Genomic DNA, 144,179 nt, shown 5'->3' on the forward strand with positions numbered 1-144,179 from the left:
ATGGAAAGTAAAAAATCCAAGGGTGCCTCCAATGAAAGAAAATTAGAAATGAACAAAAGCACGACAATCGAATTGTTTGGTATGGCTTTCGTTTATCAAATAAATGTTTGTACTTGATTTGTTTTCAAAATCGAAAAAAAAGTGGTTGATAAACAGTTTTTTAATGTTTGTTGACAGCTAGGCACCACATAAGTGAAACAATAAATAAATACCTTTGTATTGAGGGAAACTTTAAAATGAAAGTTCCCCAACTGTTGGCGTGTACGTAAATCAATACAAATGTTTACCAAATAAATAAACCTACTAATGAGAAATAATTTGGCCCGACCTGTAATATGACGACACGTGGAGCGACCCATCGACTGGACGACACGTTAACCTCTTCGAACACCTCAATAGTCCAAGTCACTTCAAGCACCTTGGGTCAGTCAGTTAAGATCGGAGTCTCGAGCAGTTTGCATGCACCGACCTGCCTAGGTATCACATAGCCCTCTTCTAGAAGCTAGCTAGTTGTCTCCGATCTCTTCGGGACCACGCCACATGTTAACGGGACCTTATCCTTATCCCGCCTAGATTGGAAGGACTCAAATAAAGCTTATCAGCTTACACGGAGTCCATCTTTGGTTGCAGAATGGACTCTAAGTTACGCGGGATGGTGATCTCGGACACGTTTCGTGAGGCCTACGGCAGTTTACCTATATAAAGGCATCACCTACAACCTCACAAGGTATGCACGATTTAGCTCTCGTATTCTCATACTTACAAGCAATCTAGCTCTCTACAAAAACTCTTCGCTGACTTGAGCATCGGAGTGCCCACACCAAGTAAAGTACCCCAGGACCTCTGATACTACTTTCTTGCAGTTCGACAAGCCACATAGTAGACCGACGTCCGAGCTACCTTCTAGTAGGGAGTGACCAGATCACACATCATCAATTGGCATTGTCTATGGGAACCAACGACAAAAATCCTAATTCCCACCATCCCTTCTTAATTTACTGATCCAATGGCTTCTATAAGCAACAACCAACTTGCCAACGTCAACAACAACAACAACATGCAAGTCGCTGGGGGGTAGGAGCAGCCTGTTGTCCAACTTGAAGTACCCTCAATGACCATTGGGCAACTTACAATGCCATTGACCTTGCACGGAGTGCCAGTAGTGTCGAACCAGCCCTTCTTGCTACACCAAGTGAATGCCCCTGTCCCCATGGTTGAGCCTTCTGTGGTTCCCGTAGGGATTGACGTGCAGTAGTTCCATGAACTGGTGCAGTACGTCCGTGGTATGAACCTTCAGACGTGGGCTTGGAAGGAAAGGTTTTCCACTTTTATTCCACCACAATAGCCAATCCCAGTGGAGGAAAGCAACATAGCTACGACACTGATCGGTACAAAAGGGAATAGCACAACCAAGGTGTCGAGGAGGAGACACCGCAGACACTCACGTCATAGCATAGGAAAAAGCCACCTCGCTCCCACCAATAATGAGGAGGCTAACAAAAAAGAAAAGTAAGCCAGGTCGTCGCACAGCCAGCAACATCGTGTGTGACCTAGGCCTCGCCAACCCTGGATTCATATAACAGTATGATTGACCCAGTGGATCACATTGATAGTTTCCAAGCCTTGATGCAACTTCATGGGGCAAATGATGCGAGCCTCTACATGGCTTTCTCGACAACCATTCAAAAAACAACTCGGATGTGGTATTTGGGATTGTTAGCAAGCTCGATAAAAAGCTAGAGTAAGTTCACAGACCTCTTGACCATGCACTTCGCCACCAGCAAGAGGTGCCCCCAAGTCCGCGACCTGTCTCCTGAACGTCATCCAACAACCGAACGAGATGCTTCGTGACTACATCAAAAGGTTCAACCTTGAACATCTCTAGATCCCATACCTTGACCTAGTAGTACAACTCACTATAGTGGTGAACGGCGTTCGCCACCCCGACTTACGCTAGCAGATTGAGTCGAACCCTCCAACCTCTCTGGAGGTGTTCCTCACTTAAGCAGATAAGTTCACGAAGGCGATGGAGGTGTTGGGATCCCGGTTAGAGCTACAACTATTCGAGAAGAGAAAACGACCAGAGGAAGAAGTGGGGAGCAATAAGCAACATCAAAGAAGTCGCTAAAGAGAAGTTGGTCACCTCGCGACAGGCGAAGAAGGTTGCCAAGGAAGAGCAGATCACCCCATCGGAGTTCCAAATCAGGTTGACAATCTAAAACCCCGCCAGTCTAGAATCAAAATTACATCACCCTAAATGCAAACAGGGGTGAAATATTGATACAAATAAAAACAACTGAGTACGTGTGATGGTCGCCCAAGATGAGAGGCGACTTTGCCAATCGTAACCCGAACAAGTATTGTCACTTCCATCGTGACATCGGCCACGACACGGAGAGTTGTCGGATCCTAAAGGATGAGATCAAGAAGTTGATCCATCGCGATTACCTCATGCAGTTTGTCAAGCGCAACGAGAGAGATTCCCGGCCTACCAACCACTCCAGGGAAGCACCAGAATTGAGCAGGCAACAAGATCGTGACCAGCCACCTCAGGATCCACCACCAATACATAGAGTGATCAACATGATCACAGGAGGCTCTATTTTAGTAGGGTGCAACACAACAACAGGGAAGAATTCAGTTTTGGAGTTGGAGCAGGAGGATGAGAACCCGTTGAAGCACCCTCGAGTGAAGGAAGTCATCTACTTCACCGAGGATGACGCTCGCGGGGTCCAGTATCCACATGATGATGCCCTCATTGTCAAAATGATCATTAATGACTTTAAGGTAAAGCGGATTTTGGTCGACTCAGGGAGCTCGACAGACATCCTATTCTTGGAAGCCTTTAAGAAGATGCAGCTTGAGCGGAAGGACTTGCAGCCAACAGATGTACCTCTCGTCGGCTTCAGTAGAGACGTGGTGAAGCCTTTAGGCAGAATCAAGGTGCTAGTCACAGCAAGGTCAGAGCACACCTTCTTGGTGGTAGCCACCTTGTCCCCTTACAATGCAATTTTAGTTCGGTCCATCTTGCATGCACTTCGTGCAATGGTGTCGACCTATTACATCTCAATGAAATTTTCTGATGAGGTATGGACTAGGGTCATATGGGGCAACCAGTTGGAGTCATGGAAGTGCTACGTTGCGGCATTGAAGGGCAAGCCAAAGCTGGCAGGTGACGTCGAGCTGGAGTCGCCCCCAAGTACACAAACGAGCGAGCCCAACCCATGAGAATACAATCCTGGTCATGGTCTCTGATACTAAACCTGCGAAGATTATCCAAAGTGGGGCTCACCTAAAAGAATCAGTTCGGTCTACACTGGTAAGTTTTTACTTGGTAATTTAGATGTTTTTGCATTGTCGGTAGTAGAAATGCCTGACATAGACCCAATTGTGATAATTCAGAAATTGAATGTGGACCCTTTAGTTAGGCCATTCAGGTAGAGAAAAAGGAACCTTACCCTAGAGAGGTGGAGGGTAGTAGATGAGGAGGTCAACAAGCTCATTGCAGCAGACTTCGTTAGAGAGGTCTAGTACCCGAGAGCCAACCCTGTATTCATCAAAAAAACCAACGGTAAGTGGTGCATGTGCGTCAAATACATTAACCTTAACAGAGTCTGCCCAAAGGATAGTTTCCTGCTCCCTAGAATAGACCACTTGGTAGATGCAATGTTGGAGCACAAGTTGTTGAGCTTCATGGATGCTTACTCCAACTACAATCAAATCCGGATGGAGACTAGGAAAATACAACATTTGTAACTGAATTAGGAAAATTATGCCCTCTGGACTAAAAAACGCTGGAGCAACTTTCCAACGCCTTGTAAATAAAGTTTTTGCACCTTTGATTGGAAATAAAATAGTGTGTTATGTTGATGGCATGGTCGTGAAGACCCAGTTTTCAAACTCTCTTATAAATGATTTAAACGTTGTTTTTCAATTCTTAAGGAAGTATAACATAAAGCTCAACTCGAACAAATGTGTCTTTGGGGTCACTTCGGGCAAATTCCTTGTTTATATAGTGCATCAACATGGCATCGAAGCCAATTTGGAAAAAATCCTAGCAATCCTAGACATGAGATCACCTAGGTCAATAAAAGAGGTACAAAAATTAATAGGCCGAATTTCCACCCTGAATTGGTTTATGTTTAAGTCGATTGGGCGGTGCTTACCCTTTTTTAAGGCTATTAAAAAGAATGAAGACTTCGAGTGGACCTAGGAGTGCTAGCTCGCGTTTGACGAGCTTAAAAGGTACCTAAGTTCACTATCGATGTTAACTCAACCTGAACTAGGAGACGAGCAAAAACTTTACCTCTTCACAAGTGACGAGGTTGTGAGCTCAATACTAATAAGGGAAGTAGACCAGGTGCAATGACCTGTCTACTATATAAGTAAGGTATTGCATGGAGTTGAGACCAGGTGCCCCGATATTGAGAAGTTGGCCTTCGCCTTAGCCTTGATAGTTCGGAAGCTATGTCCTTACTTCCTAGCCCATACCGTCATAGTCTTAACTGGTCGACCTTTGAGGCATGTTCTTCAAAAGCCTGAGGTCTCAGGATGGTTGCCAAATTGGGCAATCGAGCTAAGCAAATATAACATCTAGTTCAAGCCATGCCCAACAATTAAAGTGCAGGTCTTGGCAGACTTTATCATTAAGTGTACGTTCAGCACGTTGGCCCCTAGGGTGACTAAGCCTATTAACACGTTGAAGGTGTCAACCAGCTTGACACCCGTCCTGGCTAGGGAAGTCCTGACTTGGGATGAGGAGCCCTAGATTCTCCATGTCGAGGTGATGCTGGAGTACGCTCTCCGGTTTGTGTTCGAGGCGTCGAATAACGAAGCAAAGTACAAGGCATTAATAGCCATGATGACTTTGGCGAGGGAGGTTGACGCAAAGCACATCATGGCATGTAGTGATTCTCAACTGGTTGTGAAGCAGGTGAATGGGCAGTACGAGGCTCGGGAGCCTGCCATGTTGGCCTATTTGGCAAAGGTGAGAGAGCTCCTGCCCGGCTTCCACTCTTGGTTCATCTAGCAAATACTGAGGACAGAGAATGTAGAGGCTGATGCACTTTCAAAGCTAGCCGGTGTAAACGACGTCACAAAGAGGACGATCTACATTGAAGACCTGCTGCAACCTAGCATTAAGAGGGCAACAAAAGAGATTGTTGATTATCTGTTCCACATGACCCTACCAGTAGACCGCAATGCAACTCGGAGGGTAGAGCGTTAGTCATCTCTCTATATCCTTATTGGCGAGCAGTTGTATATGAGATCCTTCATGCTCCTTTACTTGTGTTACTTGCGACCTTTAGAGGCAAGCTAGGTGCTACATGAGATCCATGAAGGTCTATGTAGGGGACACTTGTAGGGTAGGGCGCTCGCCCAAAAGGCGCTAAGGCAAGGCTATTACTGGCCTACAATACAAGCGGATGCACTCGAGTTCATCCAAAAGTGTGATAACTGCTAGAGGCACACCAACATACTTCACTAGCCCACTGCCGACCTCAAGTACTTGACCAGCCCGTGGCCTTTCGCACAGTGGGGAATAGACATCCTCGGTCCGTTCCCATCGATGACAGGGCAGAGAAGGTTCTTGGTTGTGGCGGTTGATTACTTTACGAAGTGGGTGGAGGTTGAGCCATTAGTGACAATCACAGCTCGAAATGTACATAACTTCTTATAGGAAAACATAGTGTGCAAATTCAGACTCCCAAAGGTGCTGATACGCAGTTTGAAGACATAAAGTTGTAGAACTAGTGTGCCGAGATGGGGATCCAACAAAACTTTACTTTGGTAGCACATCCATAGGCAAACAGATAGGTCGAGGTGACGAACAGGGCAATCCTCCGTGGATTCAAAACTCGACTTTTCTGAGCTAAGGGTTTGTGTGTAGACGAGCTATCCAGTGTCATTTGGGCCTACCGGACTACAATCAAAACCGTGACTGGAGAGGCCCCATTCAATTTAACGTATGGTATAGAAGAGGTCGTCATCCCTACTGAGATCAAAGTACCAACCTTGCTGTTAGAGGCATACAACGAGGAGGCCAACGACGACGAGTTACGAACCAACCTTGACCTGGTGGAAGAAGTGTGCGACCTGGCCTATATCCAGACTATGACCTACCAGTAGCGAGTAGCTCGGTACTATAATTCCCAAATCAAGAGATGCCACCTCCAAGTTGGAGATCTTGTACTTTGGAAGGTTATGATGCCTAAGCCAGGTGTAGGTAAGCTGGGCCCGAATTGGGATGGTCCCTATAGAGTATGATAGTGATTGATGAAGGGACATACGAGCTTGAGATGTTGGAAGGGAGGCAGGTACCCCGTGCTTGGAACGCCAACAACCTAAGAAAGTATTATTTATGAGCTTGGGAGTCAAGCATCCACGACCTCAACTAGATAATTAAAAGTTTTCACTAAGTATGGAAGACCATATGCTTTGGCGACTTAGTCAAGCCGCCATGCGTAGAGCGCATATCGGCCAAATCACACTTCAAAGGGGATTCGAAGGGGACTCCAAGTCGCTTTAAGCCTAAAGGCCCCCAGCCCCGAGCTAATAATGACCTCGGTGGTCTAATAAAGCTTAGCCGCTTTGGCATAGCATATAGGTAGTTCGAGTTCTCCTTTTATGATGCCTAATTGGCACACAAGAAGTTTGGGTTATATCCCATACCATGCTTAGTTGCCTCGGCACACAACTACCTCAGGTTTATCCCTTACTATGTCTAGTCACTTTGGAGTTAGGCACCTCGAGTAAACCTTTACTTAGAATTATTTTTGAGGTTTCAGGTTTTAGAGTGTATTGAGAATAGATGAACGCAAGATGTGCAAAAAGTGAACTTTCATTCATTACTAGATCGGCAGAGTTACATCGGTATTGTTAAAAAAAGGGTGAAAAGGAAGACTAAAGTTCTCTAGATCGAGCTCAGAGGCTCGACACAATACACGTATTTACAAGGGAAGTCCAAGAAAAGAGGCAAAATTTTTAGACATCTCGGGGCTCCTCGCCTCCATCACTAGTAGCGGTAATACCCTCCTCAGCGGCATCCTCTCTGCCCATCTCCTCATCGACATCCTCCTCTATGGCAACCTCACCAATCCCGTCTTCTTCCTCCTCCTTGGAGTCTGAGTCTTCTTCATCAACCTTGTCGGTCATCTCCTTGGTGCAAGCAGAGGACGTCATGGGTCCGAGGTTGAGCTCTGGGTATACTGACCTCTTAAAACCTTTGCGAAAAGGCACAGTGCTGAGGTCATGCCTCTCTTGACCAAATACGAGGTTGAGCTCGGGTACACTGACCTTACAAGCATTCAACAGGCTTAAAACCTTTGCGAAAAGGCATAGTGCCGAGGTGATGCCTCTCCTATCAAACCCCAACAAGGTTTTGTATTCTTGATGGGATGAGCCATAGCCTCTTTGATTGCGTCTAGAAGAAGGTTCTCACGTACAGGAAACGAGGCATCTTTCTCCTCGAGATCCTTAGCTTACCATCATGAAACTCTAGCTCTCCAATGTGATCATGTGCCTCCTCCCGAACACTGGCTCATCTTTCAATTTGGACCACTAATGGTCATGATGTAAGAGGCAGTGTCATAATTGAATCGGGAGCAACAGGCTTAAAACCTTTGCGAAAAGGCGCAGTGCCGAGGTCATGCCTCTCCTATCAAACCCCAGCAAGGTTTTGTATTCTTGATGGGATGAGCCGTAGCCTCTTTTGATTGCGTCTAGAAGAAGGTTCTCACGTACAGGAAACGAGGCATCTTTCTCCTCGAGATCCTTAGCTTACCATCATGAAACTCTAGCTCTCCAATGTGATCATGTGCCTCCTCCCGGACACTGGCTCATCTTTCAATTTGGACCACTAATGGTCATGATGTAAGAGGCAGTGTCATAATTGAATCGGGAGCAACAGGCATAAAACCTTTGCGAAAAGGCATAGTGCCGAGGTCATGCCTCTCCTATCAAACCCCAGCAAGGTTTTGTATTCTTGATGGGATGAGCCGTAGCCTCTTTGATTGCGTCTAGAAGAAGGTTCTCACGTACAAGAAACGAGGCATCTTTCTCCTCGAGATCCTTAGCTTACCATCATGAAACTCTAGCTCTCCAATGTGATCATGTGCCTCCTCCCGGACACTGGCTCATCTTTCAATTTGGACCACTAATGGTCATGATGTAAGAGGCAGTGTCATAATTGAATCGGGAGCAACAGGCATAAAACCTTTGCGAAAAGGCACAGTGCCGAGGTTATGCCTCTCCTATCAAACCCTAGCAAGGTTTTGTATTCTTGATGGGATGAGCCGTAGCCTCTTTGATTGCGTTTAGAAGAAGATTCTCACATACAAAAAACGAGGCATCTTTCTCCTCGAGATCTTTAGCTTACCATCATGAAACTCTAGCTCTCCAATGTGATCATGTGCCTCCTCCCGGTCACTGGCTCATCTTTCAATTTGGACCGCTAATGGTCATGATGTAAGAGGAGTGTCATAATTGAATCGGGAGGGTACATAATTCACACCAACTTCACAATTACAGCACATGTACATCCCACTTGACATCTAACGGTAACATTTCCCCATAACAATCGGAGATGATCCCGATGTGCGGCTGGGATATACCTCATGAGGTTGGCAGCGGATCCGGTCTCGCAAGTCGCAATCATTCGTTCGTGTCATCAGATCGTAGGAGAGTTCAGATATGCTGCGTAACCCAAACTGGACCGACAAGGCGACAAGGCATTTCAGCAGCACATCAGGAACATCTCACCATCAATGAAACAAGATACAAGTAGAGGATGGATGGACTATGGAGTTTGCGCAGCGTCTTACTCTTGGGTAGCAGGCTTACTCGTACTTTCATCAATCCGCGCCTTCCTATTGTTCTCTGAAAATCCGCGAGGTTTCAGAACTCAGAAGAATCGCCACCGCCGCCGCCGAGGTTGGTCTGTAAGAAGAAACTGGTGTCACTGAATGTCTCATGGCCATCTCCTCCACAAGCCTTGCATCTCTCTGCAAGCCTTACATTGCTTCATTTAATTCCATCAGGGTACCCCGCAAATTAGAGGAATCCCACTTGAGTCCTTCCACCTTTAAACGTTCTTCAATCTCCTGTACTCTTACCAGAGATTCGGCTGTTACAATGGTGGAGAAAGACAGCAAATCGACGGTTTTGCAACGACCCGATTCCTTTGGCAGGTTTGGCAAATATGGAGGGAAATACGTCCCTGAAACCCTCATGCATGCTCTCACGGAGCTCGAATTGGCTTTTCACTCGCTTGCTTCAGACGAACAATTCCAGGTTTTTCTTCTTTTTTGTTTTGGCTACTATGGTTGTTCAGTTCGGTGTATTTTTCCCAATAAAGTTTCACTTTTTTCCCTCATTCCATATCGTTTTTGTTTGATAAGTGATTAGCTTTTCTGAAAGAAAAAAGGGGGAAAAAGGCTTTGTGGTGAATATGAGAAGCTTTCCACCGATTCTGCTATATGGTTGTTCTAAAGCAATAAGGATTGCGGCTAAGCATAAACTGTTGGATTGTCTACTGAATGTGTATCTCAAAACAATTTTAAATGCTTTTTAAGGGTTTTTTATATCTAATTTCTTTGAAACTTTTTTTTTAAAGCAAATAAAGCACCTTCCATTACTGATTAAAGAGTAAACTGTACATGATCCTGGTAGAGCGAGTTATAGTAGATGGATATTCTGCCTTTACAGGCTAGGTATGCTAAAGTATGCGCTGCCTGATTTAAGGTTCTGTTAATATGTACAAAACACATTTTTTCAAAAGTTAACAGAAGACGATTGATGCTTGAGAAGCCTTTCTATCCAGCTTTCCGGTTGCCTTCTGTTGTTCAAAAAATTGACTAGCTGCATGGAGTCGCTATATATTATCATAGTGTTTAACTTCAACTGAGAAGCTGCTTTTAGACTCGAGATCAGGGCTCTGATTTCTGCATCATAGCTTTTGATGGGCCAACATGGTTCTCCTCTCGCAATAACTGGACCGCCACTGGAACATTGGAGGATGAATGCTCGTCCTGCAAAGCCTGTGTTGACATCAAAAGAACCATCTAAATATAATACATGCATGTTTCCCTGGTTTTGATCAGTTAGACTGTCATTGTTGGTTCTTGGTGGGGGGGGGGATCAATGATGATGGACAATATTTGGCTACTCGAACAATAACTTCTTGTGGAGTGCTTTTTGTATTTTCATGGATAATTTTGTTCCTCGTTCACCATATTATGTAGAGAGCTGCACGACCTTTGTCAAACAGGTATAAGGCTTCCTGTGATGATGCAAGCCTTCTTAGGCTGTCCTGCACCATTTCTGGGTTAAGCCCGACTTGTAACTGACACCATACCGCCCTGGAGAAGGCACAAGTGAAGAATAGATGCTGTGGTGTTTCTGTGTGTGAGTTACAGAGAGAACACAAAAGTTCATCTCTTTGTATCCAGTGTCTACACTTAACTCGAGTAAGAACACCATCCCATGCTAGTTTCCATAGAAAAACTGCACATCTGTATGGTAATTTAAGTTTCCATAGAATACTCCAGTTGAGGTGAGGTTCAGAGGTAGATGGATTGGAGTTTATTAGCGAATGGTAGGCTGTTCTAACTGTGTAACTGCCTGATGTGCTATACTTCCAGATGACTGTATCTTGTCCTGTGTCAACAGTTGGGGTTATTTGGAGGACATGTGAGTGTGCTGAAGGCTCAAAGAACTGGTGTACTAGGGGTTGGTTCCAGCTCCCATCTCGGTTGATGAAATGTGAAACTTTTAGTTTCTTGATCTGCGGGTTAGTGGGGTCTCTAGGGGCTGGTATACCACCTGGTAGGGTTGGGAATCCAGGGGTCTACAAAGGCAAAAGTATCTGTTCCACTATGTATTTGCCAATAGAAAATTTGGCCTGAGTTCTTAGAGGATTTTATGTGCTTGTTTCCACCAGTAAGATGAATTTTTACTTGGCTTGGTTTCAAAAAGGCTTTTATTTGGAAAGTATTTCTGTTTGATCATTCTGCTCCAAAGCAAATTCGGATTTGCTACCAACCTCCAAGTTTGTTTACCAAATAGTGCCTTATTCATCACACTACTTTGTCTGAATCCTAGGCCACCTCTCGATTTTTGCAGACATATCTTACTCCACTTTATGGTGTGGTTGGCCCCACTCTTATTCCCTTGCCACCAGAAATCCCTCGTGTTTTTATCCAGTTTGGAGTGTATTCCTTATGGTAAAATGGTTGTTTGCATGGAATAGACTGGGATGGCTTGCAACACAGATTTGACTAAGGTGGTGCACCCTGCTTGTGATAGCAGTTTTGAACTCCACGAAGAGATCCTTGCCACTATTCTGTCCTGTATATGTTGATGTGTGGCTATTCTATCATCCCTGACTCCTACTTGTGCACCTAGATACTTGGTCCTATGCAGTGTCTTGTGAATGTTGAGCACCTGTGAGAGGATTTTTTGATGATGCCTAGGCATATTCCGGCTATACATAATTGATGATTTCTCATAATTTATTTTCTGCCCTGATAATTGTTCAAACAGATTGTAGATGCTTTGCAATGATCTCACTTACCCTATGTCAGCTTTACAGAAGACAATACAGTCATCTACAAATAGGAAATATGCGATGGAGATGCCATTTCTGCAAATCTTTGCACCCTCAATCAAACCCTCTTGTTCTGCTGCAGCTAACAATTGGGTGAGTACCTCCGTTCCTATAATAAATAGGTATGGAAATAATGGATCGCCTTGCCGAAGGCCTCTCTCCAGTTTAAAGTGTCCATGACAAGAGCCACTCACCTTGACTGAGAAGGTAGGCATTGAAATCATTGGTGTATGAGGTTCACCCATTTTGTCGGGAAGCTCACTTGTCCTAATGTTTCTTTCAGGAAGCTCCATCCCATATGGTCAAAAGCCTTCAACATATCTAGCTTGAGAGCAATTAGTCCCTTCCCTTTCTTTTGTCTTCTTATGTAGTGTAGGATTTCTTTTGTTATTAGGATATTGTCTGCAATTTGCCTGTCTTTTAGAAATCCCAACTGGAGAGGGGAGATAACTTCTCCTAGGATTGGCTGCAGTCTCATCACCATCCATTTTGAAACAATTTTGTATAGGACATTGCATAAACTTATTGGTCGGTAGTGGGCTGTGTCTCCATGGGGTTCTGATTTTTGGGGACAAAGACCAAAATGGTGTTATTCGTTTCTTTGGGAAGGTATTCAGTCTGATAAAGTGAAGGATCATTTGGTATATATCATTCCCTAGTATATCCCAATATTTTTGGTAGAATAAAGCTGTGAACCCATCCGGCCCCGGGGCTTTATGTGGATAGACTGCTTGGGTGACCACCTCTAAAGTGGGTGGGAGCAGCAATTGTTGTCTTTGCTGTTCTGAGATTTGGGGAAGATGTAATTGAGAGAGTATTTTTGTGTTTACATTTTCTGAGATTCCACCTATCTCCTTTATTTTGTTGATGAAGAGCTCGACAATCTTTGTCTTGTTCGATGTCCATTCCCCTGTAGGTGTTAATCCATAATCCACTACTTCTAATTCCTTTTTGTCTGGCCATGCTGTGAAAAAATTTTGTGTTCTTGATTTCAATCTCCATAGCTCTTCTTCCTTTTGTAACCAGTAATAGAGTACTGTTCTTGGAGAGATCTCAGGAGTTGAGGTTCTTTGTTTTGTAGGTGGTGAGAGGAGATTTCTGTTGAGAACTTTTGAAGGTGGTTTTGGATTTTTCCAAAAGTGGTACAATTCCACTCCAGCAGAGTGTTTTTTTTTTTGCATTGCTTTAACTTACTGGTTATGCGAAAATGAGGTGATCCTCTTATTTGTTGTTCCCAGGTGGTGGCTATTATAGTTTTACAGCCTTCATGTTCTGACCAGAAGGGGAGAAAGTGAAAATGGGATGGCCTAGTAGGTATATTAGGGGGTTCACTCATAAGCTTTATTGGGGCGTGGTTAGAGGCTAAAATGGTAAGGTTTGGATTATAGAATTCGGGTACAGATCCAACCAGGTGGGGGTTGCAAAAGCCCTGTCCAATCTCTCTTGTACTTTTTTGGGACCATGTTGGCCATTTGTCCATGTAAAAGGGGGTCCCAAGTAGTCAATGCTGATCAGTCCAAAGTTCTGGGTGAATTGCAGCAATTACTTTGAGGGTTTGGGGGATATGTTTTTGTAATTCTTTTTTTTTTTGATCAGCAACACAAAATTGATTCATTAGATTAAAAAAGAGGTACAACAAAGATTTGTGGGCACAAAAACAAAGCCCACCCAGAAACTATTCACTATTTACAGAATTGCCCAGAACATAGAGTGTCTTTGAGTTCCTTGCTTTGCCAGGCCATCAGCCAAATTGTTTGCAGACCTCCTAATCCATCTTATTTGGATCATCATATCTTTAGAAATCTGCTTGAATCTCCTGAATTCATTCCTTAACTTCCATATGATTCCTTCCCCTTTTTTCAACCAGCCCACAACTACTTTTAAATCACCTTCAACAATCAGCTTAGTAATCCCCATTTCTTTAGCTTTCTCTACTCCATAGACTGCTGCCAATAATTCTGATCTCACCACATCTCCGTGCTGAATAGGATCTGAGTACAAAGCTAGAATGTTTCCATTTTCTTCCCTAATTACCCCACCAATACCAGATGGTCCAGGATTGCCCATACAACTACCATCAAAGTTTAATTTCTCCACCCAACACATGGAGGAGACCAGGCCTCATGAACAATCTGTCTTCTAAACGAAGAACCTGCAATTATTCCCCACGATCTGCAGAAATCTTCAACCTTAAAGTCAGCAAAGAGCTTTAAAGTGCTCACCCAATGTGCTACTCTGAGAGTAATCATCTCAATCACAGCTTCTTTACTTCTTTCCCTGTCTTCAAAGATTCTTAGATTCCTTTCCTCCCAAATTGTCCAGATCACTGCTGCTCTAGTGCATCTTCACATAATTCTTTTTAGGGCATCTGAAATATGTTTCTGTAATTCTTTTGGTCATGGATCGAGAGCAGATCATTAACGTCTCCAACAAGCAGCCAGGGTAGATGGACAGGTATTGAGATTTGTGTCAATTTATGTAAGACTCCCCTCCTTGGGTGTTTTTGTGGATGTCCATAAAAAGTACCAAGAGCCAGGGACTTTTATTGGGGAAATTGTTAATTTGTAATATGATGAAATTACGATGGACTTGGTGAATGTTTGTGTTTGGATGACTTGACCAGCAGCACAATAACCCCCCTGACTGACCTTGTACTTCTTGTAGTGTAAAATGGTGGTATTTGAGAGATTTTGCAAGGCTGGAAGATTTTGACGCTGACATCCTGGTTTCGCACAAGAAGAGGATATCTGGGGTTGACTGCCTAACTAAGTTCTGCAGGTGTCTGACTTTGTGCACAGTGCTGAAATGCCACGAGTAAAAAGCAGAGATTGTATGCTATAAATGACAATAACACATCTTACCAAAAAAAATAACAATAACACATTGAGATGGAGGTACCTGTTGTGAGAGAAAGTGTGGATTGATGTCTTCCAAATTCCGGATCAAATCTGTAGTGGGTTGGTTGCCAAGTATCAGACTCCTATTGCTTCTATTTCTCTTATGAGGATTTCCTCCATTGACTGTTAGATCTGGTATCCAAGCCGGTTTCCACATTGATGGTAATGATTGCTCTGTAGTGTTAAGGTTCGGAAGGTTATTTAAGCTCCGTGTGTGCGGTGTAAATAACTGTTCGATGAAGGGTTGGGTTGGCGGTTCTGCTGGATGCTCTTTGGGCTCGGGGAAATAATAGATAAGGTCCCCATGTTGAGTGATGATGGTATTTTTGGAGGTTGCATCCAGGAGGCTCATGAAGGGGCGTCTCCTTTTCTTTTTTGTCCGTACGAAGATCTATGGCCCTGATACCTCCTTTTTTTTGTTATTATGTATAAAGCCCAGATTTTCCCATCAATGTCAGATATGCACAACCACTTGGATTCAGGAATTGTTGCATGCCAGCCATTTTGCAATTGAGAGCTTTGTGCATGAATTCCACGTTGCATTTGCATGTTGTCTGTTACATTTGCATGGACACCATGTTCTTCTTGTACTGCCTGCCTGATTCCCACCTGCATGGCCATGTGTTCACCCTGGGTTGGTTCGACTGGTTGCTGCACTTGCTGCTCTTGTGGTTCGCCGGAGTTTCCTACCGGTTTGAAACAATATCCCCCGCTGGCTGCTTGATCAAGGCAATGACGCTTATGTCCATCCGTGCCATGCTCTGAGTCTTCATTGGATCTGTGCTCTCCATCCCTGATTTTGCAAGCTTCTGGCTCTGATGAAGCGTAGGAGAAAGTTGGTATGACCAAAGGTTTTTCCGGCCGGTGATCTGCTTTCATCCAGTCACCCGGGTAGCTTATGGGTCTGTTTTCAAGACGCTGTTTGTGGTCTTGAATTGAAGGGTCTAGCCTTTTACAGTTTGACCAGATGTGACGGTGTGACCTACAAGGCCACAATTTGCACAAAAGCGTGGAAGCTGTTAGTAACAGTAACGAAGCCATATGGGCTTCCCCTGATAAAAAATGAACCTTCCTGTGTACAGAGGTTGTTGTAGATTTACAACTATTTTCTTTCTTACATGCAGGCCTCTGGTGAGGTGGCCTGTTTTCACCTTTTCCTGCTTCGGAACTACCTGACCTGCATGGGAAGCCAGAAAGCATATTATTTTGTCTTCGACCATACCTTTTGGAATCATGTGAATTTGCAGCCATACCTGTTGAGTCCAGACCTGCTCTACCATGCCAGTGTATGAGTCTTTCCATTCTTCCAAGAGGATCCAGTTGTTTCGGAAGAACCATGGAACCGCCATTCAAAGTGTTGTTTCTGTCGTTTTCGTCCTCGAAAATGAACTCTATGTGTCCTCCATCAAAGAGGATCCAGCCATACCTGTTGTTTCTGTCGTTTGCTGTGACTGCAGCAGATACCACCCATAAAGTTCGGACATGGTTTTCGAGGGTGTCCTTGCTTACCTGTTGCCTGGGGAAGATCCTTCCTTTTAATGTCAGATTTGTAACATGCACCGCTTCCTCTACCGGGTCAAAGGAGGGAAATTCTTGGTCAGCTACTACTGTAACTGTATGTGTAAAATAACTTTCTAGGTCTTTGCTGGCTGGTGGTTGTGTGTCAGCCACGATACTTATTTGCCTTTACTGATCTTGGGGTCCATGTGGGGTAGTCACGGACAGAACAGTGAAGCTGATAAGTGAGAGGTGTGGAGGGGAAAAGGTATAAAGGTGAGTAAAACTGGTGAGTGAAAAGTGTGGAGGGAAAAGGTATAAAGGCAAGTAAAAGCTGGGGAGCTTGATAACTTGGCAACCTGAGAGAATGAGAAGAAACTAGGACTCTAAAAAGTTGCCGAGTGATTTGAACAGTTACCTTGGTAGGTTAAGGTCTAAGAAGAAGGCATACTATCTGAGAAAAAATGATGGAATACAGGCTCATGGCCGTTAGCAGCAGAAAAAAACAAGGGTGGGGGGTTTCCATTTTCCATACACGTACTTGACACTAACTTCTCTTTGAAACTTTTGCACTTTACTACAGCTTAGTGTGTGACTGTTTTAAATAAGAGACTCTAGAGTTAATCTTTTTTATTTGAAAACTTCGTGGAATTCACTTATTTTCTTGTCTTCTCCATGATTTATTTCAATACTTTCTCCTTCCCCCTTTTCTGTTTCTTATTGATTCCTTTTCTGATTAATTTCTGTATTGTTTTATCTGGATTGTAGAAAGAACTAGACGGGATTTTGAGAGACTATGTAGGGCGGGAAAGCCCACTTTACTTTGCGGAGCGGCTCACGGAGCACTATAAACTTCCGAACGGTGAAGGCCCACTCATATACTTGAAGAGGGAGGATCTCAACCATACTGGGGCTCATAAGATCAACAATGCTGTTGCTCAAGCTTTGCTTGCCAAGCGTTTGGGGAAAAAACGTATCATAGCTGAGACAGGAGCAGGACAGCATGGAGTAGCAACGGCAACTGTATGTGCTAGGTTTGGCTTGCAGTGCATCATCTACATGGGTGCCCAGGATATGGAGAGGCAAGCCCTTAATGTCTTCCGAATGAGGCTTCTTGGGGCTGAGGTTTGTTATTTTTTTCACTCTTTCCTCATTTGATTGTATATCTTTTTATATTTTCTGCAATGTTTGGCGGTTTATTGGAAAAAGGCATACTTTCCAACTAAAAAGGAACTGAGCGATGATTCTAAATGAAACTACAGATACAGTGAGATGGTACCTTTTAAATTATTTTTGATGAATTTGAGACTGGAGCCATGACAAGTGGGTCATTTGGCATTTCATGATCTTGTTCTGACCATTGAAACTATTTCAGGGGCTACTTTTAGAAAAGGAATCACGTCCTACTAACAGTGATATATGTGCTACCAATTTCACTACTATTTGTGGATAGTTCTGTGAAAAGAACTATGCCCTACTTGATTTGCAGACTTCATGTCAAATGATTCTAGTCACATTTATCTTTTAATGTGGTTATTTTTGATGCTTCAGATCTTTTTCTATGGTAAAGGTGGACAATAATACTCTGGCAGCTTTACATCTTTTGTGCCTTAGAATTGCATAGTTAAATGATCTGATTTTTTTGTAAAAATATGTGTATGGATTAAATGACTTCTGAATATTGTATTTGGATTGTAATTCTACTATTCTTTGTACATGTGTTTTTCTTTTCATTTCGTTTGAGATGGTAGCTATAATTTATTACATTTCATGAAAGAGAAAGATGCCTACATGAGAGAATGTACATAAAAGGATCTACATTGCAGTCCATCCTCTTCAAAAATTTAAGCAGACATAGAACTGCCACTGTACCCAGAGACAAGTCCTCTCCCCACACTTGATCCTGCCAATCCATCTGCAATCAAATTAAACTCTCCATAGATCCATTGATTGGAACTTCTAAGGTAGAAAGAATTTCCCTAATCTCACTAAGGTCATTGCCATGCCTTCACTTCTTTCAACAAATCCTCATACTCTATTTGATAGCATAAGATGAATTGCCTTCAAAGGTCTGATTAGGGATGCAATCTTAAAACTATTGCATGCTGGTTAGTAGAGAAACCATCTCTGCCTTTGTGGAATCTGCATTCCTTATGGCTGTGTTATCAATGGAGTTCAATACCAATGGTTTATAATCTCTGAACCGTTGTGCTTTGAAAAACATGATTGTTGATGTAATACTACATTGATTTTATCAATGTAATATTTACATTGATAATAGATGTAATATTTATATCGATATTCGATGTAGTTTTACATTGATTTACGATGTAAAACTCCACTCTATCCAAACACTGGTAAATCTGAAATGAAAGTGGAGCTTTACATCAATCTTGATTTACACTGCAAACAAATGCCTACAAAAACGAACAGGTGGTGAAGTTTTACATTGATACTGATTGACACCGCAAACAAATGCAACCTATGGGTCCACGAAAGACAGAAAACAGGCTATCTTCCAGGTAAACCCCTTCCAGGAATGAAATGATGGAAAGGCCGGCCTTGGATTATGTAGCAGTCTCATTAAAATGTATCTTCATCTTCTCCTCAGAATGAGTATTCGTTGGGGAATGTTGGGGGGAGGACTGAAGGATCCCCAAAAGATATCTTTCTAGATCCTTGAAGGACACCTTCTGAAATTCTTTGGTTCTTAATTTCTGCTTTTTTTTTCTCCAAAAAAAGTAGGACTAAAATAAAACATATGCAATGCAAATTTGATAATAATAGGGGTGGAAATCAGAGTATGCTTGGGATTGGAGACCAAAAGCTAATTTAATGTGACATCTTCAATTACCTTGGTTTGATAATCCATAACAAGGGAGAAATTGATTAGGATGCTGCTTGTAGAACTAGAGTGGAATTGGTAAAATGGAGGGGTGCATCTCGAGTCTTATGTGATAGGAGAATACCAATTAATTTAAAAGGAAAAATTTACGAGACAGTTGTAGGAGCAGCAATGTTGTATGGATTAAGTGTTGGGCGGTCAAGAGAAAACATGTAAAAAAAATGAATGTGGCAGAAATGTAAATGTTGAGATGAATGAATGGTAGAACTAGAAAGAGTAGGAGCAGAAATGAATTTACCCGAAGGAACTTAGGAGTAGCTCCAATAGGTGATAAAATGAGGGGAAGAGGACTAAGATTGTTTAGGTACATGCAGAATGACCACCTACAGCACCATTAATAAGAAATGATTTGTTACAAGTTGAAGGGGCTATAGTAGAGCTTGGGGCAGACCAGAAAGGACATTAAGTCAAGAATGATTGAAGGGCTCATAATTTAACAATTGATATGGCACTGTACAGAATAGAATAGCAGAACAAGATTCATGTACTTGAGACAAGGTTCAGATGATGATGATTATGATATTCAGTTATATTGGTGATGACATGCTGATTGGTGGTAGGGTAGGAGAAAAGATGGGATGCAGCTAGGTGCTATAGGAGAAAACAATTCCCCCTTGATTATAAGTGTTTTTATTTTCTGGTAAATGAATGAATTTTATTAGGCACCAAAGATAAAGAGTACAAACATCCCAAGGAGAGGCACGAGATGCGACCTCTCTAGAAAAGTTAGATACAACTTTCAAGACTTACTAGAATAAGTTACAAACTAGCCTCAAAAAGACCTTCCCTGGATTTTGCTTGGCCAAGGAATCAGCCACAGTATTTGCCGACTTGCTTACCCATTTAACATCAACTTTCATATTACTGGTTAGCCACTTCACTTTTTTGAGGAGGTCTCTATAGCCCCAAATGGCAATGTCTGGGTTTGACAACCGCCCTACTACCACCTGAGAATCTCCTTCAATTAAAAGATGTTCCACCCCAAGCTGGTTGGCAACTTGGATCCCTTGAACCGTAGCTAGTAACTCAGCTCTTGTAGAGTCTCCCACTCCCACTGGTCCTGAGAATAAGGAAATAATGTTGTTGTCCTTATTTCTTAGTACACCCCCTACACCCGAAGGCCCAGGGTTACCTTGGCTGCTCCCATCAAAGTTCAATTTAATTGTAGAGTTTCCCACTCCCACTGGTCCTAAGAATAAGGAAATAATGTTGTTGTCCTTATTTCTTAGTACACTCCCTACACCCGAAGGCCCAGGGTTACCTTGGTTGCTCCCATCAAAGTTCAATTTAATGGCACCTTCCGGAAGAGGTTCCCACTCTACCACACTTCTATTCTTCCTAGTGAACGTAGCCACTTCCAAAGATCATCGAAGGAGAATTCAGCAAACAGGGCCAATGTTTTTAGCCAATGGATTACTCTAGTTAAGATTTATTCCTTCACTTCAGCAAAACTTCTTTCCTTCTCTAGGAGGGTTCTAACATTACTTTCCTCCCAAAGAGTCCATGATATAGCTGCCTTGATTCATTTCCACATAATTTTACCTCTTCTCAGTGCCACCCAAAAGTAGATGGATTAAACAACATACTTACATTAGACGGTGGGTTCCACCTACATACAAATAAACTGAAGCTCCAACTCCATAAGGCTGCAACAAAGGAGCAAGAAATTAGTAGATGGTAACAGTTCTCATTTTGGGCCTTACACAGGAAGCACCGGTTAGGGGAGAGGCAAAGATTAGGTCTCTTCTTTTGCAGGCTTTCCAAAGTGTTGATTTTCCCATAGAATACTTCCCAATAAAAAACAACAATTTTGGGGGGAATAGGTCTTATCCAAACTTCTTTAATAGGGGACACCCGGGGGTTATGGTTGGAAGTGAGGGATTTTAGAAAGGAAGCACAAGTAAAGGTCCCTTTTGGAAGAGGGGTCCAAACTCTTTGATTTGATTTAGTGGGGTCCAAACATACCAACTCAAGTAATTGAAGCAACTCAGAAACACAAATCAATTCATCATCCCTTAATACCCTACTAAAGCCAAAGTCCCAATTTAAAGACAAAGGAAGTACCGGACTAGGGAGAAACTTTGAAATTGGCTCATTTTTGTAAAGGGAGAGAGAGAGGGGAAGATCCTTAAGGGGTTAGTTACCCACCCAAACATCCTCCTAGAACCGAGTAGAAATACCAGAGCAAGCTTCATACATGATAAACCCGAGGAAGCGAGGGAGAATACCATGTATAGCCTTCCAAGGTGTTTTGAGAGTAGCTTGATGAGATATCCTAGAATCCCAACCATTCTCTGAGCAGCCATGAATGATTAAGTGCTTAACACCACCTCATGACATAATCTCTCCCTCTCCAGAGGCCATCTCCATAGTCACTTCCCTAATAGAGATTCATTCTTTTGAACTATGTTTCCTATCCCCAAGCTTCCTTCTTCCTTATTTTTATTGACTATCTCCTATCTGATTAGATGATCCTTCTTCACCTCTCCTGGTTCCCACAAGAAATCCCTCATTACCTTTTCCTATTTCTTAGCCTCCCTTGGTAAGTGTTGCCCTAATCAAAGTCACTCTACCCCCTATAGAGATTTAATTCTTTTTCTAGGTCACCAAATATTTCCCAAATTTCTCCACAATAGGGGAGTAAAAACTATTCTCTTTAGGATTTGCACCTAAGGGAAGCCCTAAGTAGGTCAAAGGCCAAGAAGAGGTGGCACAACCTAGGCAAGCTGCAATGGACTCTACCTCCCCATCCTCCAGATTTATTCCAGCAACACAAATTTATCAAGGTTTATCCTCAAATTGGAAGCATTCTCAAAGGCTCTCATTAGATTCTTAAGATTGTCCACCTTTCTTAAGTCACTCCCCCTACAAAAGATAATAATATCATCAGCAAACTGAAGGTGGGTCACCGGAATGCTTCTCCTTCCTAGTCTCCAACTTCTTATTAGCTCCTACTCATCTGCTTTGGGGATCAATCTACTAAACACACCAGCAACAAGTGTGAAGAGGAAGGGAGAGAGTGGGTCACCTTGTCTTTTTTTTCCCTAAAATGTTTTAGCTGTATGGTGGTGGTAAGAATCTTTTGTAACTATTCTTGAAAAATTTTTGTACCCCTTACTTTGGTTTGAAATTTCTTTGCATGTGAGTACTATACAAAGACATTTCTTCCTTTATTTGGATTTTGCATCTTTGCCCAGTTTTCTCTATCATTCCATATTTGTTGGACCTTCATGCTCAAGGAAAAGTATCATATAGAAGAATGAAGTTACAGGGGTGTCAGAACTTCGAAGCCAGTTAAACAATTTTGTTGTCAAGTGAATATGGATTATTTTACCTGATCAAATAGACATCATTTTGTCTAATGTGTTTAGATGATCTGTGTTGAGGAGATGAAATTTTCTTGTGTGTATGGTGCTTATATTTGTGCTTTCTGCTACTATTTTTTCCCAAAAGCTAAACCCCAAATTTCTGATGACGCTATTAATTTTTTTCACTGTCTTCTTTGTTCTTGAGACCAATGACCATAAGGTTTACCTTATGCTTCATGATTCAATTACCACTTAATTTTTTATATACATCTCACACTTCTAATATGGTCAAGGTGGATCTTTTCTATTTATAGCTTTCTCAAACCTACAAAAACTAAATGATTAGATACTGGATTGTCAGTTATGTGAAAGCTGCATTCATTGTATTGTGGATTAGAGTGTTCCTTGTCCTGCCATATTTCTTATAGAATTGTTTTGCATTGATGTGATGCAGGTGAGGGCTGTCCATTCTGGGACAGCCACACTAAAGGATGCAACATCAGAGGCTATTCGGGATTGGGTGACTAATGTTGAGTCAACTCATTATATTTTGGGTTCTGTTGCTGGGCCACATCCATATCCTATGATGGTGAGAGAGTTCCATGCTGTGATTGGGAAAGAAACAAGAAAACAAGCAATGGAGAAATGGGGTGGAAAACCAGATGTGCTGGTTGCCTGTGTTGGTGGAGGTTCAAATGCGATGGGTCTATTTCATGAATTCGTTGATGATGCGGATGTTAGGTTGATTGGCGTGGAGGCTGCAGGTTTTGGCTTAGATACTGGCAAGCATGCTGCTACTTTGACAAAAGGGGAGGTAGGAGTACTGCATGGGGCTATGAGCTATTTATTGCAAGATGATGATGGGCAAATAGTCGAACCTCATTCTATTAGTGCTGGGTGAGAATAAATTTTCAAATTTTCCCTTGTTCCTGGTTTGTGGTTGTCTTGTTTGCCATTCTCTGCTTTGTATCTATGTGGTCACTTTTACTCATTTCATGTCTTTTGTATAGGTTGGATTACCCTGGGGTGGGACCAGAGCACAGCTTTTTAAAAGATTTAGGACGTGCTGAATACTATAGCATCACTGATGAGGAAGCTTTGGATGGTACGTGAGCCCCAAATCTGTTTGTTTGTATGTTGTTTGCATAGCATTCTTGCTGTTGAAAGGATAACTTAGATTTTGTTAAAAAAAGAACCAAAAGATAATAAATACACATGAAACTCTCATCAAGGCACTATGGCCTCCTGCCCCCATCCCCAAAATTGTGCATATGGCCATATATTACATCACTAGGTCATTACAGTTTCCCCAAAATAATATTCTCTTTACTCCTAGTTTAGATAGAGCATCAACCATGCCATTGCTGACCTGCTAACCCATTTACATTCTACAAATTGTGAACTTCGGCTTGTACTGACATATTTGTAGTCTTCTACCAGTTCACTAGGAATAAAAAGTTCTTTTTGTCAATAATTACATCAATAAGTTTGTCAGGAATCAGGAATAGAAAGGGGTTACCAATGTAGGGCATGTGGGAACTCTTCTCTATATAAATCATTGTGGAATGATTTGCTTAAAATTGTAACTTGTGGTTCAATTAGTCCATCCAGGAACATATCTGAAATCCCAGTCATTATGTTTATCCACATTGTGCAGATTGTTTTTCCTTTCCTATCAACTCAGTCAAGTAATTGCTTTAGATCTTTCTTCTTTCTTTTTACATCTTTAGATGCAGATATTGACATATAATTGAGACAACATTTTTTCTTTTGGAAGATAAAATAAAGTTTATTGGACAAAAAGAAGAGTAGAAGAAAGGTTACCAGCAGTCACCTGAGAGAATTATAAAAGAACATATAGTAAAACAACCCTTCACACCCATTCACAACTTCAACCAAGAGACCCCCCTGTGCGAATAAAATGCAGCAAAAAGCTTTTGACTACAATTTTCTGCCCGAATAATGATCAAATCCCCATCCAATTCCCCAACTTCAACATCAAACTATCACTGACTGTCACCTTAAATACCTTCAAATCAAATATGTTGTCCATTTCCTGCAAACTTTTGACAGGTCCAATCCCAAATGAACCTCCTCTTAATCTTGCAAAAGCTTTTGACACTGAAACAGCTCTGTGCTTCTCCTGATATCTGAAGCGCTTCACTGCATTAATATTCTTTTTAAGCATTTTCTGTTCCTTAGAACCCTCGGCTATCCTTTCTAGTTCCAGAACCACATTCTTCTCAAATATCTGAGCTGCAACCAACTCTCCATCCTCCTCTTTACCTTCTCTTGGAATTCCCACTAGTCTCCACCCAATTTGTGCATCATTAACCTTTGGATTAATACAATTTCCTGCCACCACCAATTTCTTTTTCTCCTGTTCCTTTTCTTCCAACTCTATGAATGCCTTCCTTGCAAATTCTTCTCCTCCTGGGAAAAATAAATCCAATATTTTGGTCACTTATACCTCCTTGTTTAGTACTGTTTCCAAATCAATAGACTCTCCACTTCATGTGTCCCATCAACATCACATCATCTTCTTCAATATCAACATCACTTTCTTCATTATCATTGAGTGGTTTTGTTCTATAGTTTCCTTTTCTGTTGTAGACCTTCACCAAATCACTTTCTATTGTAGAACTCTCCACTTCATGTGTCCCGTCAAAATCACATCATCTTCTTAAGACTCATCTTCTTCAATATCATTGAGTGGTTTTGTTCTATAGTTTCCTTTTATGTTGTAGACCTTCATCAGTGCCATGTTACTACAAACTTCCCCTCGTCAACACAGCCTTTTCTGGGTTGGTCCCACTCACACTGCTAATTCCTACACCTACTGTCTTGTCCTCTACCGCAACAGTATTCTGGCTAGCATCCACTTTGATCATCTCCTTCTCCTCTACCGCTGGCTTCCTCTTGTTCCCTCATCTCTCTCTTCTTGACCCACCACCCCTTTATTCCCTTCATTGACCCTGCCCTTTCTTTTTCAGCTTCCTCACACCCCGTTTTCTCCATTGCACTACCCTTACCATTACAAATGCTTACCTGACTACCTATCCATTCGATAAAATCTAGCCCACCTTCCAATAACCTTCTGATCGAATAAATCCTTTTCCACTCTTCCCATCCCTTTCTAGATTTTTTCCCCTCTGAGCTCCATCTTCATATATTCCCTTACCTAATTTAACTCTGTATTTTCTTTCCTTAGAAGAATCTCGGCTAGGAATTATTGAAACCCCTTCTTCCCCACTTTGCTTTCTAGGTTGAAATTCCTTACCCTGTTGATGAAATTGAACCTTCTCACTTCTATAACTCCAGCGGCTGAAGCTTTCCTACCTACCCCTGTACATTTAACCCTGTCAGCGGCATCAATCACCTTCCTCGAACTCCTTTCGACTTCACATCTATCTGTATCAACATTGTTGTCACTGTAGAAGAAATGGGTTAAGAAACAGACATAACCATCTCTTGACACCTTAGAACCAACCTTACTAAACATCTTTACTACTTTACCAGAGCTTCCTCTATCATCCCCAACCAGGATTATCTTGTCATTTCCCAAAACCCCACTCTTTGACTCTTTTATTTTTGAAGCCTTTAAGTTGCCCCTATCCGAAGATATTCCCACATTTGTATTAGGCCAATTCAAATCAATTGGCCCAACTTCGCTCTGACGCCCAACACTAAGATGGAGCATTTAGGCCCTAGGCTACCCACTATCAATCTATCAATCAAACTTGTGACACGAGCCGAAGAGGGTTTGGGACCATTTGTTCCCTTTAATTACAAGTTAGCTCTTCAAAATTTACCAAAATGCCATCCTCTTTCCACAGGTTGCATCTGATTCATCAATGACAAAGATACCACGTACAAGAAATGCAATAGATTTCTGGGATATATGCACTGAAGCAGGTAGGGAGAAGAAAGAGCTTGAAGAAATGTGTAGGGGTGAAAAATAAAAAAATTAAATAGCAAAATATAAAATCAAAGAATGCATCCTATATTCCTATGGTAAGAACTACAAAATCTATACGCTAAGATAGCATTGCAGAAAGAAAGCCAAACATATGAAGACAACTGAGAATAAGTGAAAAAAAAGGAAACAGAAACATGATTTATAAAACAACAGAGGGGCAGCTAGGTTTTAAGGTTATGGAAAACCTCAAACAATCATTCAGCTCTTAAATCGGTCTCCCAAATGAAAGGAAGCTGAAAATAGAAAAGAGAAAGGATTAATAAGAAAATATAGGGTTAAACTATGGTTTAAGCTTATATAAAATCCAGAACTTCCAACTGTTCATTTGCTAAATTGAACTCTCAAGCCAAAGAAGAAACAGAGGAGGAAAACATTAGAAGAACAACAAAAATATGGAAAACTTGATTCAGTTTGGTGATAATCAAACTCTGATTAACATCAAAGCATTTTAAGAAATATACAGAATAAGAGAAATCAATAGAACAAACTATATGTCGGTGAGAGGATGAGGAACTGTGTTTTCGTCTGTTGCCATTGTCTGAGATGGTGAGAGGGTGAGAGGGTGAGAGGGTGAGAGGTGATAGTTTTGCCATTGTCTGAAAGCATGGGGAGGATCTGTTGCCATTGTCTGAGCTGGTGAGAGGGTGAGGAACTGTGTTTTCGTCTGTTGCCATTGTCTGAGATGGTGAGAGGGTGAGAGGGTGAGAGGTGATAGTTTTGCCATTGTCTGAAAGCATGGGGAGGATCTGTTGCCATTGTCTGAGCTGGTGAGAGGGTGAGGAACTGTGTTTTCGTCTGTTGCCATTGTCTGAGATGGTGAGAGGGTGAGAGGGTGAAGCAAAGAGAAGGTTGCTGAGAGGGTGAGAGGGGGAGAGGGGGAGGAGCTGAGATGGGAGAATTTGTGGAGGTAGGCCGTTGGAAAAAAGTTTTGAAGATTGAATTTAAGGAACTCCTATTTGAGGAGCAGAGATTAAATGGTCAGCTGAGTTTGAAGATCAGGGAAGCAAAGAGAGGGATGGTGCTGTTAGAAGGACTGGGGGTAATTGAAGGGCTCAAGGAGTTTGTGGAAGGTGCAAGTAACAAAGGCAAGCAAAATAGTTGGAAAGAGCTTTTCTCAGAATCTGGAAGAAGGGTTGTTGTAGAGTGTAAGAGAAACCTTAAAGGTTATTTTATCTCCTTGACAGAATTTTTTGGCAAGGGTAGAAAGCAGATGATCTGCTTTCCAGAAGGAAGGAAGAGTCAGGGCTGGAAGGCAGTTCTTGGCGCCTTATGTGAACTGCTGAAACGCATGAGTGTAAAAAGAGAAGCAATAGTAAAAAGGAAGATAAGCAGGTCTAGTAGTATGGTGAACAAGACTAAGCAAGAGACTCCTTTAGTGTTAGCTGGGGCAGGCATTTACAGAATGGGAGTAAACATACAGAGAGGGGATTGGGAAAGTAAATTGATAGTTGAAGCTTCAGCTCCCATTCTTGACTGGAGGAAAGTTGCAGATCTGTTAACAGCAAGGTTAAAGTTGAAGAGCACATTTATTTTAACATCCTTTGAGAAGAACAAGGCTTTGCTGGATTTGCTTGAGAACAGAGTAGAAGTTGAGGCTTTAAACATCCAAGCTAAGTTTGGAAATTGCACAGTATCAAGATGGTGTCCGGGATCAAACTCCAAAGATTTCTTTGTTGAAGATGGAGTGGTGGTGCGTCTGTTAGGTCTTCCCTTTCATTTGTGGAAGCAAGAAACTGCTGAAGCCATTGCTTTGATGTGTGGAGGATCACTAGGAGGGGCCTTTTGGGGAGACCTTCGTTCAACTTCCATTTTATTGAATGGAGTAAAACCTGAGGAGATACCTTGGAAGATAGAGGTGCTAGTCGAAAGGCAGTGCTACTTAGTGTGGCTGGCTTCATCCACTGAATCGATGCTCTGGAAAGAGGCTCGTATGGAGGGAGATAGGAAGGTTGAAGAAGAAGAGCTGCGTGGCAAGAAAGGGTTCGAGGATTCAAACAAGAAAAGCACTTTCACTAAATTGGAAAAACATTTGCTGGAGAAACAAAAGGGTAGTAGGCAGGGGGTGGGATTTTCGTGTGTGGAAGAAGTGAGCAGTCTGGAGGGTGGCAGGTCCTTTGCACAGGTTGTAACTGGCGCCAAGACTGTTCTGAACAGGGAAAAGGGGTTGGGCCAAGGAAGATTTGAACTTGAACCTGTTAGAACCAAACCGGGGTCGGGGTTGGACGCGCGTGACCTTCTTAAAAGTCACGTGAGCTCGCGGGTGCTTACAAATGGGCCAAAGCAAAAGCCCATTTGGGCTGCTAATGGTATTCTTAAAGGCCCAAACAGGCCAGCGAGCTCGGCCCAGTTTGTTTATAAGGCACGTGAGCCACTAAAGAAACACGTGACTGGGGTTTCGACTATGATAGACATCGGTTTTGGTCTATCATCGTCCCCAGCCGCGAGCCAAAAGGGGGAATGCGCGCAGCGTCGGAAACCAGGAAAGAAGAGGGCGTTACAGTGGGTCTTCCGACGCAGCTTGAAGGAGCTTAGCCCCGTGCGAGGCTTCTCAGAGAGGCCGGAGCTAAGTTTCACTAGGGGAAGAACTGAAGAGAAGAAAGAGAAGTTTGAAGGGTGGGTGCAGTGCGGTGAAGACGATGGTGAATCGGAGGACCTTTCTGTCGATGGCTCTAGCGTGGGCAGTGTAAACGATGAAGGCAGCTGTGCTGGAGGTGATATGGAAGGGTGGAATATTGCAAGATTATTCCAGGGTGAAGACTGCAATCGGATTATCTCATTCCCAAGACCACAAAGTGCGCAAGGCTTTTCAGAAGGGGAAAACCAGGAGAACCGAAAGCAGAGCATGAATATGCTATCTAGGGGTGACCCAGGGGTAGAGTGGAAAGATCACCAGGTTGACCAAAGGACAGAAGTACTTCCCAACCAACTCAGGAAGACAATTGGTTACCAACCTTCGGAACAAGAGAAGGAGGCCGGGAGCAGTCCTATTCTAGCTTGTCCTTCAGTCCCAGGTAACCATGTGATTTCGGTTTGTGATACTAATGTGTCTCCTGTGTCTTTGGTTCCAGATTCCGTTCCTGTACCATGTCCTGTAGCCCATGAATATGCAGCCGAGCTAGTAGGCGGGCTCTCCGAGGAGGGGGAGAGGGGAAGGAAGGATTGTGGGAAGGTGCGGGAAGAAAGGTGTAGAAGTGGAAAAGTGTGGGAAATCATTGAAAGAGTGTTTAAGGATGTGGAAGGGCAACTGATATGGAGGAGGGAAGGGGAGGAAGGAAGAGAGGAGGGACAGGAATGAGGGTAGAGATGGAGAGGGTTACGGGGAGAAAGCAAGGAAGGAGGGAGGTAACAGTAAGGGGAGGAAGGTTGGAGAGGAAAGAACTGAGGTGGGACTAGAGGAGAGGAAGGAAAGGCAGGTGGACAAAGATGAAGGGGATTCTGTAGGAAGGGTAGGGGTGGTGGAATCGGTGAGAGAAGACACGATAGCAGAATTTGTAGGGAAGTTGGGCTGTAGGCTGGAGGATTTGAACGAGTTGAAAGAAAGCTTACAGAAGAGGAAGATGTAGATCATAACAAAGAAGAGGAGGTTATGGGGAGAAAGCAAGGAAGGAGGGAGGTAACGGTAAGGGGAGGAAGGTTGGAGAGGAAAGAACTGAGGTGGGACTAGAGGAGAGGAAGGAAAGGCAGGTGGACAAAGATGAAGGGGATTCTGTAGGAAGGGTAGGGGTGGTGAAATCGGTGAGAGAAGACACGATAGCAGAATTTGTAGGGAAGTTGGGCTGTAGGCTGGAGGATTTGAACGAGTTGAAAGAAAGCTTACAGAAGAGGAAGATGTAGATCATAACAAAGAAGAGGAGGTTGAGTGAAGTAGAGAGACTAAAGAGAGATGTAGACGGAGACAAGAAGCTCGAGGTAAAAGGAGATAGAAGGAAAGGGGGAAAGTAGCAGGTAGGTGGCAAGGGGTTTGTAAAAGAAGCGGAATGAAGATTCTTAGTTGGAATGTGAGGGGAATTGGGAGTGCGAAGAAGAGAGCAACAATAAAAGAGGTAATAAGACGGTATGACCCAGACATTGTGTTGTTGCAAGAGTCTAAGAGAATGGAGTTTAGTGACAAATGGGCAAGGAGTGTATGGAAAGCCAGGGGTAGCTGGGTGGCGGCTCTATCGTGGGGTGCTTCCGGGGGGATTGTAACAATGTGGAAGAGGGATGTGGTTGAAGGGATGGAGGAGTTGATCGGAAAGTACTCGGTTTCAATCGACACTTTTTGAAATTTTGCCAAATGCCGGTTGGAGCTTCACAAATTTAGACCATTTTGGGCTTTTAGGGTCTTTTTTAAGATCCTATCTTTTGGTCTAGTGGGCTTCTACGAGCCAAATGGAAAAAGACCATTTTTTGTCTACCAGGCTTCTAAAAGCCCAATAGATCTTTTAAAAAGACTTGCCAAACAGGGCCTAAGTTAACTCTTCAAAATTTACCAAAATGCCATTATCTTCTTGCACCTCTTTGCCTCCCTCCTTTTTAGTCCGACTGTTCTCCTTTGAGCCTCTCCTCCCCTGACGACTGTAACTTCTGTCTCCTCTTTCATCTTTTTCACTAAGGCAAATGTTGGATCAGTACCCTTGACCACCACTCGTAAAACAAAAGACTCACCTGCAAACATCAAGTTTATTTTCTTAGGGATTGAGTGAATATATTCCGTTTCAATTAGCACTCTTGCATACTCTAACTGCTTCCAGGACTTGTTACGTGCATCAAACCTCTTAAACACTCTGCAAGCATCTCCTATTGCCCTAAATGTTTGTGTGCACCAAGATTGTAGATGTATTCTGTAGATGCTAATCCAAGCAAAACCCCTCTTAATTGAATCATGTATTTGCCCGACTGATGGAGTCCACCTACCTAACCAAAACTCTAGTTGTCGCTGTGTGCAAATACCCTCGTTCTCCAAGACATTCTCTGCTTTTGATTTACTCTTGAACATAAAAAAGAGGCCAGAATTTAACTTACTTCCATCCCCTTCATCACCCTCTCTCTTCTTTCCCATCATAAAACATCGATTTCTTTAGGATCGGCATTTACAAACCTTCCCACAAGTCTGGAGAAGAATAGCACCAAAAGACTTGAGAAGAATAGCACAAGTGATTTTGAGAGAGTTAATTCCGAAGAACTTGGTTGTTATCACACCCTATGACAGATGCAAGGAAGCACTAGACTTGGGAGATTCTGAAGTAGAAATCATGGCAAAAAATTTTCAGTCAGAGGTAGGTTCTTTCACTGTCTCAAAGTGGTGCCTACTTTCGAATACAAAAAATATTGATGTTCAGGACAATGTCACTGTCCGATTGCTTTGCCTTCCTCTCAACCTTTGGAAGCTTGAAACGCTGCAGTCCATAGCTTCCATTTGTGAGGCCAGGTTAGAGGGAGCTTTTGTCTATGATCTTCACTTAGCCACGATAAAGCTTGGTGGAGTTAAGCCTTGTGATATTCCGAGAAGGATAGAATTACTGGTGGATGGATTCTCTTATCCAGTTTGGCTGGTAACCTCCATTGAAGCTCAGCTGTGGAAGGAAGGTCGCAGGGTAGAAGATGAGGAGATAGAGCAGGTCTGCTTGAGAGGACTGCAAGATAGGGACAGGAGGAAGAATTGTGGAGAAATTGAGGGCAAAGGGAAAGAGGAAGAATTGAGGAGAAAAAAGAAACAGGAGGAGCAGTTAGAGGAGATTTGGGACCAGATATGCTTTTATCTTGAGGAATACAAGCAAAGAGAGGACTGGGTGGAAAGAAATAAAGAAAACTTCAAAACTCAAGAGGAGTTTTCTGATAGTGTGTTTGAGGACTGTGTAACTGTGGCAGGAAAACCTGATTTGAAAAAATTACAAGAGGAATTGGAGAGGATTTGGGGACAAATTTGTGTACTCCTTGAGGAATATAAACTTATAGAAGAATCTCCGTAGGAAATCCTCAAAACAATGGATCCCCAAGAAGCATCAAAGGTATTACCATGCAAATCTGGACTAGCAAACAACCACCAGAAAAAGAAAAAATCAGAGGTGGAAAGGCTGATTTCTGACATAGAAGGAGATATAGAATTTAGTGGAAGAGGAGAGAGAAGGAAGGTCTTTAAGTAGGGGACATGTAATTTTGAGGTGGGTATCAAATCCTTTGTTTTCCCATGAAAATTATAAATTGGAATGTGAGGGGCTTAGGCAGTGCAAGGAAGAGAAGAGCTATAAAGGATCTCCTTAGAAGGGAAAGGTCGGATATTGTAATGTTACAGGAGACCAAGTTAGCTGATCTGGATAGAAGATGGGCTAGAAGTGTTTGGAAATCTAGAGGAATTAGTTGGGTTTCAACACTTTCTTGGGGGGGGGGGGGCTCAGGGGGTATTGTTACTTTTTGGAGAGAGGATGTTGTGGAGGAATTAATAGGGAGTTTCTCAGTATTCCTTAAGTTTAGGAGTGTGAAGGATGATTTTAGCTGGGTACTAACCAATGTGTATGGACCATGTAACTATAGAGAAAGGAATGAATACTGGGAAGAATTATCAAGGATCTAGGGTTTATGGGATGGTCCTTGGTGTTTGGGGGGGGATTTTAATGTAATTCGCTTCACTAATGAATCAAACAATCTACATCAGACCATAACAACTAGCATTAGGAAGTTCAATGAGTTCATCAATGCTTTTGAGTTAAAGGAACTTCCTTTGCCACAAGCTCACTTTACATGGTCTAATTATCAGGAAACCCCAACATGCTCAAAGCTTGATTGATTTCTATTTAATGAAGGTTGGGAAAGTCATTGGAGGGATTTAGTAGCTAGAGCTCTACCTAGAGTTACTTCTGATTGCCCCATTGAGTTAGGATAGGAACCTTTTAGGCATGGACCTCGACCCTTCAGATTTGAAAACATGTGGTTGACACACCCTGACTTTGTGAAGAAGATTGAGGAATGGTGGAGGGAGGATTTAAGTGGGGTGAGGTGGAAAGGGGTGAGATTCCACAAAAAGTTGAGAAGTCTGAGATCAAAACTAAAGGACTAGAATAAAGATCAGTTTGGGAAATTAAAGGAGGCAAAATCATCTTTGCTAACTCAAATAGAGGAGTTAGATGTGAAGGAGTCCCAAAGAACCATGAATAGGCAGGAGCGAGAATTGAGATGGGAGTTGAAGAGGGATCTAGAAGAGGTACTACTACGGGACTAAATCTCCTAGAGGCAAAAATCTAGATGCAAATGGATTAAGGAAGGTGATGGAAACAACTAAATTCTTCCATGAGATGGCCAATGGGAGGAGGGGGAAAAATTTGGTGGCTAAGCTTGAAGTTGATGCAGTGACTTATGGGCCTTAAGAGGAGATAGCCAATTGTTTTGTTTCCCACTTCAAATGTATTCTAAGGAGGCCTTTAGGTAATACGGTGGAGTTGGAAGGTGTTATTTGGCCAAGATTTTTTGAGGAGAAGAAAGGATGGTTGGACAGGCACTTTGAGGAGGATGAAATATCATCAAAGAAGATTTGCTTGAGGTCTTTAGAGAGTTCAAGGAAAGTTCAACAATAAGTCAATGAGTTAATGCTACTTTTTTAGCCCTGATTCCAAAGAAGAAAGAGGTCGTTCATCCAAAAAACCTTAGACCTATCAGTTTGGTGAGTAGCATTTACAAGATTTTGGCCAAGGTCTTGTCATTAAAGATAAAAATGTTAGACAGTTATGCCCTTAGCTCCAATCACATTGATGTACCTTTTTGACATTTATCGTAAATGAATAAAGTACATAATTGATTCATGTCATTGTGGTGTGTTTCTGTGTAATACCCTTAAACTAGGCACTTAATGGGACTTGTGTTAGTTTAAAATCTTCACAACCGTTGGATAGATCTGGGGAGATTTATCTTGCCAAGGCTGACACTGATGTGCCGCCAAGTTGGTTGGGGTGGCTTGTCTCAGCTGCCAGGGTGACACCTGAGGTACATGCAGTGTGGGATTTCTTGAAACCTTGAACCGGACTAAAATTCCAGTATTGCCTTGGACCTTGGAGATAGATGGGCAAAATTGGAATGTTACACCTGACCCCTAGACTCAATTATGATACTGCACTAGGTGCCAGATTTGACTGTCTTTCATCTGAGTGGGTGATCATAGTGACAGGATCAGCCCCTTTGTCGGACAAAGTGTGATCGGGGATGCACTCTCTAATGGAAACCTAAACTGCCGACAGTTGATTTCAACCGTTGAAATTTGTTTTGCAAGATATATTTATATAAAGATTTACATATATATATATATTATGGTTTCAAAATGTTTGCAAAAGGTTTTTAATTCCCTGGATCCATGTGAGTAAAGAGTGTGGCACTGCACCTTGCAGCCGCGGAGAGGTCATCTCTTGTCGGACAGTGTTTGATCATTATGGGCTGAGAGGTAGTGTAAGACCATTGAGGGTAATACCTAATGGGCTAATCTTGCATCTGCCCACAGTCCTTGGGTTTTCATAAGGTGGATGGACCCAAGGACCATTTAGTGTAAATGTTGGGCCCATTAAGAGCCCATGGTGATAGACTCAGGGGTTCACTGTCTCCTACAGTGAATTCGGCCAGGCCTTGTAACAAAGGCTGAACCCATGTGGTTGATGTGTAGATCAATGTTTGGGTCCCACGCCATACAAGGATAGCCAACTGGGCAGCAGGTTAAGAGGTTAAGTGATCACATAGATTTAATGGGCCTAAAGCCCATTCGAATTGGCTTAATAAGATTAATTAAATAGGGGGCGGTTCTGGGATTTGGATCAACAGATAGGATAAGGGATTATCCCTATCCACTTAAAGAGTTCAGATCCAAATAAAGATTTGGATCAGGAAACTCCTAATTTGATTAGGAAGGCTGATCTTTATCTACAGATAAGATAATGGATTATCCTTATCTCTTAAAGAGAGTCCAGATCCAAATATAAGATTTGGATTAGGAAACTCCTAATAGGATTAGGAGATCCTCTCTTTAAGGCTATAAATAGGTGAGTAGGGCGGACCTCCAAATAGACTCACAGTCTGCTGAATTAAGAGAGAAGGCAACTCACAGTTTGATTGTTCTTGTCGTCTGCTCTTTTCTTCCTGTTCTTGCTGCCCCTACCCAGTTCGATCTCCACCTATGAGAGTGATCAAGAATCGTTCTTGATATTGCTTCTTGGTAGAAGAGGCAATCTGAAGTCGTGCTCATCAGCCCTCTACTACATTCTTGCTGAAGAGCCATCTTGCTGATTCTGCTTCACCTCACACTTTGTCATCTTCAGTGGGAGCAGTTTTTGGTTTTCTCCTTGGACGTGAACACCTTCATTGGAAGTTACTGTTACTCCGTATTAGGTATATCCCTCTCATCTCTTTTGGTTTCAGATTTGGCTCGGTTTGGTTCAAGATTGATCATTGAAAATGTAGTTTTCTAAAATAGTGAATGCAATTCCTAGATGGGAGAGAGAGAAATTTTTGAAATTTCACCCAACCTTCTTACAGGGTTCGACCATCTGTATCATGGATCTCTCATCCCTTAAAAAAAAGGTGCTCCCCATAATCATCAGTCAAGCCCAAGGTGCTTTCGTTTAGGGGAGACAAATAATTGATCAAATTTTAATAGCAAATGAATGTGTGGAGGAGATGCGAAGATCGGGTAACCAAGGCTTCATTTGTAAACTGGATCTTGAAAAGGCCTATGATCTAGTGGACTGGAGCTTCTTGTTAGAGGTGCTCAGGAAGTGCGGGTTTGGGAACAGAAGAAAAACAGCCTTTTGAGAAGAAAGGACTGTTTAGAAAGTAGCAAAAATTCAAAAGAAAGTAGTAGAAATCAGAGTTCAAGAGGAGAGAAGAAGAAGAAGGTGGCGGCAACTTGGGTTCAGAGAGAGAGATTTTCGAACATAATCTTACACTCTTAATTCTATTTCATTAAGTTAAGTTTTAGTAATTTACAGAGAAGCCCCTAGTTGGGCAGAAAATTAAAAAGACATAACATAAGAAAGAATAAAGCCCAAATTAAGGCCCATTACAGTAAAGAACATAAAAGAAAAAAAAGGATAAACAGCCTATGGGCCATTCAGCCCATCTTCTCTACAGGAACAAATGGTGTAAATGGATCAAGGGATGCCTTTCCTCCTGCCATTTTTCTATTCTAGTCAATGGGGTAGTTAATGATTTTTTCCCAGCTTGTAGGGCCTAAGGCAAGGTGACCCACTATCCCCCTTCTTATTCACTTTGGCTGTCGATGCTTTTAGTAGATTTTTATCAGAGGCAGATAGGATTGGGTCATTGAGAGGTTGGAGAATAGAGATAGAATTCCAGTCACCCATCTTCAGTTTGCAGATGACATTGTCATCTTTTGTGAGGGTTGTGATTTGGTAGAGGTGAGAAACTTGAAGAATCTAATCATTCTCTTTGAGAATGACTCTAATTTAAAAATCAATTTTTAAAAGAGTTGTGTGGTTGGACTGAACTTGGATGAAGGGGTACTGGAGACTATCGCTGCCTGCTTAGATTGCACCTATTCCGAGTGACCTTTGACGTATTTAGGACTTCCCCTAGGTGCAAACCCAAAGGAAAGTCTGTTTTGAAACCCTGTGGTGGAAAAGTTTGAAAAAAGATTGGCAGCTTGGAGGAGGAACTACATTTCTTTTGGGGGTAGAGTGACCTTAATAAAAGCTACTGTAGACAATTTCCCAATGTATGGGGCATCTATTTCTGGGTGTTCAGGGTACTCAAGTGTCTATATCTAGGAGGGGCTAGACTGCTGTCAAGATTGAAGAGACATGAAATGCGTGGGTTCTGACCATTTAAGCAAATTGGTTGTGTAATCTCTACAATCCTAGACCTTTGTGGACATTTCAAATTCCAAATTTACAGATGAAGCAGGTTAAGTTCTCATATCATCCTGTCATGCTGGGAGAAAACTGGAAGCCTTCAAATGTTTTTGTTATACCATATAAACCTCTGGAAATCTGTGTAAAGTATGACCTTTGTGATTATTTGTGTTGTATATTTATAAGGCAAAAGTTCTGTTCAACATTTTTATCAAACATTGATGTCCTGAAATTCCATAATCTTTTAGTTTTAAGAAAATTGAATGGATGAAAGTTTAACTTCATTAAGATTTTCTCCATCGAAAGGTTTAGCATGTTGATGTGTGTACATGTATATGATTAATATACATGATGGATAAACAGTGCAACAGTTATATTTTCCCATTGATCTGAAGATGGTCAGTCAGGCTCAGCTGGTCAACAGGCCAACCTGGTCCATGTGCCCTACAACCCCTGATATCCTAAGAAGACCCAAACCTTTCTATCATAAACAATTTGCACAAAATTCAAGTTATAAGTATTACTTGAAAATGTTCAAAAACATTTGAAAAATACTCAAACAACACAAGACAATAAAGCCCTACTTAGATGTTGCAAATAGCTTTTAGGTGCAGATTCTACCAAATCTGAAATTGATAATTATCCAGAAAATTACAGCTTTTATTTATTTATTTATTGACAAGTAACAAGTAAAAAATATTCATTAAGAATCTGAAAAAACCCAGAATAAATCAGACCAACCCCAAAGGAAGAAGAGGCCAAGTACATGAAGCTAAGCAAAAATAAAAAAGAAAAAGAAGACTAAGATTAACAAGCAAAAATAAATCAGACCATCCCTTTAACCTCAACAGTTTCATCTCTCACTACACCCCCAACTCCTGACTCTCCTGGATTTCCCAAACAGCAGCCATCGAAGTTTAATTTAAGCCTCCCAGCTGTTGGTGGGAACCACTGAACTAACCTTGGTGATCTTGAGCTATGAGAGCTAGAAACTGCCTGCCAGTCTCTTAATAAGTTACAACTTTTATTATAAAAGAAATATTACCACTAAAGGGAAAGGGCAATTAATGATCCAAAATGTTGTGTTGCCTTACATCAATCCTGTTATTTTTTTTCCTTTTAATGAAGAGGGGTGTCTAGGGGGGATGGTTAGAAGGATTCAGTGTAGGAGCTCAGGGTCCTTGCATCTCTCATCTGCAATTCGCAGATGATACCCTCATCTTCTTAGATGCTGTGGAAGACTAAGTCCTAAATCTAAGGGCAATATTAGCAAATTTTGAGCTGCTCATAGGTCTGAAGGTTAACTTGGAAAAGAGTGTGTTGATTGCTATTGGTGATATCAGTCAGGAAGAGGTGTCAAGGTATGTGGCAGTCCTTGGTTGTAGTATTGGAGAACTTCCTTTCTCGTACTTAGGTCTCCCAGTGGGAGCTAAGTTTGGATCTGTAATCACATGGAAACCTCTCATAGAGAGGGTGGAAATGAGGTTGGAGGGCTGGAAGGCAAGATATCTGTCCTTGGGAGGCAGGTTACCCTACTAAAGAGTGTTCTTCAAAGCCTACCTACATGTTATCTATCACTACTGAAAATACCAACCTCGATTGCTGAGAAGATAGAAAAGATTCAATGGGACTTCCTTTGGGAAAGAGCGAGAGGTCCAAGAAAGATGCACCTAGTAAGGTGGGAGAGAGTATGTAAGCTGAAAGCTTTGGGGGGTTTGGGCTTAAGAAGAATTAAACTTCTCAACAAGGCTTTACTGGGGAAACGGTTATGGAGGTTCGGGATGGATAAGGAAAGGGACTTACTGTGGAGGAAAGTAGTAGTAGGGAAGTATGGAGTGGTAAGATTTAGATGGGAAACAAGGGAGGTTTCTAATGCATATGGAGTAGGAGTGTGGAAGGACATTATGAGCTTCAACCAGGACTTTAGAGGTCTGGTTAGCTTTAAATTAGGTGCTGGGGCTAGAGTGAGATTCTGGGAGGATGATTGGAGTGGGGTTGGGAAACTCTGTGAGATATGCCCAAGGTTATGAAGTAACTGATGATAAGGTGGTTTGGACTCCTAAGTTCAGAAGACCCTTGAGAAATGAAGAGTTGGAGGAATGTATGCTGTTGTTGGACAGGCTGGAGCAGTTTCAGGTGTCTAATGATAGTGCAGATGGACTATGGTGGAAGAAGAGTAGAGATGGAAGATTCACAGTTAAGTCTTTCTATATGAAGCTCTTTAAAGATGGTGAAGTCTTTCTATACTCGGTCACAATTGATCATCTGAAGGGGAGGGGGTTTGTATTTGGCAAATTACTGCTATATGTGTAAATCAGCAGAGGAGTCTGTTCACCACTTATTCTACTCATGTCAGCTACCAAATTGCTTCTGGAGTTTCTATTGTTTTCTGTTTGGGGTACCTATATTCCACCCTTCTACTTCAGCAGAGATTTTCTCTTCTTGGCCAAAATACAGAGGAAGCCTGAGAGCTAAGATTGCTTGGAGCTGTATCCCATTTGCGATTTGTTGGTCGTTGTGGAGGGAGAGAAATAAGAGACTGTTTGAAGGAAAAGAAAGAAGGTCCGAAGAGGTTGTGGCCTCTGTGGGCAAACTTGTCACAAGCTGGATCATCACATTACCTGAATTCAAACATATCAGATATTCAGATTTTGTTAATAACTTCTGGGATGTGTTTGAAATTCAAAATTGTAATGTGGTTTAATTTTCCTACTTTGAATTTTGTGTATGTATGTGGTTTGGGGTGTCACCTAGACACCTGACCTGATTGTACTTTGTTTTGTTTTAATAAGATTTTATTCTTATTCTTCAAAAAATATTCTTTTTCCTTTTAAGTACGTCTAATGTAACTTCTCTGATACCCCAGAATATTGAGAGAACTCAAATCTGGAATATTGTTTGTGGGTCCTATTGCACCATAATAACCTAATAGAGGGGGAAAGCTCAAATCTGACATTACTTTGAGTTATCTTTCCCAAAAATAAAAAAGGAAAATGTATTGAATGGTTATAGTAACCATGGCATCCTGATTTCTTTAGGAGATCTCCATCTGTGCATCAACTTCATGGTTTCCCTCTTGCACAAGTGCAACTCATCCTAAAAATTCATCCATCAATCTCAGATGCAATGCTACACCAAGGACTAGAAAGAAGGGCCACTGCCCTCTCTTTGAATTAAGAAACTATACAAACAAACAGGAAGGAAGCACCCTGTGGGTGAAACAATTCATTGACCATTTCCCTCTAGCCTGCCCAACAAAATGGTAATTCCTTTCTTTTTTGTGATCATATATTTAACTATAGGATTAACCCTCCTACAAAAGCAGGAGTAGAGCACCATCTACTATAATTTTGATCCACAATCATATAATGCACAAAGTTATCAATTCATTACTAAGAGATGTTTTGGAATCTCATTGATATAATTTGACTAAATTCCTTAAAAAATTATATAATTGCCTAAACCAGTTTAGCTGAATCTTCAGTTCAGTCCTCCTAAATAGGCTGGCTTTCTGATAACTACTCTTAATTTTTTCTCTACTGTCCCATCCCCACCTTTGAGAGTCTAGGAGACTAAGACTATCCATTGGATAGTCACCAAAGTCCAACGCTAAAGCAAGCAAGCTTCAAACTGAGGTTCCTCTATTCAATTTGAGAAGAAGTAAGAAACCTGTAAAGGAGAACCAACAAAGGAGACTTAGACCATATGGGAGATTAAAAGGATGTTGTTATTAGCATTTTAACCATTTTCATAACCCAAACTGGGTTTATGAAGCTGCATTTATATATTATTAGCATTTTAACCATTTGTATAATGGACGTTCGAAATTGAAGGCTGGTTATTACTCTTCTGAAGAGCTTTTTCCTAATGAATGTTAAACACTTTGACCTTTTTTCTTTAATTAATATGTATCTTCCTTTGATTCCACAAGTACCTTGGTACATGTTTTTAAGTGCTGTAGCTGTTAGGTAACATGGTCTGGGAAGTAAAATAAGGTTCATGTTTCGTTTTAGGCATCTTCTTTTACTATTGAAACAGATCTTTTAATCTTTGCCTGTCCAAAAGAAAGGGGGTTGGGGATGAACTTGTCATTCTAATATTTACATATTATTTGTTGTTTGTCATGGATTTGCAGCTTTCAAAAGATTATCCCGACTGGAGGGCATAATACCAGCTCTGGAAACATCTCATGCTTTGGCTTACTTGGAGAAGCTATGCCCCACTCTACCTGATGGAACCAAGGTTGTCCTTAACTGCAGTGGCCGAGGAGATAAGGACGTTCAAACTGCCATCAAATATTTGGAGGTCTAAATACTGTCTGTGTTCCATCTTTTGGTCTTATTTGATTTATACGACAAGAGGAGTTTCTCTTTGCATGTAGTCTTGTCAAGAGCCAGCCTCAAGACGTCTCCACATTTTAATAAAATGCGATGGGGTTATTTGAACTATTGTGATCGTAAAGTGTGCTTGAAATCAGTTGTAGCTTGCACTTGCTTGTGCATCCGGTTTTTTTTTTGGTAGCTTTTTTTCTGAGGACGCTGCAACAAACACAACAAACAGCAGTGACAACGCTGGAAACATGCACGTTGCAGCATTAGAACCCAGTTAGAAACAGAAGCGTGCGAGGAACTGGTTGGACAGCAAGGTTTCAAGGTTCCAAAAATGGAGCTCGTTCAGTTAAGAGACTTGATCAATACATCTGTTAAATGCATGGTTTTCAAAACTGGACTGGACCGGAAAACTGGGAACCGGTCACGTTTTTCTCAAAAACCGGATTTCCCCCCAAAACCGTTGATTTTGGTCAGTGAACCGCTGAACCGGGTGGTTAATTGTTTGAACAGTTTTGATCATTTTTTATTTTTTTCAACCCAGTAACTGGACCCCTGACCGGTTCTAAAAACCATGGTTAAATGAGCATTCGACACTCAAAAGGTGCTTCATAGTCATAGTTCTTTGGGTAAATTACAAAGACCCCTCTGTATTATGGGGTCTGTGACAGACCTCCCTGTTCTTTGTTTTGCGACAAAGACCACCCCTGTACTATGACCATAAAATAAAGACAATTGAGAGAAAAACAGTCCATGGGCGCAAGCTCGCACCTGAAACACTCGGATCAGAAACGTTGAACCCACAACCAAAAGCAAGGTTTTTCAGTTGAGCAGCTCCTCCATAGCTCGTATTCAACGTCGTCATCTCTGTGGCAAAAAGCCTGCTTGTTCTAGACTCATCGGCGTACGAGTAGTCATAACAGAAAATACTGTGGAGGCGAGTGTAGTTACAGGGCTGGTGTTTCACTGGAGCAAATGTGGTTGAATGGCGAGCCAAAAAGGCCGAGCCTGGAGGGTGTTTGCTACAGTTCTAGCAAGCAGAGCACTTGGCCCAGACGAGATTGCTGCCTGTATCCGCCACAAGGAGTAGGCTCTGAGGTGGGGTTCCGATCCTAAAATCGACGAAATATTGGCCAGCTCATTGATGACAGCCCTCTTAGATTACAATCAACGCTCTCAGCCCTCTTAGATGATCCCATTCTCGCTGACGTCCCGAAGAAACCCACACTTTCCGATGTGGACAACCTTGTCAACTTGGAAATGGGCAGCGCTATGAGAATTTCCGTCCTTAAAATGGACGGCACAACCTTCGGTACCCACCTTCCTTTTCTCCCGATTAATTCACTGCTTCGTGCTCGTGGTTGCCACATTTTAGCGAACACATTACTTACGATAGGAAAAGACAAAGAAGAAGGGTCCTATGTAAGGACAGGGTTCACAATTCACGTCTTATTCTTGGAATAGTCTCTTTTTTTTCTCCTTTTTGAGTAGAGCTTTTTGTTAGCTTTGGTTTACTAACTAGTTGAGCCTTTTGATGAAGGCGTGGCTGTTCTGAATTGTGCTACTGTTAAGGATCCGAAGTTAGCTATCAAAAAGAAAACAAATGAGATGGAGCAGTTGCAGATGGGACATCGATGCGTCGGAGACAATGGGAGCCTTGAAGGCTCTACGGCTGTGCAGGGCCGAGAAAAGAACAGACGCTCAGAGTCCAAAGAGAGAGCTTGTGTTGGGGAAATAAACAGGTTTCTGTGAAGCAATGGTAGTTTCAAGTATTCCACTTAGCTGCTGTATTGAAAAGAGCCTGGGCCTTAATGAAAGAGAAGAGAAAGGGGAAGGGGAAGGGGGAGAAGAGAAATCGGGAGAGAGAGAAAAATGTGAAAGAATCCGAGGTAGTGTTTTCCTCCCAATTATCCTTATTACAAAAATAGTATGGGAACATTACAACTGCGGATTTCAACGGAAATATATTGGAAATTTATCTCAGGTCATAGCACAGGGGCTTCTTTGTCACAAAATAAAGTACCGGGGGTCTTTGCCACAGACCCATAGTAGAAAGGGGGGGTCTTTATAATTTACCCTAATTCTTTTCTTTTACGTCAGCCCTGCCATAGGATTCTTCATCTTAGATTAAGACAAAATTGTACAGGCACAATTGATCAAGCAGACATACACAATAACTCATGGCTTGCGTTTTCCAAAACAAGTCCATATGAGCTGGAGACAAAAGTGTATACACTGGGTTGGGTTACTTATCAGGCTATCACAAGTGAACATGTGTGCATGTTCACTTGTGACAGGTGTGTATGATTTTTGTCTCAGCTATTTCAGTTTTTTTCTAAACATATCCCAATATATTTCATAAAATTGCTTATAGAACTTTTCATCTTGCCAACACTTTGAACCTTTGGTTTCAAAATCATCTGAAGTGGTGCGATTTTTACACCCTGAAGGCAAACTATGAATCAATCAAATATGAGGCATCATATATGATGTCTGACATTTTTAATATATTTAATATAAACTAATGAAAAAATAAATAGACATATAACATCTTTAATGTAATGTGGTTAATTCACAAAATGCTGTCTCTAGTCACGTAGGGGTGGATTCAAGCTAAGCCGAACCGAATAGTACTAGGCTCGAGTTCGACTCGAGACTATTCTACAAGGCTCGAGCTCGAGCTTGGTTCGAGCCAGAACCTTGAGCTCGAGTTTGGCTCGAGTAAAAAATTCATCTTGAGCTCGACTTTGAGAAAAAATATTTTATAAAAATAAAAAATTATATACAAAAATATTTTTTATTTGATATTTAAAAAATTAAGATTTGTAATAATTAGTAATTATAATATTTTTATTATATATATTATTTTTTATAATTTTATATATATATATATATATATATATATATATATATATATATATATATTCGAGCCGACTCGTTTAAATCGAGCCATTGAATTGGGCTCGAGCTCGAGCTCGAGCTCGGTTGAAACCAAACTGAGACGAGCCGAGCTCGAACAACTCATGAAAAGCTCGGCTCGTTGCCACCCCTACTAGTCAGGTCCTTTACATACCGAAAAGCCAAGCCATTGTTTGTATGCCGCTTCACCTTTTTGGTTCATCACATGTGGCTAAACCTAGCAAAAAGTTGACCCAACCTGCGAATCCGACTCAACCCAATCCAAAAAATAGGGTTAGGATCTTATATTTAACTACCTGAATTTGAGAGTGACCTGACCCGATCCAACCCAAAAAAATTGAGCTCGGTTGGGTCATGGGTCAACCCACTGACTCAACTGTCAGGTCTATTTAGGACTATTTATGCATTGTTAGAAGTTTCCACTCTGTAATTTTTACTATTTAGTCTTTACTCTTTGAATTGTTAAATGTTCAAATATTTATTTTATTTTATTTTATATTTTGAATTTTAAGGTTAATTACTTTAATTTTGGCATTTTTCATGTATTTTTTCTTTATTTTTAAATTTCAAATTTTTTTGGGATGACCTCAATTGACCCATGGGTCAACCCTAACCCAAACATTTAGGCTTTGGGTTTTGCATTTTACAACCTAAACCAAAATCAGCCCGAAGTGTCTAGACCCAACCTGAACCTGACCCACCCAACCCAATTTCTATGTCTACATGTGGCACTTTTATTTGTGTGGGCTGAATAGAAAAATTCTGTAGGCCTCACGGTCACTCATTTACCTGGGTAAGTGTGCTTATTTAGGCAGATGTTTTAAATGTGCTTATTCAGGCAAATGTTTTATAGAAAATGGTTGTGTTCTTTTTTTCAAGTAAAATTATATAATAACTATTTTATTCATAAAAATGTCATTATTGAATTGATAAAATTGCCTCATCATATATTATCAATTTTCCTATAAATGGAAAGTGATTTACTTGGGTAATACTTGTCTAGTTAAATGAATTGTTTTGAAATCGTTATTTTCCGTAGGACCTGTTAATACCAAACATGATAACAAATTTCATTTCCGTACTGCCCACCAACTTACCCAAAACCCACAACACTTCTCCCTCCTTATAACTCAAGGGCCTCATATGCAATAATAATAATTAATAATTAATAATTATTAATTATAATAACAATAATTATAATTAAAAGTTAATTAATAATTAATAATTAATAATTATTCATTTATTATTATTGTTATTATTACTTATTAAATAATAATTATTAATTCACAATCATTAATTATTAATTATTAATTCATTATTATATTAATTAGTATTAGTTATAACTTAAATTTTAATCAAATATTAATTATTAACTATTATATTAATTAGCATTATTTAATAATTAACAATTATGCATTAATAATTATGATTAATTATTAAATAGTAATTATGATTAATTATTAAATAATGATTAATTATTAAATAATAATTATGATTATTAAATACTAATTAATTATTAATCATTATAACATTCTTAATATTATTTATTTATTGAATTACAAAAAGTTATTAATTAATTAATAATAATTATTATCAATTCTTAATTACTAATTACAATTAATTATTAATTAATAATTATAATAATTAGTATTAATAATAAATTAATTATTAATTATTAATTAAATATTATTATTTTTATAGTAATTATCATTAATTATTAAATAATAATAGTGATTATAATTAATTGTTAATCATTAAAATAATTTTTAATATTATTGTTTATTGAATTACATAGACAAACAAAACATCTCATATAAGGGGTTAAAATGGACATTTGACATTTTTCAAAATACAGAATTAAGAATTCGGAACAACTTTCTTTGCATTCAGAGTTTAGAGAAAAGAAAAAGTTCACCAATACCAATATACCTCTTAATGTAATTATTGCCCTTTCAAATGTTAGACAACAGAACAAACGAACAGGCCCTTACTAGTGAATGAACGTTATCAACAGCTCGATTATTATAGAAAGCAGATGTCTTACTTGAAGCACGCACAAACGAGTCCGAATCTACTAACCACGACACATTGCTGGTCACGCGCATCCTGATGTACATCAAGAACATTGGTTGTACTTTAAAACACCGGTATTCCCAATGTATAGCTGGTTGCGCGTATAAATTGGACCTGTGATGTTTTTATATCCACTGTTAATACCGCGTGCTATGCACCAGCCTTTCCATTGGTCTACCAAAATGGAATAAACCTTGTTTCTATGCCAGCGTATGTAAGAGGTTTTCTTTTCTCGTCAGACTAGGAGATGTAAAGGACCAAGTATGTGTTTCTTCTTTTTAACTAACAAATTACCTCCTTGACTATGATATGGAAAATATATGATATCTGAGAAACTTCTGACCACTCAACTGGAATCATAAATGTGAAAGTCAATCAGATATTATTTATCAAAATTGAAGAATGAATTTTGATTGGTCAAAACTCTTCTCATACCATACCTTTTCCACATCATAGATTTTCCCCAGTTAATGACAATGCCAGCTTTGCAACAAATCCAAACATGATACAACTCACTGTTAACAATTCAACCCAACCTCTTATATAATCCGTCTCTTATCCCTTGGTTCATATTTCAGAACCAAAATTTAAATCCATGGGAATTCCAATGGAATAACCTCTTCCCCTGCTGAAATTGGTTGGAGGGGAAGGGAAAGGAATGCGCATTTGCTCAAATGGGGATTGTCATTCCACCATGAGTGAGAATCATATTCAGATTCTGTCCACTCAAATGATTGGAATTTGGAATCGATAATTCCAAGACCCTATTCCTGTGAACTAAAAATGACCCTAAATGTAATACTCAGATGAGTGTCCTTTTATGTTCTGCTTTCCCATTGACTTTGTAAATGAAGGTTGGGATATTTTTCAGCGCTCTACTGTAATCCCATTAAGCTTCATGGGGCTACGAAGCTACGACGCTAGAGACTTTACCCAACTGAGCCAGTCGATGTTCTTATTCCTTCCCCCTCCCAAAAAAAGGGTAAATTTGACGGAAAAATGTGGATAAGTTCAATGCAGATTTTTAAATTTCAGTGCACATCTATAAACATTCAAAATGTCAAAAATCCCTCATTTTATACACCAATACCTGTCCGTGAATTAACATCAATTCCGAACTGGCACCCACTTCAACTGTACTTTGGGTCTAAAGATTCTGACCCTCTCCCTAAATTTTATGATTTAGCTAAATGATTAAGTGTATCCTTAGTGTTTGTAAATTGATTGATGTTATCCTATTGACTTGACTCCTTACCGTTTGCATCCGCTAATATTCTGTCAAATTCATATGCATGTGACGTATAATTTTTTTTTAAAACCTAATTTTACCCTCACTGTCTTCTTTTCTTTCAACAGCAACAAACCGAGCTGCCAGGTTCGCCAGCTCAAACTTCGTGACCAAAAACAGACGTCGAAGCTCAAACAAAAACAGAAAGAACTAGCTCTCTACAACCTTGGATTTCTTCTCTTTGTCTGCACCCATCTCCGCGACCTACAAGCTCCTAAACCCTAATATCTATCCTCAGAGAAAGACGGAAAGCAAATGAAGGTTAGGCAGAAAGAGAAAGAGGAAGATAGCAGAGAGGGTTTACGAAGCCACACCCTTAAGAGACAACCCGGTGAAGGTATTGCAATGCGAAGGGCTGACCCTTTTTTATCTTCCGAGCTTTTCCCATTATGCCAACAGAGCTTTTCCATCTCTGTTTTTTTGATCGAGTAAACTTCTCCTTCCACGAAATTGGAGGCTCTGGTAGTAGAGGCGACTGTGGCCACGTCAAAGTTGGCAATTGAGGCATCGAAACGAGGTCACTCTCCTTCTCGTTCTCTTCAACGGTGCCATAGGGGAGCTGCCGGATAAGGAGATAGATAGAGGGGAGCGAGAGAAAGAGAGTGAGAAAAAAAGAAGTCGGAGGGGAGAAGAGAGAAGAGACCGGAGGGAGAGCAGAAGAAAAGGGTTGTAGTATTGCTTGACCTGTCGACTAGGTTGAGATGGGTAGAGTATATATACACAAAGATCAAAGAATAAATAGAGAAACTAAAAATAGAATAGACAATTGCCTATGTACAAAGATTTCTAATTAATTCTTCTTTCTAATTTAGTGGTTGCCAAATTTGTGTGAGAGCCTTCATTGGTAATTGGAGGAGATCTCTCATTGGCAGCTGCTATTCTGGACTGAGAGCCTCCATTGGTAACTGCCAGTCTTGTGGAGTTACCTTCTGGAGAGCTTTCCTTAATACGCCCCCTCAAGCGAAATGGGGCAAGAAGCACATGAAGCTTGGACTGGAGAAAATCAAACCGAACTGGAGCAAGAGGTTTGGTAAAGATATTAGCCAATTGATCATTAGTAGAGATATATCGAACATCCAGATTTTTATGAAGAATATGATCACGCAAAAAATGAAAGTCAACTTTGATGTGCTTGGTACAAGCGTGAAACACCGGATGCGCTACCAGGTACGTGGCACCAATATTATCACAGTAAAGAATAGGCGAAACAGACTGACGAACACCCAAATCCCATAGTAGAGATTGAAGCCATAGTAACTCTGTTGTGGAGTTAGCTAATGAGTGAAATTCGGCTTCTGTGCTAGAACGGGCAATGGTGGACTATTTTTTTGCTCTCCAGAAGATTAAATGAGATCCAAGAAAAACACCATAACCACTAGTAGACCAGCGGTCATCAGGGCAACCGGCCTAATCAGCATCTAAAAAAGCATCTAAATACCCAGGAGAATTAGATGCAAAAATAGTTCATGCTCAATTGTGCCTTTGAGATAACGCAGAATGCGTTTCACTGCCGTCCAATGATCATTGGTCGGGCTTTGAAGGAATTGACAGGCTTTGTTCACCGCAAATTCCACATCTGGACATGTAAGTGTAACATACTATAGGACCCCGACAATGCTACGATATTGAGTAGGATCAGGAAGCGGGTCTCCCTGAAATTTAGACAATCTAGACGCGGGAACCATAGGCATGGTCAAGGGTTTAGAGCCTGCCAAATTAGTTTTTTGTAGGAGATCCAAAATGTAACACCTTTGAGAAAGAAACAATCCAATCTTGTCACAATGAGCTTCTACTCCAAGAAAATAGTGTAGGGATCCGAGATCCTTAAGAGAGAAACGCTGAGACAAATCCAGAATGAGTTGAGGAACATGAGTAGAAAAAGAACCAGTAACAATAATATCATCAACATAAACCAAAATATATAGAGAAATATTATTTTTGGTGTAGATGAAGAGAGAGGGATCACACTGAGAGCTTATAAAGCCAAGATCAAAAAGTCTGCTACTAAGTCAAGAGAACCAAGCCCGAGGGGCTTGACGAAGACCATAGAGAGCCTTTTTAAGTTTGCAGACATAATCTGGACGTGTCTGATCCTCAAAACCCCGGGGCTGTTTCATATAAATATTTTATTGAATAAATCCATTCAAGAAGGCATTGTGAACATCTAACTGCTTAGTGTCCCACCCTTGTGAGGTGGCCAAAGATAAAACTATACGAACAGTGGCTGGCTTAACGACAGGGTTGAAAGTATCAGTGAAGACGACACCAGTACACTCACTTAGAGCCAACAACATTCATGGAAGAGTCATAAGGAACAAGCTGCCACATACCATTTTGTATGAGAGCATGAAACTCAGATGCCATAGCAGTGTGTTAGTGTGCAAACTTGGATTCCCGAGAGTAGGAAGTTGGTTCTGCATCATTCAGACTACCATCTACAAGTAGCCCTTCAGGTAAGGGACACCTTGTGACAGCCTGTGCATGGTGGGAACTCATGGAACGGGTAGTCATAGAATGTGTTTGTACAGTCGGAGCAGGAATAACAGGTGTGTTGTTGAGAATATCTTGAGTCAGCCGCATTCTTTGTCGTGGTTGAGCTATTTGATTATCATCATGAGACAAAGACTCATTAGTATCAATGGAAGATGAACTTGCAGTTATACCTTGTTCAAGAGATGGAAGGTCATGAGAGGTGATATCATTCTCTTGCGCATTAGTGACTGAAGGAACATGTAGCAGGGTGACTGGTGCCGAATTTAGAGGTTTAGACAAATTTCTCTCTTGAGAGAGTCCCAGAAATTGTTTCTCATCGAAAACCACATGTCTTGCAATAATTTCTTGTGAAGTAACCGCATTATAGCACTTGTACCCTTTATGAGAGGAACTATATCCAACAAAAATGCATCTAACAGATCTATAGTCCATCTTGTGCTTGTTATATGGCCAAATGAAAGGATAATAGACACAACCAAAACTTCGTAATATAGAATAATCAAGTTTTCGACCAAACAACTTTTCATAAGGAGAGAGATTACCAAGTGTTGGAGTAGGCAACCGGTTAATGAGAAACATTGCAGTTTCTACTGCTTCGACCTAGAAGGATTTGGGGAGAGAGGAGGACGCCAGTAGAGAGAGAGAGAGAGTGGACTCAATAATATGCCGGTGTTTCCTTTTGGCATTTCCATTATGCTCATGAGTATGAGGACAACTGACCCTATGTGAAATTCCTTCACTATCCAAGAAGGGGGCTAATTTTTGAAACTCTCCTCCTCAATCACTTTGAAACATCTTAATTTTAGTGGAAAATAGATTTTCAGCATGTCTATTAAATTTAACAAAAGCATCAAACACATATGATTTCCTTTCAAGTGGATAAATCCAAGAAAACTTTGAATATGCATCCATAAACAAAACATAATATTTATAGCCTTTTGTAGACAAAACTGGGGCAGGTCCCCACACATCTGAATAAATTAGAGTCTGAGAGACATTACTAGAAGAAATTAGCAAATTTAAACGATGTGCTTTGTCTAACTGGCAAGCTTCACAAACAAACTAGTCATTTACATGTCCTGAATAAGGTAAACTAAATTTAGAAATTACTAGTTTAACTGTTTTCAATGATGCATGTCCTAAGCGATGATGCCAATCCTAGAAAGTGGCTCTTTCTCCAACAAGTGCTTCAACTGATTTTTCTCTGTTATCAATGGCTCCCAGGAATTGATAGAGTCCATCTCTACTGGGTCATTTGAGTAAAATTCTCCCCATATGATCCTTTAATAAAAAGAAATCCGGGTGAAATTCAAATACTAAATTATTATCTTTTGTAAATTTGGTAAAAAATATCAAATTCTTCGTCAGGGAAGGAAAATGATAAATATTTTTTAGATTAAATTGATAATGATCATAATTTAATGAAGAAGAACCAATACTCTTAATTGTCAAACTTTCACCATTACCAACTTTCACTTGGTTCGTACCCAAAACTTCAGACTTGTTTTGTAAGTTATCAGCATTTGGAGTCATGTGATGAGTTGCTCCACTATCAGGGTACCAAGTAGGATCGAAATTAACTGTTGAGCCATTTTAGGAAGACAGACCACTATGAAACGCAACCGCAGGATTGGTACAAGAGGTTGTACTGTTTGTAGCACTTGAGTGCACTGTGGCCAGGTTTGTTACATACCTAGCAGATAATTGTATTACCTCTACCTCGACCTTGTCCTCATCCAGACTAATTGCCACACCCCTTTCCTCTGCTACGGCCATAGTTCCCTTTGCTATTCTAAAACTGAGAATTATTTATTGCTATTCTTGCCATTATTATTGTTATTTGCAGCTATATTGGCATTGGAAGCTTCACTGGAAACATTGTACTGAATAAGCCAAGATTCATGGCTAAGCAATAGACCAAGAACATCATTGATGCCTAACTGATTAGTATCAGTTCTATTTGTAATAGCAGTGATAAGAGATTCATATTCACTTCCTAGTCCAGATAGGATGTAAAGAACAAGGTCTTCCTTAGCTACTAGTTCAGAAACAGTAGATAGATTGTTTGCAATAGTTTTTGCTTTTTGAGCATACTCACTTATGGACAGATTGCCTTTCTTAAGATTTTGTAGCTGCCGTCTTAATTGTAGCACCCTAGATTGTGAGTGAGAAGAAAACGATCTTTCTAGGGCACTCCAAACTTCGGCTGTAGTAGACAGTCAAACAACTTGGGCTAATACGCTGTCTATTAGAGATGTAACAAGCCAACTTAAAACAAGTTGGTCCAATTGTACCCATGAAGAATAGTTTGGGTTAAGAATTTTCTTACTATCATCATTGGGATCTGGAATTTCCTTTGGTGGTGCCTTGGCCGAACCATCAATCAAGCCCATCAGTTTGTAGGCCCTAAGAACTGGTAGAAGTTGAGCCCTCCGTAGAAGAAATTTTTCTCCATTCAGCTTGATGGTGAGATACGGAGAAATGTTGGGAATAGAATTCATGGCTACTGTAGTAGTCATGTTCTGAAGACTAGAAGAATTGGAGCTCATAGCTTCAAACGAATTAGCACTGTGAGATGCCATAGGCTCTGATACCAAGATAAAATTGTAGAAGAGAGAAAATAAAAAAAAAGAATTGTTGTATTGCTTGACCTGTCGACCAGGCTGAGATGGATACAGCATATATACACAAAGATCAAAGAATAAATAGAGAAACTAAGAATAGAATAGGCAGTATGTACACAGATTTATAATTAATTCTTCTTTCTAATTTAGTGGTTGCCAAATCTGTGTAAGAGCCTTCATTGATAAGTGGAGGAGATCTCTCATTGATAGCTGCTAAAGATCTTTTATTAGCAGCTGCTATTTTGGACTGAGAGCCTCCATTGGTAACTGCCAATTTTGTGGAGTTACTTTCTGGAGAGCTTTCCTTAATACGACGACGTAGCTCGGGCTCATCTTTGCGACAACAGTGGTAGTGAGCACTCGGTGGAGAGGAGCTTGAATGACATTGACAGAAATCTTCTTTTCCCGTTCGGAGGGTAACTCCAGCACTCCATTATCTTCTTCAAGAAAAGTCACCCATTATCGATGAGTCAGTGACGAGGAGCTGAATTGTCTCTACCACTTGGGATGAAATCGGGGAATGGAAAGAACATGTGCAAAGTCCCAGATCTATGGTTCAGGAACCCATCTGGCCAGCTGTTTGTCTTCGTCACACCCTTCAACAATTAACAGTAGCAACAGACGAGATTCACGAACATAGCGGTGGTCCATCTGAAGAAGCATGGACTACTACAACAAAACAGTCCTATAGTGGCGGAAATAATCGCCGCTAAATAACTAGAAAACCGCTACTATAGGTTTATGCCGCTACATTCGCCATTAAATAACCACTGAAAATTACTTATAGCGGCAGAAATATCCGTCATTATATCTAAAAACATAGATTTATTATAGTGGTAGATGTTACAAATATTGAATTGAACTCTCTTCATCATCCATACCCATTGTTGCTCTTTACATATGCATTCAACGCGAAAGGACAAAAAAGAGATAAATTATTAGATTCTACATAAATCAATGCTCAGACAACCTTTGCAAGGTTGTTTATGGGCCATCCTATGAGGATGGCATCCACCCAATTACTACCTAGTAAGTTGGCTATTGAATATAGTCCAAAACAGATTTGATCTATCTGGTTCAACAACTATTGAAAGGTGAGCATTCTGTGACAGTTTAGATGCATATGAAATGGACATAGTTTAACATGATAAGGATATAATGAGGTTTCTCTCTATAAAGTCAAATAAAGGAGCTGGGTTTTGAGTAGTTCAATGCATATGTAGTGACATGGCCCTCTAGTGGCACCAACTAGATTGTTTTTCCAAGGTTTCCTAATGGCTTCTTGATGCTGAATTCATAAAACTAAAGAGTAATAGAAGACAAAACAACAGAAAAAGGTGAAAGAAGCTAAGAGTCATTCTTAGGCACTCATAAATGCAAGGAAATAGAAGAGTCTAAATCAATTACCAGGAATTGGTCTCTACATATAAAAAGGAACCAATGGAATTGGACTTTGCAAAGGTAGATAGCCATATATGATGTTGGATCGTCCATTCATCTCATCCTTCTACTCTGTAGGAACTTTATAACATTCTACTTTGTTCATTACTATAGGTTCAACAAAGTACTTAATTGCTCTGTTTTTACCTGTATGCATGGCTCTATGTATCTTTTAAAAGCAGCCAAGCAAGCCCTATCGATCTAATTAAATCTTTATGAAAAGATCTCTTAATTTTTCATTTTCTATCAGTTATTTGGTTTTTCTCCTTATTGGATCTTCAAAGTCAAAAACATTAACCAAATAAATCACAATTATTTAGGAAATGAGACACAAAAAAAGAACCACATTACAACTAGGATGATTAGAACAGTAAGAGACAAATGGTTAAGTTTTTTTCTTTCTTATACTAATATACTACATGGTAAGGGATAAACCATAAAGGCTTAGCCCATCCTAACAACCATCGCCACTAGTATACCAGTAGAAGCCACTTATATATAAAACCATCAACTTAAGAACCATTAATAACAGACCTTGAGGTAAAAGGGCCCAAATTAGCAGGAAAAAAAAATGATACAATCTGATATAGATCTAAATACACTTTATATTAAAGTTATATGTTTTCATTTAAAGGGAAAAACAAGGAAGAAGAGAAAATGAACCCACTTACACCCTTACAGTAGTTAGATTTGCTTTGATCTTGAACTACAATTGACTATTTTAAGGTTGTTTCTTTTTGTCAACCTTTTAAGTGAGTCACTATACATTTTTTCCAGCAAATAACATTATGATATATTAAGAAAACAAAACATCAAAATCAAAATAACAACTATGGAGATTCATGAATGGAATGTTTCTAGTATCCGTCTATCTTCTATGGAACTTTGTTTTTTCTGTTGGGTCATTTGCCTAATTATTGCCTTTATATTAGGCCTGAATAGAATTGAAACTCCATAACTCTATTGGCCTTGGAATTTGGGTTTTGGTAATTGGTTATGAACTTAAGCCAACCTTCCCAAGTTGCCTCCACATGACCAAGTTGATTTTACTCCTATGGTCAGAACAGGCCAATCAAATCAACTATAACACCTATCCATCAAGAAAAAAAAAAACACAAATGCAACATCCATATTAACATGTGAATCTTAAGATTCTCTAAATAAACGGTAACATGGTTTGAGTTTAATTGGCTTGTAGATCGTAGTCTCTAGGGGTGTCAATTGGACTGGATTTCATCCAATCCGATTCAGTCCAATGTAAATCCATTATAAATGGACCAGGTCCAATTCAATCCAATGAATACTTTGGACCAATTTGGACCAATCTAATTCAATGTCTGGACCATCCAATCTGTTCAAATTTACTTTGATTTAGATTGGTATCAATCCAAACTTGGTCCATTGACACATATATTCTTATCTTATATCAATGGACCAGATATTGGCTTAATTCAACCCAATCTAATATAAATTTGTTACGGACAAACCAGGTCCAATCCAATCTAATAAATATTTTAGACCGGATTGATCTAATCCAATATGTCTTGCTGGTCCGTCCAATCTGTCCAAATTGATTTTGGACTGAATGGAGTCCAATCCAAAACCGGTCCAATGACACCCTTACTAGGCTCCATGGACCAAGTGCTTCCCCCTGTACTGTACCTAGTGTGGCTACCCTAGGCTCCCACAAATGCATTTCTTCAAGTCCAATCCAACCACTCCACCATATCAATTCCACTCATTTTATGAGCATTTATTTCTTAATTTTCCAAAATTTTCCTTTCATATGATTGTTGGTAAACATTTGATACAAATCTCCCTTCAATTTTAGTGATTTATGTCAATCACACAACACTCAAAACACATCTTCACTTCACATCTCCAAATTCCATGGACAAAATTAGCATATAAATCCTTCTTGTCAATATGGATGGTTGAACAAATATACTAATAAAGTTTGATATATAAGAATGTAAAAGTTGAAAAAATATATATGAAACTCATAAAAGATAATAATTGTTTACGAGACAAAATAATTAGCATGTGCAAGATGCTATCAATACCGCTGTTTTGAAAACAAGTGTCAAGCACAACGATAAAAACGGATTTATGTTATTTGATTCTAATTCTTATTCAATTACTTCCATAGCTTCCAAGATAGAGGACTATTGAGAACCATAAAAACATAAGGCAAGGTATATTGCCACCTGTTTTAGATTGAGGAGAAAATTCCTAGTTAGATATGCTTGAACAATTTCATGTGCATTAAAAAAAGTAGTTGATAACCATTTTCCTACATTTGAACACGGTTCAAAATCAATTCCAATCTCAAAAGGGCACATTTGAAAAGAAATTGAACAAGCACATCAAATATTTTTTGTTCTCATTATACATACTACCTAATGCAAAACACAAAATACATATAAAGACTTAAAAGAAATCATGTGCTCGGTTTTTAAATATTGTTTCAGCAAAGTATTTCATATTAAAAAAAAAAAAAACATTTGATCATACAGTGATAGTTCTGAGTTCTACTTTATAACTGTCATTTATTTCACATCGAGAACTCCCAATTAAGATAATGTGTCTTGAACTGAAGTATTTGAAGTAGTAGGATCTTACCGCACACGTAACCGGGTCAAAAGATCCATATGTAAATAGCAAGTATTGTGTTTTAGGGTTAGAAATAGATGTGTGTTTGCATCATTATGAACCAAATTAACCAAAATTTATCATGTCATGGGTGGTGTGCAAAGGACAAGGATAAAGAATTTGAATAAATTAATTATTCAAGGATACTCGAGAACAGTGAATTGGATTGTTACATGGGGGAGAGGCAGCTCTATGGTCTTACAGAAATGAAGTTAAGAAATTCAAATGGTTGACTAGAGATATGGAAGTGAGATTCCAATGGGCAATATCGTAAGGTGCAAACTAGCTGGTTGGTAACTGTAAATTATACATGTTTTGCATGAACAACTTAGGGGCAATGTTGCAAGGTGCAAACTAGCTGGTTGGTAAGGTTTCTTACTGGTTATAGCACAGATTTGGGATCGAATCCTTGTACAATGTTTTTTTTCTTTGGGTGGGGGTGTTAGGGGTTTAGGGGATGTACTACCCCCATTGTGTAGCTCCATGGAGGAAAAAAAAAAAAAAACTGATTGGTCGACCCATTCAGGAGTTCTTCCACCCTTTAATTATGAGCCAACCCATTTCAAAGAAAATGGAAAAAATCTTATGTACCTCAAAATTAAAATTGTTTCTATGGCTAGGTATAAGAACTAAGTTGCCGGCCAAAAAAGAAAGACTATAAGAAAATAAGTTCCACATTTTCCTAAAATGTCAATGAACAGATACCCAATAAGTTTAGTGAGTCGTGGGGAATCAGTCCCTTGCACCGATTTAGATACACATCAAAATGTAATTGATTGGTGGCCGGGAAGAGGTTCTTCAAAGTAAATTGGATGAAGAAGTTGACTATTTTTAGGAAATTATATATTATGGTATATTTGGAAAATTATAGAAATGAAAGAATTTTACTTCGGCTGCCCGGAGATAATAAACAAAACCCACTAAAGCCCAAAAAAGGAGAGATCCGCTTCTATCAGGGCAAATCTGTGCCTACACCATTCTAACAGCCTTTTATAACTTTGTATTGGGAATATCTCCCTATGAAATAAAGGATACAAGTGCCGAGTTATTCTCAGTGCAAGGCAGTAAAAGCTGCCCGAATGAGCTTTGCCCTGACTGAAGCCGACCTCAAAAGAGGATGGGCTTAGCTGAGTTAGCTCAGATCAAGGGAAAAAAAGTCCTACATTTATCATAAATAGTGGAAGTTGGGAGGATGACTACTAGAAGGTAATAGTCATTGCGTTCTTTAAACGCAGATTTTCATAATTAAGCTTTTAGTTCTTAGTTTTCACATCAGAAATTGACATTTATAGTGTTCTGTTCTGATATTATATATAAATATATATATATTGATGGGGGCCATCTCATCATATGGGCGGCAGCGCATAAGAAGCACATTCAAGATAAATCAAGAATCCAAGATAATTCAAGAGTTCAAGATAAATCAAGAATTCCAGATTCAAGATAAGCCCAAGATTCAAGGAAGTTCAAGATTCAAGGTAATTACAAGAAGATAGACCCAGGGAGATCGGACGGTGGAGATCAAGGCAACATCCAAGAAGAGTTCGATCCTAGTTAGAAGATTAGTTGTTTAGATCATCTACAATTTTCTTTCTTAGTTTTTCTACAATTTTCCAAGATGTATTATAAATACAGTTATTTCCAAGCTAATAGACACTCAAGTTTTTCTCGCCAACTTTTCTCTCTCCTCTAGAGAATCGTGTATAGTTCTCTTCGGCTTCGCTACGAAGCCTTGCGTTCACCCGGTGCTGCATTGCCAGCTCGGTTTATTGCTTCCACGCTGCATCAGGTGGTATCAGAGCGGGAGTTCGCCTAGTCAGATGGCCAACCAAGACGGTAGCAGTCGCAACCCACCCCGTGACGAAGATCAGGGGTTACAAGCTGTTTGGAGAGCAATCGAAGAGCAGCGCACAGCCACAAGTAACATCGAATAGCAGTTGGCAGAGATCGTTGGACAACTACGGACCTTGTTATGGGAGAATGTGCCACGGAACCAGGAGAATCCATATCCAATCAAAGGGGACGACCATGGTAGACCCCTCGTCAGTCCTACACCCCGACATCCTATTCTTGACGATGACAGTGACGATGAGCTAGAACTCGGTGTTGCTCCAGTCAATCCAGGCGATGGCAGAAATGGTAGGAATTGGCGCAACCCAGGTAATTTCAACCCCCGTTAGAATAATGATGAATTTAAACTCAATGTAGATATTCCTACTTTTAGTGGGGATCTGGATATAGAGGACCTTCTAGATTGGATCACAGAGGTCGACCGTTTCTTTGAATACATGGAGATCCCGAAAGAACGAAGGGTAAAATTGGTAGTCTTCCGACTGAAGGGAGGCACATCTGTCTGGTGGGAACGGATGAGAGAGACCCGGATCATAGAAGGAAGAGGTCCTGTTCGAACCTGGAGGTGCATGAAACAGCTTATCAGAGGTAGATTTTTACACCCAGATTATGAACAATATATGTTTGAATCATATCAACGATGTGCGCAGGGTTCTAGGAGTGTCAATGAATATACATATGAATTTGTAAGATTGGCTGAACGAAATCAGCTATCTGAAAGTGATAACCAGCAGGTAGCCCGTTATTTGAGTGGTTTGAGACCGACTATCAGAGACAAAATTGGCGTTCAGATGGTTCTTAGTGTGCAGGAAGCAAGGAACCTAGCTTTAAAAGTTGAATTAATGTTCCAAGAAAAGACCCGTGGTGATAATTACCGCCGGTACAGCGGGAGCGACAGCAGACCGGCAACAGTCGACAGGAACAAATCGGTCCCAGGAGTACAGCCTTCTCACCCGACGAGTACAACTAACACCAATAAAGCCATCACGGGAGGAAATACTCGAGGTAACCCTTCCAACCCTCCTAAACCCAGTAATCCCTATGCAAAACCTACTCCTTTTAAATGATTTAAGTGCAATGAAGTTGGGCATAGGTCCAGTGACTGTCCCAGAAGGAAGGCAGTTAACATGGTAGAAAGGGAGGAGGAAGAAGATGTTGAAGAGGAAGTATATTGTGGACCTGATGGAGAAGATGAAGAAGGTCCATACGAACATGAAGAATATACATGTGTTCTGAGAAAATTAATGCTGTCCCAAAGAAACAAAGATACCTCTCAACGACACCGACTGTTCCGCACTAGATGTATTGTAAAGGGTAATTTATTTGATTTAATTATTAATAGTGGCTGTCAAGAAAATATTATTTGCAGGGATGTGGTACAAAAATTACAACTACTCCCTGAAAAACATCCAAACCCATACACAATTGGGTGGATCAAAGAGGGAGGCGGCGTACGGGTGGAGGAACTTTGCAAGGTCCCATTCTCCATTGGTAAGTACTCTCATGAAGTATATTGTGATATTGTAGATATGGATGCTTGCCATATTCTGTTAGGGAGGCCTTGGCAGTTTGATACAAATGCAAGACACTTAGCTGAGTTAGCTCAGATCAAGGGAAAAAAAGTCCTACATTTATCATAAATAGTGGAAGTTGGGAGGATGACTAGAAGGTAATAGTCATTGCGTTCTTTAAATGCAGATTCTCATAATTAAGCTTTTAGTTCTTAGTTTTCACATCAGAAATTGACATTTATAGTGTTCTGTTATGATATTATATATAAATATATATATATATATATATATATTGATGGGGCCCATCTCATCATATGGGCGGCAGCGCATAGGAAGCACATTCAAGATAAATCAAGAATTCTAGATTCAAGATAAGCCCAAGATTCAAGGAAGTTCAAGATTCAAGGTAATTACAAGAAGATAGACCCAGGGAGATCGGACGGTGGAGATCAAGGCAACATCCAAGAAGAGTTCGATCCTAGCTAGAAGATTAGTTGTTTAGATCATCTACAATTTTCTTTCCTAGTTTCTCTACAATTTTCCAAGATGTATTATAAATACAGTTATTTCCAAGCTAATAGACACTCAAGTTTTTCTCGCCAACTTTTCTCTCTCCTCTAGAGAATCGCGTATAGTTCTCTTCGGCTTCGCTACGAAGCCTTGCGTTCGCCCAATGCTGCATTGCCAGCCCGTTTTATTGCTTCCACGCTGCGTCATATATATATATATATATACGGTTTGTTAATTACCCAATTCACATTTTTGTAATAGTAATAATTGGAAGTTGAGTATTAGAACTTGTGGTAATCACATGAAGGTTAGAACTAAATAAAAAATGATAAATTCAATTATGAAAAGAAATGACCATATTTTAAAAAAAAATGGGAACATTTTATGATTTTAATAAAATATTAAATAAGAATTAAAAACAGTCAATTTTTTTAACTAAAGGGGTGTTTGCCAGCATGTGTGATTTTGTTTTTCAAATAAAAACATCACCAAACCCAACAGTCTATTCATTTTGTATTACATGTACAAATGGCTTCAGAAGAGGATCCCTATGTACATTAAGGATACGAGGGAAACGTATCGTATCCTCATTAATTTTGGAATCTCTTAATCTATCTATCTTTCTTTTAGGAATCTCTCAATTTCTCATCCTAATTTCCTTATGGAAAGATTTATTCATTTATCTGTCTATCTTTCTTTTAAGAGGAACCTCTCAATTTCTCATCCTAATTTCCTTGTGGAAAGATTTATTCATTTATGTACCTTTTTTAGGAATAAGCCTTCCTTATTAAACGCATCTAATAGTGCTTTAAATCTTCTTTATATATAAGGATATATATTCCTTCCCAAATGATCAATAGAATCTGGGGTCCCACTAGTTTTTTAATCTCCACCTTCCTCCCTTGCTTGGATCGCTTCTCATTAACTTCTCTTTTTCTAACCCATTACCACTATATTCTTTGACATCCTCTTCTTTAAACAAACAGAAAATTCCCAACTATTTGACTGATCTAAAAACATTTCTTGATTGACTTCAACTTCTAGTCTGACATTTCTTGAATTGTTTTTGGTAACTGATCAAACAGGAAAACAAGATGTTAATTTCTCGACTGCCTTCAACACAGCATTTGCTTGAAGCTTAACAAAGAGAGAGAGAGAGAGAGTCTCATATATACGCACAGACAAAGAGATAGAAAAAAAAAAAGACTGTCTCATCATGTATAGAAGCCAAAGTCTTTACACCATTTTATGCAAGTAAAGAATATAAAGTGTTTCTTCTTTGTTTGAAGCTAAAGAGATAAACTGAGAGAGAATGTGAGGATTGGCGTACCTTGGAGGAACTCTTGCTTCTTAATTCTGATCCTCTTTCTTTATATACAATTACAAAGATGGGTGAAGTGAGAACTGAAGGGTTGGCATCATATTTTGGGAGAAAATCGATGAATGTTGGCAGTTTTGGGGAAAATGCATTCGTGTTTAGAGTTCTTTTTGATAAAACTAGTAATTGTACACGTGCGTTGCACGTGGGAGGTTGTCATGATAATGATTAAAGTATGACAAGTTAAAAGGAGGTTCGAGTGGAGGTTCAACTGTTCAATTAAGAGATAGCAAAGAATGACAAATTTTCAAATTAATGAATCTTGAATAACCGTTTAAGATTTATTCCTGAAATTATGCAAGTATGATTGAGTTACCGTGGCCATAATTCACCAACAAATAAAAAGATTCAGGTCTTCCCAAGGTTCAAAGTATCGGAAATGACAAGTATATCAGAAGGGTAATTTTAAGAGACGTATCGGGATATGCCTTGGATACGCATGTGTATCGGAGAAAAAATAAGATACACATAGATACACTTGGAAACACTATAAATACTTTAATAAATCATAAAAATACATCAATAACACTAAATATAATACCTCAACGAGGTGAATATACATTAAATTAATAAATTTTAATGGTTTTATGAAGAAATACATTGTAGTTAATTATAATTTCATTAAAAATCCTATGCTTAACTATAATTCTTAAGTTTTAATGTTTTACGGGAGGGGAAAAACCCAACTCTCCTATCCAACCATAAAACATGTATTGGCACAACTTCTATGTGAAAATATAATTAATAATTATTTATTATTTAAATAATTATTATTTATTATTCATTTCCAAAAATTATAAAAAATAAATAAACATTCTATAATATATTCAAAAAATAATTATTAAAGAATAAATTTCAATTGCTTTGTGGATATGATAGATCATCCATAGAATTATAATGTATTCAATCATTGTGATCAAATGATTAAATATAATTAATTAATTATTTTTAATTCTAAAAATCTAAAAATAAAAATAATTATTAAAGGAGAAATTTCAATTAGTATATGGATATGATAGATCATATAGAATTATAATATATTCAATGATAAAATATAATTAATTATTATTTATTTTTTAATTCTAAAAATATAAAAAATAAAAAAATATATTAAAGAAGAAATTTAAATTGTTATATGGATATGAATGATAAATCCATAGATCTAAAACATATTTAGTCTTTATAGGTAGAGAAAAAAATTACATTTTCAATTTTTTTGTTAATTTATATTTTCCCCAAATATATTTATGAAATTTCCATAAATCTACTGATAACACAAAAAATTGTGATTTTGAATGTAAGAAATGTAGATCAACATAAATTTAAACATTCAAGAAAAATAAAGAAATCACAAGATATTATAAAAAATTGAAAAAAATTACCTATTTTTGCCATATATTTTCAAAATTTGAAAAATCTTTAAACAAATTAACGATTCACACTTGTTTCTTGCAAACTTTTGCAAATCTAGCACTCTAGGAATGAAGTTTGGAGTTTTAGTTTTTAGTTGTATCTTTTTCGTTGATGCGCTACCGATACACCCATATACACTTTCGATACACCCCCGATACGAATCCGATACACACGAAAAAAGATAAAACGTCTAATTTTCATATGTATCCCATATCTATTTTTCAAAGATATGATATGATATGCCATGTATCGGACGTATCATATCGAAATTTTAAACATTGGGTCTTCTTTTATGGTAATCACAATCACCAAATATGAAGGCTAAAATTGTAATAAATGAGGCATAACAAAGCACCTCTAGAACAAAGAAATGAAATTGCCTTCTTTAATGTGTTAATTGGGGGGAGAGGTGGCAATAAAACAACAGTTATTTTCAGACTTTGGAGGTTCTTGGCACATTATCCATTGTACATATTCCATATATTCTGCAATCACCAATTAATATAGTTAATAGTTACCTATAAAAAAATGATACTCTAAACTAACCACTTCCAATACCTTAGATAATCATCTATAATGATGGAGAAATAAGAAAAAGATGGTGTCGCACAAAATTAGTGGACGGTGGTTGAACTGGAGGTGAGAGGTGCTTTTGTGTACTATGTATCTAGTTAATACCGCTGAAGGGTAAGGCACCATCTGATAACATGTGAAGAAGCTGACTGAAAAGATTATTGCTATGTATTTTAGAGAATAAGCTTTCAAGGAACTTGTGAGCTCATGAATGGTTGAAGCTGAATTTGGGTAGATTACTATACCCTTGAATATTTTATCATTTAATTATTTTATTCACTAAAAGACAAAGTAATAAGTTGATTCAGCAACTTCAGCTGTTATCAAACAACCCCTAAGACAAAAGAGAAGTTTTATAAGACAATCATAAGAGCACCATTATTATATGGAACATGGTATTGGGCAATCAAGAAAGAAAGTGGTTAAAAATATGGCTTTAGTTGAGATGATTGAGTTGTAAGACTACAAAGGAAAGAATCAGAAGTGAGCATATAGAAAAAGACTTTGGAGTAGCTCCAATTGATGACAAGATGAGGGGAAGTTGGTTGTCCACATTGCATCAATGAGGAGTGACTTGGCACAAGTATAAGGCTCTAGAAAAGCAAGAGGAACACCAAAGAACATATCCACCAAAGTGGTAAGAAATGATCAAAAGACTGTATTTAGGGTCAGTTGAGTTGAGTAGAAGATGAACATGGCCTCTTTTCTCAAATGGTAACAAACAGAAGATGAATTACTTCCAGACATCAACCTGAAAATATTGCTCCTTAACACCTTGTGAACAAAAAGCAGGTAGAAAGACCAATTTTTCTACAATGACCATGAATCTAAACTTGTGAGCAAAAATGCAAATGAAAATTGCGGCCTGTTGGCTAGATGAAAATATGGGCATACAAAATTTTATGAATCTCCAAAAACTATATTAAGTGAATTAAAAGTTTCCAACATGATAACCAAATATCAATAATGTATGACAACTAAGTCACTGTAATACAAAAGATGTTTGAGATCATGAAATTGCTTTAAGAGAAAGATGACAAAATGAATAGCAAAGAAATAAAAAAATATGACATTTTGAATTCCAAATTTCTCCTATGAAATAGAGCATCTGCAATCGTAGGGATTAAAGGAAGAATCAAACCCATCTCTCTAGCATATTCAATCATTCCAGGAAATACTATATCAAACCCAATTGGAACATGCTTCTTCTCACCAGTCGATGAAGGAAGATTGGAAACAATAAAATTGATACCTGTCAAATAGAAACCAAATTCAATTTGAATGAACACAAACAAAACATGAATGCAAATTACTGATGGATAGAACAAGTAAGCAAAGCGGCAAATACTACCTTTCTTTATGTAGTTGTTACCAATGTTCCATCGTTTTAGTGCAAGAACACAAGCCAAAGTGGATGATAAAGTATCCTTAATTACTAAGGGATAGGAATGAAAGAAACACCATGAACCATCAGGAAACTGATTCTCCAACAACCACTTTACACATTCATGGAAATAAGGGGATTGAGGGGAATTTGGATAAGGAACCATTGCTACTCAAGTACTGTCATATGCAGAAACTAAGAGCTCAATCTTGGTAAACAATCCCCCTATTCTTTCTTTATGCTGGTGGGAGTACTACAGTATGATTCAACTTCAGCTTGATTGATACATTTGATGCACTTGAACATGAAAAAAAAAAAAAAAAAAGAATGGAACAGAAAAGTTAGGTTGCCATACCTTAGTGGCATTGCTTGCTCTATTACCTGTTTTTTATTCCATATATATATATATATATATATAATGGAAAAAAAGGACAAAGAAAGGTATACAAGAGAATTAAGAGACAGAACATGTCAATCAACATCAGGACAATGGTGTAGAAAAGTAACAAAGTCCAACATAAAGAAACCACACAGGACAAGTAAACTGCTCCTTTTTTTTATAGAAAGTAAACTACTCATTGAAGCACACTAATCAATGCATCAATGGCTTAAAGTTGTTTGTAAAGCATCTTGATTTATAAATGAAAAGGAAGAGGAAAACTAAGATAAAAAATTCCAAATGCTGAAATTCAATAGGACAAGGTTCAAAAGCACAAAAGTTCAATTAAAACCAGGATTCATCTGAGCCATGTCGCTTTGAGTTTAAATTAAAGAGTCCTAAATTTATACATGAAAAGGAAGAGGAAAATAGAGATCAAGAATCGTAAATACTGAAATACAATAGGACAAGGTTCAAAAGCACAAAAGCTCAAAAGCTCAATTAAAACCAGGATTCATCTAAGTCATGTTGCTTTGAGTTTTAATTGGAACTTGTGAGCCATTTGGGAAATTTTCAACAAAAGAACAGATATGTAGTAATTAATTAAAGGAGTCAATATAAGTGGGTGAAATTGGTGATAAATGTTTGAATACGAATTCAATGGCTAAAATGCAATAAGAAAAACTTGACTCTAGATAATTCAAACTGAATCATAACCAAACAAATATTTGCAAAGAGAAATTCAATGATGATGAAACCTTGAATGGATTTTAAATACCTCTAATCTGTTTTGAACAATGAGGATAACTAAAATAAAGAAAATAAAACTGCAAGTACTAATGCAACTAAAAAAACAACCATATCATGCCTGAACATTTTAACAGACGCAACAAATTGTATGATTCTATTCTTTGGCACCATGTAAACACATTGTAATCCTACCCTAACTGAAGAAGCAAGAAAAGAAACCATCACCAACATCGAAAATGCTTAGAAAGAAAAGAAACCAAGAACACAAATTGACACAAAACAACATGGTATGTCGCCTGTACATCAGCAAGAATTACTCCAACACACACAAATAGAGAAAGATAGATCAACCTGAATGGGTCAAATTCTGCCACCTTTTGGATTTTTGGAGGAGATTATTGGGGTAAATGAGAGACATCATAGTAGAGAGAGAGGGTTGAAATTGCAAAAGACAAACTTTTACGTGAGGGAGGGAGGGGGACAAGAAGAGCAGAGACTCAGAGTTTCAACCTTGTATTTTTTGTTGAATCAAGTCATAAACCAAGTTGATTTCAATTGAAAGTTGAAAATTTATAGTGGCATTGCTACTGGCATATCAATTGAAAGTCAATTCACAAGGCAAGCATGACTCAATTTCTCGTCTCCATTGTTAGGGTCTCTCTCACTACCTTTTCCACCCTCCAAATCCAGAAAGCCTCTAATAAGAACATATCATGATCAACAGAGCAAATGCTATAAGACCCAACATGGCAGTAACCCCCCAAAGAGGTATGGCACTGGAGAATGCCACGGCGATTGAGTGTTGTCCCATTGCCACTACTGCAGACGCTGGTGCTGTTGTTGTGGTTATGATTGTGCTTGCCGAGTTTTCTGTGCTGAGAATACCAATTGTCCTCATTTTCTGCAATCTGATTTACAGGAGGGAAATTTCAGAGATTCAAGAGGGAAGAATGTAAGAATGGTAGAAGTGGAATAGTAACTGTTCACTTGTGGGAGATAAATCATGTGGGAGTGTCGATCTCTTTGAATGTGGGAGATGAAACTAGTTGTAGGAAAGGTACTCAGAAGTCGGAGATAAACCACTTGTAGTGAAGGTACTCAAAAGTGGAATAGTTTGTGGCAGATTAAACCGTTCGAGTTGATGGGAGAGAGGGCATTGTTTTCTGGTTCCTATTACAGTGAGAGTAAAAGACATATATGCCCCCTATATGCCTATGCATAGACAAGGGTAGAACTTGTCCAGTGAAAACTCCAGAAATAGGGGTATTCGCTCTTTTATAAATAGTATAGATATGGATTTGGTTGGCTAGCTAACGTTCAGTCTCCCAAGAGGAATGAATGATATTCAGTTCCCTTCTTCCCTTGATATCCTATTGGATTGAAATACATGATCGTAATAATAGGTTTTGATTATTCACTATACACCTACAATAGTTCAAAACTTCCATACTTCCCTCCCATGGGCTTTCGATCATAAATCGAACTGATTATATTGATTCTGGTTCAGAGATTACTAATTAAGACCCTAATTGAATATTGAGTTAATAATGTATAAAGGTTTTTTAGTTTTTTGTAATGTTTATTATATTTTATATCTAATAGGATAAATTTGATAGATAATATATAAGATAATTTTAGTTAGAACCACCACATGTGTATTAACATAGATAATTATACATGTCAGTATAATAGGGTATCGTCAATCATCTGTTCTTTGAGTGCTGGTTTACTCAAGTTATATTTTTCACTACTTCGTGGAATATTAACTAATTACAAAACTTGTTTTGAGGGTCTTGGCTGAACTGTTTATAAAAGAGCCTCGAGTCTATTCCATTAAAGCTTTTCACTCTTCACTAATTGGACGCACTTTCCATGGGGGGCTGGAAATCCTTTTCAGATTATCAATAACTAGCTTTGAGTCTCCTTCAATGATGATGTACCTGTTAGGAAAGTTAAGACCAAAATTGTGGGCCTCCCACACAACCCATGCTTCAGCTACATTAATTGTAGTTTTGCCTAGCTTGTAAGCCTTGAAATCCAGAATATGACCCAGGTGATCCCTGGCAACACAACTGAGCAGTCTCCATTGATACACGAGGAATCAAAATTAATTTTAATAGCCTCAAAATCAGGACTATTTCATCTAACGGGAATAATTTCCTTCTTTCTCAAATTACTTTTATCTCCATCATTCACCCCTTGGATATCCAAAAATGTATTATAAGCCCTTTCAATGATAATAGAGGGTGATATATTCCTATTTTTAAAGACACATTCATTGTGATTCTTCCAAAGTTGCCAAAGGAGGAGCACAAATTTCTCCTTTCTATAGGAGTCGCTCGGGTCTATTCCATTATTGCTCGAGATGAGATTCCACCAATCACAAATATTACCATTAAAGTCATTGGGAATCCAGAGGGAGTCTTTAGCAATATCCCACACTTGTTTAGCAATAGGGCAATTTATAAAAATGTGGTATGTGTCTTCCTCCTATCCACACATCACACAGGAACCATCAATATTCAGCCCTCTCAAAATTAGCATTTTCTTTGTGGGAATCTTTAGGTTAAAAAACAAGAACAAGAAATATTTGTACTTTGGAGGGGTTTTCATACCCCACACTTTTTTGGAACCATTCCAATTTCTAGGGTTATTGCCATTCATTGTGCAAGCTTTATTGTAGGGTGATTTAATTGAAAAACTATCATTCAGGTTGGGTCTCCAAATTTGTTTGTCTCTAGTATCACTAGACGGGATAAAAATTGCCTTAATTTTATTCCAAGCTAAAACATGGACCAAACTACAGGTTTTTGCTTTGATCCCATGTGAGTTTTTCCTTGTCAATTACCTCACTAACTTTGAGATTAATATCAGTAATGGTGTCTTCATTTACCTCATTAATAAGGGATCCCCCATTAACCCAGCTATCCAACCAAAATCTGGTTAAGTTACCATTTCCAATGATAACTCCTATACCACGTTTAATAAGGTTTCAAGATGAAAGGATGCCTTTCCATGCCCAAGAACAACCCTTCTTGCTGTCTAGGTCCCAAAAATCCTTCTTCCTTAGGTATTTCTATCTCACAACCTAGACCCAGAGATTATCCTCTTCATTCAAAATTCTTCATCCAAGTTTGGCCAAGTTAGCTTGATTAGTGCACCAAAGATTCCTTAGTCCCATTCCTCCCCAATGTTTTGATGTACAAACTCTGTTCCAGTTAACTAAATGAATAGGTTTTCTATCATTATTACTTTTCCAAAGAAACTCTTTGCTTCCTGTCCATCTCCTCTATGGCAATTTTGGGAATTTTGAAGGTCCTCATGATATACTGAGGGGTCATACTTGTCGAAGACTTGAGGAGCGTGATCTTTCCTAGAAGAGACAAAGTGTTTCTTTTCCACCCTACAAGTCTTTTCTTGATCTTCTCATTTAGGAAATTAAAGGTCTTCTTACATTACTTGTTAGAGGAGATTGGGGCTCCTAAATAAAGATCACTTTTATTGCCTAGTGAAATTTTTAAAATTTCTTGACAGAATTTTTCAAAATTCTTAACTTAGTGAAGTTAGGATCCTGGCTAGAGGCCTTCGCAAATTTATCCAAAATTTCTTTGATAGTCAAGCAAGCTTGAACGTTGGCCCTTGTAAAGATTAGACAATCATTTGCAAATTGAAGGATTGGGATGCATGGGCCATATCTCGAGGATTTACACCCAATGAGATTCCTATGACTATGGGTCACTTCCCGAAGATTCCTTGTTACGGAGAGAGCGGGTCTCCTTGTCTAATACCTCAAGAGGGAATGAGTTCCTTGGATGGAACACCATTAATAAGAATCTGGTATGAAACCGATCGGATACATTCCAACACACAACCAATCCATTTCAGGTGGAAACCATATCTCCTAAGGATACCCTCAATAAAACTCCAATCAAGTCTATCATAAGCTTTCTCCATATAAATCTTACAAGCTATAGCCCTAGCCTTGCCTTTCTTATTCTTCATTGAATGGAGAATTTAATGGGAAATTAGAACATTGTCAGTGATTTGCCTACCTGGGATGAAGGCACTCTGGAAAGGGGAAATGATGTTGTCCAAGAAGGGCTTAATTCTATCAACAAGAATCCTAGCAATGATTTTATAGATAACATTACAGAGGCTTATAGGTTTGAACTTGTTAACCGAGTCCACATTCTCAAACTTTGGGATGAGAGTGATAAATGTTTTGTTTAAAATTCTATTCATTTTTCCCAAGTGAAAAAAATGCTTTAATCACATTACATATAGAATGACCAATGATGGACCAAAAGTTTTTAAAAAAAACATTGATCCCATCATGCCCCAGGGCTTTCAAATCCTTCATGGAGAATAGAATCGATTTAATCTCTTCATCAGTCACTTCTCAGATGATGGAACAATTTTGTTCATTAGAAATGCATAGGCTTATTACCTCAAAAAATTTATCAATGCCCTCCACATCCACAACTTTGAATCTGTCTTCAAATTTATTACATATATGTTCATCAATCTTCTTTTGGTCTTAGATACATTGACCTTCATCATCTTAGTGTTTAACTATTTTATTTTGGTTCCTTCTTATAGTTGATGATGAAAGGAAGGGTAGGATCCATCGTATGGATGCCAAAACTGTTGCGGAATGGGTGGGCGAATTTCAAAAATTTCCTACATTCCTTCCAACTGGGAATCCCATTCCCTGATTTTAAAATCAAAATTCAAGGATCCTACTTGAACCAAACCAAACCAGATTTGAACCAAAAGACAAGGGAGGGATTATACCTGATCCAGAGAAGCAGTATCTCCCAAAGTTGGTGTTCACGCCCAAAGAAGATTCCAAGATCAGCTCCCACTGAAGATGACACAGTGATGATGGAGCCGAACCAGCAGTGTTCATCCCACGAATCAGGCTCTTCTGAAGAACTCGGTGGAAGACTGTGAGCACCACACAAACAACCAAGAACCTTTCTTGATCTTCTCTAACTGAAAAAGGGTGGCGGTGGCTGCTAGAGGAGAATGATAGAGAAGAAGATGGCGAACTGCTATATTCTTCTCTAGGGTTAGCTGAGATCCTATCTCAAAAATGCAGAGATGTCTTCTAGAACTCCTAGGGTTCGAATTCAAGTAATTCGAATTAGGGTTTTTCTCCTCTTTCTTAATGATTAAGAAAACCTCCTAATCATACCAGGAGTTGCCCTTATCCAAATATGTATTTGGATTAGGACTCTTCTTAATCTTATCTACAGATTAGATAAGCTTTTGGGCTTAACCTAATCTCAGATCCGCCCCCTTAAGTGACTGATCAAATCAACCCAGATCGAAATGGGCTTTAGTCCCAATATGTATTAAGTGCTCAATTGTCTTCCAACCTGTTGCCCAGTTGGGCTTCTTTGTATGGCGTGGGACCCAAGCATTGATCTACACACCAGCCACATGGGTTCGGCCCAGCCTCTGTTACAAGGCCTAGCCGAATTCACTAGAAAGCCCAGTGAACCCCTTGAGCCCATTACATGGACCCTATGGGCCCAACACTTACACTAAGTGGTCCCTGGGCCAAGCCATCTTATAAAAATCCAGGGACTGTGGGCAGATGCAAGATTAGCCTATCAGGTATTATCCTAAATGGCCTTATACTCAATCTCTCAGCCCATAATGATCAAGCACTGCTCGACAAGAGAGGACCTCTCCCTCGGCTGCAAGGAACAGTGTTGCACTCTTTACTCACATGGATCCCGGGAATTAAAACCATTTGCAAATAATTTAAAACCATATATAGGTATATATCATATATATAAATTTTGCAAAACAAATTCCAACGATTGAAATCAACTACTAGCAGTTTGGTTTCATCAGAGAGAGTGCATCCCCGATCATTACCTTTGTCCGACAAAGGGGTTGATACCATCACTATGATCACCCACTTAGATGAATTCTCAGACTGTCCCAACATACCCAGGTTTTGACCCCCGCTAAGGATCTCACTGATTGGCATATCAAAGACAGCCCGATCTGACACCTAGTACAGTACCATAATCGGGTCTAGGGGTCAGGTGTAACTTGGGTCCAGGGCAATATTGGAAATACTAGAAATCTGGAAATCTTGTTCGGTTCAAGGGTTCAAGTAATCCTACACTGCGTGTGCCTTGGGTCTCACCTTGGTAGCTGAGACAAGCCACCCTAACAGTTGGCAGCACACCAGTGTCAGCCTTGGCAGGATAAATCTCCCCAAACTCATCCAATGGCTATGAACATTTAAAACTAACACAAGTTTCATTAAGTGTCCAGTTTTTGGGTCTTACACAAAAATATACCACACAACATGAATCAAACATGTACTTTATTTATTTACATTAAATATCAAAAGTACATCAAAACTGATTGAAGCTAAGGGCATACAAAAACTGTCCAATAGCTGAGGTATGAAAGAAAGTGTACTTTATTTATTTACATTAACCCAATCAATTCTAGACTTTTGGGCCTAGTATATCTCCTCACGGGCTAAAATAGCATTCAACTTCTTATGGAGAGGTTGAGACAAAGCATTTTGTCTCAAAATATTTTATTTTAATTGGAATATGTTACCAAACTTTTTTTATTCCACTTTTTCAAATCTTGAACCAAAATGTTTCTTTTTTAATGAATTGATTAGTCCTAGAGCCTTCGAACTCAAGACTCCAAGCCCTCTGAATAACCTGTTCCAACTCTAGATCGAGACACCACATGGCCTCTAAACGGAAAGGTTTAGGACCTAAATTCATGGAGTCCTTTGTTTGAAGGAGCAGGGGAGAATGATCCGACACCAAGAAATGCAAATTTGTTAGGGAAGCCTCAGGAAAGTAGGCGCTCCAAATAACATTAGAGAAAACCCAGTCCAGATGCTCCCTCACATTCTTGTTTTTCCAAGTAAATTGCATTCCTTTCTTGTTCAAGTCATTGAGACCACAATGGTTAATACAATCATTGAAATCTTTAGTTTGGCTAGGCGAGACATTCTCACCTCCCCATTTGTTATCTCCCATCCTTAAGGCATTGAAATCCCCCATAACACACCATGGGTGATTCATGCCATCTGAGATATTATTAAGCCATTCTAACACTGTTTTCTGTTCATTTCTATTAGGTGGTGCATACACAAAAGTACAAAACCAAGATTGGTTTTGATTAAGGTCATCAATTAAGGCGTACACCATTCTATCATTAGAAAAGATAATATTTAAATTGCATTGCCTTTTGTTCTACATGACCCAATGCCCACTAGAAAACCCAACTGAATGAATGTAAGTGGTGCTTCTAGAGGAAACCTGGGCCCCTGTGGTGGAGGGGATATTATAAGAGATGGAAGAAATGATTTTATTTGTGATTTCACTGACACTTAGGGAATTGATACTAATTTAGTTGCAGAAGTTATGGCCTTATTGGATGGTTTACACATGGCGGTTGCCCTTGACCTAAATAAGGTTATGGTGGAATCCGACTCCAAACTTTTGATCAATATCCTCAATGGTGATTGTACATCCCTGTGGAAGCTTTGGTTTTAGTTGTCTCAGGTACAGGAGCTTAGGAATAGATTGGACTTCTTCTTTTGTGTTCGCATTTATAGAGAAGCTAATCAATCGGTGGATGCTCTTGCAAAACTTGGTTGCTTAACTTCTCAGAAAATTGTTTATGATTGTACAGAAAATCTTCCTTCACACATACAAAATTTGGTTACTACAAATGGTCCAGGTCATCATTTTTTGATAATTTGTTGATTTTAGGTTTCCCGGACACTTGTTGTTTATATGAGTTGGGTTTCCCTTGTATAGTGTGAGGGCTTCACGTCCCCCCCTCCAAGGTTCTTTGCATATGAATAAAGCTTTGGTAGCCACCCCTCCACCGGGAGTAAATTTTGGGGTTCAAAAAAAAAAGAAAAAGGAAACCAACCTGACTCAACAATAACCAACTCATCAAAAGGAAGGGACTTAACAATATTCTTAGCTCTTTTTGGACATACCCTAGTCTCCATTAGAAAACATACATCTATATTGTGAGATTTAGACAGAAAATAAACTTGTCGCCTAAGGAGAGGTCTACCAACCCCTCTAACATTCCAACAAAGCAACTTAATTTCTCATAGTGCTATTGTTCAAGACTCGTATTGTCCATCATCGATTCAACTTGCTTCCCATGGTCATTCATTTTTTCATCAAGAAGGTTATCATTCTTGAAGGAGTTCCCCTCAGTCAGCATGTCTTGCCCTTCCTAGTCCTCGTCTAGAGCATTCTCATCATCCACGACATCTCCCTCCCATGTGTCCATTCCTTCATCTTCACTCTTCCCTTCAATTGGATTACAATTCACTACTTTGTTGGGGAACTTCTCCACATTAACATTTTTAATGATAGGAGCCATTCCTTTTTGGATCCAGACCTGTTTCAGATTAGGGGGATGCATGGGTTCAACAACCACATGGTCTAGGTTAATAAATCTTGCACGGCTACTGGATTTAACCCATTCATGTCTCAGGTTCTTAGCCTAAGACCAGCTCTGAACCTTGTAATTCCATAATTTATTCTTTCCTTTGCTGCAACCAAACTTTTTTATCTTCAGACATTTTCTTAGTATTGGTCACCTTCTTTCGTTGAACAACAGTCCATTCATTTTCTTTCGGTTTTCGGAAATTCGGACAATTAGTAGCCTTATGTCCTCTCCAGCCACAACTCAGACATAAGTCAAATATGTTCTCGTAGAAGATTCTGATGGTGTGCTCCTGTCCACCAAAAGTAAGAGGAATCTTCAGTTTGAATGGTTTAGAGAGATCCACACGCACATAGACTCTTGGGTAAACCATCCAATGAAATTCCTCTGTATTGGAGTCAAGCTTTATAACCTCCAAAACATCCCAAAGCACAACCTCCAAGTCATCCCTGGACCAGCAATCGAGTGGTAGTCCAGGTAGTCTAACCCAAAGATTAACATAATCGAGCTTCGTTGAGAGAGGATTGAAGCCACTCCTCCACTTAAAAATAACAAAGTATTTCCCATTTACAAACCATGGACCTTCTTCAAGCACAAGGTTGTAGTCATCTGAGGAGCACAGGATATCAGGAAGAAGCCATTACCGATCGACCTGATATCTATTTTTCCTTTCAGACCCCACTCCATCATCCGATTAGTTATAGACTTAATGGGTTCAAGCTCTCCCAGTATTTTCCCGATCAGGCATTGGGACAACCTATCTGAATCATCCTTTCGATCCTTCCTGATCTGATCTAGGTTCACTGGTCTGGTCACCATTGAGCTCACTGTATTGGTGCAACTAGACCCCTGCTCCTCTCGACCACAAGCTTGATCTATTTGCTGAGCGAAATTGAGGCATCTCTTAGCCTTACTGGACTCGCCTTTTTCAAAGGAGCTTCTGAGTTTTCTATCCATGATCTCAGTATCCACTGGGTTAGAGCTCAGAATGTTAGTCAATTTCCCCCGAGTGCTATTTATATTTATTCGGCTTTCTCGCTCTTGTGTTCCCGAGCCAAGCGCAACGTTAAAACTATCCTTGGTCTCCACGCCATTATTATTGCTCATGCATGCTTTCAGGGAATAATGTTTGAGAAGAGCCTCCCTAAAATTAAGTTTGGCCAAGTTGGTTGTGATAAAATCATAGTTTTGCCCTTGTCGGTTCGCCTCCTTATATCGACTTAATGGTTAGTTTGTAGAATTTCTGCATGAATTTCCCATGCACGTGGTTATCATCAAGACTTTGGAACTACCATCCATAGAGTCTATCAGATGAGTACTGCCCCTGTTCTTGGATTTATTCTCAAGACTATAAATCTCCACAGCAAATTCAGACCCACTATAAGAAACAGACACCTCAGATTTAATATTTCCAAATTTCGAGAAATCCTTATGAGTAGTTTCATCATTATTGGAAGGACAATTCTTAACCACAACTTCACTATCTGTGGGTAACTAAAGAGTAACTTTGGAATTAATGGCTTTGTTTCCCAACGATAGGAGGGGAATCGTCGCATCACCTCTCATAGATTCAAACATAGGGGAGAAGTTGTCTTCAATGGATTCGGTTTTGGAATTCTTCTGGTGACCTCACATGGGCTTCTCTTTACCGAAAGGACCCAGAATTTGTCTTTCTGGTTGGTTCTCAAGCTCATACATCCCATAGAGAAGATCCTCTCTTCTCCGAGGCCAAAAGAAACGGCAAACACCCTTCCATAGGGAATTACCACAGGACAGGCTAATCTGTTTGTTAGGGAGCACTTTAACCAAATGCAAAGTAGTGCAACTTTCAGTTTCAACTTGCCGCAAAGAAACCTCCCCGTCATTGCCTTTATTTTTCTTAGAAAACATGCCTTTGGGGAATCTGATACCAGCATTCAGTTCAATTTTGTCTTCCCTTTTGTTTCTATTATTGTTATGGAGGCAGTTTCCAGATCTGCTACCGTTGTAAGGATTTTTCAAGTAATAATCCTTAGAGATCTTTGGATCCAAGGATTGAGCAGACCAGTCATTTAGAGGGCGTCCGGTAGCATGTTCATCTCATGGATGGACCGTTTTGATCCACGCCACGGGATGAACTCACTGTTCGGTTCGCTGTGGACGGGACCGGTCCATACTATCTCATGGACCAGCCCTGTCCACACCCCAATTTAGCGCCAATGGCATTTTATCGTGGAGGGGGTTGGTCCACGATTTGTTATTGATATCATGCTTCACGCGCACTCTCCAAACCCAACATTTTACCATTGAAGACCGCCAAAGATCCCTGCTCCACCACTATTTATTGTGTTCTGCCGAAGGCCTCCACCGTTGAAGACCTCTGTTGTGCTCTGCCGAAGGTCTCCATATCCAAAGACCTCTGTTGTGCTCCACCACAGCTCTCCTCTGTCCAAGCTCTTCACCGTTGGTATGTGAAACTTGATCAGAGATTTGTTAGAAATAGCTAACTCGAAGAACTCCAATGCCAATATTGTTGATCTAAAATGGAAAAGGCATTGCCCTTAAGCCTTAAGGGATGCCCTTTTCTTTCAAATATTTTCTCCATATCCAAAGACCTCTGTTGTGCTCCACCACAGCTCTCCTCTGTCCAAGCTCTTCACCGTTGGTATGTGAAACTTGATCAGAGATTTGTTAGAAATAGCTAACTCGAAGAACTCCAATGCCAATATTGTTGATCTAAAATGGAAAAGGCATTGCCCTTAAGCCTTAAGGGATGCCCCTTTCTTTCAAATATTTGATTATACCTTTCCTTCCATAGTCTTGCAATGCAGAACCAACAATGGATTCCTAATGCATATGGCTCTGGAGTCTAGTTTGCATGATATTCCCCCATAGTCCTCTCTATCTTATTGATCTGGAGGATCATGATGTTTTTCTTTCTCATATATGTGGATGTGCTTGTTAGGATGTGGACTCATTTGCAAAAGTTGTTTGGTGTAGGCATTCTTTGAACCTTGGAGGCAGTCCACTATAAGATTTCTACTTTCTGAACAATTGCATAATCCTATATTTCTTTATATCATTTTCATACAAGGATGTACAGAGGATAACAAGAAGCCAACCACATAAACCTTTGTAGAGAAACTACTGATTTTTTGCAAGAGAAGATGGGGAAGCCATCCAGAAGAAACTAGAATAGCATAGGTGGAGGATGATCACATGAAGTTCTCTCTGACATCAAGGTGGAGGGAAAATTTAGTTTTCATTAGAAGCTAAATCCTTATGAACGATTTAGCTTTGCATAGGCTTGTTTCTTTAGCCTTTTATTTCTAATCTATGTTTTGTCCTTAATTATTGAAAAAAAAAAAAAAAACAGAGTGCCCATCTAAGTTCATTCTTGTTGATGGGTATTCTATTTGTCATACAGAGTGCCTATGCAAAGCCCAAAGCCTGACCCCAAGCATGAACATTTGCACAATCCTATATTTCTTTATATCTTTTTCTTATATAAAATAGCCCCTCTTTATCTTGCAGTATGCTTGAGCAGAGAGCTTATTCATCTGGAAAATATGTTTTTTAATGAGAATCAAACATTTTTTTTTCATATGGAGTATACACAAGCACACACAGATAGTCTGTTTTTCATACATGCAATGTGTTCATTAGCATTTTTTGACCACTTGACACAAAAGTTGTCTGCATGAGCATCTTTGAACATGGGAGTAAAAGGACATACCCAATGCTGGTCCTAGCTGTCTGGTGTCTTAGGAGGGGTGGATTGGACAAGAACCTAGGATGGTTGTGATAGAGTTAGTGTCTTGGCCTTTGTGGAGATAAATTATTTATTTATTTTCTACAGGTTATGAGAAATTTGCTAGCAAAAGAAGTGATACAGAAATATGGATTGCTTTTTTCCTTTGGAGCTATGAATAAAATTATTTTCCCATGTAATTTGGGTTAATCATTGTGTCTAAAATTATTTGGAATCCAGACTGCTAGGTGGTTAGCAGTCTCAGTATGTTTCTATACTTCCATGCTCCCACTACATTTTTCTTCACTTGTTAAACCTGTTGATTACAACATTTGAATATTGTTAAACCTGGAACCCATTACAATAGTATTGTAGAGGCTGGTTGGCTCTTGCATTTTCTTTTACTTTGAAAGACAATCTTGTACAAGATTGGACTCCCCCTTATTATGGCTCCATCAAGCTCAAGTTTGATAGGTGTTCCATGAGAAATCTAGGCCCTTCAAGTGTATGAGGAGTTTTTAGGAATCATGAGGTGAGATCTTAGAGGTTTATTTTCGAAAGAAAGAACTCTTTAAAGGAAGAAGTTCTGAATAGGATTATGGGAATGGTTTGCTCTTGGTTGGAAATACACTCTTTATTTAGAAATAGACATATTTCTTCCTTTTTTGATTCAGACTTCCTTTTTGTAAGGAATTTTTAGTTATTTTGAGGGATGGGTGTATTGGGTTGATGGTTTATCTCTGCATAGCTTCTCATTGCACAGAGTCTTAATTGTATTTTGGCCCTTTTTTATTCTTTTTGAAATGAAATACTTTAAATTGAGTATTCAGGAGTTATTTTTAAATTTGTTAGTGTCTAAATAATAGGGTAGGTCACCTTAGTGAGTCATATAATTTAAGTGTGTTTCAGAGGTTTGGGGTTATTTGAGATTCCAACTCCCATGTTCGTGTCCATGCAATACTTTATCATCCATGCATACTATAACTTTGCATTTCTCCCTCTTTATCATCCATGCATACTGTAATTTTGCATTTCTTACTCCAACTGACCTACACTTGCAAATGCCAAGTTAAAATCATCCATGATCAATGTAGAAAGAAATAGGCTGAACACTCATCCGATATAGGGTTAAGTAAATATCAATAACCAATATCCATTGCACAAGCATAAAATTATTTTACAAGGCATTCACTTAATGTGATAATTTTGGAATATTCACTCACCCAGAGTTTACCAAAATGGTTCAAGTTTGGTCCCATGGTAATCGATAAAATTTCATGTCTTCCCTATTCTTGTATACAAGCTATCATCATCATAGCCTTGTCCAACTATTGTGGGCCTTCAAATTATATCTCACTACTTCAACCCATGTCCTCTTCATAATCCTGTGATCTATATAATCATTGAACAACTTTTTCAACCAGAATAAGCAATTTCCCCTCATGCATTTCCAAGCCTGGGGATACCATCTGGTCTCAAAGCATTTTCCGACTCCATCTTCATTATCATATCAATTTCTCCATGGAGGTCTTGGATCCTTTATGTTTTTGATCTTCCACTCTCTTAGACTCTTTAATGCATTAGGAGGCAGAATATAGAGAAAACCCATTTCTATCCTATTCTAGTAGGTAGGAACTATTATAAAGAAAAAAGAAATAGGAACTACTACAAACAATAGATAGGAGGTTCGATGAAATTGATTCAAGTTGTTAGAAGTTGATTGTTTCACATAACCCATTTCTATCATATTCTACAGACATATATGGCCTCTCAATCAGAAGTATTGCATGAAGATAAGACCAATGAGTCTACCACATGGAGTGAGGCCGCAGAACGTATATTCATTGAATTGATGGTAGATCAAGTGAAGGATCACAATAGACCAACCTTGACATTTAACAATGATGATTGGAAATATATTGCTGAGAAATTCAACAACATTCATAACGAGGCATATGCCTGTGACCAGTTCAAAAACAAATTCCATCACTTGAAGAAGTGATTTAGCAACTTCCAATAGATATGCAACCATATAGGAGTTACAATAGATCCACTGACAAAAAACCAACTGATAGTGAGAGTGTTTGGGACTTCTTAATTACGATATGACTATTATACATCCCTTTTATTTGTGTTTAATTGAGGGGTTTTAATTAATAGGATGCTAAAACCAAACAACTATACTTCATGTAGAAGTATAAGTGGGAAAAGTAGATAAAGAAAAAGGATCGCCCTTATCTGGATGAATTGGAGATCATCTTCTCTGGAACTAGTGCTGCAGGAAGCACATCTATTGGGAATGTTGAAGCATCGTCAGATGAAGAGAATGACTATGCCACACAAACCCAAGATCCATTTGTTAATCACTCTCCTAATGATGTTAATATGTCTTATGCATCCATGCCTGAGACCCTGCTTGTTGATTCTGAAATTGATACTAACTAGAAAAATGACAGACTTACAAGGACTGGTTCACTCCCCACCTCTCTCAGGAAATGGAAGAGGACCAGGCAGGGAACTAATTTCTTACATGCAATGGGTGCATGGGAAGAGTTCAGCAAGGCTAGAGTGAAGTTACTAGAAATTTAAATAGATAAAGAGATAAAAAAGGATAAAGAGAATGAAGAACAATGCAAGAAAAATGTATCTGCAACAGAATGCAAGGATGTTGTGAATGACTTTCTAATGATCGGAGCTGTTAGTGTCCAACAAGTTTTAAAGGCAGCTGAGATATTTAAGGAGGAGTATTAGAGACAAAGTTTATGACATTTACATTTGAATGTCAATTTGAGTAGTTAAAGAAACTATAGCTTTTTGCTTATGTTTTAAGTGCTTGGATATCTTATCAGTATGGCTTTTTGCTTATGTTTAATTTTTTATTAAGATAACTTTTTTTTATTATGTTAATTCTTTTAACATAAACACAGATTATGTTAACTTTTTATATGTTCATTATGTTTCATTATAATGTGTGTATGTTCCTAGGATTTCTATGGACATCAATGAAATAGATGACATCGCTTTCAATGAATGGGATGAAGATGATGACGAGTTCATTGAACTTGTTTTTGTTAGTGGAGTAGTAAAATACTACAATTTATACTTTGTTAAACAACCATATTGCACATCGAGGATGAGTGAGCATGCATTTGTCATGGAATGTTTGGACGACTTAAAGCATCCTGACAAAGTGTACGACACATTTAGGATGGAGAGACATGTATTTAAAAGTTTTGCTAATCTCTTGAAAGACCATGGCCTTTTATCCAATAGTCGAAATATCACAATGAAGGAATCACTTGCTATTTTTCTTATGATTGTTGGTAACAATGAAAGATATCGGTTAATTGCAAGTAGGTTCCAACCCTCCAAAAGTACTATTAGTACTCACTTTAGGAGGACTTGCAAAGCAATTTGTAGGCATGGGAGAGAGTTCATTCAACCACCACCATTTGAAGAAGTGCAACCATATATCAGACATTCGGAGAAATATTACCTGTGGTTTCAGGTATTTTATTGGTGTCTTATATATCTATATATGTCATGTATTTTTTATATATTGACCATGTATATGACCACTTAGGATTGTATTGGGGCAACTAATGGTACCCATATAAGTGTGTGGGTTCCTTTACACCAACAAATCCCATATAGTGGGAGGAAGTCGCATTGCACTACAAATGTGTTGGTTGTATGCTCGTTAACATAAAATTTACTTTCGTTTATGTGGGATGAGAATAGACCTGGCAAAAAGTTGACCCAACCCACGAACCCGACCCAACCCAACCCGAAAAAATAGGGTTAGGGTCTCATATTTAGCTACCCGAATGTGAAAATGACCCGACCCAAAAAAACTAGGTTGGGTTGGGTTGGGTCATGGGTTAACCCGCTGACCCGATTGTCAAGTCTAATTTGGACTATTTATGCATTGTTAGAAGTTTCCACTCTTTAGTTTTTTTTTTATTTAGTCTTTACTTTTTATGGTTTACTCTTTAAATTGTTAAATGTTCAAGTTTTTTATTTTATATTTGGAATTTTAAGGTTAATTCTTTTAATTTTGACTTTTTTCATGTAATTTTTCTTTATTTTTTTAAATTTCAATTATTTTTTGGGATGACCCGAATTGACCCATGGGTCAACCCTAACCCGAACATTTTGGGTTAGGGTCTAGCATTTGACAACCCAACCCGAAATTCAACCCGACCCGTAATCAACTCGAAGTACCTTGACCAAACCCGAATCCAACCCACCCAACCCAATTGCCAAGTCTAGTTGGGAAGGATCTGCTCATGACTCTAGGGTATTTGCAAAACCTATTTCTCGACCACATTCAGAATTCCCACATCCTCTCGCAGGTAATTTATTTCAACATTTTTAGTTAGTACAAGCCTATTTACCTATGTCTAATGCATTCGATTGCATATGGCTTTTGTAGGGAAATATTATTTTGTAGATTCTGGATTTTCATGTGGGTCTGGATATTTAACACCTTATTCTGGTGAACGATACCATTTAAATGACTTTAGAGGGTAAAGAAAAAGATTTCAGTGAAAGAAGGAATTATTTAATTATAGGCACTCATCACTAAGAAATGTTATAGAGAGGTGCTTTGGGATATTGAAAGGAAAATTTCCTATCCTACAAAATATGTCATCTTTCAACTTACGAATGCAAAGATACATTTTAATGGAATGTTTCATCACCTACGATTTTATTAAGCAAGAAGCAATTCACGATAAAGACATCGATCGATGGGCAATGGAAAATATGACTATTGAAGATTCAAACGAAGCCAATGAGAGTGATTTTGATGAAGAGAATGAACAAGCAAATATACAAACAACTAATATTAGGGACAGTATAGAAGATATGATGTGGGCACAACATGAAATTGAATCATTTCAATTTTAGTTTTAATTTGAATTTTAAACATGGTTAACATATTGGATATGTTTGAAACATTTTGAACTTATTTGTGGTACATTGGATTTGTTTTCTTTGTTTGTGTGAAATAATACTATCTCATTATTATATTTGTATTGATAAATTGATGTAGTGATGGTCGGACATATACGCACACCATTGTGCTCGTGTGGCAAGGGACCAATAGAAGTATTCATGGAAAAAACCAATGCCAATTATGGACGGTGGTTCTTCCGTTGCCCAAATTTGGAGAATCACCCAAATTCATTTTAGTGGGTAGGTGAATTAATTGAATATGATGCTCAAGTAGCCCCACGTAGAGATTATATGACCCATCATCAACATGTAAGACTTCATGCAGTACGAAGGTAATACCGAATTTCACAAGTCGAATATTATGTTGCTTGCATGTTGTGGGTGCAACATACTTTGCACTATTCTTCTTTTTTTTCTTATAATTGTTGTTCTATTATTTTTGTTTAAGTACTAATTGTAATATTGGTGGTTTATCCATACACCATTCCAGGAAACCAGTTGACCAATATTTTGATGTTATGTTTGCATTACAATTAGTATGGGAACCAATGGATTATTAGTTTACCTGAATAGTTTGATGTTATGCTTAACTTGCAATAATTTGTTATTTACTTTGTTTAAATATTAATTTTTATTTTTAAATTAATTTATTACAATTTTTCTTGAAATTAATATTTTTAGTTAATATTCAATGGTTGAAGCCTTTTTTTCAATTTTTATGCATCATATATATTATAAAAATTGGACATTTATGATCGATTGTATAGATTACTTCATAAATTGTATATGAGACACATAGAATCAAAAAGTATGGTGTGGACCAATCCACACCACGCTTACAAAACGCCACTATAGGTGTGGACCGGTCCAGTCCACACAGTTTGTCCACAGTTGATTGGTCCTTGCCACAGGGTGTGGTGTGGACCGGTCCACACCACCCAATTTCTCGTCCATACTATAGAACACCCCCTTTAGTCTTCTCCGATTGTAGGCAATTTTCCCACATTCACCCAATTTGCTTGGGTGTTTTTCCTTCCAGTGAAGTAAGGCCTCAGAGAAATCATTCCTCCACTTTTTTTGTCTACCCTTGATACCCATTCGAAGGTGTCAAGGAGAATAAAACATGACAATAACACTGAAACACAAACATGAGAATTGGTAGGGAATAAACTAACACAAGAATGAGAAGAGAATCGGAAAAACTTCCCTTGAGAAGACTACCCCTGAAATGCAATAACATGCTGGTGATCTTCCCTTGAGAAGACTCATGCTGAAATTTCAATTCTCCGGCTTGGTGTCTACGTTCTTACCCATAGGGGTGGATTTAAACCGAGCCGAATAGTACGAGGCTCGAGCTTGGCTCACCAAGGTAATACAAGGCTGGAGTCAGAAACTCGTAAGCTCGAGCTCAATTTGAGAAAAAAATGTTTTATAAAAATAAAATATTTTTTATTTAATATTTAAAAAATTAAGAATTATAATAATTAATTATTATTATATATGTAATATTAAGAATTATAATATTTTTATTATATATATTATTTCTATTATTATTATTATTATAACAATTCAAGAGCTTTATTAATATAAACGGGCCGGACCGAGTTTTTCACAAGCCGAGCTCTACACCCAGTTACCCGTACCTTGTTCTTTTCAGCTCTCGTAAAAGGCTGATGCTCAGGTATGAATAATTAAAAGGCCTTTTTAGTTTTTAATGTAGAAAATAAATTGGATCGTTGGAGGGAATTGAACCCGACGTGAATCGAACACGCAACCTTCTGATCTGGAGTCAGACGCGCTACCATTGCGCCACGGATCCGTCGTTGTAATCCTTTGATCAGTTTTCAATTGTAGACATCGTTATAGAAAAATAAACGATACTTATAATCAATTAGTTCTTTGATGAATATTACCCATGTAAATAGGAATTACAATATTCTAGCCCATCTGATAGCGCAGAGGGCTAAATCCATCGACCAGGATTACTTTTATTTGGCAGATTACCCACAAGGGATCCCAGATGTTATGAACTTTGTTAATATCTTGGCTTTATAATATGGTTTATCATTCAAAAATATCAAGTCAGACCTAATTGTCCCAATTAATTATCGATTCACAACTAACACCTTATCCCATGCCAAACCGGACCCATTGACAGCTTACCCCCAGAACCAATCGACTTAATTATTAATGGGACTATCGGGTCTTTTTGATAGATATGGGACTATAAGGTCTGATCTGATTATATTTGAACCTGTAATTTAAAAGGGTCCGTTTGGTTTGTAGTTGGACTCAGAATTAGAATTAAAATCTTTTAAAATTGAAATCAAAATGGTATATTTCCATAATCTGATTCAAACAAGAATGAGAATGAAAATTGGAATCAACAGGAATGAGATTTCATTCATGAGGGAGGGCAAAGAATGGCCATTCCCTGAAATGAGAGAATGCCATTCTAGTAAAAACGGAAATGAGATTCTGATTCTGTCCGATCAAACAGTTGAAATCGGAATAAGTCATTTCAATTCAAATTCCAGACCCCTTTTCCCACAAACCAAACGGGACCTTATTTTTATCAAATCGACATATTTGGACGTGATTATAAGTATATCATGATAAAAGTAGGTTTTAGATGGGGATTTTTTTTTTGTAATTTGCTAATATATATGCATATACATAATCGTATATTCATATATTAGTCAGATTAAAATAATTAATCATTCATGGATGCTTGATATATCAGTTTGGTTTTGTCAGATTTTTCCGACCCATTGACAACCCTACAAGTGACTTGTAGAGGCACTTTCCTCTTACGCATTATATAGGCCAGCCCATGAGAGAGGAGTTGGGGTGCAATCTGGGTGGGCTCAACTTTACCCTTTGAGTTATTGACAGTCCATGCTTGGGCTTTATATTTGGGTGGGTGCCTCTAGGTAGTCGAGAGCTGGAACGAGAATGACCCGACCCGAGCGTATCATGTCAATTATATTCTATTCCGAAGAATCACTTTATGAAATGACTTGTGACTTGTGAGCAAAGAGTGATCTTCAAAAAGTGAGAAAGAAATAGTTCTAAAAAGATTCCTAATTTTTTAGAGTGGTTATAGTGCCTCTCTCTCTCTCTTTTTGTTTTTAGTGCTAAGTACAAACATTAGAGCCAAATTATAAACAATTGTTTTTCAGATTTTAACGTTGATGGGCACCAAATTATTTTCCCTGTATAACCATTTCCAGCTCCTGCTTCCTTTCTCCACGTTTGTGTCATCAACACTTAACGTCTTTAAAAGCCCAAAGGACACGCAGAAAGATGCCAAATGAACCTGATCTTCTTCCTAATCCTACATGTTCTTCCCAAAAGAATAAAGCCTTGGGTCCCACCATTGTTTTGAATCTAATTCTCTCTTTACCTAAGATCTACATTTACATTTTGAAACATTATTCCTTTCTCCACTCAAATCTTGGGCACTAATGCTCTTTATACCATCCTTCAGTCACAAAACTGGATGTGCTTTTTTCTTTTTTGAAAAAAAGAAAGAAAGAAACTGTATGTTTTTGTGTCCTCTATAAGTGCTCACCTTCCAATTTATTGCATCCCACTAAGAGCTTTCACTCTTCAGCTACACCTCTCCTCTTTTCTGAATTCCTCAGATAAAAATCTTAAAGAGAACTTGATGTCCCTGTAAGTTTTTCTTTTCACCCTTTAATTTCTACAAAAAAGAAAAAAAAAAAATCTCTGCATGGTTTCTCAGCAACAAACTGTTCAATGGTTTTGCTTAGTTTGTTGAGTGTATGCAATTTTTTTTGTTTTTACATTGAATTAGCAAGGAGATTTGTAACGGTTTGCGTTGCTGGTTTGACAAATTTCGAGGAGCACCAAATCCGAGACAAATGGACAGCGAAAGAAGACCAGAAGGTGAGCGACTGCGTATCTGAAAATCGAGAGAGAGAGAGAGAGAGAGAGTTAGCTTTTTATTAATTTCCTCCTCCTATGGCGTATGCAAAAATGATTTGAAACATGGGTTTTTTTTATTCTATGAAATTGATCATTACAAGCAGATACTTATACATCACCAACCAAGAAAGAAACCACCAGAAGTACTGAAAATTATTCGGCATCGACTACATCCAATAATGCGCTGACCATGGCTTTACTCGGAAACACTGGCAACGGCGTGAGCGCCACTGGCAATAGCATCCTTAAAATGCCTGCCTTCGAATCAAAGCGCAGCTCTGGTTCAGTTACATCCACTTCTGAAATGAAGGATGCTGTTGTAGATGGCAAACTTGTGAAAGTTATCGACACTCCTGGTACCCCCTATAGCAGCTCGATCTCTTTTGCTTTAATTATTGATCTCTGTCTCTGTCTGTGTCTGGTTTCTTTGATCATGCAAGAAAACCCATTATTTTTTCTAAGTTGTTTTTACCTTTTTTTTTTCTGGGCTTTCGGATGTATGCTTGGAGTTGGAGTGTTGCATGATAAGCAGAAAATTGAGCTGACTGGATGAGTTTTTGCAGGGCTTTTTAACTTTCTACTTAGAGCTGATTTCGTGGTCAAAGAGATTGTAAAGTGCATTGAATCGGCAAAGGATGGAATCCATGCAGTTGTGGTGGTTTTATCAGTGAGGTCCCCTTACTCAAAAGAGGAAGTAACTGCAATTCAAGGCCTGAAGATTCTTTTTGGAGATAAAATTTCTGACTACCTGATCTTTGTTTTCACTGGTGGGGATGAACTTGAAGATGATCAGACATTGGATGATTATTTGGAGGATGAGTGCCCTCAACCTTTAAAGGTTATGTTTCATTTCAGAATCTCTTTTCTCAATTCCTTTCGGTTCTTGTATTAATATTATTTGGTTCATCATTGCTAATTGCCTTAAACTATGTTTGGTTTGACAGAAAATAAGATAGAATCAAGAAGTTGAGGGAGGGAAAGTTCATTCTTTCTTCAACCTACTGTTTCTCTCTTTTTTTTTATGTCAAAAGAAACACAGGAGATGTTCCCAATTCACGGGGTAGTGTGTTGTGGGTAGACGTGAGCAGGGTACTTGTGGGTAGGAGATCTGGACTCATATTCACCCCACTTGATTATTTGTCCAGATTGGGTATATGGTTGAGACCCGGGATTCCTACTCACTTTTCCTACCCACTCTCTACCTACTGTGAATTGGAGCCACACATCTCTAATTCACGGCAAATTCACAGCGGGTAGAGAGTGGGTAAGAAAAGTTTGTAGGAAATCTGGGCTCATATGTTGATCCAGATTCTAATAATCAACAGTAGGGTTACTGGAGTTAAAGGAAAAGAATAATACGTCACACTCCACCATGGTTTTCGAACCGCTATTGACCCGGATGGTTGGACCATTCGGTTCAAGAACCGTGCAGGCAATCAGTTTCGTTTTACCCCAAAACTGGTCTTTGGCAAAAAAACGTTAAATTGGTTAATGACCCATTGACCAATGCGGTCAAACCGTTGATCCATTCAATAGTTTTTGACAATTTTTTAATTTTCATTGTCAAAATAGACCATTCAATTGAACCATCGACCCAGAAACCGATGGCCAGAACGATTTCGTTTCTGGATCGTTTTTTAAAACCATGCACTCCACACTCCACAACGAATTAAAAATGAAAATTAAAGAAATCTTTTTTAAGGGGTCGGGAAGAAAAATCCTCTACATGTCTGAAATAGATGGGATATCATCTAAGGAGCTTCCTTTGCTTTTGCTAGCCTGAATACATGACATGAAGCCTTTATACCTATCATCTTTGATTAATTTGAGAATTTCTTGGAGTTGTTAAGGCATTAAGGCTGTGTTTGGTTTGTTAGAAAATAAGAATGAAATAAAAAGTTGAGGACTTGAGGGAAAGCTTTTTAAGGTTTAATAACTTTCCCACAAGTTTTTTGTACATCAAACCAAACACAGCCTAATTAAAGATAAATATACAGAAAGTTGAGGAAAAGTTCTAAACAAACTTCCTAAAATTCTTTGTGAACTTTCCTTCAACTTTTAGGCTATGTTTGATTTGCAGGAAAACGTAGGGAATCTTTTCCTTTCCCTACGTTTTCCTTCAAACCAAACACAGCTTTAAGGATTATCACCCTGATACAGATTCTGGGACAAGAGTCATAGAGTTAGAAAACAATGTTATATCTTTACCAAAGAAAAATAATAAAAAAAAAGGTTAGTAGAGGATTAACTACTCGTGTGGTAAATCCGATTTGGATTTTTTGATTAATTAGGAAATTATATCAGTTTAATTTGTAATTGCTGAACTATTTCATTTCATGGAATGAGACCCACACTATTAAGTCTTCATATTTTCTTTGAATTAAGAAATTGAATTAAAAAGGTTAGTAGAGGCTTCACATCATATGAAGTGGGTAGATTTTATTTTATTTTATTTTGATAGGTAGCCATAGGTCTGAAGTGAATATTATTTTTTAAAGAGTGGAGTAATTATTTCTACATTTTTTAAGAGTGAAAAAAACCACTCTCTAGATATTCTTTCTTGAAAAAATAGGTAACCACTCTCTAGATATTCTTTCTTTAATCTTTCAAGATTAAAGATTAATGAAGAAATAACATTTTCGGTAAACATATATAGTTTCATGTTAATTTTATTAAAAAATAACTTATTCTGAAGCATGAGAGAGGGAGAGAGATTTACATAAAACAACATCAGAGTATCTAGACCAGCAACATCCTAATATCAATAATAATATGAAGAAAAAAGAAAAGAAAAATATGGCTTAGTGATCCCAACAAAATGTGATCCGTGTGGGTTTGCCAGGGGTGCAACTCGAACAGGTTGGATTGGGATGAAGGTCAACCCAATCTCAACCCTAAAAGTGTAAATCGGGCCTGGCCCTACCTGAAGTTAGCCAAGTTTATCAACCCAAGCCTAAGATGAGCTTTAACTCAATACAACTTCAACCAAACTCAACTCTAAAAGTGCAAACCTCTGGTATGGGCCTGACCCAACCTGAGGGTAAGCCCAAGATTATCAACCCAAGCCCAACCTGAGCTTAACTCAACATAACTCAGGTTGGGCTTGAACCGGGCTAGGGCAAGTTGGTCAAGCTTGTCCAAACAAAGAAACTACGATAAATTTTAATTCTGGTTTTATCTTCTAAAAATAAATATAGGCATCCAAATTGTCATTTGGATCATTTGAAAGGTCTTGTAAAGGGCTTTTAGATACATCTGGTTAGGGGTGATCATTTCTAACCGGGCCCACCCAGCCCAAAAATTTTTATGCTGGGCTGGGCCTACGTTCTGTGTCCTGACTCGGTCCAGGCCCACAATATTATAACATAATGTATTTAATGTCACTGGCCTGGCTTGGCCCAGCCCATGATCACTCCTACATCTAGTTACAAAATACTCTGCTCAATTTAATATAGAGAGATTAAAAAAAAATGAAAGATAATTTTATGATTTATTTGATTCACAGTTAGAATTAGAATTAGAATAGTCTATTTCTATAGTTTGTTTGGTTCAGACAAAAATAGAAATGGGAATTAGAATCAAAAGGAATGAGAACTCAGTCCCAAAAGAAGAAGGGAATAACCATTCCACCAGGATGAGAATGCGATTCCAATTCCACTCAACCAAACAGTTGAAATTGGAATAGCCCAATCCGATTCCAAATCGCTATTCCTAATAACGAAAAAGGGCCTCGTAGATTTGAGGACCCAAATACCCAATCACCCAATTTGAAACTGCACCATATTTAGCTTTTAAATTAAACCACATTTGTTTTTCTTATATCTCCACCATTTCAGTCAAAATTATACACTGCGTAGGATCAGCTAGGAAAGGAACAAAAGAGGATGTCTCTAGGTGCCCACACATATGATCCCCACACAATAGGTGGGGCCTACACCTATGACCTCAAAAACTGAGACCATCAAGTTGGACCCACAAATGGACCCATCTTTCAATTGTACTTTCCATGTATAACTTCTTATAGATGACCAATATAGAGCCTTAACAGCAAGTTTTTTTTTTATATAAATTTAGTAACCTTTTCACAAGTAAAAAAAATCATTAAAATTTTTCAATAAAATAAATTGTATATTCTACTTGGATATATTGTAACGTAAAGTTATAAATAGAACGAATTTTCGTTATGCCTCTTAGAAATTTATTCATTTATTTTTAACTTCTAAATTCTAATTAAATAAATACTCTTTTTCGGTGATGTTGATGCAGGAGTTTCTCAAATCCTATAGAGATCGGACTGTGCTCTTTGACAACAAGACAAAGAATGATGAAAAGAAAGATAATCAAGTCAAGCAATTTCTCTCCATTGTAGACACGGTTGTGGCCAAAAATGGTGGAAAACCATACAAAAATGAATTTTTTGTTCAATTGCATGAGCGGACAGACAAAACATATGAGGAACGGCTCAAAGAAGTAAGAGATAAGGTAAATCTTGAATCTTGATCCCTCTTATTCAAAACTCTGGGTAGGTCAGATAGAATGACTGGTGGGCCACAATGTGGATCAGGTTGGGCAATGGGTTTTGATTACTACAGCCAAGACCAACTCTGAGCCCAATTAATAGCCAGCCAGGCTGGGCTGAGAAATGACCCATTGACGTTGGATCTTCCATGTGGCAAACGATTGTGGAGCTAGAAAGCTGGTCCTCAAACTGTATCTGAGGATATAGAATAATACAACCATCACCTTAACCTAATTCCATGGTTGGGTTTGTATCCCAGGCCCAATGCTCAGCCCAACCCAAATCCATTCTGGCTAAGAAATGAGGTTTTGAAATTTGAAATTCTGCTGATAGTTGATGAATGTTTAATTGCTTACATGAGAAAGAAACTTTATGTTTGATTCATTAATAATGTGAGTTTTGCAGGTGGCATCAAAGCTTAAACAAACAATTTCTAAGCTACAACAACAGCTAGCAGAAGAGAAATCTGACCCGGAGCTTGCCAGGGAGACAAAGGCACTTCGTATGAAGCTCAAGGACTGTGCTATTTTATGAGGGAACCTTTCATGCTTCTATGTCCTTCTGAATTCTAATATCCCCCAGATAAACTGTCTTGGAATTCTGTCTGATCCGTTGAGAAGGGAGAGGGAGTTGTTTTGTGGCATTTGCTGAACTAGTTGATCTTGTCTCTGGGGTAGTTTGATTCTTTTCGTCTTCTGCTGGTGTGTTTGTTTACTAAATGCTTACTTCGCCAAATGGTGGCCATTGGCCACCTAACTTTTATCTTCCGGAACATATACATAGTGTTACATCTGAAAATTCCTGTTATCTCTCACTCACTTTTTATGTTTAAACGTTGTTAGAGAATAAAGTGGTTGAATGGTTCGTTGAAATGGTATCAGAAACTATTTGATAAAGTGGTTTAATGCAAAATTTCGATATGTATTGGTCCGTATCGGTTGATACGTATTGTATCGGGAGCTTTCTAATACACCTCTCTCAAGGGGAGTTTCAGGGTCAAACCTGGTTCAGGAAGTAGACGGTCCTTAAATCGACCCCTCTGAACCAGATTGAAAAAAAAAAAACTAAAAAAAAAAATAAAGGGGAGTGACAACCGATACAGTCTGATACACCCTTACCAGCATATCGGACTATATCAATATTTTGAACATTGGTTTAATGTTTGATCTTTGTCGCCACATTATAATTAATTAAATTTCAGCACAAAGTATTGGTGGCCTGTTTTTATTGGAATGGACTTTGCCATGAGGGGGCATGTAAGAAAATAAAAACCTATTTAGGGATCTCACCTAACACCTTAAGTTTTTAGGTTGAATAGTTCCTTGAGAATCATTTGATTCATAGGGCAATCTTTATACAAATTTACGAACTACTATGTCTCCAAGAAATAAAAAATGAAAAATGTAAAAAAGATACATCGTGCGGCAACAATTCAATTACCCCACTATTAATTGTTAAAAATGGATTGGTGCATGGAGAAGAATACTTAGAGATGGCAATTTGACCCATCCCCATGGGCCCTGCCTTGCTCTGCCCTAGTCGGGGTGAACTTTTTGACCACTGATTGGGGTTTGGGGAAACCCAAAACTCTTGTCCACCCCACCCTGACCCCGGCCACACACACACATATATATATATAGTATAATATGTTATATTATACTATATTATATTACATAATATAAAATAGTTCTAGGTAGGTTTAAAAAAAATAAAAACTAAATAAATTTGTAAGTATACAAATAGGAATTACCAGTAGGGCAAATTCGGGGATCCCCGTTCCCATAGGGATGAGGTGGGGTTAGGATTTCTAGCCCTGTAGGGGTTTGATGTGGGGACTGGGTGAGACGTTTGAGTTCAGGGTCAAGGGTGGGGCAAGCAAAACCCGGCCTCGCCCCACCCCATTGCCACTCCTAAGAAGCCTCCATGCAGGCCTAGTGGTTGGATATTTTGGCAAACTTGCCCTAATGCCCTTAAATCCTCTTAGGATGATACCAGGCAGTGTTTTTGAACTGTCATTCACTTAGATGGTCAGACCGCTTGGCTCAGAAACTATCCAAGCAATCGGTTCCATTTCACCCCTAACCTGTCCTTTGGCCAAAATTTGTTGACTTAGTCAATGACTAGCTAACCCAGGCAGTGAAACCGTTGACCCATTTGACCTAGACACTGGTTTTTGCCATTATTTTATTTTAATTACTTTTTAATTTGGAACGACCCATCTGTTCAAATTGAATGGTTGAACCACTGACCTGGAAACCAGTTGCCGAAGCGATTCCAGTTCCAGGTCGGTTTTTAAAACATTGGTGACAGATAAATTGTTGCTATGCAGGGAAACAGATTCTCAAAACTGAAGAGATGGTGTGCGGTGCCTCTCCCTGCAATTTGTTCTGATTGAGATCAAGACTTTATTAGGGATGTAAGGTAACTGTACCCGATGAACTTTTGGAACCCAAGTACAGGTATTAGGTATTGAAGCTGAAGTTGCAGAAGGCCAAAGATGGCGTGAGATTTCCAATCTCCGGAGGTATTCTCCCGGATAGACTGTTGGAAGATAACACCAGCCTCTTAAGCTTGAGTTTCTCAAGGTCAAAGATGGTGTTGCAGAAAAAGTACAAATCCTCAAGCAGTTAGGTTTCCAATGTGAAGGTATAGGACCAATGAATTCTTTCTGACCAAGGCCGATGTATTGCAGCTTTGCCAATCTCCGGTGAAATCTTTCTCATAAAGGAATTGTTCCCGTGTTTTAAAGAGATCCAGGTCGGATATCATGGTCAGTTTGGCCAGAGACGGAGGCAGGTTAACAGTGAGGGAATTATTAAAAACAGGTATTGTCTATACGAGATTGAAAAAAGGTCAAGCTCAAGAGGGATCTGCCCACAGATATCAGTGAGTATATATGGTGCGGCCAACCAGTTGGATGCGCCACGTCCAAATGTTTCAGTTGAACAAGTTTTGACAGATTCATGGGCAATGGCATTTGTGAGGGTTGGTTGCAAGTGAATCCGGTGTGTGGGACCAATAAGGTGATTGCATGAAGTGTATCAGATTCCGGCCATTGAGTACGAAGGCCGGGAACTTTGAGGTGATTTCTAAAAGGTTTTAGGAAACATGCCTTTCGGAGATTGTTGATGTGATTCAGAATTGAAACTTCGAGTTCGAGGTAACTGGCAGCAACCAGCAAGGCTAAGAAAGCGGAGCTCTGATAAGTGACCGATTTCGAGAGGGATGGAACCAGTGAAAAAGTGGACATGAGTGAGCCTCGACTTTATCCAGAGAGAAAATTCATGCTGAGTTCAAGGCGAGCGAGATTGGGTAGCAATGTGAAAGTGAATTGGCCAGGGGTGCCTATGAGATGCGAGTCATTCAGGTTTATCTCAGCAACATTTCAGCACTGTTGCAGATTTGTTGATGATACCTCCAAATCCCTACTGCAGATGCCTTAAATCCCACCAGTAGACCCAAATAAAGAAAAGGTAATTCCCCAGTCTGGCATTCAAAAACAGCAGATAAATGCTCCAGATCCTCACCGTGTCAACATTTCAAAGTTATCTAATATCGCCCTTAAGCTCAGCACCTGGTCCACTGAGGCATCTAAGAAAATAAGTGTCATCAGCATATTGGAGATGAGTAATACAGGGACCCTCAGAACCTACTTTAAGCCTTCAATCCAACCCAATTGAATGCCCTTCTCCATTAGCAAACTCAGCACCTCCATAACTATCACGAATAACAAAGGGGAAAATTAGATCCCCTTGCCGCAGCCCTCTGGAGGCATACTAGCAAGTTTTTACCTCATCATGGTGAGAGTAGCATACTAGCATATTGGGTGCTGATTAAGAAGGAATTTAAGTGGGAAGGAGCAAGATCAACTTGAAAGACTAGCTCTTGATGGCTGCCTTCTCCCATAGAGAGTAGCAGATTGCTCATGCTTTGATGGGAGCAAAAATTGAACTTTGATGGCTTTTGACCATCAGGCTTAGGTGTCTTTTCGGAGATTATACTCGTTAGGTTTGGTAGGTGAAGTTATTACCGGAGCAAAATATCTAATTGTCTCCAAGGTCCAAAAGTAGCCTACTCTTCCAGTTGTGCTGGTTTTATAGCTACTTGGATTAATGCCCACCTTGGATTGGATTGGATTTAAACACCTGGGTCGGATCAGTATTTGATTCGGATTGGGCCAAATCCAATCAATTGACAGCCTAGTTTTGGCTCTCGGTCAAGTCAGATTTGGACATTAGAATATTAGATTGCATCTCCAGGATTGAGAGAGAATAACCATTACAAGTTTTCAAATGCTATCCCATTTGCGCAGACATTTTTTCCCTTTAGCTTTAGGCTGTGTTTGGTTGCAATGCAAATAAATTTGCATTGATGCAAAACCATGGCAGTGCAAATGATTTGAGTGTAAATGAAGTAAAATAAGGCATGAAGCAGAATAAAAGTAAAATCCAGAACAAAATTAAACAAGAATTTGCAGTTTTTACATTTGCACACTCATGCATTTATACTAGTACAAATAAATTTGCACTGCAACCAAACACAGCCTTAAAGTTCAAATTAGGAGTACAATTCATTTTTCTATTGAATATCATTTTCCAAGAAAAATTATTCGCTTTTCCCACATTCTAAGTGCAACCAAACACAACCGATATGTAAATGAAAATTTGAAGTCGATGTCCATTTGTTTTAATTTTCTTTCGAGTTTAGCTTCACCTAGCACAAGGTCTTTTATTAACCCAGTTTGGAATATTAAATTCCCACCAAGAAGTCAATTGTTCATCTAATTACCAGCTTCAAAAGAGGTGTATCATGGCTGATTTGAACTGCATTTAACTCTGCTGAAAAATGAAAAAGTCCATCGATCATGTGTCCCTCATTTGCCCAAGCTTGATGGTTTGGATCGTCACTTGGTTCAGAAAGTGAAAAGAACTCAAATTTTGCTGCAATTAGGAACTGGGTGATCGGCTAGAAATGCCAATCTGTTCAACAGAAGGATATGAATGATGTAATGAAGGTTGTCAATGCCTTTGAGAGATTGTTAATGGCACTAGCCTGCTCTTTTACGGTAGCAGATGCACTTGGTTCAATAGAAGTGTCAATACAAGACCCAAAATACTCAACTCACTGCTTACCAATGATTCAATTTGCTACCACACTGATCAAATATAGATCTGTTATGCCAAGAAAATGATGCTAAACATTACAATTCTATTTCATGCTTTTCTTATTTACTTGTACATCTTCTGATAGATATACCCAAGCCCTCATACTCCAAGAAAGGAAAAACAAGAACAGGAAAGAATAAAGAATACGGCACAATAAATGCCAGGAGAATACAGATGAGCATACTCTGCTTAGGTAATATGACAAATATGTGAACCACCTCATCAGCCTTTACCCATGTTTAAGGTATTTTGATGAATGTCTGAATCCCCATAACTGCGGAGTCAGGAGCAAACAGAAAAATTATTTAAAGCAGATAAGATTTAAACCACAAAGACATGATATCTAAGATTTGTAGCAAAATATCAGGAGGCGTGTACAATGTTGGCCTTTACATGAACCTATCTGCCTATTACGGTCATCCCATTTTGAAATTTGGATCTGTTTAAATATCCAAATCACCACTCTATTAAAGATTAGAATCAATGTCAACATAAAAAAAAAAAATTGTCAGTTCATCAAGATTTGCAGCCTAACTAACGGTTTTGTTGGCAACCTGACAACAACATGGGGTAAAGATAGTTAACTGTGACTTGCTCGGTCTTCAAGTCCAGTAGACAAATTTAAGATTGGTTGGATAGGAGAAAGCATATTAATAGTGAGGCACAAGCAATTAATTCATTCTTGTTCCTTAAACTTGTTGATCATGCAATGGTTTCTCATTACCTCCTATTGTGCTTAAGAAGTCGAAGCAGGAATGACAAATGGTGAAATTTAAAGGTGTAATGTGTAGGAAAAGATTGATAACACAATCAGTTGATAGATTGTGCCACTCATCACATCCAGAAACAGGTTTCTACAAATCATTGATTACCATGTCACAGTAAATTGCATCTGGCATGTTCTAAGGATTTTGTCATTTGGTTATCCCAAACTACATCAAATTGTATAGAGGTTTTCCATCAGACAACGGAGGAAAGTTGGTATATTAGGATAGTCAATAGCAGACTGTAAGCAACAAGTGACAAGCATCAGATACACAAAACAGTCAACTATCAATAAAGATGCCTGCTGCTGGACAATTCTTTGAATGGCTTGGTATGGTCAAATAACAAGCATTTCATCACTTTGCAGAACTCCATGTAGTCACAGACCACAAAACTAGACTGACCATAACAGAATGTTGACATGCCAACATGAGTTTGATGAACCAGACAGCATGACAGGAGACAGCCGTACAAATAAAGGACCATTAGAAGTTAGCATGTCTTCTGATCATTTACATGGTAGACAACCTCTAAACCCATAAAAAAAAATAAAAAAAAAAACAACAAGAAATCACCTTCATACAGAATGCACCTACAGGTATAGCTGTGGGTGCCTCGTACATACAAGCTCCAGGCCCTTACTCCAATGTTGGCAAGGTTGACAACTAGTCACAATATATGGATACCTACATTATTAGCTGATTGGAACAAACACTAATTTGTTTACTTCGATTCCCTTCACCACTAAACATAACATTTCCCTTTTGTCTAGCTACAGGACCAACCATTGGTTCAAATTAGAGGTGATTTGGGGAGGACCTAGGTTTCCCTAGAGTCTACTCCATATCAAGTATAAGAACAAACCCATTTACACCTGGTTTCCTTTTCTCCAACAGCTACCACTTGAGACTTTAGGTTTAGAAGAGGTTTTAGAGACCATGAGACTGCAAGATAGGCTTCCCAAGTTTCTCAGGGATGCATTCTTATTCCAAGAAGACCTTGATCAAAGGATTTGATCTATTGATCCATTCTGTTCTCTTACTTGTGCTTCTTTCTTTGAAACCCTAGATGATCCTCTCCCATCTCCCCAATCCTTTTTCCAATCAAAAACCTTTGGATGGCCCTACTAAAAGATCAAAGATTTTGCTAAAAGCCACATTAAAGATAATCAATACCTGTGATATGATCCAACAAAGATAGAATATTGTGCCCCTGAATCCACATGCATGCTTCCCTCAAAAATTTCAAGAATGCCATCCACATATTCCTCTCTTTTTCTTTAACAACATGGTATGAAACAACCTTTTCCCTCTTTTTGGAGTTATTTAAATATGGATGTATCTGTTATCTTCTAAACTGGTTTCTCTTTACACAAATAGGATAAACTGCCGTATTGTACAATACAAGCAATCGTTTGTGATGCTTGGTGAAAGAGGAATGTTTTTTTTTTTTTTGAAGAGTTAAAAGGAAAAATTTTATTAATAAGAAAAGGAAGTACAAACTAAGAGGTGACAAGATGACACCCCACCATTACAAAATGACTAAGAAATAGATCACAAAAATGATCAATATTCAAGTCTAGATTTCAAGAACTTTCAAAAAATTCTCCCCCAAATCTGATATACTGATTTGATCAAATTCAGGGAGCACCAAAACCCAATCCAACACAAGAATTAGCAAAATACATTATACATGCTAAACAACCATTTTTGTTAGCTGAAGATGTTAAACTTGAAAAATAGTTACGTAATTCTCTAAACCCACAATTTAAAAAAAAAAATTGTAGGAATACTATTAGATCGGATGCTTTAAATTTTTTTTATTCATATAAACAAAATTTAATTTATATGTTATCAAATCTTAATTCTAAAGTTACAATTACTTCTGATATTTGGACTTCTAAATTTAACATAAGTTATATTTGTGTTACCGGTCATTTTATTGATGAAAATTGGCTTTTAAATAAAATAAATTTAAGTTTTACTAAGCTTGAATGGCCACATACTGGCCCAACTATTGATGCAAGTATTTTAAATACTTTACATGCTTATGGAATTGACAATAAATTATTTTCTATTAGCTTTGATAATGCTAGTAATAATTATTCAGCAATAAATATTTTAAAATCTCAATTAAAACCACGTTTATATATGTTAAAAGTTCTGGAGCAAGAAAACAAGAATTTAAATATTTATGTCCAAATTATGGTTTAAAATAAAAACATTTTATATTAGATGTTAAAAATAGATGGACTTCTACCTATGCTATGTTAGAAAGTTATATTTCTCACAAACAAATTCTTAGTGATTTTTATAATGCAAAAATGCCTACTGATATTATATTTGAGGAAGACTGGGAAATGGCAATTTGTATAAGGGATTTTTTAAAACATTTTTATGATGCAACTAATGAATTATTGGGTATTTATTATCCAACTAGTTGTAATTTAGCTTACTAATTAATGATGATTAGTGATTGTTTTACAAAATATAGAAAGAATCCATAATTTAAAAGTATTGTTGAAATAATGGAAAATAAATTTAAAAAATATCGGGAGAACGTTTCTCCTCTTTATTGCTTAGCTACAACATTAGATCCTAGGATTAGGAAAGATGGTGTAGCTATTTTACTTGGAACATATTGTGAAAATATGAATATTGAAATTGGAAATAAAAAAGAAGAAATTAATAGTTTATTATTTGAAATGTATAACTTATATGAATCTGAAGTAATAGGGAGTAATAAAAATTCAACAACTTGTACAGCCACATCTTCCACTTCTGAACTTGAATCCAGTAGTGGAAAAAAAAAAAAAACTTTTTTATCTAATAAGAGGTAGAAATCCATTGCCTTGACAACAAGTTCATTTACTGAACTTAATTTTTTTACAAGCAAATTTTTCTACTTTAAGTGATTCTTCCTTTACCTCGGAGGGAACAAATAATTTTGATATTTTCACCTGGTGGAGTAAACATGCAAAAAATTATCCAGTTCTCGTTGCCATGGCACGTGATCTACTAATCCCTCTGGTGTTTACAGTTCCATCGGAGTCTTGTTTTAGTGCAAGTATTAAGGTGTTGGACGACGAGAAATTGTATGAATGATGAAAGTCTAGAGATGTGCATTTTCTTTAAAGATTAGTTAGATGCTAAAGATAGATTACAAGACAAAGGAGGGCATGACACTACACCTGATGTTTCACTTGAAGCACATGACCAAAGTCAAATTCAATAGGAGAAAATGATGAAGTTAATATTTTTTGTATACTCAATAGTTGTATAACATTTTTTCAAATTATTGTAAATTTTGTTTTAATTTTATTTAATTTATTTGATATTTTTTAATAACGTAATTTTTTATTTTCAATTTGTAACTATATTGTATTTTTTATATTTTATTAATTTATTCCATTTTCCAATTTTCATATTTCATTCATCCAACCAGTGCATGCTTTGTATCATTCAAATTTAAATGAAATAAAATTCCTATTTTTCTTTCAATTTGTTGTTCACTTTGAGTCTTTCTCTGACTTTTATTTGGTTATGTATTTTTTTTCATTTCTTTGTTAGATTTCTTATTTTTTCAAATAGTTCCCAAAGGAAAGTTAAATATTTTAGTTTTACTTAGCAAAGAAATAAAAACATAAAAAATGTCAAAAAAAAAAAAATCTAGCCCAATTTGGCCCACACCTAAGGTCTGGCCTGTGGCCCAGCCTAGGCCTGTGGCACGGCACGGGCCTATACGGGCTTGGGCCACGACCCTCGACCCACGGGCTTGGGTCATGGGTCATGCCGGGCCGATCCCCTAATTATCCTTGGGGAGGGTGGCACAGCCCGTTTTACACCTCTAGGAGGTCCCATGGTGCTTATTTGCTGATGAGGGTAGGAGTAAAACAAAATATATGCAATGTAAAAGCTTAATAACAATAGGAATGAAAATCAAGGTACAATTAGGATTGAAGACCAAGAGATAGGTCAATATGACCTTTTCCAGTACCTTGGTTTGATAATTCATGATAACAAACCAAGAGATGGGTCAATATGACCTTTTCCAGTACCTTGGTTTGATGATTCATGATAACAAACCAAGAGATAGGTTACCCATAGAACTAGAGCAGGATGGGAAAACTGGTGGGTACATCCAAAGTCCTATGTGATAGGAAAATATAACTTGGATTAAAAGGAAAGTCCTTTAAAACAGTTGTAAGGTCAGCAATACTATATGAAGCAAAGTGTTGGACAGTGAAGAAACAACATATCCAAAAATAGGCCCCAATAAGTGGTATAACGAGAGAAAGTAGACTTAGATGACCATCTACAGCACCTGTAAGGAAAAAAATAATCAATTACAAGTTGAAAGTGCTAGAAGGGCTAGCGGCAGACCAAAAAGGACATGGATTGAAGTAATAAGAAATGTTTTGAGCATTCATAATTTAACAATGGATATAGCATTAAACAGAATGGAATGGTGTAACAGGATTGATGTAGCCAACCCATATAGTTGGGATATGATGATCCAATTTCATGTCCATGAACATTACATGCAGGGAACAATGAATCAAAATAAAGAAAATCAATTAAGAACTACAAAAGAAAATGTTAAAAACCATGCAAGCATGAAGATTGATAAAAATGCCTGGAGACTCTCATATGTAAAAGGCTAAAAGAATTGAAAGGTACTGAGAACAAAGATAAACAAGGCACACCTCAACGTTCTTCAATTCAAATTCTGGGCTATGTGCTAAGCACAAGTTCCCAAAGGTTTCACAAGGTCCACTTGTTCCATGTAACCTTTTCAAAGAAAAATCCAAGATTAGTTGAAAATAATTTGCTAGATATAACAGTAAAAAAATCACAGGTTTCACTTTAATTTTCCTTAATTGGAAAGTTGGTGCAACTTTTAAAATTTGACTTACAGATCTTCATCCAGACATAAAGCAAAGTTTCCACCCCCACCAAGGGCCAATAGGTCATTCAAACACAGGTAGAAATACCGATTTGCACCTTCAAGAATCATGACGTCACATTAGTACAAAATAAACAAATATGTTCTTGCTTATCCTTGATGACACAAAGATTCACAATTTTCACCTATTTGAAAGTTCTTTATTTATGTCAGTGGTATCCTTACAAATGTAAACCTTAAAAAAAAAATAGCATATCTATTGATAAGCAACAGAATCATCATAAAATACAAAAGACTGAAATGACTCATTTAGGGAGGGCTAGAGCTATTCCTATAACCAAATATAGAAATGTGTTTGCACCTCATAGTTTTGGGCAACAACATCTGCATTGTCTTTCTTAAATTCCAACAGCCAATGGTAGTCTCACCTTTTGTCTTAACTATCAATTAGCAGGATGCCTGTGTGATGGATAGGCCTAGTGTCAAACAATCAAAAGATCACAACCCACCATTCAATGCAATCTACAATAGATTAACTGGAAAAACTCAGCAAAAACCCACCATTTTACATGAATGCGGGATGGTGGAGAAAATTGTAATCTTACAAAGTTCTAAAACACTTGAGAATTATATGGTCGGAGGCCATTTGATCAAGTGGATTTTTGGTGTAATCCCTCTAATGTGGGAATTACTAATTAGTAGGTCATGAAGCTCAGAGTATTCAACTTATAACCTTTAATCTACAGCTTCTTAGATCCAATCATGATTCAAAGAAGAAAAGAAAGAGATGCCATGACTAATAGATGTAAGAAGAATTTTGTCTCAAACCTGAAAGATAGGAGTTGTGATTAATAAGGAGGAGGATATGGTTAAGGCCTTCATGGATCATTTTAAATCTATTTATGGGAGGCCCTTGGATGAAAAGCCTATAGTGGAAGGATTGGATTGGCCTAACCTGAGTAGGGAGTGTAAGGAAATGTTAGAAAGGAAATTTGAGCTGGAGAAGATCAAGGAAGCTGTGTTTTTATGGATAGGTCAAGGTTCTAGGGGCAAATGGTTTCATAATGGCTTTCTATGAGGATTGCTGGGATTTGTTGAAATGGGAATTAATGGAACTTTTTAGCGTATTTTTGACAGGAAAATTGTCATTCTAGGGCTTAATGCTAATTTTTAGCATTGATCCCAAAAACACTAGAAGCTGATCACTCTAAAAGATTTTAGACACATTAGAATGGGGACTAGAATCCATGAAATCATTGCCATGGTTTTGTCTTTTAGGTTTAAAAATGTCCTTCCCTCTATTAACACATCAGATCAGGGTGCCTTTGTGCAAGGTACACAGATTATGGATCAAACTCTTATAGCAAATGAATACATAGAAGAGAAAAAGAGAACAGGGAGAAAAGGAGTGATTTGTAAGCTAGGTCTACAGAAGGTCTATTATTTGGTGGACTGATCTTTCCTAATGGAAATCTTGAGGAGAAAATGAGAGATATTTCACACAAATGGACAATGGATGGGAATATGGGATGCTAATGACTTTGGGGATAGATAGCATAGAGCTAATGACTTTGGCATTACTTAGGAAGTGGTTATGGAGACTACCAATGGACAGGAATAAACTATGTCACAAGGTAATTTTAAGCATTCACACACAAATGGACAATGGATGGGAATATGGGATGTTAGATTGTCTGTTAGGGCTAATTGAGCCTCTCCTTGGAAGGCTATTCATTCCATTCTTCCATGTTTCCTCCCTTCTATCATGTATGTTGTTTCTTCTGGCAATAAGGTAAAATTTTGGAAATATGTTTGGTTAGGCCGTTAGGGCAATGACCTTTCAAAGACCAATTTCCTTCATTGTATACAGTGTCTTCTTTTAAAGGGGAATTTGTCTCAAAATTTATTGTACCCTCAGCTTCACATAATGGCTTTGACTAAGACTTAGGTTTTCAAAGGGGTATTAGGGACTCTAAAATTCTAAATGTGCTAAGACTCCTTCAAATCCTCGATGGTGTGTTTCTAAATCCCCTTAAATCTGATTCTAGGACTTGAACTCCTTCCTCTTTGGGTTATTTCTCTTGTGCCTCATTTTTTAAGGTCCTGTCCCAACTTTTTATGTTTGTGTAGCTTTTCCCTTTGAAAGAGGTATGGTGTAAACCAGTTCCACCTAGAGTTGGTGCTTTCTATCAAGAGGTCTTCCATGAGAGAATTAACACTTGAGACGTATTGCAGAAAAAGGAAACCTAAGTGTGCCTATCTTCATCTTGGTGTATACTTTGCAAAGCAAATGGTACGACATGCTATCACTTGCTAATAGGGGTGTAACTCAGACAGGTTGGTTCGGGTTGAATGTCAACCTAGGCCCAACCCTAAAGGTGCAAACCTTGGGCTTGGGCTTGGGCATGGCCCAACCCAAGCTTAACCCAACACAATCCGGGTTAATCCTAGGCTCAAGTTGGGTTGACCCAAGCTTAGTTGGGTAGGGAAGGTTGGTTGGGTTTGAAAGAAATTATGATACATTTTTATATGATCATCTTTCATTGGGATTTATAGCCAAATTTAAGAGCATAATTGATTGAAAATATGTACAGATTTCATTTACAAATGTACATATATATGTTTTAGACATATATACATAGGAAAAAGGATGGGTTATATAAATATAATTCATGTATGCATGTATTTATTAGTAACTCCACTAGTGTGATCTTGTCTTACACTGCCGGACCCAAGCCCAAATAAAGGAGGAGGGTGCATCAGGTTGGCAATTGGCACTAAAACTTTTGCCAAACTCTCATCCCAATTTGTCTTTCCATGCTCATACTAGGGCATTCTCTAGAAACGATGCGCTACACCCTAACCCAAGTGTAGTATAAAGTGAGCAAGGTTTGAAACACTAATAATTTAATACTGGATGTGGCTTTAAATAGAACAAATTGGAGAAGCAGGATTCATCATTCATGTAGCCGACCCCATATAGTTGGGATAAGGCATGGATGATGATGATATCGCTGCTGCTTTATTTTTCACGGAATCTACAACAACAAACACAGGAAAAACTTCTAGTGTAGCTACTGGCTCAGCGGGATCCGTTGGGTATCAAACTGCTTGTTTCGGTCGAGATCCAAATTCTGAGAGTAGTGATCGAGAGCTTGATTCTAACACTCGTGAGCGTGACCTTGCGAACAGAAAGAGTGAGCCAACCGAAAACCATATACGCAATAAGCAAAGCAAGCACCAGTACTAGAGTCAGTTGTTCCAGATCGAGAACCAGCCCTAATAGCAACAGAGGCAAGGATGGCAAGAACAAAGCAAGCAGTAGACCTAGCAGCTAATCCAGTGTTGGATCAAGACCCAACATAAGATCCAAACCTAGCCAAAAGACCAATAGGAGCATAAGTAGCTAATACGTCAGAAGCACGCACCAGTCACATACCCAGTAGTAGGACCTGCACCATAAGCTAGGGTTGCAAGAGCAAAGCAAGCCATACGTTGATCCAGTATGGATGAGGCATGGATTCATGTAGCCGATTCCATATAGTTGGGATAAAGCATGGATGATGATGATGTATTTGTTCGAGCAAGCTCCGGTTTGGTCAGGCCTAGGTTGGATTGGGCCGAGCTCAGGCTACTCAAGGCCTCAACCCAAGCCTAACCCAAGTCTAGGCTAGGCCCAAGTTTTTTGGCCTAGGCCCAACCCATAGCCCGAAAGTGTAGGCTGAGCCCAGGTTAGGCCTGCCAAGTTGCACCCCTACTTGCTAATCTCCTATCCATTTGTTACTTTAGAAACAATAATAGAATGCATCACTATTAGAGTGGCTCATTAGATCTTTAGAGAGCTTCTCAATCTTCTCAATAGATAATACTTTTTTATTGGAAACGGTAACTTCTTTAATACAAAATTTAAGTACAGCTGTCAACCCCTAAACAGATGTTGGGTCCCCAATAATCTTTATTACAAAACAGCCAAGAACATACTTTCCCTTACAGTCCCTTATTTAGCCAACATATCATCTTAACCATTAGCTGATCTCCTTGTTCATTTGAAGCAAGCACCAATCTCCCTTGTTATATTGAGAATTTCCCTTATGGGCTGTCAATAAATCTAGGCTCCCAACTTACTTTATTGAACTCAATCAATTAACAATTTAGAGTCTCCCTCTATCTCAATTTGGTGTAAACCCAATTGTTTGGCACATCTTACACCTTGAAGCAAGGCCATCCATAAATGTCCTCGGCTGAGAAGTCTTTAAACAAATCCAAAGTTTTCAAGCATTGGATAGTCATAATGGTTATTCTTTCTACAATTTCCTCCTTGGATTTCACCACTGCTTTAAAAATCCTATTGTTTCTTTCTTCCCAGACTAACCATAGGATAGCTGCTCTAGTGGCTCTCCACATTAATCTTCCACGTCTCTTCGGTTGCCTGAAAAAGCTTGGGTCAAAAAGGCTTACCATTGTCCAGGGGAGGTATCCACCTGCAATCAAAGGTAGAAGAAAACTAGGTCCAAATAAAGCACACAAATGGACAAAAATGCCTAAAAAAGCTTGTGGCTCTCCACAGATTCAGTTATACTAATAACCTTTTTTCCATGCCAAACATTCTCAATCAACTGCTTCATGGTCAAGCATGACCATCACCAACATAGACCCTCCTACAATTCTACTTCCAGTTTTCTTCCCTGATTGGTTGCACTTAACCCATCAACTCAAAGGATCAGCTTTTTCAGCAATAAGCTTAACCTTCTTTGTACATTAAAGAACCTCCCAGTCACAGAGACTTCATGCTCCTCATCCAACAAAGATTTCCTGTCTAACATATTTTTCCGTGAAAGCCCAAAACATCAATCCCAATTCTACAGTCTAAGCTAAACTACACTGCACGAACCTCTCATGAAAAATGTTATGGGCTAACAGTTTCTGCAAGTTAATATGGACTGAATTTTGTGAACATTCATACATACTTCACCATGTGTATACATAAAAAGTGCTATGTAAAGGATATTCCTACTACCAATTGTGGGAGGGTGAGGCTTAGTGCCAGGAAGGTCTGTCTAGAGGACAGATAGTTGGCCTGTGGCGTCAGGGAAGACTTTTTGGTATGGAGCAAGGCTCTCAAGGGGTTACTAGGGTTTCTCCTCGAACAACCAGGTGTCCCCTCTTCATATGGGGCTCTCTATATATAGGCTCTTGTTCTGTGGATATTATCAGATCTTCCATCATTGAGAAGTTCCCTCTTATGTGACATGACTAACATTCATCCCTAGAAGTTTGGGATCATGTTGATCGGTTGCCCCTTTTAGGCTAGTCAAGGATTCATCATGTGGCTTTTTAAGACTGCAGTACCCAGGTTCTCCTTTTTCCCACCATATGTCCTTGAGCACGCTAGCTACAGTGCCCTTCCTTATGTTCATGTTTAGTGTTTACGTGCCATAGCATCCTGCGATGTGTTGCGCTACAATGGCTGTTTGATCCAGTGCAGGTCAGTGCTTCTCTTAATTATGGTTTGGAGTGGGTCCCACTTGGTTCTAAGATTTAATCACCCTATCATGTAGTGGACAATGGACACCTTCGAATTCCATGTTCCTACACCAACAATGTTGCACAGTTGATCACAGTGGCTTTTCAACAAAAAGCATGTTTATTAAATTCAATCTATTGGTTCCACAATGTAACCAAAAGTAAATAGATATATAGAAAAGAAACATTCTTCCTCTAAACCAAGTAAATATCAATACTGTTTGCCATTTTCCGCAAGAAATATTGTGAATAAAAACAAAGTTGTAGATGAAATGATTACCAGTTGCCCTAAAAAGCCTTGGCTGCCCATATATAGTAGTGAATACAAATGTTTGGTTTGTCCCCTGGGAAAAATGTTATGAAAGAATTCAAGGTCAGCATGCCAAGGAATTACATATAGAACAGGAATTCCATACATGTATGCAATCAAAATGTCAACTTCACAAAGAGAGAATTGAGATGACTCACTTGATATTTTCTTTTAGCAGTTGGTGTTAAAGGGCATTGTAGAAGCCCACCAAATACAGCACCTTGCATATCTCCAACAATCTAGATAGTATAACATTGTTCACATTAATCCCCACCCAACAGAGCAAGCAACCTAATACTTCAACATACCATCATTAACCTCTAAAGAGTAAAGGCATTTGACAGTAGGAAGACTCATTTCTATTTTGCCATTACATAAGAGCTTTCAGTAGAATATGAACATGAACTTACCAGAAGACAAGGACCAGAAAGATCAGCACTCTTACGAAGAAGAGTACGAAGTGATATTCCATGTTTTGACGTACTGCCCTTCAGTTGAATGAAATGCACAATTACGAACTGAAAATAACGAAACATGGCCAGCGTAATTGCACGCAATAATTTCGTTAGCAATGCTTACCTATACAAGAGGGCCCATTGGCATCCTTTCACTATATTAGGAAGACATGCCTCAAGAAATTCGTAAAGGTCAGCAGTTATGAATGAAGAACTATCCATTAGATTGGGAACAGGGTCTACAGAAGCATGTGAGATAGTAGTTTCTTCATAATTATGAGAGCCATTGATGTCTCTTTCTGAGGCATGGCCTTTGTCTTCTTCACAAGCTTTTGGCATTTCTTTACTCTCGGATACAGGTCCGTATTCACCATTGCAATCCAGAGGCTTATCTTTCCGGGAAAAACTCTTGCTTCTCCATTTTGCCGCAAGTGATCTTAGTGGTTTGGCATCATACCAACGCTTGCTAGATTTGTGGCCTGGCCTGGCCTACACATTCAGAAACTTCACGTTACAACCAACTTCCAAAATCTAAAATTCACAAGCAACAAATAATAAGAAGCACAACATAAACCATGAAAGCCTAGAAGCTATCCAAACGATCATTAGGAGTTTAATTTCAGGCAAGTAGGCAGAAAAGAAACCAGAAGTGAGAAGACCATGAAGACAAATGGAACCATAGGAATATCAAATTACAGTGTGAGAATCTACCTCTGAACAAAAACTTCTAAAAAACACTTCTATATTAACAACAGCGAAGTAGACAAATTAAGATCTCAAGATGCCCAAAAATGTACAAACAGCAGGTAGAAGGAAACAATAAAATTAAAATTCAATACCTACAACCAAGCCATAATCGTTTACTTGGGCAGTCATAGAAGATTATAGAAGCCAACAAAGAACTTCCAAATAACTGGCAAATCATTTAAATAGAATACCACAAATGCAAAAGCTCCATCAACTAAAAAAAGCACCGCAGCGAAGAACAAACAGATATCCGGAAACGAAGAACAGATCAGAAAACACAACACAAGTTTTCCAATTTAGTTTGATTATCAACAACATGCTCAACCAGATAAATAGAGAACTTTAATAAAACAGATCAAAATCATCTGGGATTTGCAAGTCAAACAAATCTTGTTTCGTTACCTGAGGTCCGGCTTGAACAACAGGAGAATCACTAGTGGAATGAGACGATGAAGACGGAGATTTGGCGAAAAGAAAAGAGAGCTTGTCTGCAACTTTTCCTTTCAATGAATGCATGACGTGCTGGGGTGCCGTTAATGGCGGAATTCAGGGATTGTAGACCCTAACCAGTGATTCCTCGGAATTATAGAATCTCATCTAAGCGGCGCTATGATTGCCATGAATTTATAATTTGCAACTTTTAGCTTAGTTTAATTTAATTCAATAATCTTTTTTGTGCGAAGAGAGAGAGAAGAGTCGGTGGACGATGATGATGAGACGAACCGCAACAAAGGAAGAAGAAAGGTAGGTGATTAATGTTTGGTCGTTGGTGTGAATGTTTTGTTTTTCTCCTACGCAAGAAACAGAGGAAGGAATGGACCTTTCTTTCCATCCGCTTTCCTGCGTCTTGTCTCTTTCGACTCTCGAGTCCGTTTCTGCTGTTCTCCACTTCCCAACCTTGACACGTGGCAAGTTCTTCCTACAAAACCCATCCCTACTGAGGATCTTGTGAAGGTACCGGATCTCCTACTATTAGTAGAGTAATGATGTACCGGCACGGCCAATGCGGGTTGGAGGTAGAGCCCAGCACAAGCCCAGGCCCGTGGCCCGGACTGATCATTTCATTTGCTTTTTTTTTCTGTTTTCATACTGACCTGTTCATGGGCCGGGTAGTTCGATGGCCCAGCCCGCACCCCAATCGGGCTTGGTCATGTAATTAGGCCCACGGGCTTGACCTCGGGCCTAACACAGCAAGTCCGACTGTGTTTCAGGCCAGGCTCGGGATTTGTCAAAAAAGCCCAGCCCAAGTGTGACTCGACCTGACTCAGCATTATATATTTTATAAAATATATAATATGTATTTTATATATTATATAAAATATATAAATAATATAATATTTATTTAAATATATATTTATAATTTAATATATACATTTTTTATTCTTTTCTTTATAATCTCTCTCTCTCTCTCTCTCTCTCTCTCTCTCTCTCTCTCTATATATATATATATATATATTCAGCCGCTTCAGTAGTAGTAATAGTGGGCTAAATTTCGGGCTCGGGCCCAGGCCCGGGCTTCGGGCTTTTTATTCGGGCCGGGCTCGGGCCTTAGAAAAATCTGTTAATACAAAGTGAAAACCCAACCCGGCCCGGCCCATGAACAGGTATATTGTAGACTTCAGTACAAAAAAAATAAAAACTCACTAAAAGTATAGGTGTATCGGCACGGCCCACGTTTTTGTGCCAGCACGGCCCATGTAGATTGGGGGTATGGCCTAGCATAAGCCAAGGCCCGTGGCCCGTAGCGAGCCTTGGGCCAAACTCATCCATATTATTTCATTTTCTTTTTTTCTGTTTTCAGTACAAAAAATAAAAACTCAAAAGCAAAAAATAATGAACAATTACAAATTCAATGATTACAACAACAATTTGAAGAAAAAAAATCATTGTAAAATTTTATTCGATATGAATAATCAATTTATACAATAAAATATAAAATGATTAAATAAAATTGAAAAAAAATAGGAGGAAATTAAAATGCTATAAATAGAAAATAAAAATTTACAATGGAATTGAAAAAATTTACAAATAACTTACAAGGTACAAATAAAATTGATAAAAATCTCAACAAAAAAATTCTTCAAGTCCCACCAAGTAGTAATATATCGGGTGATGTGTCATGCCCTTTATCCTACAGTCTATCTTCAGCATGCAACCAATCTTTTTGGCTAAATGCACATCTTCAATGTTTTATCTATCATCTGGCTCCTTCTCTCATCTAGAACTCTATTTCATGTATAAAACAAGATTCTAATGCTATTGTAGACTAAGGTGGCATTTGATAAATCTGAAAATTCAGATCTAAAAAGTTAAAAAGATATTAAAAATGTCTGAAATCTGAAAATAGACATATATGCTTTTTTACTTTTTAGAGGATATGAATCCATAAGTTTGTTTGTGTTGGACCAACCCTTTACCATCTGAAATTTACTGATTTTACTATTTTACCCTTAGAACAAACTATTTGTAAATGTTGAAATAATACAAATAAAAATAATATTGAAATAATACAAATAAAAATAATAAATTATTAATTATTAATTAATAAATGAAATGATTAAAATTAAAAAAATAATTAATGACTATAAAAATATTAAAATAATTAATAATTAGTAATTATTAATTTACACAAATAAAAATTAAAATAATTTTTAAAAATTAATGAAATAATTAAAAATTACTAGTTAATAAAAATAAGTAATAATTAACACAAGTAAATTTAATAAAAATAATTAATGTTTAATAAAAACTATTAAAATAATTAATAATTAATAAAAATAATTTATAATTAAATACTTTTACTCACTAAACCACCGTTGTTGCATGTTGCAGCGGCAGTGGCGGTGGTGAAAACACAAGGGAGGGAGGGAGGGAGAGAGAGAGAGATAGAGAGAAAGCGAGAGAGAGCAAGAAATAGAGAGAGAGCGAGAGCGAGAGAGAGAAGACAGGGGAGAGAGAGAGCCGCCGTTGCAACTTGCAGCGGCGGTGGCGGTGGTGGGAACACAAGGAAGGGAGAGAGAGAGAGAGAGGGGCGTTCTTCCTCCCTAAGCGAGAGCGAGAGATGCATTCTTCCTCCCTGTGAAATGATTAGGTTTTTTAGATTTGGGGGTAATCAAGGGTAGCGCATGTCATTTCTAAAAACATAGAAGGGTAGAGTCGACCTTGCACCGACTCTAAAATGCGTCTGAGCACGTTAAGAGCCGACCCAATGTCTATTATTGTCATATCTGAATATAAGATTCAGACCATGTTTAAGAGGTAAAACCAAACAAGGGGTGAGGTCTAAAAAGCAGCATTTTCAGATTCAGACCTCTAAAAAGTGCAATCAAATGCTACCTAAGGCTACAACTTGGGCCAAGTTAGCCCGAACCCAACCTGAAAAAGTTGGGTTGGGTTGAGTTGGATTGATGCTTGGGTTAGGGTTAGGGTTGAAATTCATGAACCCAACTTTACTTTGGGTTGGGTTAGGGTTGAATCATCGAGCAACCCAACCCAATCTGAACCCGACTCTATATTACATGTCATATATAAATCTATGTTATAATTTGATACACCATACATTGATTTGTTTAGATGCATGATAGCTGTATAACCCCCACCACATACTATCATGTCTTTCTTTAAAATAATCACTTCACCTAATCCTAATCTGAAAGACAAGAACCCTAATGACATATTTTATTCTTCATCCTCTCTCTCTCTCTTGTTTGTCACTCATATCTTGATGTCCATAAAATATTTATCATAAGTCATAAGTCATAATAAATTAGTCATTTCAAACACTTATTTGTTTTGAATTTTGTACTAAAAGAACCAATAAATATATCAACAAACAAATGCTAATAAAACATAGGATTAATATATGTAGTGAAAGTTGAGTTAAGATTTGAGATTAAGAAATTCTATGAGATTTTAAGGGATGGGAAAAAGGTTGGGTTGGGTCTAACTCAAGGTAGCCCAACTTCGAGTTGGGTTGGGTTAGGGATAGGTTTAGGTAGGTTGAGTTGATGGTGGGGTTACGTTAGGGTTAGGATTGGGGGTTCAAAACTTAGGGTCAGGCTAGGGTTAGGCCCAACCCAACTTAACCTGGCCTAACTTGCCCTATTACAAACACCAAAAGAGTTAGTAAATCATGTGCCATAGCAACAAGCATAGGATAATTATTTTTATGTGCTTTCCACAAGCTAAAATATCAAAATTTCTTATGTTGGACAGTTTGCAAATGTCTTTTCAAATGGCCAATGCCAACACTACTTTGATAGCAAAATTCATCTTTAGATTTATTATAAATTGCACTCATGCCCTTTTCCGCTACATCCTCGACAGTAAAATAATTCCAAACATCATTGATTTTTTTTTCTTAGTACCTTAAAATTAGTAGGATTAGATTGGGTTTGAAAGGTCATCTAAGAGGAACCGACCATTTTAATAAATATTAAAATCTAAAATAAAAAAATTGTACTTCCGATCCTCAGAGTCCAATCTGTCAGTTCGGTATTTCAACTTGAATGCAAAGCTTTTAAGTCTCCCAAATTGCCAACTTCAACTTGAGACACTTGATCAAGCCTCATTCTTATTGAAATTAAAAAAGTAAGAGAGAGAGAGAGAGAGGTTATGAGAGTATAGCAGTATTAGAGATTGATAGTATGAGAGTATGAGAATAAGAGATTGTATTTGATTGTTGTTGTGATGAAAATGGGTGAGAGTTAGGTGTTTATAAAGGTTAGAAATAACTGAATTTATCAAAATATCCTCCTAAATTAGTTGTTTATAGTTGTTGAGGGGGGTATTTTGGTCATTTACAATGTTTATTTATCACTTTACTTGAAATTCCCTCTTATAAACTAGTTGTTAATAGCTATTAAGGGGCATTTTAGTCATTTTATTGCATCCCATTTGGTACAATACATAAATACCCCCCAAAAATAGTTGTTCATAGTTGTTGGGGGTATTTTTGCCATTATGCCCCCTTATAACTATAGGAGTCCACACAGGCCATGGGCCAGCACGACCCATGGCCAAAATCCCTTGACAAGCTCGGCCCCAAGGGTCACACCTCTAAAGTAGAGGTGTAATGTGGGTCATGCCATGCCAACACAGTACGATTTTGTAGGTCTTCCACACTTTGGCAGGGCGTGTCATGTGGCATGTGGGACTGGGTGGCTCATGCTTGCCTGGCCCAGAACCCTTCAAAGGTCATGCTCGAAACAAGCCTAGGCAGGTCTATACCATGCTAGGTTGAGCCATAGGCTTGGACCAAGTTGAGCTAGGTCCTTTTTCTGTTTGTCTTGTTATTTTTCCATTTTTACTAAGTAAAAAATGATAAAAATTTAGAGAAAAATAAAACTTGAACAAAAAAACACTTAACAAAATGCAAAATAGATAACAAGTTCAAAAGAAAATTGCAAAAAAATTATTTTATTTGAATTTAATGAAGACAAAGTAAAAAAATGAAAAAAAATATAATAGAATTGGAATAGATTAAAAGATTAATATAATAAAATTTTACAGTTGTATTGACTATTAAAAAGTCACAAATAACTTTTACATAAAATTAAAAATAAAATTTACAATAATTTTGAAAACATTGTACAACTATTGAGTATACAAAAAAAATATTATTGACTTCATTATTTTCTTCAAGTTCCACCCCCTCCATCTCCTTAATCTTGATTTAGATCATATGCTTTTGGTGAAATATCGAGTGAAGTGTCATGCCCTCCTCAATTTTGCAACTTGTCTTTAGCATCTAACCAATCCTCCAAGAAAATACACATCTCTAGGCTTTCATCGTTCATGCAGCTTCTCTTGTTACCCAATATCCTAATACTTACACAAAAACAAAACTCTAATGAAACTATAGACATCGAAGGGGTTCATAAATCGTGTGCCATGGTAGCAAGAATTGGATAAATATTTTCATGCACATTTCATTAGACTGAAATATCAAAATTATTTAATTCATCCAAGTTGAGATAATTTACTAAATTATTAAATTAGTTTGTAAATAAAAATTAAGTTCATTAAATAAACTTGATGATGTAGTGGCAACTGACTTTTGCCTTTTTAACTCTTACACTATACAAGGACTAGAGGTTTCAATAGTGGAGGTTGTACAAGTTTTTCTTATATCCTAATAATTGAGATTCATATGCATTATACATTTCAAATAATAAATTATTCACTACATCTTTTTTGTTTTAATTTCACTTTTCATATTTTCATAATAAGATTCAAATAAAACATCTAAATCATATTTTTCTAATCCTAGGATGTAATATTATAGATAAGCAATATAGAGGAAAATATTTTTCCAATATTTTTAAATTTAACTTCCACTACATCAATAATATTTTGAAATTTTAAATTATCTTTATATTAAAAAAAATACTAATTATAAATAATTAATTAACCAAAATACAAGAAATTAGGTAATAAACACCTGAAAATGCAATGGTTGTATCATAAAAAATTTGTAAAAAATCTTCTATACAAATCGCAATTTCCCAATCATCATTTGTTATAAAATCGTAGAACATTTTATCATTATGAAAGTTAAAAAGAATTAAGAATGTCTTTGTATAAAAAAGAACTCTCTAACATAAAATAGGTGGAATTCCACCTATATTGAACATTTAATACAAAATTTTCTATATTTTTGACATAAATATTTAAATTCTTGTTTTCTTGTACCAAAACATCTAATGTACATAATACAATTTCTAATTTTAGAATATGGGAGAAATAATATTTAAAGCATCTTTAACACACAAATTTAAGATGTGACATGCATGCACATCTAATATGAAACATGGTTTTAATTGAGATCTTAATATATTTATTATTGAATCATTATTGTCAAAATTATCAAAACTAATTGAGTATTCGTATAGTAATCTCTGACAAAATTATTATACATAGTTATAGTCTTGTAGATGTTCTATTTGTTCATGGTTCAAAGTTGCCAGTCTCACTATTTATTCATGTCAAAGATGTATTTTTTGCATTTAGACAGTAGGAAATCATAAAAAAATAGGAAAAATGTAAAATAAAGTTTGGAAGCATAAACAAATTAATGGAGGAATTTTAGAGTGTCCACTTGATGTTGTAACACTACCATTATTATCAGTAGTAGGTGGCATATTATCATCATGACCCAGAAAGAATTTCATTTGCTATTGGAATTGTTGTGCCTACATTTCATCCTATATAATAGCTTCATAAGCTTGATGCATTTTCATTGATTCTGAAAAATGTTAATGCTATCTATTTATAATAATCAAATATTTTGACAAGTTATTGATAAAAAACCTGCCCCTTACTACTTTTTCTTTATACATAGTTTAAAGCATCATTGGAATATCTTAGTGATCATATTACTTGTTAGCTTGATATAGTGAAAAATCAAATCCACACTACTTTTGATTCTTTTAAATCATTGTTGATCATCAATTCATTAAGAAAGGCCAAAATAACACTAATACCCCAATCCCCATTGTGCGGTTGATACAATTAAAACAATACTCTTGAAAAATAATTATCAAGTGTTTAAGACTTAAATGATTGCAAACTCTAAAGAACCTATAGGAATGCAAGTTAAGCCTAAGTAGTAATTTGAAAGTTCATTGGTTAAGTATTTCTTTAATAGGAAAAAAAGTTATTATTTATTTATTATTTGGTTAAGCTATTTGAACCACATTCAAAGAATTTTTTTTATCTTTCTACCCACAAACTCTCCCCACATCCCTGCCCACAAGATACTATCTTCATGTATCAAGAACATCTCCCCATGAATGATGAGGAGATACTCCCAATGTGTGGTTGTAGTGTTTTGTGGGTAAGGATATGGGAAGAGTTTGTAGGAAGGAGATCCACGCTCAACCAAATTTATAATGGAGTGATTAATGATGCCTCATAATAGTCTTAAATTTCAGTGATCAATGGTACCTCAAATCTCTAATGGAGTTGGCCCTTTCTATTTTCTTTTTTAGTTCATAATTGAATCGAGTTAATCATCTAAACTCTTTCTCGCACAAGGAAAATATATCATTAATCTCCTAAAATGTTTCACATGGTGGAAAGACCTAATAATGAAATGTGTTGTGTTTGGTTAATAAAAATAAGAGAAAAATTAAAAGTAACTTGATGGCCCATCCAAAATTTTGGCAAACGTTCAACCTAGAACATCTACACAAACAGCATTCTCTTACTAAATTTAAGTCAATAGAATTTGGAGAGAGAATTTATAAAACCCTTAGTGGGTTCTAGGTCATTAAAACCAGACTAATAGTGTATGGGAGCTTCTTTGCAAGTTTCTAATGCTAAATGAATGCTAGAATGGATGGGCTTTTGTAATTGTTGCATCATCTATATATATATATCTATAGATGAATATAATTAACACCAAGAATTAGGTGGACACAACAAATTTAATCACCTATGAAAAGTTGAATGCTTTCTTCATTATCTCTACTTGAATGAAGATGAAAAATCTAAACATCTAGCTATAATGCTCACTTATCATAAGATAAGCGTATCATAAGAATTTCAATGTAACCTTTGTAAACTCACTTACCTTCTGCCGCCTGTTTTCATTAGAACAACATAAGAGACCTTAAGACTCATGTAATTTATTGTTTTTATAAAAAAGAAAATAGTTTATTGTAATACAAATTAAGATTAAACATATCATATAGTGGGTAGCTGAAGTCATCTTACTGCTTATTTTGAATAGTTGACTACCAATCTTAAGTTGAATTGAGGTTAAGCAAGCATTTGCATACATCCCTAGTAGATTCTTACAACAAACAAAAAATTTAAAATACAACTACCACCATTACTAATATTTAATCTTTTATTTTAATGTTCATGTTTAAACCTTTCATGGTTTATTTGGCTATTACCATGTGAAACTGCTCAAGTCTACTTAAAGCCATTGGAGCCTTTAAAGTAGAGATGTAAACGGTATTCGAAAATCCAAATTCGAATTTGAGATTTGTTCTAATTGAATAAAATTCGGATTATTCAAATTTTATTAATAGTCAAATTTGAATAACACATTTTTACCAATTAATTTATCAATTTGAATTCTATTTTCATGTCAAATACAAAACAAGATAATATGTAGTGTTAGAACTTACATGTATCAACTAGGGGTGTTAATAGGTCGAGTTAAACGGTAAAACCGACTTGGCCTGACCTTACTGGATTAGGTTTGAGGCAGCTAAATAGGGTTTAGGGTCGAGTTAGGGTTCTAGAATTCTAACCCAAGTTAGGTTCAGGTCGGTGTTAGGTTTATATTAATCCGACTCGTTGGATCATAATACCTCTTTTATTATATACAAGGGACTACCACAATAGGGGTATTGCTGTAATTATATACAACTTACTCTAACCCAAGAGGGTGGAAACCCTAAAGCATTTTTCCTTTTTACCTTTTTGAAATTGAAAGAAACTCTTCGAAGAGACTACGAGAGTGAACTAACACCGTAGAGGCACAACCACACATAGTCTTTTTTTAATCACAAAGGCAAGCTCAAAGGTCAATCATACATTAACCTCACTACTAGAAAATTCATCTATGGAGGCAGCAATAACTGTCTCTTAAAGCTTAAAAAATGCCTTTAAAGGAAATAGGAGGCAGCCAGGTAAGTGCCTCTAAAAGCCCTGTCGCTAAATGTTTTAGAAGTGCTTGGTTGAGCATTAGAGGCGGATTATAAATTTGCCTTTAAATTGGACTTTTAGAGGCACATACGACTATCTCTATTGCACTGACGCTAAAGTCCTGTATAGAGGCAATTAAAAGTGCCTCTAAAGTTCAATTTAGATGCGCATTTGAACGCCTCTAAATGATTTTGCGGCAATTTTATGTGCCTCTAAAAGAAATCTAAGAAAAGGGAAAAATATGTATGCTTTAATATTTAGAGGCACTTTTGGCCGCCTCTAAAAAAGTTCCAAAATTTTTTTAAAAAATTGCAATATATTGTGAATATTGCTACATAAAAACTCTAATTGATACACTTGTATGAAAATATATTCAATCAAAACATAAAACATGTATGAAAATATATATAAAATCCAAAAAGATACATCTCATCCATAAAATTCCATTTGACTTCCATCATCATTTTAAGAACAAAAACAAAAAAAAAAAACACAACATTCAGCCCTCATTATATTCATTCTTCCTTTTGAGTAGATGACTTCTTTTTTTAACAACCTACAAATCAAATATAGAGTAGTCCAAATGAAATTCCTTTTAACATCTAAAAAAATGCTCTTTGTAATCTTCATCCAATCCTTTCTTCCTCTATAACCTACAAAAAAAAGCAACAAAAAGAAAAAAAAACAAAGTAAATAGGTACACTTTTTTTTAAATTAATAGCCATTGACTATCTAATCACATATAGCAACAAAAAATGAAATAAAAATAATTATACGTAAATTTATAATATTTACCAAAAACAAAAACCAAGCAATAGTAGCTCCAACAGATATTCCAATTGTCTTATGACATCCATGGGGTCTTATTAAAGGCTCCTCACAAATTATCGGTACCTTAACATATACCTCCCAAAAATCTTGACCCAATTCAGTATCCCCTACTTTTTTACATGGGTCTTTGCTTATAACAACTGCTTTGGACACAATTTCTTGCTTCCTTAAACTCTTCAAAAAAACCTTAATCATATCCTACAATCAAATTTTTTTTATCAAATCCAAACCGTCAAAATAACATAAGCAAATAAATATATTTTTCTTCAACTTAATTACTAGATAAAAAAACATACTTAATTGTGGGTTCTTAGACATTTTAGATTTGTTTATGCAACAAAGGCTTTACTTGCTGAACATGGAAAGTCCATTTCAGATTTTGGCATTTGCCATCCAGGTCTTTGGCAATGTGAGTTCTTGGACATTTGCCAACAGAGGCTTTACAATATTGTATCATATTCTCCATGGGATTCTTCCCATTTCACCCAGTCCTTAGCTCCCCTGCAAGTGTTCTTTGGAAAAAGAAAAGCACCATCAATGATCACTTCATGATAACATCATACTCTTGTTTCCCATACATCATCTATCTTATTTAAGGAATGGGTGCCTGTATATATTCGTCTATGTGAAACTCTTCCCCGTTCCCCCTGCCACCCTAAAGCTATTATCTTACAGGCTATTGAGATTTGTACATGAGCTAAGATCATCAGGAATTGGCCCTTCAAGATTGTTGTTAGCCACATTTCTGTTAGAAAATATTGCACTGGTAACTGAATTGAATGATATAAGACAACTGTATCCGATTGAAAAAATTCAAGAAGTTAAGCAATTGTGTTGATCAAGACATACAGGTCAAACAAGTCAGTGAGCTTTCCAAGCTCAGGTGGAATTTGCCCTGTGAGCATGTTGTCATTCAGTTCCCTGCACATGCAAACAATAGAAAAAGATTATCATCCCAAATGCCTGGTAAAACATGATACCTAGTTTTACGAACAAGATTGAAAAGGTACAAGAATATTAGATAGTTAAAAGGAAAAATCAATCTCAGAGACAGAGAAAAAAAAAAGATTATGATGGAATAAATCAATCTCATTGCAAACCGAGGACGAGGAGTCGAGGCGGTATAGAAAGGTATACACAACCAATTTGGGCTCTAGATTTTTCACCAAAAATAACTCGTGTGGGGTCCAGCTCGGAAAGCCAGTGGTCCAACTCATGAGAGGGCTGAAACACAACAGCTTCTGGCTTTCCAAGGTGGGCCCCTTATGATCATTCTATTTGTTGAAAAATCACTAGCCTCCTATTTCAGATTGGTCCGATGTACGGCTGTGAATATGATTTTGAATCTCATCTGCATATTCTCTGTGTTTCAAGTGGAATGTCAATCACCTTTTCTTAGATTGTTAGCCTCTTCTTTCATCAAATCATCAATCTTATGCAGTTGTACGAGAATCAACAAAATAAAATTATAACATTTGTACTCGGCAATACATAGCCAAATTAAGGAAGCAAATGAAGATGAACTAAAAGAGAGATTCTCATTATCACACTACAAGAAAATAAACCTATAGCTACGGACAAAATCATAACTATAAATTCACAAAACAGTAGTTACAGTCGCGGTGGCTATAGGTAATAGCTATGGATGCTATTATCCATAGCTAAAACTAACCAATAGCTACGGTCTATGTCTGAGGCTATTATATGTGAAGTTTTAGCTACGGTTTTTTAGTCAACCGTGGCTACAAATTTGACTCTATAACTACAATTTGTTTTACAATCGTAGCTAAATATTGTTCTATAGGTACAGTTTGAAATTCTCAAGCTATAACATTTAGATCTGTAGCTACGGTTTGGAGATGACCGTAGCTAAAATATGAAGCTATCCCTACAATATACTTTGATCGTAGCTAAAATTAAAAAACTATAACCGCAGACTAAGGTTGTCGGTAGATAAAATAAGAACCTATAGCCACGGTTTAAGCAGGCTAGCAAAAAAAACATGAATCATAGCTACGGTTTTAAACTATTCATAGCTAAAATTGTTGATATATGGTTGATGGCATTTTTTTCCTGTATCAAATAAAGGCACGACATATTCCATTCATAATAAAAGATGAAACTTGAATGCAAAATTCCAATAAAATATTTTATAATGAAAAATGAATTGCATCTCAAGGTGTTTTAATACATCCATGTGTTTAAAATCTATTACAAATTCAAGGATTTTGAATACATGAAACTCAATCCCCCCCACCACACACACCAAAAAAAAACTTGGTGTAAAATTTGATCAAATTGGTGTTCAGCGGCACATGTGAAGCATCTCCTTTAGCATGTTTAACCTATAAGAAAATAATAGAATATAAGTTAGAAATCACATTTTTAGAGATATAAAATCATGTATGAAAATCTAATTATTAGCTATGCAATATAAATTTACCAACTTCATTCCAAGCCTAATGTTTAAACAAATTAGAAGTACAAGAGATATATCAAGCTAAGCAGATTTGAAATGGTTGGGAATCAAACCAGCTGATACCCATTTTGTTAAAAGGGGTTTAGGATATGTGACCACAATGGATTTGAGAGTTTTGATGCTTTGTGTAGTTCAAGAATTCTTGTTGATTTCAAATGGAAGCCCAATTTGAAACTAGTTGAGCCCTAACTGGTTTGCATAGTTCATCTTCTTCAGACTTTGTCCTAGAATTGCTCCACAGTCACTCGTCTTAGGCAAATGGTAAAAAGCTTTCTGGGTTGTGGACAGGATAACCAGTGAGCCTAATAGGGGTCCATTGTATCTTCTTCCAAATTCTGTTATGTGGAAACATGATTTCATATTCCTATTGGACACCATTTGACTCTCTTAGTCTAGAAGTTATCCTCCATGGATCACACATCTACCTGAATTGGTTCATGTTTGTACCCCAAGAGGTTGAAGGCTTCAACACCACTTTTTTAATTAACAGAACAAATAGTCATAGTTCAATTAAAGAAGAAAAGCACGTATAAGACCATGTGATGGAAAGAACCAAACATGGTATGGATACAATAAATAAATTGATAAGTACATAATAAAGCTATGAAAAAATATTGGAACTAGTTAAACTGGTTGGATGGTTCTCAGTTCAACTGCTGGTTTGACCTAATAAGCCAATGGGTTTTAAATATATTTCCGGTGGTTCACAATTCTAACCTGGAAAGGTTCCTGATTTGTATACTTTAAAGAATGTAAGAGCCAAGAAGACTATTAGATTAATTAAGAATGAAAAAGAAAATCTTGGATAAGAACAAGGAGATTAACTAAAGTGGATGAGCTACTTACAGACTTGCTAAACGAGAACTACATTGGAGTAGAATAGTTTACATAGTATCACCATGCTTCCTATAAGATTTTAAAGTGGGTCTCTTTGTAATTTAGATGTCGAATTGCTGACATGAATCCCCATAGCCATGTTTTCTATAGGCATGTTCTGTATGTGCAATAAATTTAAGCAAGGATATAATTAGACATTTACAGTTTAGCTCTCATTTGTTAAAATTACCATTCAAAATGATGAATTGGTGATGAGCGATCGTACAAATAAGGCCCCAAGAAGAATTAGTTATCATGCAATTAAGGTTCCTATAAACAAGAGGTTATATGTTAACCTCTTATAACTGTTTTCTACAACAAATGAGAAAATCTCAAAAAAAATCAATCTGAATGAGAACCTAATCATAGAAACATCTGACTTCAACATGTTTTCTTCAGACTAGGAACAACCAAGAGCCTTTAGATATGGAGGGGTATGATGCATACTGAAAAGTTGAAGCATCTTACTAATAATAAAGATGTGCTACCAAGCTGTAAGCTCTTCCTCAATGACTTTATGCATTAGCATTTAACTTGTTCATAGAAGATAAATTATTTTTCTTATATTAAAATTAAGGTGCAGAGAAATAAACCTATAAAAACCAAATTTTAATTAGCTTGCAAGACTATATATAGACACACACAAATTTCATTCTTGAATTAGATTTGAATCGTAGGAATGGATCAAAAAATGAATTCCATAATCAAAAATTCAAAATTCCTAGTTAGTTTTACCCATATGTGTCGGTAAAGACCATGGGAAATGGAAACTCATGCTCAAGAATGACTAGAGTTTCAGGTTATCTAACTAAAGAGTGGTATATTAATATATCCAATTAATTCATGTAGCGTGGCTAGTTAAAGTTGCATTCTCAACCATATCATCCTGCACAAGAACTTAATTGGGAGAATGTTGAGATTTAGAAGGGAATATGGGTTACCACTTGAAATAATGTCTCTATTTAGAGGCAAGCACAACAAGATGAGCTTCCCCTAGAATAAGGCAGCTTTGCAATTAATACTGTAGTTGGTGCATGAAAACTGAAGTCCTTATAAACTATATTTTTTTTATGCCATATAAACTATATTTGATCCCATTTATTTAAAACCAAGTCATAAAACATCATGAATCATGTATGATCATTAAACCAAAGCCACATGAGAAGGAAAAAGGCTCCAAAAACTCATTATAGATATTTATTGATGATGAGATAGATGTTACATTAAATAAACTTCATTCATGTCTATAATACATAAACAGATAGAGAGTGTGATCCATGAATTCTAATTTGGAACAAAGTGTTAGACAATTGACAGAGATATGCTCTTTATTAGACCCTAGTAGTGGTTAGTGAAAATGAATTATTCATAGTGAGCATCTGCAATAAGTTTAATCCTATTAACAATTTACTGAAAACAAAGTGAACACAGTAAAGCTACAGCTCATTGAACTAAGTCACTAAGTTGATTAGCAACAACCACCACCAACACCAAAACCTGCTCCACCCTTGAATTCAGCGCCACTAGTGGCACCAAAACCGGTACAAAATCAATCATGCCTAAATTCAAGTTCTGACATGGACATAGACATAGGAAACGACCCATAGGACTGGGAGGATGTCTATTTTTCTAGTTTTCACGAAATGCTAAAACGATTTAGTGTGAGAGATTTGTCCTACATAAAAAGACAATCATGCGAAGAGCTGTTCTCATGAGATGACTGTACTCGCCCAATATTTTAAGAGAGAAGAGAGTTAATGATCTATTATTGGAAGGTGAAGACTGTTCTATAAATCCAGATAGAGAACATGAAAAGCCAAACTAGACCAACACTTAAATCACTTTAAGTCAAATGTTTCATTGGTGTTATATACACTAGTCTAGTTTATGTTGGACTAGACATTTCAGAAAATGTAATTCTTTTATTAGATTTAAGGTTCAAAGAAGGTCATTACATTATTCGATCCAATGGTGAAATCTAGGCCTGACAAGCATGAGAACATGAGTAGTAAATATGGTGATTCCAATTCTTCAAAAGGTATCCATTGTCAGTTAGCACTGTCAAGAAGAAGCAACAATCACACAGCATTATAAGGATGTTTTGGGAATCAATCCAAAAGGAAACAAAAACCCTTAAGATATAGACACAAAGATGAATCCTACAAAGCCTCCAATGCCCTTACCCTTGGTCAAATGATTTTGCCTAGCCAGCTTATTCCTACGAGTGATTAAGCTTATAAACAAACCAAAGTTCAAGGGAAAACCAAAACCCTAAAATAAGTTATGGAAATTTGAGTTAAATTGTTGAAGAAACTTAAAAAAGAGGAAAATTAATTAAAATGAAAATCAAAAACCAAGGTTTTAGATATTCTCTATCATTAAATAATTTAAAACTTTGCATCTTTAAAGGGAATATGAGGAGAACATTTAAAATGGGTTTTCTAGTAATAAAACTATTTCATTCAAAAAGAGAAAGACATGGGCAAAGAAATGAAAAAAGAGAGGGTGAGACGAATTAGAGTGCAAAGGAGGTACTAGAGTTTTAGCAGCAAACTTTTTCGACAAAGATGAATAAAGAATTTTATGTTTCAGTGTCCTTTTAGAGAGGGGCATAAGCTAGGAAGAGTAGGACACTGGAGTGTGAAGAAAATCCATCACTATTGTTGCAGATTTCAAGGAGTGCCAGACATGGGTAGAAGTGAATAATCCAATGAAGCCATAAATTTCCATTGGCACACATAATCTAGGTCAAGCTCAATTTGAACCTAAATCTGAAATTCAAAAGCCAAATTTTAAAATGTACAAGTTGAAACTTTTATTGGAAATAATGCGAAATAGGAGGTAACCCGTTTCCCCTTAACATTAACTAAGAAAAATTAGATGTTGACTTAGTAACTTATACATACCAAAGCTGGTCTACCATTAACAAAAAGAATACCCCCTTCAACATTGAATCCTATTGGGAAGAAACTCCATTGAAAAAAGGATGTAAATTTTCTAGCTGGAAACAAAAATTAATCATAAGCCAATTATATATAAGGAGGAATTGGAAGATCATACATTTAAACCCTCTAATATTTTGGAAAGATAGAACAAACAAAAAAAAAGGTACATCAACAATTTAGATTAACCACAAGCATAAGTTCAAAGAAAAAATTCATGAGAGTATTTAATCTATTAGGCAGAATAAACCAAGAAGTAGGTACAACTTCTGAATCTCAACCCCACATGTTGGACAAGTTTGAATTTTCAAAATATAAGGAGTCCCGAAGCTTTAACCTAAATGTTAAATGAAGCTCATTCAATTGCATACATAGATGGAGAGAAGATGGCCACACGATCCTGTTATTGGGAACAAAATGAGAAGTTTTCCCATCAAGAAACTATTTACCCTTATTAAGAAAACTCACCTTCACTATCTCTGCATTCTCTTTGCCGTTCGGAACATTGGGAACAACATTCTCCTTGTTGGAAGTGGCACTTTCTTTCAGAGGTATTACCATATTCTTGTTCATCTAAAGTCAGAGAACCCTGCCATTGCTACAGTCCCCTTCGTTGCTGCTCCATTTGTATAAAGATTGAGAGAATCAACATAGAGTGAGTTGATTTCATTTGAAATCTTTGTGGTTGAAGGAGAACAGAATAAGGGTTTTTTTCGACAAGAGGAAAGAGAGTTATACACACAAGAATAAGAAGAAAAGAAATGGATTCAATGACTGAGAACAAGAGCCTAAATTGGTTCTTTGAACCCACGCGGGAGAGTTGCCCGCGCCTTTTCTAAAGCGTTTTAATCACAATGTCAGGGTTCAAATTGGAGTGTGCCATGTGGCACAATTACGGAGGCCTATGCAAATTCACATCTGGGCCTCACATAAAGATCAATAACCACAGACAACTAAATTCGTGGCTATAGCTATAAATAGCTTTTAGCCACGAAAAAATGCTTTTTGATACGCACAAAAACCGTAGCTATAGGTCACTTAAACTTATAATGACGGGTACCTAAAACCGTGGTTATAGATAGCTATTAGCTACGGACAAACAACTTTTAACCATGGACAATCCATAGCTAAAGTTCAATTGTTAGCCACGGATAGAAGAATATTCGTGGCTATATCCTAATTTTTAGCTACGGTTCTCATGTCCGTAGCTAAAGTACAGTACCTATAGTGTCAAGATCCCCTTGACCTTCTGATGATAGTTTTCCATGTAAGGTTGATGCTATAGTATTGGTTTTAGCTCTCTGAGAATCAATAGTATCCTCCAAGCATTTCATCAAACTTAGTGTAGATGAATGGCGTAAAGCAAGTGCTTCTTCAACATATTTGATAATATCATTAGTTCCATTCATTTCCACTGGACCTGCTTCTAGAAGTCTACAAAGAAACATCTCCTCCCATGGACATGATGGAATTGAACCTAGAAAACAAAAGCACTGACACTCAATTAATATTATTTGCTTGAAATGAACTACATGCTCAACTCAGGTAATTGCCTCTATGTTTTTTTCTATTACTGTTCCATGTTTAACTTAGTCCTTTTCACATACAGATTTCCAAGGTTTTAAATTTCGCAACGTATCAGCTGATACGGGCCCATACATATCATTTTGGAAGAGTTCCGGTACACGGAACATGTACAATTTGATTGTTTTGGATTTTTTCGTCCGTATCAGCTTCGTATCGGATCGCTTCGGACACGTATCAGCCGATACAACCCGAAACGCACTGATACATGCCCAAAATGGGCCAATATGCATTATGTATCAGCTGAATTTAATTTCCCTCACCCTTTTAAATTTAAATTCAATTTATCTCTTCTCTCTCTCTCTCATTAATATCAATTTTAATTAAGCCTTAAAGTTTGAGACATCAATAAATGCTAATATAATTTAATTAAATGCTCATTTAAGTTACCTTTAATTATAGCATTTAATATGTCATTAAATGTTATTTAAGTGAAATAACTTGTTAAAAATCACAAACCAAAGATAACAAGTTTCAAACCCAAGTCATTTGGTTACAACAATAATTAATTAACCATTATGCCAACCTTAATTACTTTTAGAACATGTTTTTTTATACTTAAAGTAATCTTTCTTGCCTTGGTGGATGTTTCTCAACAATTGCTATAAATTTGATTATTAATATTTATATAATAATAAGATGAATACAAGTTATATTTACTTATTAAAAATTAAGGTATATATTAAATTGTATACATAATAAATATTATCTAAATCTATATATAATACATATTAACTAATAAATGACTTAAAAAATATTAATTAATAAATATTAGTATATATACACACACATTTTAGTTCTCCTATTATTTTTCAATGGTTACTAATTATATCCTAGTACTTTAATAAATCATTAAAGAATGGTTTTATGTTTAAATAAATTAATTATACTCACATAACCTATTTTTATTATTGTTCATATTTTTAAGGATTTTTTTTTGGATTTTCTAGTGTATCAATGTGTATCTTGATCTTTTGTCCATATATATACGTTTTCAAAACGTATTTTAATAAGTCTCTTAAAATTACCTTTCAGATTTCCAAAACTGGTAGTTCAACTGCTACCCCCATCCAACCTGAATCTGTACATAGGCAAACAGCTGTCACTTGTGTGCATTGGGCAGGATGTGCGGGGTAATATTAAATTATCTCTTAAAGGCATTAAACCCCTGAATCTGCTATGAAGACTTCCCCCTAGGAATCTGCCCCCTGATGTCATCATTATAAAAATAAAAAATTCAAAATAATTAAAAATAATATAAAACTAGTGACCCATTGAACAGGTCAGCTTGGTGAAATGTTCACCGTCCAACAGTTGCTAATCATAAAATGTGCTAACTTCCATGATCTTGACTACAATTGCTACTCCATCTTATGACATTGGTTGAATCCCTTCAATGGAAAATGAGAAATGGTGTCATTGCTTGCCAATTTTAATGCTTATAAGGAGGGACATCACCTCAGTTTTATTCGAATCTGTATCACCTATGAGACTGCTAAAACCCTATAGGATGCTCCCATCTGCAGTAATGAAAATCACAACAGCACCTACTGTCCAACAGTTGCCTAAAGAGCTTCTCGAAGACACAATGGCTAAAGTAAATTCTCTTCAAGTGAAAAGAAACTTGGCTGAATAATACCACACTAACTGAATTTTGTTTAGGATTACTTGACTATTTTTTTTTTAAGTATGATGTGAAGTTTAGTGAGAACAAAAGGAGAATTTTCTTTTTCTCTAATCAATTACTTACAAGACCTATTTTGGGATTTCTATGCTCATGAAGGGATTCAGTGAAAACTCCTTTTTAAGTCTTATGTGGGGGCCTACATCTACTGGACTAATGCTACAATCTCTTTCATTGTCAATTTTTATTTCTGACTTATAAAATACTATAGAAGGACTGAAAAAGGGAATCTTGAGAAGATACATGAAAAATGCAATTTTTATTTCTTTTTCTTTTTCTTTTTTTTTCTCAAGTTACACAGAGACAAATAAGTGAATAAATAAAATCAAACTTTGAACAGGGGACTTAATCTAACATAATCATAGATTCATAGTTTCATACAGAACAATTTCTCCCACCAACCATAGTCTCATAGACTCAGAGTGAGCCATAGAGTATGACTAAACATGTGCAGTGTCCTTCACGCTTACAAATGTCACGAGTTCATCATACTCGGAAGAATTGATATTGATAGTGCCAAATCCTTTTTGATGAAGGACGATTTGGTCAGACCCCTTGGCTGCACGATACGTAGAAGTAACCAGGTGTGATTTGGTAGGAGCGCCAGTTTAGCATAGCAACAATTGTACCCGAGCTCACTAAGGAAGCCCGATGTCAAGAGAACTCGCTAAGGATGAAGCCCGAACTGACAAACGTATCCCAGGAAGGACCTGAGCTCCCCAAAGAGAAGCCCCGAGCTTTCCCACAAAGACCCCGAGCCTTGCAAGGAGCACCGCAGAGGGCTAGAGCCCGAACTGACCCACCTCAGGTCAGTTTGGGCCACACTTCTATCCGAACTCAAGACCACCTTGCGCATCGCTTCGGCACTTCGGCTCTAGGACGTGTGACCAAACGAACAGTACCTGACGCCAAAGAAATCCGTACACGGAGGCGGCGCGCCTGACTAATTAGGAGTCTGACACATGACAGCCGCACTCCAACGGCCACCTGCTACCGCCATCTCAGACGTCACAGAGACGGCCCTGACAAGGAAGACAATGGCAGTTATGACACCCGATTTGGCAGAGGTGATGACACCCGATCTGGTAGAGGTATGTGAATGAGTGTACCAGGGCGGTTATAAAAGGCCCCCTTCCCCCAAAGAATGAGGTATGTGATTTTTGTGCTCTCTGGTCTTGAAATCCATTGTTTTCCTTGCCTCCTCAAGAGTATTAACTTGAGCTTCGGAGTGTTCTTACCAGGTTCCTCCCCAGAAATCTCCAGTTTCTACCTTGTTTTAGGCATCTTCAGCTCTGTCAAAGGCAAGGTGACCGGCAGCTAGGACCAACTGGATTGCGCATCATCATTTGGCGCCATCTGTGGGAAGACTTCAAAAGGCCTCCCCTAACCTTTAACTCTCTCTCAAAGAAACCTTTAGTATCCATGGCTTCCGACAACAGTAACAGGCACAATGCCGACTTGAATGCTATAGGGGAACACCCTCATCCCGCCACTGTATGCATCGGACAGTTCACCGTCCCCCTCTCGGCGGACGGAATCCCTAGCCTTAATGCACCAAGCACGGTAGCACCTGTGAATGTTCCCCTTCCCCTTCCCCTCCCTATTGAAACAACCTTCGTCGAGCCGACCGTTGTCCCTCTAGCGACCAGCCAGAATCAGCTTGATGACTTGATGCAATGCATGCGGGCCATGCAAACCTAGATGCAACAGTTCCAGCAACATCAACTCCATCAGCAGCAAGTACTATACCACATTTCTCAGTATCACTACCAAAAGCAGTTCCCCCAACTACCTCTAAACCAATCGCAGCTCCCGCCTCGGCACCCTGCTGTCAAGCCGGTCAAGCCCTCTCCTCAGAGCGAGTGCCTTCTCCGAGGGGAAGCTTCCCAGCCGCAGAACCCCTTCAGAAGCCAGGCCTCATCCCCGAGCAAGAGGGAAAGACTAACTACCCCTGCCTCACAGCTCGCTGGCGGATCAGGGACCTCCCAGCCAGTCAAGTCGGCACCTCGGCACTCTAAGTTCGGGCTCCCGCTCGCGGAAAACCAATTTGGCGTCCTGGCCGCGGACTACCACCAACAATCCGGGCTCATTGAGCTCGGTAACACCGAGGCAAGCAGTGCCAATACCGGGCCTTCCAAGCAGCAGCGGAGGCACCGGCGAAGTCGCCGAACTACCACATGCGTCCTACCCGAGCTCCAAGGTAAAGAATAAGCAAGCTCGGATGAGGTAAAGGTTGCTCCTATTCTTTCAGTCCCTTCCCCCCTGTCATCAGAACTCCTCACCGTTCCCATGCCCAATGACTTCAAACTACCCCCGCTAGACAAATATGATGGGTCCTTTGACCCTAGTGGTCGTGTTGACGCTTTCCAGTCCCAGATGCACTTGGCGAGGGCCAGTGAGTCCTGCATGTGCGTGGCCTTCACCACCACCTTTAGGGGAGTTGCTCGCACCTGGTACCGGAACCTGGCCCCCGGGTCGATAAGGAGCTGGACCCAGTTTGTGCAAGTCTTCACCGTGCACTTTGTTACCAGCAAGCGGTGTCCTCGAACCAAGGAGAGCCTCCTCGGGATAGTCCAGAGGGAAGGAGAATCCATCCGAGGCTATATCAAACGGTTCAACGATGCATGCTTGCAGATACCGCGCCTAGACCCCGCAGTACAACTCGCGACAACTAAGAGGGGGGTGACGCACAAGGAATTCAAATGGCACATGGTGGTCAGCCAACCCGCGACCATAGCTGAATTCTTCAAGCTCGCGGACAGATTCATAAGGACAGAGGAGGAGATCAACCAGAGGACTGAGGGTGGGTTTAAAAAAAGGAAGAGGGAAACCGAACTCCCCAACCAGGATGACAGGAGGAAGAAAGACCCCACTCGGGTTGCGAAGCCAAGTCAGCCGTTCCGAGCTCCCATGGCGGATCGGGTGGACTACACGCCCTTGAACGCGAAGAGGGCTGAGATCCTGATGACGATCAAGGATGCCCCATACGTGAAGTGGCCCCCTCGTCTGAAAGGGAACCCGAATGAGAGGAACAAAGATTTGTATTATAGCTTTCATAGAGACCACGGTCATAGCACCGAGCATTGTAATAATCTTCGCGACGAGATAGAAGAACTTATCCGTCGTGGGTACCTAAGAAATTTTGTACAGCATAATAAAAATAATAACAATAATAAGATCGGTCGGCAGGGGGAGCACAGCAGAGATGCCCCCGAGTCCAGTAGTCGGCCAGCGGAACAATCACAGAAGCAGCCCTCGGAGGAAAGGCCAGTTCGGGGAACGATCCATGTGATCGTTGGAGGATCGATTGTAGCAGGATGCACCTCGGCAGCAGCTCGGGCATCAACCTGTGAGGCCGCTAGAGAAGAACAAAATCCCCCAAAGCGGCCAAGGACGGAAGACCCCATATTCTTCACCGAGGATGACGCGCGCGGGGTTCACTACCCCCACGACGACGCCCTCGTCATAAAGGTAAAAATCAATGACTTCGAGGTCAGGCGCGTACTGGTTGACTCGGGTAGCTCGGCAAGTATTCTCTTCAAAGCCACGTTCGACCAGCTTCAGTTGCAGGGGACTGACTTGAAACCCGCAAACACTCCTTTGGTGGGCTTCAGCGGAGAAGAAGTCAGACCCCTCGGGAAAGTGATAGTACCTGTGGAAGTCGGCACATCGCCCACACCCTGGTGGTCGCAACCCCCTCCCCATACAACGCCATAATAGGTCGGCCGATCACCCACATCCTACGAGCGGTGGTCTCCACTTATCAATTGACAATGAAGTTCCCTACAAACTTCAGTGTGGGGGTAGCGCGGGGCGACCAGCTCGAGTCCCGCAAGTGCTATGTTGCCGACCTAAAGGGAAAGACCAAGGTGGCCGGCGACCTCAAACTGGAGCGGCCTACAGAGCAAGGCAAAGAATGAGCTGTGCCCACGGAAGAAACAGTCGTTGTTCCAACCTCAGCCGCAGACCCAGCTCAGACGCTTCAGATCGATGCTTCCGTCCAAGAACCCCTACGAACAGAACTGGTAAGCTTCTTACTCCAAAATTTAGACGTTTTTGCATGGTTCGCGGCAGAGATGCTCGATATAAACCCCGACCTTATAACTTACAAGCTGAATGCTGACCCTGTAGTTAGGCTCATTAGACAGAAGAAATGCAACCTAGCCCCAGAGCGTTGGAGGGCGGTCGATGAGGAGGTCGAGAAGCTCCTTGTAGCAGACTTCATAAGGGAAGTTCATTACCCGAGCTGGGTGGCCAACCCAGTTCTGGTGAAAAAGGCAAACGGCAAGTGGTGCATGTGCGTTGACTACACCGACCTAAACCGAGCTTGCCCAAAAGATTGCTTCCCCCTCCCCAAGATCGACCGCCTAGTGGACGCGACCTCGGGACATGAGTTGCTAAGCTTCCTGGATGCCTACTCGGGCCACAACCAAATCAGGATGGACCCATCCGACGAGGAAAAAACCGCCTTCATAACCGAGTTCAGGCTGTACTGCTACAAGGTTATGCCCTTCGGACTGAAAAATGCTGGGGCAACCTTTCAAAGGCTTGTGAATAAGTTGTTTCAACCCTTAATTGGCACAAAAATAGAATGTTATGTAGACAACATGGTCGTCAAGACACAGTTTTCGCATGAATTAGTATAAGACTTGCATTCTGTCTTCCAAATTCTGCGTCAATTTAACATGAAACTAAACCCAAATAAGTGTCTTCGGTGTCACCTTGGGTAAGTTCCTAGGGTACATCGTCAATCGGCGCAGTATTGAGGACAACCCGGACAAAATAAAGGCCGTCCTAGATATGAGACCACCCCGAAAAGTAAAAGAGATTTAGAGATTAAATGGCATAATAGCCGCTCTGAGTTGTTTTATGTCTAAATCAGCAGATCGTTGCCTGCCCTTCTTCAAGGCAATGAAAAGCAAAGGGTTCGAGTGGAACCCAAAATGCCAGCTCACGTTTGACGAGCTCAAAAGATACCTTGCCAGTATCCCAGTTTTGACCCAGCCCGAAGAGGGCGATGTTTTAGAACTGTACCTCTCGGAAAGCGACGAAGTGGTCAGTTCTGTACTGGTAAGGAAACAGATCAGGTCCAACGACCCATCTACTATGTTAGTAAAGTATTGTAGAGAGCGGAAACGAGATATCCAGAGATAGAAAAGCTAGCCTATGCGCTGGTCATTGCGGCCCGCAAACTCTGTCCGTACTTCCAAGCCCATACAATCATCATCCTCACCAACAAACCCTTAAGGCAAGTATTACTCAGGCCCAAGGTCTCTGGTCGATTGACGAAATGGGCCATCGAACTCAGTGAGTACAACCTCCAATACAAGCCACGAATCGCTATCAAAGCCCAGACCTTGGTAGATTTTGTTGCAGAATGCACGTTCAGCTCCGAGGTCCTTAGCCCGGTTCAGCACGAGGCTCCCAGTTCAGGTGAGCTCGATGCTCCCAGGCCGGTTGAGTCTGAGCCCCGTGAGGTCGCACCCAGTTCGGTATCTCTCCTGGTCAGGCCAACCACGAACCGGGATGAAGAGCCCTGGATCCTTCACGTTGATGGCTCCTCAAATCAACAGGGCAGCGGAGCCGGTGTAGTTCTCCACGGTCCGAGTGGCACGAAACTAGAGTACGCACTACACTTCGAGTTCACGGCATCCAACAATGAGGCGGAATACGAGGCATTGATAGCTGGGCTATCCCTGGCGCGAGAGGTAAAAGCAAAGCACATAGTTATCTGCAGCGATTCCCAGCTTGTGGTCAACCAAGTTACAAGCGAATACGAACCCCGCGAGCCAACTATGATCGCCTACTTAGCAAAGGTAAAAGAGGTTCTGCTTAGCTTCCAGTCACACTTCATCAAGCAAATCTCGAGGTCAGAGAATGCTGAGGCCGATGCCCAGTCTCGGTTAGCCAGCATCAGTGACAACACCATGAGAACTGTGTACATAGAGGACCTACCTCGGCCTAGCATTCTCCGAGGGGCAGAGGAGGTCGGTCCTGTGGCCCAAGTAGAGCCGAGCTGAATTGATCCACTCGCGAGCTTCCTGCTACACGGAACCCTCCCGGCATACCGCAATGCCGCCAGGAGGGAAGAGTGCCAGGCAGCCAAGTACGTCATAATAGACGGACAGCTGTACCGGAGATCCTACATACTCCCCTACCTGCGCTGCTTGCGGACTCCCAAAGCCGAGCTCGTACTCCACGACATTTATGAAGGCCTGTGTGGCGGACACCTGGGGGGCAGGGCCCTCGCTCAGAAAGCACTACGACAGGGGTACTATTGGCCAACAATGAAAGCAGACGCCGTTGAGCTAGTCAGGAAGTGCGATAAGTGCCAAAAGCACGCCAATATTCACCACCAGCCCGCCGCCGACCTCAAGTATCTCACCAGCCCATGGCCCTTCGCACAATGGGGTATCAACCTACTTGGAACATTCCTACCAGCAACAGGAGGAAGGAAGTTCCTAGTAGTGGCAGTAGACTACTTCACCAAGTGGGTTAAAACCAAAACTCTCGTAACCATCACAGCTCGAAACATCCCGAACTTCTTCTGGAAGAACATAGTGTGCCGCTTCGGGCTACCTCGGGTACTGATCTCCGACAATGACAAGTAGTTCGAGGACATCAAATTCCAAGAATGGTGCCAAGACATGGGGATCCGGAAAAACTTCACATCAGTTGCGCACCCACAAGCAAACGGTCAGGCAAAAGTCACGAATAGAGCTATCCTCCATGGACTAAAGGCCAGGCTAGACCGAGCTAAAGGGTTATGGGCAGACGAGCTATCCAGCGTCCTATGGGCATACCGAACTATAGAGAAAACCGCCACTGGAGAAACTCCCTTCAACTTCACCTATGGCACGGAGGCAGTCATCCCAGCCGAAATCGAAATGCTCTCACTTCGGTCGGAAGCATACAACGACAATACTAATAATGATGAGCTACGTACCAACCTCGACCTACTTGACGAGGTGAGTGACCTCGTGTACATCAGGACCACAGCATACCAGCAAAGGGTAGCTCGGTACTACAACGCCAGAGTCAAGAGGCAAAACTTCCGCATCGGTGACCTGGTTCTCCGCAAGGTCATGGTACCTGAGCCCGGCGTTGGCAAACTCGGGCCGAACTGGGAAGGACCTTACCGAGTAAAGAGAGCACTCGGGGGAGCATACGAGCTCGAGACCCTGGAGGGTAAACAGATACCTCGGGCATGGAACATCGTCAACTTAAGACAAATATTACCTATAAATTATCAAACTAAGTGGGCTATGAGCAACTACAAGAGCCCAAGGGCCAGAATGCCGAGCTAACAAGGACCTCGGCACCGTAAGACCCAATCACCTCTTCGGCATGGGCAAGCAAAGGCCAAGTGCTAACACCGAGCTAACGATGACCTCGGCACCTCATCAATGAATCCGAGCCTATGTTGAGCAACCCAAGCGGAGAACAGATCGGACGTATAGCCTTACTATGTTAACTTGCCTCGGGACCCAAATCCTAGTAGTTTGGCAATATAGTCAGTTCGGTAAAAGAGAAAAATGACTGCCCGACAGTTAACCAAAAAAGGGACATTTCATTGCAAAATAATTTGTCTACATTTCATTCCAAAAATAAATAAATAAATAAATAATAACAAACAAACAAAAATGAGCTCGCAGGCTCGGCATACATCAGCTCGGAGGCACATCTCCCTAGCCTTCTAAAGGAACCTCAGCAGCACTCGAGTCCGCTTCGTCTTCAGAGTCCGCATCATCGTCAGCCGCGGCAGCCATCTCCGGAGTGATGCGCGAAGTGGTTATGGCACTGGTGTCGAGCTCGGGGAAGGCATGCCTCATCATCCATCAACTCAACTTGAAGCCCCTCCGGTACGAGCCCTCCATCAGGTCATCAAAGCGCGTCAAAGCAATGTAGTCATCGACGGCCCTCGCCTTAGCATCCTCGAGGCCCTGGAGGAAGATCTCGGTCTTCTCCTTGATGTCGGCCTGGAGGTATTCGACCTCGTGCTCCAAGGCCCCTTTCGTGGTCACAAGGCTCTTCACCACGATCCTCAGAGCCCCATTGTCCCTCCAAAGCCTCTCCCGCTCGATCTGCTGAGCTGAAGCATCACCCTCAAGACGCCGAATCCGCTCCCGAGCTACCTCCAGCTCGGCCTGTGCTGCGTGAGAAGCCTCCTCGGCAGCTTGTGCCCACTTCAGGCTCCTCTCCGCCTGAAGAGTTAGGGCGTGGATGGAGGAGTTTACCTTCCCAACAAGAACAAGCCAGTCCGGTAAAAGGAGAATAATAGCACAAGGAAAATACCAGGAGAAACCACTACAACTTACCACCATGGCATGTGATGCAGCGCGTGCCCCGATGTGATTTGGAGGGAGGTCAGCCCACGCCGCAACCTCCCCGGGGTTAATAGCCTTCTTGCTCTTGCGAAGAGCATAGCTCGGCGCCAGTATGCTACCAACCCTCTCCTGGCTCCCCGAGCTGGAGAACACCGTCCGAGTGTGAGAGGTTGTGGTATCGATATCCCGAGCCTCTGCTATCTCGGGCTCCGCCGCGGCCTCCAGAGCAGGCCCAGCCACCTCGGGCTCCCTGGGAGACTCCAGGTCGATGATTGGGGGGCGGCTTCGGGCTTCGGGCTTCACGACCCGAGGAGATCCGGCGCGAGCACGCTTGGTAGCCCACTTTTGCCTCTTCATCCGTGCGAGCAAGTTGGTACCTCGGGTCTTCTCCGCCTCCATGACACCTGCAAAGGAAGCTCGGCATCAGTAAAAAAAAAAAGAGAAGAAACTGAGCAAGAAACCTACCCGAGCTCAAACCGGCCTGGATAAGCTTGGCCTCTGCAAGATAATCTTTGCACTCAAACCCGAGCTGGGCCCAATCCTGGAGGGCCTCCAGCGTGTCCTTGTCTAAAGTAACGCCAGGGTCGGGAGAAGCCGCCCTCTAGTCAGAAGGAAACGGCCACCCCGTAGCACTTCGGACTATGAAGTAGTCCCGCTTCTACACCGGGACCTTACTTGGTAGCTTGTGCAGGAGTTTTAACCTTGGACGGGGAGACAAGTAATAGGCCCACCTGCCCCCAGGGAGGGGACCCGCTTGCTTCTTGAGCATCAGGATGGCGGAAAAAATTTCTAAGTCTAATGGAAGATAGTGTGCGCAGCAAAGGGAGATGGTCCCGACGACGTTTCGGATGGAGTTCGGGTGAAGTTGACCAATAGTAACGCCGAAATGATTCAAGACTTCGACGATAAGGGGATGAAAAGGAAGGCGCAGCTCGGCAGCTGCTCCCAAAAAATCACGATCTCGTCTAGACCGTGCTCCCAAGGGAAGTCGCCCGTGGGCAAACCATAAGTGTACTCCCCGGGCAGGTTGAACTGACGAACAAGAGACCGAAGTCTCTCTGACATCATGGTAGAAGGTCCGAACTTGTCTGGCATCCGAACTCGACGAGAAGTGGATGCCAGGCTACTCGAACTGGACCGACCCGAAGACTCTACCTCGGGCTCACCCAGAGGGCTGTCGAAAGCAGCTCGGGCCGAGGTCCCCGCCTCAGACCCTAGAAGACGATCTAAACTACCCGAACTGGACATTGAGGAAAGGAAAGGAAAGGAAATGGAAAGAAGTTAAGGGGACTCACCAAGAAGAAAGCAACCGAGCTAAGGAGAGACGCAAGCTGAGGAAAGTGACGCGAGCTAAAGACCTTGGACGCGTGCTCAAGAAGCGTACTGAGAAATGGCGAAGGAAAAGTGATCCGGAACCCCACTATTTATAGCCGCTATAACTGCACATCAACGGTCAGGATTAAAGCCATCCTACGGCTCTCAGGAAAATCGGTTGCACGACCCCCGAGGTGAAATTAGTTTAGCGCGAATTTTTTACGTCCAAAAATTTATAGTCGTTTGACGTCCGCGCATGAGTTGTACGCGACCCGGGATTAACCCCTGGTCGAGCCGAGCCGACCCTGATCGGGCCGAAAGCACAGACAGGTCAGACCAGAGAATCTCCAAACCAAGACCAAAGCGTCACGAGACAAATCCACCCGTCATCCCGAGAACTCCCCACGCCGGGCTAAGACCCCGGGCACGAGGAGTGGGGGGCAATTAATGGAGGACGATTTGGCCCGACCCCTTGGCCGCACGACACGTGGAAGTAACCAGGTGTAACTTGGCAGGAGCGCCAGCTCAGCATAGCAACAACTATACCCGAGCTCACCAAGGAAGCCCGACATCAAGAGAACTCGCTAAGGATGAAGCCTGAACTGACAAACGTATCCCAGGAAGGACCCGAGCTCCCCAAAGAAAAGCCCCGAGCTTTCCCACAAAGAGAAGCCCCAAGCTTTCCCACAAAGACCCCGAGCCTTGCAAGGAGCACCGCAGAGGGCTAGAGCCCGAGCTGACCCACATCGGGTCAGTTCGGGCCACACTTCTATCCAAACTCAAGACCACCTCGCGCATCGCTTCGGCACTTCGGCTCCAGGACGCGTGACCAAACGAACCGTACCTGACGCCAAAGAATTCCGTACACGGAGGCAGCGCGCCTGACTGATTAGGAGTCTGACACATGACAGCCGCACTCCAACAACCACCTGCTACCGCCATCTCAGACGTCACAGAGACAGCCCTGACAAGGAAGACAGTGGCGGTTATGACACCCGATTTGGCAGAGGTGATGACACCCGATCTGGCAGAGGTATGGGAATGAGTGTACCAGGGCGGTTATAAAAGGTCCCCTTCCCCCAAAGAATGAGGTATGTGATTTTTGTGCTCTCTGGTCTTGAAATCCATTGTTTTCTTTGCCTCCTCAAGAGTATTAACTTGAGCTTCGAAGTGTTCCTACCAGGTTCCTCCCTGAAAATCTCCAGTTTCTTCCTTGTTTCAGACATCTTCAACTCTGTCAAAGACAAGGTAACCGGCAGATAGGACTGACCAAATTGCGCATCATCACTTTTCATTTAAAAATGTTTCTCCAGGTCAGCTTTTATTCCAAACAATCAAAGTTAATTGATATTGCCAACCCAGGTTTTATAGGAAAATGAGATAGGATTTTACGATTTTTTACAAAAATTTCCATGCCTTGGCTCATGCCAGCAACCACATGCAAATTTGGATAATTCAGAGGCAAGGATAAAAGATCAAATGCATCAGCAAATCCAGATAAATCAAGTCTTTCTGAGACAGACTTTCTACTTTTGAGTCTAAGTTCTAGTCCTTCAATATTTTGATAATTACAACAATACAAGCCATCAGCTTTTACCCTAAAAATATAAATAAAACAAAAATAAAGCACCAACACACACAAATTACACAAACCAAAGCAGAAGTTGGGTGATAGGGCAATGGGCAAACACCTATTCTAATCATTAGCTTCCCACGGAATGTGGAACTTGAATCATCCACCGCCGCTAAACATCTATTTTCTTGTAGTGAAAGTATACAAATTAATTGACCCAACATATTAGTAATGAACCAACAAATTAAATAAAAGAAATAATGGCTTATTAAAGCTTATTACTTATAATAGAAAACAAATTAAATAATGCTAAGTGATCTATCAGATTATACAAATTATCTTGCAAAGAAATAATCATTATAGGAAATGTCCAAATAAAAGAAAAAAAAAACAAATTAAAATGTACTAACGTAGGTTGAAGAAATCTTTCTAACTTGTCAACCCAACAGCAAAACTGCAAATTAATGAAGAGCAATGATAAAATTATGTAACCAAATAAAACAACAATATAATATCATAATAAAATTCAATGCTAAAATAGAAATTCATGCCCTGTTTCACAAAACAGAATAATACAGTCCCCTAAAATCCATAAACTCAACTAATAAAAAGTTCAAAGAACAAAAGTCAAAACATGTCTAAAATAGAAGACTACAATCCCCTAAAATCCACAACAACCAATTTCTTGCCAGAAACAAAAATCTTTTTTTTTTTCACAAAATAGAAGACTACGATCCCCTAAAATCCAAAAACTCAAATAATATAAATTTCAAAGATCCATTGAAAGAGCAAACTAAAGTCTAAACCTAGAATTCAACTAAAGTGAATTAACTTAGTTGACTACCAAGCTCCAAGCCTCCAACAACCACCAATTACTTGGATTTCAGATAAAAACTGTGAATTTCCCTAACAACTTTCCCTCAATTTTCTGTTTCTCTCTTATATTTTTTTTTAAACCAAACACAACCTTAAGTTGGATGAAAGTTTTAAATATTAATTGTTGTCAATATTATAATTATATGGTTAAATAAAGAGACAAAGATAAAGTACTCGCTATCAGAAAAAGAAACTTATGTGCTCATGAAGTAGCATAAACTTGATTTTCATAGCAGAATTCATACTCCACAATCAAAACAAAAATAAAGAATAGATATATCAGCAAAAAAATAAAACAAAATAAGAGCAAACCAAATTCCTCATACTTGTTCTCTCATTCCATGGAGTGAGTGAGTCAAGTTTTATGTCTTAAAAAAGTTAAAAAACCTAGAATCAAATAATCTAGCATTCCAGGTGTTCAAGGAACCTTGCAAGAACAAGAGAAGAAAGACAAATCAACTTGATATGGTTATAAACACTTCCAAGTTTCTTTTGATAGGTATAGACACTTAACAAGTTTACAAACAGTCTTACATCCAATTCTAAATTTTACAACAATTTTTGCATCACTTCACTGACTAAGCTTCAAAGCTTCCATGGAGATAGCCACCACACATATAGTCTAAATCCCATATACAGTAGGTGAAGAAGGATAATAGAAAACCAACCTTTGGCTTGCAGCATTTTGCATTGTATGATATGAGATTATTTCTTTTATTTATGACCTCATCCCATTTCTCCTTCTCATCCACTTTCCCATCCAAAGCGATTATTAAATTTCTTAAGTCTTCGTTAGATATAATCTGTGAATCCCTGCAGGAAAAAACATAATTTCTATATCAATTGCCGAAAATGAAAGATACATGCAATCATCAGTATTGCCACTTCTCTAACACCAGAAAATGTGACTTTGCATCAGATTAATAGCAGAAATACAAGATTATAATTGAATCAGATTGATTGGTTTAGGCTCCAATTCTAGCCTCCAAGTGCCAAACCCAAACCCCAAATGCATAAACATCTAGAATTGCCTAGACGACCCATCTTTTAATTCGCTGAGATACAGACTTCCAACCCGATAATTTGCAATTTATATGGGTAAACTGGTCCAATCCAATCGACGACTAACCAAACATAAACCTCATCAAATACTGGAAACCCAAAAATTATAAGAGTAAGAATAAGTAGAACGTGTGGTCCGATAATCCATCACAATACACTGCTGGGACAAAGAAGAATCAAGGGGCACTTCAGATTCACATATAAATCCATACAGTACAAGACATCATGGTACCAAAGATTGTATAGACAAGAGAGTTGAGCGAGGAAATTCATGCAATACTGCGAGATTAATTCGATCAAATTACCAATTTCACAAAAAGAATAATTTACTTAATTTGGGGATTTCCAGGACGGGAAACAGCTGCTTTCGCAGTTATTGTAGATGAAAAGAATCTAAAACGTCTGTTGGCTAATGATCTGTACAATATGGAGTTGGCTAAGGCATGGTAAATCTAAGGAAAATTGATGATTATTTGATAATAGAGAGTGCATGACCAAACGCATCAATAAATTAATGGCGTAGGGAAATAAAAATAGGAGGAAATACAAATTCAGATCGAAACCTAAGTGCTACCGTTAACAATCAATCTTAGTAGGCTGGCCTTACCTAGTTCATGATGTGGCCTGAAGACGAGAGGTTTGCTACAACTAGGTTTGTTTATGTGCCAACACCACATAAAAAAGAGGACCTTGCCAAAATTTTGATGGATAGTTTGTTGGACTAGAACATAGATCAAAGCTATCCACCATTACTATATATGATAATGCTACCTCAAATGATGGCATGATAAATCTTGTTAAAGATCATTTGTTGGATGGTGGATAACAACTTTTAGATGAAAAAATACTTCACATACGTTGTTGTGCTCATGTTTTAAACTTGATTGTTC

General features: G+C 38.8%; 4 protein-coding genes, 2 long non-coding RNA genes, 1 other non-coding gene and 1 pseudogene across 9 annotated transcripts; 4 read left to right on the plus strand and 4 right to left on the minus strand.

The window, feature by feature from the left end:
• Nucleotides 1–2,322: 2,322 nt before the first annotated feature.
• Nucleotides 2,323–3,228, plus strand: LOC104601030 (uncharacterized). Its single transcript, XM_010264210.1, has one exon. The coding sequence runs from the start codon at nt 2,323–2,325 to the stop codon at nt 3,226–3,228; it is 906 nt and encodes a 301-aa protein (XP_010262512.1).
• Nucleotides 3,229–8,723: 5,495 nt separating this feature from the next.
• On the plus strand, nt 8,724–41,462 carry LOC104600965 (tryptophan synthase beta chain 1). Of its 2 annotated transcripts, none has more exons than XM_010264140.3 (5): nt 8,724–9,291; nt 16,768–17,124; nt 22,667–23,109; nt 23,223–23,317; nt 41,150–41,462. In XM_010264140.3, the coding sequence occupies exons 1-5, from the start codon at nt 8,971–8,973 to the stop codon at nt 41,323–41,325; spliced, it is 1,392 nt and encodes a 463-aa protein (XP_010262442.1). In that variant the 5' UTR covers nt 8,724–8,970; the 3' UTR covers nt 41,326–41,462. The 2 variants fall into 2 exon arrangements, with proteins under 2 accessions (XP_010262442.1, XP_088758071.1); XM_088901945.1 differs by lacking the exon at nt 8,724–9,291 and adding an exon at nt 15,791–16,117.
• LOC104600963 (uncharacterized) lies at nt 9,298–15,892 on the minus strand. Its single transcript, XR_016084419.1, has 3 exons — nt 15,756–15,892; nt 14,504–15,679; nt 9,298–10,037 (listed from the first exon to the last, which is right to left on the minus strand). It is a non-coding gene; the product is annotated as an uncharacterized LOC104600963 (long non-coding RNA).
• A 1,008-nt stretch (nt 41,463–42,470) lies between the features above and the next one.
• Nucleotides 42,471–43,474, plus strand: LOC148801226 (U11/U12 small nuclear ribonucleoprotein 25 kDa protein pseudogene; annotated as a pseudogene).
• Nucleotides 43,475–85,485: 42,011 nt separating this feature from the next.
• Nucleotides 85,486–85,557, minus strand: TRNAW-CCA (transfer RNA tryptophan (anticodon CCA)). The gene has a single exon. It is a non-coding gene; the product is annotated as a tRNA-Trp (tRNA).
• A 1,678-nt stretch (nt 85,558–87,235) lies between these two features.
• LOC104600966 (immune-associated nucleotide-binding protein 9-like) lies at nt 87,236–93,080 on the plus strand. The gene is made up of 6 exons (XM_010264141.3): nt 87,236–87,416; nt 87,559–87,650; nt 87,794–88,045; nt 88,253–88,527; nt 91,956–92,171; nt 92,614–93,080. The coding sequence occupies exons 1-6, from the start codon at nt 87,409–87,411 to the stop codon at nt 92,740–92,742; spliced, it is 972 nt and encodes a 323-aa protein (XP_010262443.1). The 5' UTR covers nt 87,236–87,408; the 3' UTR covers nt 92,743–93,080.
• Nucleotides 93,081–97,243: 4,163 nt separating this feature from the next.
• On the minus strand, nt 97,244–110,839 carry LOC104600967 (uncharacterized). 2 transcript variants are annotated; one of them, XM_010264142.3, is made up of 8 exons: nt 110,481–110,839; nt 109,456–109,820; nt 109,287–109,359; nt 109,035–109,115; nt 108,847–108,910; nt 103,054–103,141; nt 102,844–102,928; nt 97,244–97,647 (listed from the first exon to the last, which is right to left on the minus strand). In XM_010264142.3, the coding sequence occupies exons 1-8, from the start codon at nt 110,592–110,594 to the stop codon at nt 97,603–97,605; spliced, it is 915 nt and encodes a 304-aa protein (XP_010262444.1). In that variant the 5' UTR covers nt 110,595–110,839; the 3' UTR covers nt 97,244–97,602. The 2 variants fall into 2 exon arrangements, with proteins under 2 accessions (XP_010262444.1, XP_088757532.1); XM_088901406.1 differs by lacking the exon at nt 97,244–97,647 and adding an exon at nt 102,292–102,461.
• Nucleotides 110,840–122,695: 11,856 nt separating this feature from the next.
• LOC148801227 (uncharacterized) lies at nt 122,696–127,785 on the minus strand. The gene is made up of 2 exons (XR_016084322.1): nt 127,338–127,785; nt 122,696–122,917 (listed from the first exon to the last, which is right to left on the minus strand). It is a non-coding gene; the product is annotated as an uncharacterized LOC148801227 (long non-coding RNA).
• Nucleotides 127,786–144,179: the final 16,394 nt, after the last annotated feature.

Source organism: Nelumbo nucifera, chromosome 3, assembly GCF_055504915.1.
Source record: "Nelumbo nucifera cultivar China Antique chromosome 3, China Antique-T2T, whole genome shotgun sequence".
In the NCBI taxonomy this organism is placed as follows: Eukaryota; Viridiplantae; Streptophyta; class Magnoliopsida; order Proteales; family Nelumbonaceae; genus Nelumbo; species Nelumbo nucifera.

Coding starts and splice junctions, on each gene's coding strand:
- LOC104601030 (XM_010264210.1), top strand. CDS start 2,323: ATGAGAGGCGACTTTGCCAATCGTAACCCGAACAAGTATTGTCACTTC.
- LOC104600965 (XM_088901945.1), top strand. CDS start 15,791: ATGAGTCTTTCCATTCTTCCAAGAGGATCCAGTTGTTTCGGAAGAACC. Junction 16,118..16,767: donor GGTCAGCTACTACTGTAACT/GTATGTGTAAAA, acceptor TCTGGATTGTAG/AAAGAACTAGACGGGATTTT. Junction 17,125..22,666: donor TGAGGCTTCTTGGGGCTGAG/GTTTGTTATTTT, acceptor GATGTGATGCAG/GTGAGGGCTGTCCATTCTGG.
- LOC104600966 (XM_010264141.3), top strand. Junction 87,651..87,793: donor CAGCGAAAGAAGACCAGAAG/GTGAGCGACTGC, acceptor CATTACAAGCAG/ATACTTATACATCACCAACC. Junction 92,172..92,613: donor TCAAAGAAGTAAGAGATAAG/GTAAATCTTGAA, acceptor TGAGTTTTGCAG/GTGGCATCAAAGCTTAAACA.
- LOC104600967 (XM_010264142.3), bottom strand. CDS start 110,594: ATGCATTCATTGAAAGGAAAAGTTGCAGACAAGCTCTCTTTTCTTTTC. Junction 109,116..109,286: donor TTTCTGGTCCTTGTCTTCTG/GTAAGTTCATGT, acceptor TATACTATCTAG/ATTGTTGGAGATATGCAAGG. Junction 103,142..108,846: donor AAGGCTTTTTAGGGCAACTG/GTAATCATTTCA, acceptor TGATTCTTGAAG/GTGCAAATCGGTATTTCTAC.